The sequence below is a fragment of the Sander lucioperca genome, chromosome 9 (genome assembly GCF_008315115.2).
Source record: "Sander lucioperca isolate FBNREF2018 chromosome 9, SLUC_FBN_1.2, whole genome shotgun sequence".
Taxonomy (NCBI): Eukaryota; Metazoa; Chordata; class Actinopteri; order Perciformes; family Percidae; genus Sander; species Sander lucioperca.
Window position 1 is genome coordinate 10339058 of NC_050181.1, and position 142078 is coordinate 10481135.

General features: G+C 40.0%; 8 protein-coding genes, 3 long non-coding RNA genes and 1 pseudogene across 23 annotated transcripts; 7 read left to right on the plus strand and 5 right to left on the minus strand.

Annotated features, from left to right (window-relative positions):
* Window positions 1-296: 296 nt before the first annotated feature.
* Window positions 297-7289, minus strand: LOC118495964. Its single transcript, XR_004898425.1, has 4 exons — window positions 6546-7289; window positions 5918-5984; window positions 2106-2145; window positions 297-368 (listed from the first exon to the last, which is right to left on the minus strand). It is a non-coding gene; the product is annotated as an uncharacterized LOC118495964 (long non-coding RNA).
* A 104-nt stretch (window positions 7290-7393) lies between these two features.
* Window positions 7394-13700, minus strand: LOC116046014. 2 transcript variants are annotated; one of them, XR_004898326.1, is made up of 4 exons: window positions 12471-13700; window positions 11162-11190; window positions 8481-8999; window positions 7394-7476 (listed from the first exon to the last, which is right to left on the minus strand). It is a non-coding gene; the product is annotated as an uncharacterized LOC116046014 (long non-coding RNA). The 2 variants fall into 2 exon arrangements; XR_004104039.2 differs by lacking the exon at window positions 7394-7476 and having other exon boundaries at window positions 8142-8999.
* A 1351-nt stretch (window positions 13701-15051) lies between these two features.
* Window positions 15052-26609, plus strand: prkacbb (protein kinase, cAMP-dependent, catalytic, beta b). 5 transcript variants are annotated; one of them, XM_031294124.2, is made up of 11 exons: window positions 15052-15446; window positions 18127-18135; window positions 18771-18832; window positions 18913-19041; window positions 19314-19412; window positions 19507-19589; window positions 19801-19927; window positions 20014-20109; window positions 20929-21051; window positions 21188-21352; window positions 25224-26609. In XM_031294124.2, exons 1-11 carry the CDS (start codon window positions 15401-15403, stop codon window positions 25347-25349), a joined length of 1065 nt encoding a protein of 354 aa, XP_031149984.1. In that variant the 5' UTR covers window positions 15052-15400; the 3' UTR covers window positions 25350-26609. The 5 variants fall into 5 exon arrangements, with proteins under 5 accessions (XP_031149984.1, XP_035861165.1, XP_035861166.1 ...); XM_036005272.1 differs by having other exon boundaries at window positions 18777-18832; XM_036005274.1 differs by having other exon boundaries at window positions 15057-15446; window positions 18322-18832.
* Window positions 26610-27378: 769 nt separating this feature from the next.
* On the plus strand, window positions 27379-29119 carry exosc4 (exosome component 4). The gene is made up of 3 exons (XM_031294126.2): window positions 27379-27635; window positions 28189-28395; window positions 28510-29119. The coding sequence occupies exons 1-3, from the start codon at window positions 27396-27398 to the stop codon at window positions 28867-28869; spliced, it is 807 nt and encodes a 268-aa protein (XP_031149986.1). The 5' UTR covers window positions 27379-27395; the 3' UTR covers window positions 28870-29119.
* Window positions 29120-29592: 473 nt separating this feature from the next.
* gpaa1 (glycosylphosphatidylinositol anchor attachment 1) lies at window positions 29593-35760 on the plus strand. Its single transcript, XM_031294127.2, has 13 exons — window positions 29593-29713; window positions 30083-30197; window positions 30310-30489; window positions 30729-30840; window positions 30964-31111; window positions 31192-31293; window positions 32732-32928; window positions 33029-33225; window positions 33337-33490; window positions 33668-33739; window positions 33834-34030; window positions 34601-34771; window positions 34870-35760. The coding sequence occupies exons 2-13, from the start codon at window positions 30124-30126 to the stop codon at window positions 35111-35113; spliced, it is 1848 nt and encodes a 615-aa protein (XP_031149987.2). The 5' UTR covers window positions 29593-29713; window positions 30083-30123; the 3' UTR covers window positions 35114-35760.
* On the minus strand, window positions 35279-45700 carry LOC116046019 (SHANK-associated RH domain interacting protein). 4 transcript variants are annotated; one of them, XM_036005276.1, is made up of 9 exons: window positions 45220-45700; window positions 40902-41076; window positions 40024-40116; window positions 39778-39919; window positions 39598-39688; window positions 39227-39512; window positions 37684-37787; window positions 37280-37378; window positions 35279-35647 (listed from the first exon to the last, which is right to left on the minus strand). In XM_036005276.1, the coding sequence occupies exons 1-9, from the start codon at window positions 45481-45483 to the stop codon at window positions 35510-35512; spliced, it is 1392 nt and encodes a 463-aa protein (XP_035861169.1). In that variant the 5' UTR covers window positions 45484-45700; the 3' UTR covers window positions 35279-35509. The 4 variants fall into 4 exon arrangements, with proteins under 4 accessions (XP_035861169.1, XP_035861168.1, XP_031149990.1 ...); XM_036005275.1 differs by having other exon boundaries at window positions 35280-35647; window positions 37280-37381; XM_031294130.2 differs by lacking the exon at window positions 35279-35647 and adding an exon at window positions 36357-37168 and having other exon boundaries at window positions 45220-45699.
* Window positions 45701-49554: 3854 nt separating this feature from the next.
* On the plus strand, window positions 49555-53353 carry LOC116046021 (alanine aminotransferase 1-like). Its single transcript, XM_031294132.2, has 11 exons — window positions 49555-50046; window positions 50134-50223; window positions 50344-50452; window positions 51172-51305; window positions 51413-51656; window positions 51755-51834; window positions 51933-52069; window positions 52402-52576; window positions 52708-52860; window positions 52991-53103; window positions 53247-53353. Exons 1-11 carry the CDS (start codon window positions 49942-49944, stop codon window positions 53335-53337), a joined length of 1431 nt encoding a protein of 476 aa, XP_031149992.1. The 5' UTR covers window positions 49555-49941; the 3' UTR covers window positions 53338-53353.
* A 74-nt stretch (window positions 53354-53427) lies between these two features.
* dhx30 (DEAH (Asp-Glu-Ala-His) box helicase 30) lies at window positions 53428-61940 on the minus strand. 2 transcript variants are annotated; one of them, XM_031294131.2, is made up of 21 exons: window positions 61855-61940; window positions 61474-61516; window positions 61231-61416; window positions 60922-61058; window positions 60706-60816; window positions 60322-60591; window positions 59628-59777; window positions 59384-59536; window positions 58536-58997; window positions 57509-57892; window positions 57328-57406; window positions 57127-57231; window positions 56858-57033; window positions 56567-56773; window positions 56374-56455; window positions 55874-56067; window positions 55586-55745; window positions 55327-55484; window positions 54915-55018; window positions 54689-54828; window positions 53428-54092 (listed from the first exon to the last, which is right to left on the minus strand). In XM_031294131.2, exons 1-21 carry the CDS (start codon window positions 61912-61914, stop codon window positions 53839-53841), a joined length of 3615 nt encoding a protein of 1204 aa, XP_031149991.2. In that variant the 5' UTR covers window positions 61915-61940; the 3' UTR covers window positions 53428-53838. The 2 variants fall into 2 exon arrangements, with proteins under 2 accessions (XP_031149991.2, XP_035861302.1); XM_036005409.1 differs by lacking the exon at window positions 61855-61940 and having other exon boundaries at window positions 61474-61578.
* A 617-nt stretch (window positions 61941-62557) lies between these two features.
* On the plus strand, window positions 62558-63463 carry LOC116045406 (annotated as a pseudogene).
* A 10-nt stretch (window positions 63464-63473) lies between these two features.
* On the minus strand, window positions 63474-72402 carry wrnip1 (WRN helicase interacting protein 1). 2 transcript variants are annotated; one of them, XM_031294136.2, is made up of 7 exons: window positions 71528-72400; window positions 70346-70540; window positions 69276-69514; window positions 67629-67849; window positions 65338-65493; window positions 64430-64509; window positions 63474-64305 (listed from the first exon to the last, which is right to left on the minus strand). In XM_031294136.2, the coding sequence occupies exons 1-7, from the start codon at window positions 72197-72199 to the stop codon at window positions 64024-64026; spliced, it is 1845 nt and encodes a 614-aa protein (XP_031149996.1). In that variant the 5' UTR covers window positions 72200-72400; the 3' UTR covers window positions 63474-64023. The 2 variants fall into 2 exon arrangements, with proteins under 2 accessions (XP_031149996.1, XP_031149997.1); XM_031294137.2 differs by lacking the exons at window positions 63474-64305; window positions 64430-64509 and adding an exon at window positions 64525-64637 and having other exon boundaries at window positions 71528-72402.
* A 10477-nt stretch (window positions 72403-82879) lies between these two features.
* mylk4a (myosin light chain kinase family, member 4a) lies at window positions 82880-94103 on the plus strand. Of its 3 annotated transcripts, none has more exons than XM_031294133.2 (15): window positions 82880-84015; window positions 86602-86793; window positions 87193-87289; window positions 87643-88078; window positions 88784-89109; window positions 89612-89717; window positions 90284-90377; window positions 90721-90830; window positions 91090-91231; window positions 91338-91408; window positions 91495-91623; window positions 91698-91850; window positions 91959-92037; window positions 92422-92476; window positions 92751-94103. In XM_031294133.2, the coding sequence occupies exons 1-14, from the start codon at window positions 83494-83496 to the stop codon at window positions 92473-92475; spliced, it is 2511 nt and encodes an 836-aa protein (XP_031149993.1). In that variant the 5' UTR covers window positions 82880-83493; the 3' UTR covers window position 92476; window positions 92751-94103. The 3 variants fall into 3 exon arrangements, with proteins under 3 accessions (XP_031149993.1, XP_031149994.1, XP_031149995.1); XM_031294134.2 differs by having other exon boundaries at window positions 82881-84015; window positions 86602-86739; XM_031294135.2 differs by lacking the exon at window positions 86602-86793 and having other exon boundaries at window positions 82881-84015.
* Window positions 94104-130362: 36259 nt separating this feature from the next.
* On the plus strand, window positions 130363-137591 carry LOC118495965. The gene is made up of 2 exons (XR_004898426.1): window positions 130363-130477; window positions 137142-137591. It is a non-coding gene; the product is annotated as an uncharacterized LOC118495965 (long non-coding RNA).
* The last annotated feature ends 4487 nt before the right edge of the window (window positions 137592-142078 follow it).

Consider the following 142078-nt stretch of genomic DNA (forward strand, 5'->3'; position numbering starts at 1 on the left):
TGGGGTATGATCAGAAAAAAGTTGCAATATTTGTTCTTATTTTCAAGGTAGAAATCACAAGAATAATTATTGTATCTTCTAGATGGTCTCAAAGCAAAAAGCAGACATATTAAGCTGCTCTTTGGTGTCTATATTCATGTCTTGGCCTTATTTGTTTGGTGCATTAACATAATCAAATATTGCATGAAGCAGTTGTCATATTGTTACATTGCCTGTACTGTGTTGATGTTATGTCTTCTGTTGTGACACAGTTATTGCAGCACAATTCATCAGGGGACATCAAAGCCTCTGTTTTCTATGTAAAAGGCTCTCGGCATCTTTGTATCTGTAGCTCAGTCAATTACCACTTCAGGATGGATCTGGGATTTCTGTATGAAATGTATGAACATGTCATATTGTCAAATTTATCTGCAGATACAGTGATGCTATGCACACATGAATTCATCATAAGTACATTAAATGAACAGAAATGCATTAAAAATGTCTTTGTGAGACAAGCTTGTGATATGTGACCTGCCATCTTATGTGTGTGTGTGTGTGTGTGTGTGTGTGTGTGTGTGTGTGTGTGTGTGTGTGTTTGTGTGTGTGTGTGTGTGTGTGTGTGTGTGTGTGTGTGTGTGTGTGTGTTTCTGTATAGTGAAAAGGCAATTTGATATTACATAGTGATGTGAATGCGGGATTTCATTTTCCACCTGGGTATGTAATTATTAATTAACTACATTTGCCTTTCAGACCTTTTAACGTCTAACATTACATTAAACATTCAAATGCAATATGCAGTGTGTTCTCCTCTTCTCAAAATTTGGGGTAATATGATCTTTCAAAGTGACTTATTTAACCTACTGCAATCATGCAGTGTGCAGTAAAAGTCCCTTTATTCAGTGTTTTTGACATTCACACTAACATCCAGGAATGACAGAGACCAAAGTGAGATTAAAATCAAGGAAACAGCACATCCTTTCGCTTTCTTCTGGTACATGGGTCAAAATGGGTCATTGCCAACAAGCTCAAATTCAAGACTATCTATGCTTTGTTCGCAGTGAGTGAGTGTGAGGCATTAGTTATGCTGACTGCCGAGCCATAAATAATATTTTAATGTGGTGAGGATGTGTGTGTCTGTTTGCATGACATCTGGGTTTTAATTCTCGGAGAAAAATCCCATATCTGCATGATCCTACTAACACAAGCCATCTGAAGAGAATACAGATGAGAGATGGTCCCACTATTCTCCCACAGTCTCCCTCAACAACAGGCAAGGCAACATACAGTGACCTTGACTGATTAAACATTCCTCTCTGGTCTGCATTCTGAAAACCAAACCTTCAGTATGTGTCTATAGTGTGAATGTACTGAGCAGCTATAAAGGTGCTGGGCTGTGAACAGGGATTTGAAATGAAGTATTTTTCATATTAGAGTGGTTCATACTGCTTTTGAAAAAGGCCTTTTTCGTGGTTTGATATGTGTGCATATGATGGTGGGGATTGATATGCATATGTGTGTTTGCAGATCAATATGATTTCATTGCACGTGGTCAATGGGATTTATTATCATCACTCATTTTAATGAGGTAGCAAGCTGATAGGACAACAAGATCACTAAGAGTAATGTTCCACTGGGAGGGTGCAAAGACTGCCACCAGATGGTTCAGTTGGGAATGACTGGAATACCAAACAGGCTTTACAAACAGAATCGTTTCACTTGCAAGGTTAGGTAGCATAATTTCTGCCATGTTTACAGAAATAAACTTGAAACAGACTATGAGAGGGTTTGAGCCAAAAAAAAGAAAGCAAAACGGATGATGTAGCACACTCCAGTCCACGCCACATACTCAGGAAAACACATCATGATTATATACAGTATGACTTTTCATAACTCTTTCACCATTGCCACAGTGGACTAATATCTTCAAGAAAATAATGTTATTTAGGGGTCTCTGTTGTGAGCATTTTAAATGTCTGTGTCATAACATTTCACATTGGAGTGCTGAAGATGTTTCTTTTATCATGTAGGCCAGATTGATCCCTGGTTTAATTTCATAGCAAATTGTTGGCTCTTTGAAGCCTTCACTTACCACATGGTGACACTGGAAATGGTCTATTTAATACCTGTTATATTGTCACTAGTCCTTTAGCTGCCTCAAGCCTTCTGTGAGATTGGAGAGGAACAAAGGGAATATGAATTAAGTCTGTAACTGAGATGGCCCCTGGCATAGCGAACACTGAATTCAGCGATGCTTTATGAGCCTTTCATCTGATTCCAGTCTGCTAATTCTTAGTCTTAATTACAACGGTAACAGACAAACCTGTGCTACAAAAAGATGTGGAACATGAAAAAAAAAAAAAAGTACTCCTGGAATCGGTAATGTCTTGAGCAGTATGTGTGAAGAGCCTGCGCAGACTCCTCCGCTCCGATTTTAAGTCAACAACCTCATTCCCTGCTGAACACTGGTACAGAGGGCCTCTCGTGTCCAAGGCAAAAGAGAGATATTTGAAAACTGTAATAATGTGGATGTTAAATTCCAGACACGGTCACATCTTATTAAAGTAGATACAGTGCATGAACTGCCGGTCTGCAATGGCTAAATATTTAGAGCAGAGGCAGCAGTCGTTTTATTTGCTAACACACAACCGCAGAGTGCTGTGCTGATGCCAAAAAGTTTCGGAAAACTAAGGAGTGGGAAAACAGAACAAAATACAAAAATGATAAACTGAGCTGTCACAAATGTAGACATGATATCGATAAGACTAATAGTCAAAATAATACAAGGCCATGCCAAAGATAAAAAAGCAGCAACTGGCACTACTGAGAATAAAAAAAGAGTTAAGTCTCTGGAAACTTCTACACACAACTACTGAACCTAGTGGCTCGGTTTAATATAATTGTACATTTACTATATATCATAGAATTTCTGTTAAAACCACAAAGAGCTGTCAGCTAGCTTTTACCCAAGTTGGTAGAGATATTCAAGGACACTAGGACTGCAAAATATTGCTATGAGTCACCAAGACTAAAAGCTTTTGCAAACCAGCTAAAAAAAAAGAAAAAAAGGGACAAAACAAAACTTCAAACAGATTGATGAAACATCAAAATGAGAGTTGCCCCTCAGTGTGCTCATCCCTGTTCTCACAGACATTATAGGGACTCCAAAAGCAGCTGTCTGTGGAATTGACAAGCAGTGCCAGGTCGGGTGTTTGATCTCAGTCGTAATCATTACGATGCTTTTAATTGATACAGGTTTGTCCCCTACCGCTGCAGGTTCAGCTGAAACATTTGGTCTATGCTCCCTGTGGTAAACCTGTCCCTGGCAGGTGCTTCTGTCTACCTTTCACCTCTGTCCATAAGGGGAAATCATCAAACATCAGAAATGGGAAATCAAACATTAGAGTCAGAAGCAGAGTCTGTTTCTACGGCAACGTCCCTGTGTTTTTGCACGTTTGCCCATTTAGTATAAATTGTATATATTGCCAAACATTTCTCAAAGCGTTCCACTTCCGCGATTGCTCCGGTGCTGCAGGAAATTCTGCCCGAAAACATGTATTTTCCGTTTCCTTCCGCTTTCTTTGTGTTGGAATTTTAAATTTGGTGGATTTATGAGGACTATGGTTAACTGTATCTCAGATCTCTGCAGGGTAAATCCAGACAGCTAGCTAGACTATCTGTCCAATCTGAGTTTTCTCTCGCACGACTATTTTGCAGCGGCTCTGTGCGGAGCTTAGCACCGCCCATGACGATTCTGATTGGTTTAAAGAAATGCCACTAAACCAGAGCACGTTTTCCTCCCATCCCCGAATGCTATGTGGAGTAGCCAGACCCTCCTTCAGCGCGCTTTGGAGGAGGGTCTGGCAAAGCGAGACTAAACCTATCCTGAAAGTAACACTATGGCATTCCCGGCTAAATATAGTGACTCTGTTAAAAGCCCGTAAATAAAGGGAGTGAAAACTGAGCAAAAAAAAAAAGGTTAAGTGTTAAAGTTGGGGCGCCTGGGTAAAGTTGGGGCGCCTGGGTAGCTCACGTGGTTGAGCGTGCGCCCCATGTGCAGAGGTTCAGTCCTTGCTGCAGCGGCCGTGGGTTCAATTCCAACCTGCAGCCCTTTGCTGCATGTCATTTGCCCTCTCTTTCCCCATTTCCTATCTAGAGCTGTCCTGTCTAATAATAAAATGCCCCAAAACATGTTAAAGCTGAGTGATTTGTGACCACCAGGGGGCAGAATGATTCATTGACAGCACTGAGATTATGCAAGGGGGTAAGCTTCTCCTCGGAACGCGTAGCTCCTATGGCGCCATTTTGATGCTAACAAGCCATCACCTCCCGTTAGCATTCCATTGACTGCCATTCATTTTGGCGCCACTTTGACAGCGAATAACTTTACATCTGAAGCGTTTAAAGACTATTTGTCCATTGTTTATTTCTAAAGAAACACGACAATGTATAAAAGGCTCCATTACCTTGTACCTCAAGTTATGGCTCCGTAGCAGACGTTTTTGTAAAAATAGGCTAACGATTGTGTCATAACCACGCGACTAACTTAGCATTTTAGTTAGCAATAATTAGCCTATGCCTATGTTATCTCCTTACATATACCTACGCTCTCCGTCTCTGCAAGATTGGGAATGATTGAGATTTCTCTTGGCACAGCTACCAGAAGACTTACAACTTTCAGACAGGTTGCTCACGTCACATCTACGTCTTCAAGCTCAGTTGGAGGCTGCGCAGTAACGCTCAGCCATCACCGTAAAAGTGCTTCTAATATCCTTCACTGGTCTTCGTCCAGAGCAATGGGGTCTGTTGGTACATTTTATATATGTCAATGAGATTATGCCAGTTTATCATGTTGTTATGCTAACATGTTAGCAAATAATTGCCTACTTATCAAGTCGACACAGAGCATCCAACTGGAGTTTCGAGAGACCTGACGAACGTGAGTTCAGTATTCAATCACCTTTTAGCTCTGCTTGTGTCCATAATGTCCATATGTATTTTTTAGTTTAGGCTACTAGATGCTCAAATTTCTTCTCCAGGAGGCTACTACTTTACATTAGGTTTCTGTTATTTAATTCTGCAATCAAGGTACACAGTCTTTTAGTCAAAAGTGTTTGCTGTGAACAACTGCTTATGAGTTTATACAGAGGGGTTGATGAGAGCAGTGAGTCTCAACCATACAGTACTGCTGTGGACTGAAAATCCAAAACAATGAACTAGAGCTGCAGAGTTGGATCCTATTTCTATAAAATCAATACAAAAATTTGCAGGTTTAAGGTAATGTTAATTTACTTCATTAAAATGTGAATTTGGTGGCTTTGTGCATTAAAATAGTTGCTGTTAAAGGGGACCTAAATTAAGAATGCCATGGCCTAAGTTCAATCAATATCTGTGACCATGGGCTACTCTCTCTCAAACCAGAAACCAGAGAAGTAAGTCTCAAACTTGTAATGTCATTAAGTATAAAGTCTGGAGCTGCTCCATCGACAATGAATGAAAGACCGTGTTTAAATATGTGTATACCCAAATTAGCTTTATTCTATTGTAGTGTTCTCAGTTCTGACACAGAAAATGTACCCATATACTCAGAACATTCCCCTGAATGCTCTCAGTGTCATCTAGAACATCTTTCCCAAATGATTGTCTATGTAGCACTTCTAGACTTTATACTTGATGACATCACACATTTGAGTTTTAGCACTCTAGTTTTTGGATTTGGGAGAGAGTTTTTCATGTTTACTAATCTTTTGGAATTTTGAAAATGGACAAAGTTTCCCTTTAAGCAGCTCACATCTGAGAAAGTCTTGGCTTTCTGTCAGCACTTGAAAACATTTTCAAAAAAAGGCAAGCCTTTCAAGTGCATTAGGCCTACCATGCAACCATTAACATAACCTTGACTAAGTATAAAGATGACTAAACGTCAATTATGATGAATTACCTTTTTCAAGCAAGTCTCTGATGTTGATTTCCATACCATACAGAAATGAACTGAAACCAGTAGCTGTCTGGGAGGTAGAAAAAAATGCATCCATCAATCTAACAACATGTGTGCACAAGTCAAGGGGGTCAAAGGTTGAAAAGTCAAGAAGGCTTGACTTGAGATGTATGGGGGGTGTCATTGGATTTCTACAGCCTGCATTATAATCTATGTGAGAAAGTGGGTCAAAACTACGACTCCGCCTTGACCGTGCAGTGTGGGAGCCTTGTGGTTACACCCTTTCATGTAAAACTATACTTGAGTCATGACAAATCGTTTGTCATGACGATCTTATATAGCCTTAACCCAGCGCCATAAATGATTACGACCAGTGTCATGTCTTATCAGCGCTGGCATTACATAGGCTTTACAGCACGGTGGCTCAGGTTTAATATTATCATAGGTCATTTACTGTGCTGTTTACATTGCTTTGAAGGATTTATGTCCAGCCTTTTTACTGTCCAGTATTCATGCAAAAGGGGCTTATGTCAATCCCAGAATTGGAGAGATTGGGGATGGAAACAGTTGAGTTGAGGGTAACACTCTTGCTCAGTTGGGGCGGGGGAGGCAGACATTTAAAAGAGCTTACTGCTGTAGCTTTCACTCTGGCTTTGATTGTCTTTGCTTTGATCTGGTTTGGGGCGGCCATGTTGTGCAGTGTTATCCTCCCATAATCTCTGCCATCTCTAAAACTCTGCAGTGGAAAAGACACTGAGTGAGTTTCTCTGTCTCTGCAATGCTGTGGCCAATATTTTAACCCCTCACAGAAAACATGAATCATCTTATCAATGTATAAATATCTTCTGAGGGCACTCTGGATATATACCAAAAATAACCTGCATGATTCAGTCTGTTGAGGAGGAAACAAACCACAATTCTTTGAAATGAAATATACAAGGTGACCTGGATCACTTTCTTGCCACACTTTGCACTCAGAGACATGCATGCCCTGTTTTAGTTAATTAATCAGCCTTCCACTTAATCAAATGCTACATTACCTTCCCTTCAGCAACTAAAACAGTGCACTAAAGAGAAGCTGTTATGCGCTGTTTTCTAGAGGGGGGTTTTCTGAGCACTAGCACTAAAGCACAACTTCAAAGGGATGTTGTGCATCTATCCCAAATTAGCCGCCTGTGCAACTGTCTGAACACTTTGAGGCCATCCTCTGTTGGTAAGAATACACTATTTTGTGGTTGTAAAATTACAGGCATTTATGTTGTAGTGCACCACCGAGCCTGCCAAAGGACAAAAGACTTGGATATTGCCCGCATGAAGCCACAAAGTGGACCTGGTACAGAGAATAGAGACAAGAACTTATGGTTTTCAGATCAACATTCCCAGACAGACTTAATGTATATATATATATATATATATATATATATATATATATATATATATATATATATATATATATATATATATATGTGTGTGATACCTCTTGATGCCCAGAACTCACCCTGCTTGGAGCTGCCACAGGAAGGGGTCACCAAGCTACAAATACAAGCATCAATACTTAATGGCTACAAAAGAAAAATAGGAAGTGAGGATAAGGCGTGTTCTGCATATGTATAGCTCATGTTTCCGCTTTTCTTTTTTCTGTTTCCAGTTGTGAACATCTTATTAAAGCCGATAAAAGTTACAAAATCAGACTGTAGGCCTTTGCAACAGGTCATTTGAGCCTCTTGTCAAGGATCCAATGTACATATTCAACAGAAATATATTCACTGGGAGAGCTGTCATGTGTGTTGACACACACTTGGAATACCTTCTGCAATTTGCACATGATTTGTATCACCTGCATGTCATTAAACCATGAGCATTTGCTAGCGGTATGATCTACAACAAAGACAAGACCTACATCACTCTGAAATATCTGATCGGTCTGCAGCTGAGGACAATACAACACAGTCCTTGGTGCATAATTACATAAACAAATGCATGATTAAAAGTTGTACTGAAGCTCTACGCCAGCTGTTTGAGGCAGGCTGATACAGCTGTATACATGTGTCTTTGCACTCTAAATCAAATGTCCCATTGTGCTCATCTGGAGTGAATTAGGCTGTCGGAGGTAGGGGGACCTAGCGGCTTTGATATACACAGGAGGAAATGGGCAATGTCCTGGAACCACATACAACATCCTAATAGGAGCTGGTGACTGATAAGAAGGAGATAACCAGCTCATCTCTGCCTGTCTACAAACTGTAACCTTTCTTTATTTAGCTCACACACTTGAAACAGTGCTTGTTTTAACACATTAAGACATTGTTTGCTCACTTTCTTTAATTGGCAAAGCTTTAATAAATCATATTTAGCAGTAAACGTCTGCCAACCAAACCATGCATGAAAAAAACCTGAACAATTCAGATTGAACAGAATGAGTCAAATAATTGTACTCTCCAGGTAATCCTTAAATGGTAGAAGTAAGCTTGCCATTGTAATGTCATTGGTTTGAACCCCAGCAAAAGGAAGGAAATTTAGGGATCCAGTGACAATCAGAAGCTGGAGAGCTGCAAATAGCACACACCTTCTCCCTATAAATTCAGTTGATGTGCAGTGGAGGAAGGCACTCAAGCCCCAACCACTGGAGTGGAGTTGGTCGGTAGCCAACAGAGGAAATCTGTGGTTGTACTAGGCTGCCCCTGTGTAAATGTGTAGCAGGGTGTGTCTGAAATACAGCAAATCTACACAACATTTCAATTGCCTGGACAAATAAAGGCTTAAAATAGTGTTTAAGTTATAATATGTTTTACACTAACCATCTTTGTAAACAAGTGGGCCTAGATGTTTGGTTACAGCAAAACAAAATCATCATAATAGTTATCATTTGTGTTGTTAAAACTAGATTGTGTCAGGTTGAAATAACACAGTACAGTCTACTTACAGCTCTAAACAGACTGAATCTGAAAACAGGAAAGATATGGCTTTTCATTCATTAATTTAAGGGCATAAATCATTCCCTTTGAAGCATGGCTGAGTCTGTTTGCAAGGAACATAAGAAAGCCAATATGGAGACCAGCTGGTCAGTTGGGATGAACGTGACATGCTGTTTGTTTGGGAAGAAAATGGAAAGAAAGCAGAAATGAGGGGATAAAAGAGTGAAAACAGATGAGCGTCACATTCAATAACCAACTTCACAGGATAGCACACATTTTCTGTGAGAATCAACATGACACTATGCATGTTAGTGAAAAACTCTGAAAAACAATGGACACACAAAATTCTTGTTTTTTTTTTAACCATCAGATGTACCACAGCTCTAACCGGACATGCTGCACTATCACGTTTGTCACAAAATAAAGGTTTACAAGAGAAGGTCCTCTTTGTAAATCAAAATCTCTAATTTAAACAGTAGACAACCAGCAGACTTGCATCCGCAATATGTAATATAATTAGGGATATTGAACAGAGAATGAAATCAAGTCCCTGGGACTGCAGTCAAAGCAAAAAAAAACATCACTGCACACAGAAGTGGAATCAGTTTTCGTCACAGGTTATGTAACAGAGATCTGCTGCCCTCTTGTGTACAAAATAATAAATTCAACACAAGAGAGCACACAGTAACATTAGACAACAACATTTTATTTCCAGTGGTGGAGGAAGTACTCAGATTCTTAACTTGAGTAAAAATATCACACTGTATTGTATTCCAAGTATTTCATTACAAGTTAAAGTCCTGCACTGAAAATGTCACTTAAGTAAAAGTGTGTAAGTATTTTCAGCAAAAGCAAAAGCCCCCCCATGTGTTATAGTATTAAATATAATATCATTAGATAATTATTACATTAATAATGCACTGATGTGTAAATAGCATATTACTATTGTAGCTGGTTAAATTGGATGGAACAATTGTATATCATATGTTTTGTGCATAAAATCTTAATCTGTAAAGTAATTTATAACTATAGCTATCAAAAAATGTAGTTGAGTAAATAGTACAATAATTCACTCCTATTGAATTGTGGTGGAGTAGTATAAGTATGCATAAAATGGAAATAAGTAAACTACAAGTACTGTACCTCAAATTTGTATTTAAATTCAGCAATAGGCCCAAATATTCTGAATGTAAATATATACAGTCAATTTCTTAAAGAAAGTGTGGTTAAAGAAAAGATATCACAGTATTTGTGGGGCATTAAGATTAAACATGTAAAACAATTATAAAGCTAAAACGCTTAATAGATTAGTTGATCAACAGAAAATTGCAACTAAAATGCAACTCATTTTAATAATCAGTTAATCATTTAGGTCATCTTTTTAAAAGTTTAAAAGTAAATATACCAATCATTCTCTGGTTCGAGTTTCTCAAATATGAGGATTTTCTGCTGTTTTATATCATTGTAAATTGAAGATTGTTAGGTTTTTGCTTCAAGGTTGGACAAAGGAAGACTAAAAATATCCCCTTAGACTTGGGCATTATTTTCTACTGTCTAACATTTTAGAGCAGGGGTCTTTAACATTTTTTTTAACCAAGGACCCCTTAACTGAAAGAGAGACGGAGCAAGGACCCCCTACATATATTGTATAAAGTGAAGTTGCATATTAAACTGGGCCTACAATAATGTGTAGGGCAGCCTAAAGCCTTTATACATTTTTTTTTTGCATAGAATACTAAGCTATTAAAATAATAATTGTTGTGGCACAGTGAATCCTTAGGATTAACTGTATCGTTGGATGGCTACCTTAGTGACTACTTTACCTATAGGCCAGTAAGCCTATCATCAGTGGGGATTTATATTTGCCATTCAAATGTTGTATTCATGTTAAAACTTTTTTTTTTTTTAAGATTATTTTTTCGGGCATTTTAGGCCTTTATTTCCATAGGACAGATGAAGACATGAAAGGGGAGAGAGAGGGGGAATGACATGCAGCAAAGGGCCACAGGTCGGAGTCAAACCCGCAGCCGCTGCGTCGAGGAGTAAACCTCTATATATATGTGCGCCTGCTCTACCAACTGAGCTAACTCAGCCACAATTCATGTTAAGAAATTTTCATTTTTGAAAATACTTTCAAAAATTAACAATAATTTGGCGGTCCCCCTGCAGTGACTCTGAGGACCCCCTAGGGGTCCGGGACCCCCTGTTGAAGATCTCTGTTTTAGAGCCCTCAAAACTATAAAGTATTTAACACTTTAGATGGTCCCTTGTCACATATTTCAACTGGAGAATCCATAAATAAGCCTATCTGAGGAACAATGTAATTACTTACCCACAGAGGAGATCAAGTAAGCAGTAAGTCTGCAATCAAACAGAAAACACAAATCATCAGCCACCTTATCAAAATATGACAGCTGGCTGTGTGTCAGTGAGGGAGGGAACCTCCCATCCCACATGCTGATGATAATTAGACGCATGATATCTGCATAGGGCTAAGCAATGAGCTCTGCCATCCCAACCACCACGCTTAAGCTTATCCCTGGTTATCCAATCATTTCTAAACTTGCTGTTGGTCTTAACGGCACTGGGCTGATGGGACATCTGACCATCCGGACCTGAAACAGTCAGTCAGTAAGCAAAACTACAGTGGTCAATTGAAGTAGGCTATTCAGATTCTTTACTTAAGTAATAGTAACAATACAGTACTGCAATGTCAAAATGCTCAATTAAAAGTCCTGCATTCAAAAATGTACTTTGGCTTAAGTAACAGTAGGCTACATTATAAACATCAAAATGTAGGCCTACTTATTATATCAACAGTAGAAATACTCACTAGGCATAATGACCCCTTTCAGAGTGGTACGTTATCATTTGACTGGATATACATGAATACTTATGTGATATGTAAGTTTAATTTGTAAAGAGAATCCTGATTTGAACTATTCTGCATAATGGGGTAACTGATTCTTATTTTATAAGCCAATATTTTAAAAAACTTAATTGGAAAAGTAATGTGTAACTAACATTTTGAAACCTTTCAAAAACTTAAGTTCTCAAATAAATGTACAACTGTTTTCTCTTAAACCAGCCTTTGGTACAATTGAGGATTTTATTGCTAAGTAACAACCACTACTGGCAAAGTTCCATGGCAGTTAGCTACAGTTGAACTGAAATTGTTATCCAGCCTGTCAAGCAAATATTGTCAGACATCTACTCTTAAGATGCCCTTGTTGGAGCATACTATACAGGTACTTTTTTATTACAGCTGTTTGTAAATATTGTTTATAATTTGAGATGTTAATTTATTTTTCTGTTATCAGACAACTGCCAACCAATCGCTAGACATTATATGCTAACATTAGCTAGCTGTCTGAGGCCAATGTGTTGCTAATGGTGACAACATTCTAAGTAACTGTTCCTGTTGGGCATGATGATGTTATGTAGCTAGTTTACTCTTTTTACGTACTCTTGTGGACTCTGTGTACTGTATATGTTTACATGATAAGCTGCTTGGTGTCTTCCTAACATTAGGGAACCTATGTGAGATTGCTGTTCATTGACTAGCTACAGTTCAGCGTTTAACACCATAGTTCCCTCCAGGCTCGTTACAAAGCTCAAGGACATGGAATTAAACACATCACTGTGCAAGTGGATCCTTGACTTTCTGACAGGTAGACCCCAGGTGGTGAGGGTGGGCAGACACACCTCTTCCACCCTCTTACCAACGGAGCACCCCACGGAGCCATGTTCTGAGTCCCCCGCTGTACTCCCTGTAAACACACACAAGGCAAGGCAGAGACTGTTTTACCTCAGTCACCTGAGGAAATTCCGGGTATCCCCTCAAAAACGGAGACATTTTTACTCTTCATCATGACAGGGAACATCACTGCCTGGTACAGAAACAGCACCAAACAGGACTACAAGGCACTGTAGAGAGTGGTTTGTTCGGCTAAACATACAATAGATGGTGCCCTACCCTGCCTAAAGGATATTTACACCAGGAGCTGCAAGAAAAAGGCTAGATTCATTAAATATCCAAACCACCCAGGTAACAGCCATTTGTCCCTGTTGAGGTCAGGAAGAAGGCACTGGATACACCAGGCCAGAGGCTCAGGACGAGCTTCTACCCTCAGGCCACTCCTAAATTAGGACACTGCCTAAAGACTGTGTGTGTATATATATATATAATGTTTTAATGCATAAATTGTAGGAAGTGACTGGAACTGACAGGATTACATTTTACTGGAATTGTATTTTATGATTTCACGTGACAAATAAATTGATTGATCGACTGATCTCATCTTTTTGTGATTTGTAATAACTATCATTTAATTTCTTGTGTTACATCCAATAGCTTCACAACTGCTTTCAGAAAAGGCTTCATAGGCCAACTGCTTCCTCCAACCTTTATTGGAAGCGTGTTAAGCTCGGAGCTGTGGTCCTTTATGCATAATATGTGCAGAAGAATAAGCATAAAATGTATTAATCAAGTAAAGTACGAGCACTTTAAAATTGCCCTTCATTACTTGGGTAAATTGACTTTTTACCCTTCACTATACTTAAAACTGTTGAACCAAATTGTACCAACAGTTGTACAGCTGTAGACCTACCTGTGGGGCTCATTGTGGTTTCTACAGTGATTTATAATGCTGCAATTTAGACTGCTGCAGGGCCAAATTATTACATTATGTTGCAAACATATGCAATTATATACTTTTGACTGCATGCAGTTAACTGTGGTCAAATTTTGAGGAAGTGAATGGTTGCAGGAGGATATTGAGACTATTGTGCCTATAAATGGAGACCACCAAATGCTAAGGCACAATTCATAATTCCTTTAACTGGATACATTTTGATCACGTGTGCTAAGATTGTTGCATTTTACCTTAAAAATGAAACTTAATACAATACATTTGAACCATTTATATATTTTATGTTATATATTATAAAACTATTTTGCATATAACAACTATAATAAAACTATGTATTTAAAAAAAAAAAAGTGAAGATCTGTCTGAAATGTGAAGAATTGTTTTCTTTTTTTAACAGCTACAATATTAAAGTTTTGCTGAGTAACAATTATTATGGACTTTTATATATGAGCGTTTTACATTATAGTAGGCTATTATTACTTTTACTTAGGCCTCAGTAAAGAACCTTTACGTGTAAGTATTTTTTTTGTCTTTTGAAGCAAATGTGATTTGTTATAATAGAATTCATTGACTTCATTCTCTACTAATTCTGGCCTAATTTTTGTTTTTGGATTAATTTAAATGTATTCTATCTGAGTTATGTCAAGTCCCTCATGTAGATAAACTTGAAATGTTGTGATGCACAATGAGTCAAAGTAATCAAATATGCAGCTAATAAATAGCTACTGTAATAGTCAAAGATCACAAGTTTTTGGGGAAAGCTTTAAACAAAATCTTTCCCAAAATAATCCCATTAATAGCTGGATGAACAGCGGTGAAAAGTAACTAATTATGTTTACTCAAGTACTTTTATGTATTTACATTTGATCTTACGTTATACTTCTACTTCAGTTAAGAGGACTAAGTGACATTTTTGAATGCAATTCTACTTGTAATGGAGTAGCCTATTTTCAATGTTTTATTACTTTTTCCTAAGTGATCTGAGGACTTGTGATTTGTAGTTTTGGGCAATTTAAATAAAATGTATTTGACTTCTTCCATCACTGTTTCTGGCCCAATATATTTTTTTTTTTTTGTCTTGGAATTTATTATTTATTTATAATAAGTTATATTTCAATATCATTCATTTCTCTGCCAGGTCTATGTTGCATGTCAGATATGAATGTATAAACTGTAGGCTAATGCACAGAATCATAGCATGTGTGCAGCTAATAAAAATGTATTTGTCTTGAGATTAAAGTTCATAACACTTAAAAACGACATGACTGCTAATTGCCAAACTAAAATATTAGATCATTCAGGCAACAGTCTTTGCGCCATATAAACCCTCCTGAAGATGCAGCTGTAGCCATTAACTGCTGGATAATAACAACATAGCCTACAAATCTAACAAAGAAGACGCATTTTTGCCCGCTTAAGTTGTTTTTTAGCCTCTAGTAAAGTCACGCAAACTTGTACTCAAATGTCATCCCGTATCTGTGAATGCAATCGTGATGCTGCAAAACCGCGGAAGCAAGACAAGTTTGGTATCTTGACACAGACATCTCTGGCCAATCCGTCTCCTCACTATACCGTGAATGTAGCTGAGTGTTGAGGGTTGGTGAGGGGGGGCGCAAGCAGTTGAGTCCGTAAAAGAAGTGACCGCTAGCTTCATGTCAACCATACAGACATTACTAAACTAGCAAGAGCGGAAATCTTTCCCAGGGAAGAAGGAGAGGGAGCGACATAGGGAGAGTGAGGGGGGTCGCTGGAAGGGATACTGGACTGCATTTCCTTACGTTTGAACCGACTAAGTATTCATATCGGTTTGGGTTTTACCTATATTTAAGAAGCTCGGGAATATCAGCTGTAGGAAGGTTAACGTGAGCTAGTCACCGCCATCTCCTCTCAGACGGAGCGACCGCTGTGTCTTCCACACCATGGGGAACGCTGCCACCGCCAAGAAGGGCAACGAGCTAGAGAGCGGTGAGTCCGAGCTGTAGTTTGGCCTCAGCGGTATTTTATGATGCATTTAGGCATATGACGCTTATCAAACCTCCTCAAAGTAGGTAGCTAACCTGTTCTAACACTTAAACTGTCCTACAGTAACGTTAAAGCAGGGGAGGGCCGTGCGTCCGTCATCTCCCGCACTGTTATCCCACCAGCGCTGCAAACACTCGCCCTTTAGTTGACGATAAATTACCATGCAGGAAATTGTTCGTGTTTTTGAACGTAAAATTAGTTAAATGACCCTGCTAAGTTAGCAAGTAGCAAGAAGACCCCGTGGATGTTGTTGTTTTTCTTGGCTGCAAGGGGGTGGGGAAGGGGGAGCACTGACAGTGTTAACAGCCTATTAAAGCCTGTTACCGAGCCGTGAAAGCAATGCTTATCGATAAATTCCTCTTATTGATAATTTCACGCGTTAAAAGGCTGTTTGCATGCCAACTGGAGCACAAGAAGGATCAAGCTTGGTGACCAGCTAGCCTGCTAACTTTAGCTATGATGGTGGGGATTAGCCCTCAGAAGGCCCCTGTCATCTCATTGCCTCTTGATGGTGGTAGCTATTCAGGCCTGTACACATACACTAAAACACAGTTAGCCGTAACGTGTGGCTTCTTATCTAAGCCGTATTACTAAACGTCTCCAAGCTAGCATCACTTTATCATCTCCCCTGTGGTGTCATCCTTAAGTTATGTGAGTAACAATCGGGATGTGGGTCTCACTGTATTAGCTGCAGCCTCGGTCAGCAAAGAAGGCTGTACTATCAGACAGAAACTTTGCACTGATCATGTCAATTCTGCAGCAATAAGCCCCAAACCCATGAGTAATTGTTATAAATAACCAATACATTTTACTTGAAGGCAGTGTGGGACTGGTTCTGCCTCGGGCTTCTCTGCCACATTTTATTCTTGGCTACATAAACAAAGCTTTCCCTCTGTACAGCACCCTGACCAAATATGGTGAAGAAATGACAAATGCCCTCTTTCCATTCATAAAACTGGGACCTACTACTGTCTTCCCAGCATATGCACTCGGACAGACACGCTTACATTTTGGCACTTGCGTTTATTTAGAGCCACGGTAGAGGTCCATCAAGGCTCACTTCTCTAATTCAGCTCGTCATTGACTGGAGCAGCTTGTCATCAGACCTTCGTCAGATAAGGGGTATTACAAGCTTTGAAAGGTTTGACGTAACTAGGCCTAGGCCATTGTTACTTTGCGCTAGTATGCTTTGATGTGTGCAGCTGGTCATCATTGAGCATCCTGTGTGATAAATCACAAATGTTTCCCTATACCTGTCTGTAAACATAAAAGCTGTAGGTGTTTATTTTTTTATTTTTTTTTGCAGAATTCATTGCATTTGATGGCCTGGTATTAGTCATTATTATGCACTGGAACAGTCAACTGCTTAAATGCATTTTTTTATAATCTTAAAAACATACAGAGAACTGTCTGTTCAGTTACGCGCTTAGTTTGTTTAAAGTAGTGTCACTTCCTCTGAGATTTATTGACCCGTTGAGACGGGCAGCACAGTGAACAGTGCCAACCAGAGGCAGATGGAGATGATCAGCATTAGTTCCCATACTGCCAAGCATTTCTTTTGAGTGTAACTATGATCCCTAGATCCTGCACTTGGGCAAACTGTTAAACCTGTTTAAGCTGACACTGTGCCCTGAGCTGCAGATTTGTCTCGGGTGTAGCTGCTTTGACAAGACCTGGTAACCTACAGGGCTGTTTATACACTAGATTAGAGTACCTGTTTACTGTATATAGCAGCCATTAGCTGGAACAGTTGGAACAGCACCAAGGCAGTCATGCTGGCACAGGGAGAATAAACAGCTGCCATCCCATGACACCTATTTTATTTCACTGTGCCCATGTATTGTGTTTCACTCTACAGTGTAACAGAACAGGCCGACATAAGTAAAGTATGTTATGCTTGTCTGGATATTGGCATTGCTGTCAGCAAAGGTTGGCCAACTGTGCAGGCTTTGGAACATTTGGTTTGTCTCTCTAGGTACAAAATGTTGGAGACGTTTGTGCGTATATAAAAGGCCATGTTTTGTGATTGGATATGGGATATTAAGTCATTGTGGTTATTTTGTTGGGCTGCAACAAACTTTTTTTCATAAATCTGCAGGTTATTTTCTTGATTAATCGTTTGGTTTACACGTGAGATACCATGTTTAGTAATGTTTTCAATTGTTTTAGTTCTATTTTTCTCAAATCATTCATCATAATCTCCGTGCTGTTTTAAGGAGGGACGTTGTCAGATTAAGGTGCAGGAATAAAACCCCTCATTATAGGCTTCAGAAACATCTAAAGCTTTGTAGTATAAAGCAGGTTTTGAATGTTTTGTTCTCTAGTATGCACTGTTATGTTGTCACTCTGACCTAATATGCACCACTGAATTTCTGCTACATGGCATTCTGGTACACCTGTTCTTCAAATACCACAGTAGACAGTCAGTTTCCTTATAAATTCCTCAGGGGAACGTCAACTCTGTTTTCATTCCTGTCACTTTTATTCACTACATATGCTTCATGTTTGTTGATGTCTTATACTTGTTGTTATGTACATGAACTCTATATTTTTCTCTGTCTTCTCTTCCGTATCATCCCATCCATGTGGGTGATTGTTCCTGCAAAACGTTGGTGATCAATAGAGACTTTTGGTATGCTCATTCCTCCAAAAGATGACCAGAATGGCATTGGTCTCATTGTGAATACTTGCTAGATGTGCTTTATTTTATTGTGTGCTTTGATAATAAGTCAGTGTTTTTGTTATCCACATTCTCTCAATCTGGATTTCCCATACATTGGTTTGTCTTTGCTTACCATTTTTATGCTGTGTTTAATAGCCTTCTCCCAAACTGTATCAAGTGATGCACAAGATGCTCAGACAAACTGCCCCAGTAATTCTGAGTGTTGTGTTTCCCCCTCCTTTTTTTGAAAAAAGGCTACTAAATAACAGAAACGAGTATACTGAGTGTCTTGGCATGCATCACTAGTCTGCCTGTCTTGGATGGTGTTGTCTTGTGTTTTGACTTATCTTTAGAGCAAAGTATGTTTTTAGTATCCCATTTAATGTATATCCAGATGAGAGTTAGCTTTGCCCTCTTCTTCTCCATTGATGTACACTTTAATTTCAATTTCCCACATTTCTTCCTTTCCCCTTTTAGTACGAAAGCATTTGGTCTTTTTGCCAGTTTAACCTAAAACCCAAATGTTTGTTTATGCCAACAATCCAGTTTGTTTCACCTGACAAGAGCTATACACTAACTGTATCTGTCTGTGCTCTTTCTTTTAGTGAAAGAGTTTCTAGCCAAAGCCAAAGAAGATTTCTTACGGAAATGGGAATGCCCACCACAGGTAAGAATGATGAATACTTGTACTCAATATTTTTGATAGCTGCTTCCAGAGAACAGGCTAACACGTTGCTTTTTTCACAGAGCACAACGTGCCTAGATGACTTTGAAAGATTAAAGACCCTGGGTACCGGCTCATTTGGAAGAGTCATGCTGGTGAAACACAAAGGAACAGAGCAATACTTTGCCATGAAAATACTGGACAAGCAGAAGGTCAGTGAAAGCATGTGTCAAGCCTCAAGGAACATTTTCCAATAAATAATAGTGTTGACATGAGCAGTAACACTTAATAAAAATACCTTCTTATCAACCTAAAAAAAAAAAAAATAAATAAAAAGATGTTAAAACTTGTTCTTGTTGCTTGTTCGGTTACTAGGGGTCACAAGTCAAATAAAAGCTGCCTTCCTTTCAGTGCTTGCTATCTCTGTTGCTAGTATAAGTAAGATTTGCCCAACAAGGTCATCTTATCTCTTTTTATCTGTCAGGTGGTGAAACTCAAGCAAATAGAACACACACTAAACGAAAAAAGGATATTACAGGCGGTGAGCTTTCCTTTTCTCGTCAAACTCGAGTATGCGTTTAAGGTAAGGTGCTTTTTTAAATTTTTTTATATTAAGTAACTGAAATTCCTTCATTCAGTTTTGGAGCATGGTATAAGTGTCTTTTCACTTTTCTTAGGACAACTCCAATTTGTACATGGTGATGGAGTATGTTCCAGGAGGAGAGATGTTCTCACACCTAAGACGAATTGGAAGGTTCAGGTGAGTTTTATACGGTTACTGTCGTCAACTCGTGTGTGCGTGTATGTATACATACATACATACATACATACATACATACATACATACATACATACAATTCACTATTGAATTCACCTTTGATTTCTTTTCTGCCGTGGGTCATAACATACATTGATTAGTTCTTGAGATTGCTACTAAGAAGTGACCACACTGCTTTCCTCCTCCTCTACAGTGAACCACATGCACGTTTTTATGCCGCTCAGATAGTGCTGACATTTGAGTACCTCCATTCACTAGATCTCATATACAGAGATCTGAAACCTGAGAACCTTCTCATTGACCACCACGGCTACATTCAGGTGAGCTACAACAAATGAATATGTAATGCTTATAATGTCTTATAAGTCCACACTTTGCCCATGTATTGCATATATGCTCCTTAAAGGTGACAGACTTTGGATTTGCCAAGAGGGTAAAAGGCAGGACCTGGACGTTGTGTGGGACACCGGAGTACCTGGCGCCAGAAATCATTCTCAGCAAAGTATGGAGTTTTTTTAAAATGTCTGAACAGATTGACAGATATTTTCAATACACGAATCTCACAATGTTCACTTTCCTTTTTCTGTACTCAAACGAAAGCCCCACCTTTAAACGATTGCATTTTTGGGAGTATATTGTTGTGTAATATTTTTCCTCTAGATGAGTGGTTAAACATGGACCATGTTTTCATAATGTTTCGGTTTTCCAGTGCAAAGCAGAGAAGATGTCACGCTTCAAGTGTCCTTATTAAAAGTCAGGCTTTTTTCAAAACTCGCTTCCATGCCTGCTGAACAATCATACAGGACAAAATCCACTCTACAAGAAGAGACACCAATTATTTTTGCATTGTCAGTTGCCTCAGTAGACCATCAATGTAATGCAGCAAGGGGTACAAATCTCACTGTTCATCAACTGAAAAAAACAACAACAACAAGCTGTACACTCTGGTTACAGCTCTCTCTACTGACAAGTAAAACCTTTTATCTGGATCCTGCAAAACAGGAAATCACTAACCATAGTACATGAGAAAAAGTGTACTACAAAAAGTAAATTAGAACAGACCCAGTGTACCATGAATGTAATATATTGCAGACTATGGAAATGTGGATTTTTCATTTTAATACATGGGTCGTAAGAAGACGTTTAGGCTTGCAGGGTTTTTTTTTTTATGTTGTACATCGTAGTAAAATTGCTCCCTTGCTCAATGTAAACCAGTTGGGAATGTAGGAAGCATTTGGAAGTCCCTTCTCAAATTTCAAAAGATGTCTTGACAATGAAGTTATACATCAGTTACAGTGGTATCTGTCTTGAATCTTTTTAGGGCTATAACAAAGCTGTGGACTGGTGGGCCCTTGGAGTCCTCATCTATGAAATGGCAGCTGGCTATCCTCCATTCTTTGCAGATCAACCCATTCAGATCTATGAGAAGATCGTGTCTGGGAAGGTAAGCAGGATATTATACATAAAGTCCTTTTAATCTGGAATGTGCTTCCTGTAGTTTGAGAATAAGTTAGGTATAGGTGTGCACGTAGAACATTATTATTGTTTATATATATTTATGTATTTCTTCTTCTTTCTAGGTACGATTCCCGTCCCACTTCAGCTCCGACTTGAAGGACCTGTTGAGAAACCTGCTGCAGGTGGATCTGACCAAACGTTACGGCAACCTGAAGAACGGAGTCAACGACATCAAGGGCCACAAATGGTTTGCCACAACAGACTGGATCGCAATCTACGAGAGAAAGGCAAGACTCCATACACATTTTGTAGTGACACCAAACACTGTTACCCCTATAAAAAAAAAACAAGATAATTAGATATTGATTTGTTAATATTGATTTTTTTTTTTTTTTTTTGTGTTCGTTGTAAATTTCCCAGCTATGATGCTCCAACTGTATGATTATTTTATGCTATTTTGTTTCTAGAAAGTTATCTGAGGACTGTTCATCAATTCTGTGTGATGGTCATTATTTGCAGCTTTATGGACTATGGAGGATTTTTTGCAGCATTGATTTCAAAACTGGCCAGTCACTGCTATTTCAGCTCCACTGCTGGCTGTGAGCTATCTGTGCCACATGCCATTTAGCAGGATGGCAATGATAATTACTTCTTTGATTAATCAAAGTAGATATTTAGCTCAGGCTTGAATCTTATTGATCTGTTGATTCTGTTTAACCTTTTCATTATACCATCATACCACGGTCTTATAAACTTTAGACTGGCTTTTTCTTGTCAAATGCATCCATAAATCTGACCCTTTTAGTTTCTTTATTTAGTTTCTGCACCATTTGCATTTACTATTTCTGTTCTTCTCCTGATTTAGTGTTGCCCCCATACTTTACAATAGTTACTGGTTGCTAAATAACTGCTTCTACAAGACTAAAGGTTGTGGGATACTGTGATGAACAGTAGCTAGATTTGACACATAAATCAGGAAGCCCGTTTTTGTTTTTCTTGTCTTATTTCCACCTTTTTATTCAGGGAAAAGTTGTTGTTTTGCTCCTTGAATACTGCCATATGACAATGTTAGACTGTAGTTTTTTTGCAATAGGCAATTTTTTTGTCTTTACAACTATTTTCATTATTGATAACTTTTTATTCTATAAGAACAACGTGACGTCCTTTCTTGTTTTGTTGGTCCAGCAGTCCACAACTCGAAGAGATTAAAATTACAACAATTATAGAATACAATAATTTTCCATATAATACATTTATTTTCTTAATGAAAGAAAGATAATAAAGTATAACACTTACTTAAACATCTGTACTGATTAAGTGATCAGATTGTAATTGAATTATTTTTAGTCAACTGCAAAGAAAATAATGATGATAATGCCCATCTCTATAATCATCTCTACATTAAATTAGGTTAATCTATATTAAAACATGCATTTCCAGTAGGGCTGTCAATCGATTAAAAAATGTAATCTAATTAATTACATACTCTGTGATTAATTAATCGAAATTAATCGCATACATAATTACGGTGCCTGAACTGATACTGATCAAGTGGATATATCATAGCTACTTGCTTTCATAAACCAGAATGAATGAGTGCCGTTAGTGCGGTAATGCTCCTTATTCGCCCTTATATCCCATTCGTCGGGCGCCTGGGTGGCTCACCTGGTGGAGCAGGTGCCCATATACAGAGGTGTACTCCTCGACACAGCGGGCCGCGGGTTTAACTCCGACCTGCGGCCCTTTGCTTCATGTCATTTCCCCTCTCTCTCCCCTTTCATGTCTCAATCTGTCCTATGAAAATAAAGGCCTGAAATGCCCAAAAATAATCTTTAAAAAAATATATATCCCATTCGTCGGGGAACAATAGCATTTAAGACTTCTGTGGACTACAAAACAAAAACACACAAAAGGTGCAATTTATTTTTGCTCTCCAAATACTGTACAACAACACATAGAAACAGAGGAATTATGTGCATACCCCTATGAGGGGACATCTCCAACAATATAACTGCAATCAGCAAGAAACAACACTGCCTCTGAGTTTCTTCTTGTCGTCTAAAGAATAAACACATAGCTGAAGGTCAGACACACCATATTGGGTATAAATATCACAATTATTTGGAAATTATGTTGCTAAAGCATTACAGCAGACTTCGAATAGCCCAGTAGGTGGCACTAGTACACAAACTACGGACTGCATCATAAGAGAGAATGCCATTTCTGTGCGGTAATTAAGACAACTAGCCTAAGTGATTATGCTCCACAGAATATACCTAAAACAATGTAAATAACTGTTTGCAAAATAACAATTAACATTAGATGGATCATAAAACCAAGAAAAATGATCTACAACCTACATTATCAACAAAGGCCCCGCCGGGACATGTCGCTGTACGCAGTGCTGACGTGAGAGAGAGACTGGGACAGAGTAGCCTAATGCAGGGGTCTTCAACGTTTTATATGCCAAGGACCCCTTAACTAAAAGAGATGGAGCAGGGACCCCCTACTACATATATTGTATAAAATGAAGTTGCATATATTTTTTGCATAGAATAATTACCTATTAAAATAGCCTAATCAATTTTGGTATGGTTTTATAAACTTTCCAAAATCAACAATAATTTGGAGGCCACTCTGCATTGACTCTGAGGATCCCCTAGGGCAGGGGTGTCAAACTCAACTTCACTAAGGGCCACACTGGAAAATAAGAATCACATCAAGGGCCAGACATGTAGTTTATTGACATGCTATTATTTAATCGAAATTGCATGTGTCATATAGTCTTCTCACTTACAGGTTGGTCGACATAAAGTCCTAAAGAAGTCAGGAAAAAGTTCCTCAGCCATCATAAAAAAAGAGACAAAAACGTCTGAAAAAGTTACAAATCGTAAAAAAAAATGACGTCAGAAAAAGCGAAAACTAGGCGGGCCAAAATGTATTGTGAACGTAAATTGATATGTGGGCCAGATCATAATCTGCGAGGGGCCGGATTTGGCCTGCGGGCCTTGTGCCCTAGGGGTCCCAGACCCCCTGTTGAAGATCCCTGGCCTGATGTGTCACTGTGTGCATCAAGAAATAATTTTTTTTTTTACTCACCTCTACTTGTAGAGGAAGGACATTCTCCTATCCTGCATTGTGGTGAAACGCTCAGTGACACTGTCATATAGCTCTCCACGGGACTTTAGGTCTTGTGTTACAGTTGGTTCCATAGATAGACCATGGGGGGGGCGCTGTTTCGCTCCACCAGCTAAAGAAGAAAAAGATAAGTAATGTTTTAATAAGGGAAATGGCAAAACTTGGTAAAAGACACAGCCGTGGGTGTGAAGAATACATTCTGGGGAGGCCAGGCTTCCTTTGGCCTCCTAGAGAAACCACCACTGACCGTATGTTTGTGGCATGCTATATGCTGTTTCATATACTCGCCAGGTTTTTAATCGATTAAATGTCAAGCAATCACAACATATTAACAAGGAGTATGTATATGTGAATGTAGAAATATGTTATCAGGAATTATGCAAACAGTGCAACTTTAATGTGTGGCTAAACAGCTGGTAAAAACCATAGCCACCAAAGGTGCTCCTTCATGTGAAGGTTGACTGGCATATGCAAAACAAACTCCATGACATTATGTACCTTTTTTTCAACTGGGGTATGCTTGAGTTGAACTAGTTTATAGGTTTATAAGTGTTTTATAGCTGTTTTTTTATGGCAACACTTGAAGGTGTGATGAAAAGCACTTGTTTGTACACACGAAGGAAGGTAGTTGTGTGAATGAAAAGAAGGCTTGAGAGAGAAGTTCAAATCCTGCATATTGCATTACCTGGCAACTTGCTGCGTGAAGTGTGTCTGATTGTGGGTTTTGGAAAGTTACAAAAATAGTTGAACACGGCCCCCCAAATCCTGACGTCGGAAAGGTGTGGAGGGAAAGGGTTTCACACACTGACCATTTCACAAGAGCTTTGTTTAAAGAATACTGACCCCTTTAAGCTTTAATTTGGTGTACATCATCATTCATTCATGCCAGTTTGACACCGTAAGGTACATTGCTGGAAGGCAAGTTTCTGCAGGTAAGTCCTTCAGTAGAGAAATAATTGCTCTCCTTTCTGTCATGGGTGTTCCTGCCTATTAAAATATGTATTGGTTTTGTTCTTGCAGGTGGAAGCCCCGTTCATACCAAAGTGCAGAGGCCCAGGGGACACCAGCAACTTTGACGACTACGAGGAGGAGGAAATCCGCGTTTCTTTAACAGAAAAATGCGCGAAGGAGTTTGCAGAGTTTTAGGATGCAAGAACATGGATATATCAGGGAAATAAGGGGATCTTTGCACTCTTCTAAAGACTTGGGATGGAGCAGAGACCATCGTTTTTCAGATCTACTTCATAGTCCCTTCATTCCATTAGGCTGAATGAGGTCGCCATGATCCTTGGGTGCCGAATAACCTCTCACTGTCACGTACACCTGCGTATTAAAGCAGACGCACCACATTTTTCTTTTTTTTTTTTTTGTACCTACCCACCGTTTCTTTTTCTTTCTTTTTTTACTTTGAAGCAGATAGTCTTGGATGTTGTTATCCCCTTTTTAAAATGTGATATTTTTCAATTTATGAGGAAAAACTGACAATGGCCAATAATAGTCCACACATTGTAACTGACTTGTCTATGGCTATTCCCTCCAGTCGTCGGCGGTGTATATTTAATGGTCCGTTACAAGTCCACATCACATTGGCTATTGTAAAATTCTGGCCAGCTTTCAGAGGTAGCATTCGTCCTATGTGCATATCTGTCAGTTTTGTAAGACATTTTAACACGTCGAGTGTTGAAAGCATGACCAAATAGAAAATGTTGGGTGACACAAGAAGAGAAGTCCTGTCCTTTCTTTGCTTTTTGCTTAGAGAGCCAAGTCCTCATACCCCCACAGAAGCATCCATTCACTGTCTTCTTGGTATTCTGACCCAGGCACCGCAAGCCATTGCGGAAAATGACAAACCTTGTTATATACATTAGTCAAATGCAAATCGAGCTGTTTGTTTGATCCTTTTGGATCCGTTTGTTACATGTAAAATTTGTCATTTGGTATCTAACTATTCTTTTATCGCTGTGTCAAACATTATAGTCATATTATCTGCCTATTAAGACCCTTTGTTATGAGTCTGTGGAACAATGTGACTTCAGCAAATGGTAAAAGAGTGAAGTGAAATCCTTTTTAGGATTTTTATCGAGTGTAATGTTAAGTTGAGAAGGTCACTGTGAATAGTGTTGTGGCTTTGTGCCTCAACATTGTCAGTGAAACCTAAAAAAAAAATTGTAATGTATTAAATCAATTATGTTTTAAAATTTTAAGAAACAGGAACGCAAAGCTATGGTAAACATATTTACCATATTCTCCCTGTTAACACCCCCCGAACAGATTTTTGTTTCATTCTTATCAAAGAATGTAGATTTGCAACTTATAGGTATGCATTTTTGAAGGCTTGATTTCAAGGTAAAGTTTTCCTCACAATACACTGGCTAAATAAAGGCTGCTCCTTAATATCACATCTAACCCTGTTATTGTTAAACTCATTACATCATACGTATATACATTGTTTCATATATGTTTTTATTTATACACATTAGAGATGCTAATAAATTTTATTTTTAAAAGTGTTGATGTGTAACTCTTCATACATTGTGAAACTGACTATTGTGCCTTTCTGTTCACTAGCAACACTTGATAAAAGTTTTATCGCCATGTCCAAATTTAACGACATAGCAGTTGATAAATGTTATAAAGACACAGGGTTTGATTTCTTTCTTGCAGGGTAGTGGATCCTAGTGGTGGAATGTAACTAAGTACATTTACTCTAGTACTGTACTTAAGTACAAATTTGAGGTACTTGTACATGTCATAGTATAGTATGTTATAAAAAAGTAATAGTATGATTAAATTGCCAATTTGTTTTTTGTTTTTTTGCAGAAACAAGACATACATTCACAGGAAGCATGAAACTCAGATATAAAATTAAAGTGTCAAAGGTGTGACAGTTAAAAGTAAATGAAAAGTTAATAAATATAAAAAGATGAATTAACAGTAACAAAAGTAAAAGAAGAGATCCAACAATGTACACCAGAGGACCAAATTAAAATGTAAATATACAAAGAAACATTGTCTTTTAGGCAATAAAAAGGGAGTTAAATGTAGAGAAATAAGTTACGTCTTATATACATATGTTTTAAACTGAATGAATATGACTTTACTTGGCAAAACTGCCTTCCCATTTGATTAATAATCCAAACTTGGTATTTTTGGGCTTTTTGTTTTGCCGTAGTCCTCCAAGTGAGTGGGTGTATGGGTAATGTAGTAGAGCGGCAGACACGTGGGTCGTTGCGTTGCTGTTCATTCGAAGTTTGCGGAAACATGGCGGGCCTGGAGCTGTTGTCTGATCAGGGATACCGTTTAGATGGAAGAAAAGCCACCGAGCTGCGGAAGGTTCAGGCCCGAATGGGTGTGTTCGCTCAGGCCGACGGCTCTGCGTATTTAGAGCAGGGAAACACGAAAGCTCTGGCTGTGGTTTACGGCCCACATGAAGTAAGTAACTTAGCAAAGGGATGGAGGGGTGGGCCAGTTAACGTTAAGCAAGCATTTATAATAGCGGTAAAGCTGGGCAGTCTTCGTTAGCCCGAAGTGGGTAAATATACAGTAACTGTGTTAGAAGGAAATTTGTTATTTGCATGTGTCCAAAGGAAATGCCATTCAAAGCAACAGCAGGTTATTGCCATTGCTGTTGTCTTGGACCGTCCAGTATGTTTTGAACATGAACAATACTTCCCAAAATGCCCATCATAAGTTGTCATAGCACAAATGAATGCCTAAATTAGTCTTAACTGCATTTGACTAACAGCCTAATATAGTAATGTATAGTAATTACATGGTTGGTTCAAATCAGTATCACAATATTGATACAAATATTTTTGATACATAGACTGCAATATATTGAAATGTGATTCTAATACCCCCCCACCCCCCATGTTTCTAAATAGGATGGGCAATACAATAGAAACACCTCTCAATATAAAAAAGGAGTCTCGTTCAACACCACTGCAAACTAAATAAAAATAGATGTTTTGATTGTCACCCCTAGATACGAGGTGCACGCAGCCGAATTCGTCATGATCGAGCTGTTATCAACTGTCAGTACAGCATGGCCACATTCAGCACAGCAGAGAGGAAGAGGAGGCCACACGGAGACCGCAAGTCAACTGAGATGAGCCTCCACCTCAAGCAGACATTTGAAGCTGCTGTGATGACCCAGCTCTACCCACGCTCTCAGATAGACATCTATGTCAAGGTAAATGTTAAACAATGAAGGTGCTGCAGATTTATAGTGTTGGGATCCCCATCTTGGGAACAATACAAATAGTTAGAATAATTATTATAATATTTAAAAATTCTTTCCAAACAGATTCTGCAGTCAGACGGAGGTAACTACAGTGTGTGTGTAAATGCTGCCACTCTAGCGGTGATTGATGCCGGCATCCCCATGCGGGACTATGTGTGTGCCTGCACGGTCGGGTTTGTGGATGAGACGCCCCTCGCTGACCTTTGCTATGCAGAGGAGAGTGGAGGAGTGAGCTCTCTGGCCTTAGCACTGCTGCCCCGCGGCGGACAGATCGCTCTGCTGCAGATGGACGCCAGACTACATCAGGATCACTTAGAGTCTCTGATTGAAGCTGCCATGACAGCTTGTAAAGGGGTGAGCAAGGTGCTGGATGAAGTGGTGCGACAACATCTCCAAGAAGTTTCTGTGCTCTCTGGAGAGTGATGCAGGGAGGAGGGGTGAACATCTAGACTGGTTTTGGTTGCAGACTGGAATGGAGAGAAATGATGGGAGAATCTTGGAATGAATGTTTTTTTCAAGTATTCATGGCAATTATACTTTTGTTCAGTATATGTGTGGTGAAGCTATAAATATGTCAACTCTGCATCATTTGTGTGTTGCTTGTTCATTTGTGAGGTGTTGCATTTAAGTATTAAAAGGTACAATCCTCAAGCTTAATACACACATAATGGTAGCCACTAGCCACCATAAAAAAAACTACAAAATAGGACTACAACAACAAATATGGAGTTATTAATGTTTTAGAGGCTGTTAAATGTTTGTGTACGTCAGCATTGTTTGTAAACTAATAAAGTGGATATATCCATAACTTTTAGAATTCATTTTGGAAATGCAAACAAAAAAAATCTGAAATGGGTATATAACATATATACTGTACGAAATTGGCATTTAATACACATATAAACCAAATGGTTTATGGCCATTTTTAATGGCTGTGGAAGGGCAATATAATAACCTTACTAAAAATGATTTGTATATATCTGGGACAATTTAATATTGTGAGAAGGAATTTTCTTCCTTTGTTTTATTTTCAATTTTTTTATGATGTAATTTGTGTTACATAATGTGTTTTTATCATAGACTATATTATACAGTCTATGGTTTTTATTCGGTGGGATTAAATATTTTATTTTTTATTAATAAAAAAATATTTTTGACCGGAAGTCAGTCCGCCACATAATGTTACCGCAGGAACAAGGAAATTGAAAGCATTTAGCAGCGGTTGATCAAGCCCCACCTCTGCAGGTGGATGTGACACTGGAAACGGGTATGTCTTTATTCATATGGGAAATATTTAAAAGAGTAACCACGTAATTGTTAATAATCACCTTTGCAGAGGAACAGTTTAAATGTTTACCATCTCGCGAAGCCGGCCAGCTAGCTAGCTAGCAACAAGCTAGCTGTCAATGGATCCAACGACAATGGGAGGCAGAAAAACGATTTCTCAGCTCGAACTGTATATGATGGAAACGCATATAATTACTTGCATATACATATTGGACCGTCAGATACAGAAAAAAAACATAGCTATTTTTGTGGCTGTCTGCCTAATTAATAATTGATCTTTCATCACGAATTCAAGTGTGTAGCTAGTTGGTAGGTAACGTCAGTGTTACCGTGCGTGTGTTGCCTTCAGGTTCCAGTGTATCCAGGCTTTACGTTACAACGGACAACAACATGGGACTGCTGTCTGACCCAAACAGGAGACGGGCTTTGATCAGCCTGCTAACCCGCCTCAATGCCCCAATCTGGTAAGTTTTTAGTCACTGAAACATTAATGTGCCTAAATTATATCTCAAATGCCAATGTGCACATGTGCTTATAACTTTAATGATTTATGTCTTTTAATTCCATCCATCGTAGTGTGGTCTGCTACATGGCGGGTGTGGCCTGGTTCATGGGGTTAGCGTTTGAGCCTTTCACTCTGCGGACATACATGTCAGAGAATGCCATGGGGTCTACCATGGTGGAGGAGCGCTTCCCAGCAGGGGAGAGGGCGCTGGCCACAGGCAGAGAGTTTTCAGCTCATAAGAAGAAAGTAGGGTAAGAAACACAAACATGATCCGACATGGTGTGAAAAAGTTTGTCACAGATTTGGACATTATGACTGCTTTTCAAGAGCATGGAGGTCTGCACTGATTTGGGCCAAATGGTGAGGTAAACAGCCAGCACTGGTTATTTTGTTGCTTTAGACAACTGAGCTGTCACACTATTTATACACTATTCATTTTCACATGTGTGAGTCTTCCACCAGTCTAATGTTACCAGTTGTTTCTCTGCAGTGGGATGCCAGTGGACTGGCTGGTGAAGACCATGCAGGCTCGAGGGCTGGAGGTGTTTACCCAGAGGTTCTCTCGCACGCTGCCCTTCCCTGATGAAAACAAAGAGAGATATGTAAGTTTGTGATTGAAGTATTAAGGACCCATTTTTGCTCACATTGGGAACTGAAATACGAGCAAGACTGACTTATTTTAATATTATTTCTATCCTCCTGTTTATCTTACTCTATCCTTTCAGCTGGTAAAAGGCACAAATGTATATGGGATCCTCCGGGCCCCGAGAGCTCCGCGGACTGAAGCCCTGGTGCTGAGTGCCCCCTGCACCCCAGGCGATAACAACAACCAGGCAGTGGGGCTGCTACTTGGCTTGGCACAGTACTTCAGGAGTGAGTACAGAACCCACATCTCTCTCCACCATTTGAATGCCATTCATTCTTGTTTTAATGACTGCTGCGTTTCTCAACAGATCAGGTTTACTGGGCCAAGGACATCATCTTCCTTGTGAATGAGCATGATCTGATTGGTATGCAGGCCTGGCTGGAGGGCTACCACCACACCAACACTACAGGTAATCACACAGTTACAAAACACATTAAAAAAAAATCCCTTGGAAGTAGAGTGACGCCGAGATCGAATCAGCTGATGGTCAGCCACTTTGGTACGTAGGCATATGCCGATCCCCTGGCGGCACATGCCGCTCACTACAGCGGCATTTGCCGGTTGTGTTCCACCGGCACACTGTTTAATGGCAGGTGGAAGTTGGGCAGCGGTCAGTGACAAAGAGTTAAGTAATTTCATATATTCTTGCAGATGTACCCAAAGTATTAGAGCTAACATGCGCTAACATGGTTATTGTTGGCTTAATTCGCTACCGTAGTAGTTTATTCTATGGATGTATAACGAACCAGTGGCATATGCCATCAGCCATCGTGACTGGTCGGTGTAGTGAGTGGCCAGTACCGCCAGATTAGAGCTGGGCGATATGGAGAAAATCAGATATCACGATATTCTTGACCAAATACATCTATCAATATTGCTGCGATATATGACAATTGGTGCTTTAACAAAATATCTTCACACTGCATTTTAGATAAATAATCATCAGTAATGTGGACATAATGTCTAAGTGAGGAAAAGGCAAATAATAGAACAGCGATAACAGTCTGGTAAGTTCAGAAAAGTACATCACTTTACTGTAATGCAGCCTTTATAACCAGTAAAAGACTATACATATATAGACACTTATGTCATATCACGATATCCAAAATCTAAGACGATATCTAGCCTCATATCACAATATCAATATAATATCAAAATATTGCCCAGCCCTACGCCAGATCGGTTTATGCCACTGTACAAAAGTGGCATATGCCATCAGCCACCGGCAAATGCCGCTGTAGTAAGCAGCATGTGCCACCAGTGGATTAGTTTATATATAGCCTATAACGTTACTAGCACGCAGCTAGTGTTGGTCAGTCTCAGTATCTATGTGCACCAATATTACCATCGGCATCGCCAGGTCATTTGTGCAGGGCTTCAGCCCCGAATGTTTTTATTGTAGCCCCGAATGTCATAAGGCTAGTTGTTGTAAGCAACACAAAGTTGAAGTTCCCGTTTTGCCGTGACGTGACACACAGAGCTCTGGAGCAGACCTGTGCGTCGCTTTGTGTCCACTCTATCTGTAAAAATAAAGATGAGCAGCCCGGCTGGTCAGTAGCAGCTTTAATTAATTTCTCTCATTCAGACACCAGAGACCCAAACGGCCACCTGCCGTTGAACGGTGTGCCAGTGGAACACAACCGGCCAGTGCCGGCAGGGGATCGGTTTATGCCGCTGTCACAGTGGCAAAGCCATCAACCACCGGCAAATGCTGCTGTAATGAGCGGCATGTGCCGCCAAGGGATCAGCGCCCACTTTTCGATCTCGGCGCTACTGTGGAAGTATTGAATCATTCCCATACGTGACTGCATTTTCAATTGACGTGTCCTCTGTAATGGTGCATCTAGGTATGGACTGGTCTCCACTTCAAGGTCGCGGTGGTTCAATACAGGCAGCTCTGTCCCTGGAGCTCAGCAGCGATGTCATCACCAGTTTGGACCTGGTACTGGAAGGCCTCAATGGCCAGCTACCCAACCTGGATTTAGCCAACCTCTTCTATGCCTTCTGTCAGAAGATCGGAGTCCTTTGCACCATCCAGGGCAAGGTGAAGGCTTGTGACGAGATGCAGTAGAAACCCAACACATTTTCTATGTTTGGTGAGCAGAATGGTTAGATAACACAAGGTTGTTTTTTTTTTTTTATAGCTGCAGAGGAATGACTGGGACAGTGTGTCTGGCTACAGCCACTCAGTCCAGACCATGATGCTGATGGTGATGAAGCAGGCCAGTGGGCGGCCCTGGGGGGATCATGGCCTTTTCCTGCGATACCACATTGAGGCTGCCACCATCAAGGGCATCAACAGTTTCCGTCAGTACAAGAGTGACACCACCACCATTGGCAGGTCAGAGCAAGTGTTTGTATTTAAGTTTATGTGCCCTTTTTTTGTAGATCTCACCTTCGTAAGTGGGCCCCTAATTACTGGTTTTATTGTGTCTTACTGAATATCCTCTAGGCTTCTGGAGGGAATGTATCGTAAGCTGAATAACCTCCTAGAGCGCCTACACCAGTCCTACTTCTTCTACCTCATGCCGTCCCTCTCTCACTTTGTCTCCATTGGTTACTACATGCCAGCCTTCGGCCTCCTCGCCGTCATTCTGCTGCTTCGTGTATCCTTTCACAATCATTTTACTTAGTTTGATGTCATTTTAAAATATGACAGAGAAAAGCAAATTAATTACACACGGCATGCATGTAGACCTACCCTGATTGTAGCCCAGGTTATTGATTATATATTGTTATTGATATGTGCTTGAATGTCAAATTTGTCCTTGACTATGATACAGGCCTTAGACCTGTGGGTTCAACTTGCGACTCCACCACCAAGAACAGAAGATGGAGTCGCTGACACTGAGCAGGTTAGACACACAATATGACAAACGGGTCGGAAACGTAAACTACTTATTTTGAGTCTATTAAATCAGCACTTTAATCAAATCTGCTCCCTCTCAGATGTCCAGTCCAGGAGTGCTGTCAGTGCTGACTCCTCTGGTGATCAGCCATCTGACTGGAGTAGCTCTGTACACGCTGCCGATCGGTTTTCAGGAGGTGGCTGTGGAACACTTCCCGGTGTCTGAGACCGAGGCTGTGGTCCTGACAGCTATTGCTATTTACACAGCAGGCCTGGCTTTGCCTCATAACACACACAGGTAGCTACAGTAGCAGAGTGTAATGTACAAAAGCTCTCATTTCCTTAATTTCCCAGATTATATCACCCAATTTTTTTACATGAAATATGAATGCACCAATCATATTAACAATGAGTAATCTGAAAAAACAGCTGCTTTTGTGAACATGTGAGAACAGATTAAAAGCAGAAAACTGTACTCAAAGTTCCAGCACTGTGAGACACACACAGTCACACACACACACACATTTTGTGGCCCTGAGTGTGTGACCTTATTGTTGATATACTTTGTGAACACATTTTATTCAGACTTTTTTTTTTTACTTCAACTCCAAATCTTTTTACATATTTACAAATTAGAATTTCTCTTGCAGAACTATTTTTTCGACAGGATTATAAAATGTGATAGACAACCTCAGGCTTTAAAGTTATTCCTGGACATCATGCCACAAGCTCAAAATGTTATCGAGCCCATAGTTCTTCTGTCAACGAGCTGAAAGTTACCATAACGCGCACGTTAGTTAGCCGAGACCAAAAAGAACTGAGCCAGTTGAGAATGATGCTGAAGCTGTTTTCATGCCGTTTGTCGAAGGCTCCTGTCAGGCGAGGGGACGGAGCAGGGCTGGAAAGTGCTGAAGCTGGTGGCTGTGCTGTACCTGGCTGTGCTGCTGGGTTGCACCGCCCTCATCAACTTCTCCCTGGGCTTCATCCTGGCTCTCACCCTGGTGCCCGTGGCTGCCTTCGTCACACCGCACGTACCAAAGTAAAACACCTGCACAGTGTCTTTTGGTCTTAGCTCTGTACTGCCATGTGTTAAGTCAAATAGAAGAAAACCTTACTTTTCTCTTCTTCTCCCCTTAGGATTCTATCAGCCTTTATCCTGGTCATCCTCAGCCCAGCATGCACGCTCCTCTTTTCTGTCTTTTTCTTCCAAGAGCTGCAGGAAATGCCTGTCAGCTTCATCGACGGTTGGATGCTCTTCCTATCAGTCATCTCGCAGGGCATCCTGGACCACTCCCTGTACGGCTCTCTGGTTTACCCACTCATAGCCCTGCTGGTCTATCCTTGCTGGCTGCTTTTCTGGAACATCCTCTTCTGGAAATAAATGCCAAGTCATACAGGACTACTGAAGGATGTTATTGGGAGGATAAAAAAACAACCTCTGAGGTGTTCTCAGGTTTGTCTTCACTAGGTAAAATGTGAATGACAGTTAAATCCACTGGACAGTTTGAAAAGGAGGAATATCTATAGTTGACCTTTTTTTGTGGACATTTTGTTAGTATTTCATTCTTAAAACAGTGGAGGAAAAAAAACAGGCTTTTCTTGTTAAACTAAGCAGAATGGACTGTTTTTTTACTGAACATTTATGTTAAGTGAAAGAGGGTGCGATCGTTTCACAAGTAGCTGTAATTTGTCATGGTTGGGTTGCTTATGGTAAAATGTTTTATGGATTTTTTTGTAAATTTATTTGAGGTACATAAAGACAATTACTGCATTGTTTTTAGCTTCTTTTTTTGTCAGGCAGGATGGTAATGGATAGAAGATGACAGGAAAACAGGAAACAGCTGTTGAAATGGAAGAAAATACCTGGTAGGTTGGTCGGTCGTCTGCCTCCTTTAAGATGTCTGTACATCTGCATCTGTTGAACAAGCCATCACTGCATCTTATATTTTTATATTTGTTTTGATGACTTTCTTTGAAACATGTTTATTTCATATTTATTAATGCCAAATTAAAATACTGAAAAAGTTTCCTATGTTTCAAGCATATTGCTGTACTTAATGACATAAGAAGTCATAAAACCTGGGAAAGCCTTCAGTGTTTTGACTTGCAAGCGTTGACGTGATCAAGACTGTTGTATGATTAGAGTTGGTCGTGTTAGGATTCAAATACTGACAATATAACGCCATTACATTTGGGTTTAATTACAATGAACAACAACCTTTGAAAAATCTGTTTCCTAGACGTAATGAGGACTTGGATGTTGACAGGAATTCTATTTACAAGCCAGAAACTGGGAGTCTCGGACTTAGAATAACTTCAATATGACACGAACGTGGCCATAATGGCGTTCTTTCAAACTCCATGTACCAAGTTTGAAACGCAGGTTTTCCACAAAAAAATTTGAAATTATCTGAAACATAACCCTGTTGACATGGTTATTTTGTTAGACTTCAAAAGTTCCCCCCCAGAGCCACAGACACTAGTAAGTGTATCCCAGATTGAGTAGTACTCCTGATGAGTAAACTTAATTTCATTTGTTAAATCCTTTAAACTGTACACTACACACAATTTGTGTGTAATCAATTACTACATACATCAGAAGTATTATTGATAGACAAACAGGATTTGTTCAATTCCGTTATGTTTATTCCGGTAATGCAAGATTTTACATTATGTACTGAAAACATTGTTCCATTGCCGTCACAGCTCACAGGGAATTGAGTCAAATTTGATCAACGCTAAAATGTACATCAATTACTCAATGAATTTTGTTAAAAATAATACACTTAATACAATGTTATAAAAAAATAAAAGCACTTGACAACCCTGTAAACGTGACACACTTCTTCTCACCCATGGCTTTTTTTTTTCTTCTATTTTGTTTTGTTTTCAAACCAACATTTTGGCAAATGAACAAACAGAACAGGGTATTGCACAAGGAGTCACCTTTTCTCTCACTTCACAGTTGGCAGAAACTGAAAGTATGACATTCCCTCAATTTCAGCTGCGTCAAATGCAAAGAATGTCCATCAACTCTCTCACCTAAAATAAATATTAGGCCGTCTGTGTTTGCATCACACACAATCCATGTAAAATAAATAAAGAGAGCTGGCCAAATTCAGATGTACTGTATGTCATGGTCATGTCCACATAACCGGTCAAATCGGACGCTGTCTGCAGTTCATCGTCTGAGCCTAGACCAGCGCAGCTCTGTCATGCTACAGTGCTTCAATCGCTCCAGCTGTCAGACGACTCTCAGTGCACTTGACAGTCTTTATGTGAGTATTTTGTTGTTTATCATCCTTACTCTCTGTGTGTGTGTGTGTGTGTGTGTGTGTGTGTGAGAGTGAGTGAGACATGGCGACCTGACATCGACGAAGGGCAGTCAGCTGCTGCTTAAACCGAACTCTCCTCGATCCTCTCTCCTTCCTTTCTCCTTTGGGAGAGAATATAAGACATAAAAAGAGGCGACTGCCACTGAGGGAAAATGTTACAAAGAGTAGTACAAAAAAAAAAAAGGTATTGAACGCTAGATATGATGCAGTACCTGCTGGATGTGTGCGTCAGGTCTGGCTGTAGCACAGATTTCACAGCCTGGACGGGAAGGCTTGTTGATGAAAGTGCATGAGGGACAAGCCCACTCTGTCTGCTGAGAGGAGGTGAGTTAAAACAGATTTAAGAAGGAATCATTTGGCTATTTATACTATTTTAAACACAAAGTCAGACAAGCTCACCAAAGCATTTTCTTCATCTATGCCTATTCTTTATGCATTAGCCTAGCTTAGCTTCATTTGATTCAACATACCATTGGAATGCACACATGTCATACAAAAAGGCACCCATGATTTTGTCTGAGTAAAAAGCTAAACTCCCACTATAACCAAACTAGTTTTTATATGTACTCCTATTGTGTCTACTGCTTTTCCAACAATATATCGACTGCTAACGTACCTGTGTTTTACTGGCTTTGTTGGTATGATCGTTCAGCTGCAGATTCTCAATGTCCAGAACATCTTTGATATCACCTGGTCTATCGCCTCCTCCACCTGTGCTCCCTGACGTTGACACACACACAAAAAAACTGTTTACAGAGCTGTACTTTCTCTAGTTTGGATGTAGTATTTACAATGAGTCAGAACATATTTGGACAGTGACATTTGTTTTTGGTGTTTCTGCTGCACTTAAGCACATTTGAAATCAAACAGTGACTACAAGATTAAAGTGAATGTTTACGTTAGCAACCGATGAACAATGTAGGAAGGAAGGACTGAAGGAAATTAAGTTTTATAGAGTTTTAAACAAAAACCTCTGTAGTACTGTAGTATGCTGTAGGGGTCCAATTCTTGCACTGCCCTTTTAGGATTAGAGAAGACATTTTATTTCAAACTTGGCTGCAAATCTTTTGCGGTTAATGGCTGACTGAAGTCTCCAGTCCAGTGGTTCTTAACCTTTTCGAGTTGCGACCCCCCCAGTGTAGTCAGGTTGGTTTAATCAGGTTAATAGTTGCAAAGATAAATCAATAAGTCAACTATTAAATTAAGTCGCCAACTATTTTCATAATCGATTAATCGGACTGCTTTTTATGAGAAAAAAGGAAAAAGTTCTCTGATTCCATCTTTTTAAATGTGAATATGTTCTAGTTTCTTCACAGTAAACTGAATATCTTTGAGTTGTGGAAAAACACAAGACATTTGAGGAAGTCATTTTGGGCTTTGGAAAACACTGATCCGACATTTTTCACAATTTTCTTGACCAAACAACTAATCGATTAAAGTGCTCATATTATGCTCATCTTCAGGTTCATAATTGTATTTAGAGGTTAGAGGTACCAGAATAGGTTTATGTGGTTTAATTTTCAGAAAACACCATATATTTGTTGTACTGCACATTGCTGCAGCTCCTCTTTTCACCCTGTGTGTTGAGCTCTGTTTTAGCTACAGAGTGAGGCATCTCACTTCTGTACCATCTTTGTTGGGAGTCGCACATGCTCAGTACCTAGGTAAGGACTACTAGCCAGTCAGAAGCAGAGTATGAGGGTATGCTGTGCTAGCAGCTAGGCGAGCATTATAACGTGTTACAAAGTGACGCACGTTTGTCACAGAAGTAAAGGCTGGACTACAGTAGAGCTGTTTGGAGCAGTTTGTGAACAGTGTTTTCTCTGGAAGATGGTAAGTCCCTTTGGGGTGGACTTTGGGCTTTTTCACTTTGTAAACCTATAACATGCACAAAAAGATATATAACACAATAAAGGAAAGGGCTCGCCCGGATAATCGCCCAGGGCTGATAATCAGTCTATCCCTGCTAAGCGCCACCCAGGATGGTTGTGATTGGTTTATAGAAATACAAACAGGCCAGAGCATTATTTCCCCTATCCCTGAATAGATAGGCGGTGTAGTCAGACCATACTCCAGCACTGACACGGCGCTGTGGAGATAGGTCTGGCAATGCGAGACTACCTAAACTGTGACAGAAAAGGTACATTTGTTAAACTCACCCTGGTTGCTGTGGGGTAGCCTTGAGGGCAGGGTGCTGTAACCCCTCCAGTCTTGGGAGGTTAGGCCGTTGCCCGGTGGGAGCGGTGGGGCGAGGAGGGCGCTCTCCAGGTCCTGCTGGAACAGCTGACGGGTGATGCGGGCTTGTCGGGCGGAGATCAGGTAGAGGTACGCCGTATCACCGTCCTTCTGCACCCCGTAGGAGGCCAGCGACCTCAGCTCGGTGCACAAGCACTGACCAATCACCCAGCGCTGTACACGAGGATGGAAACCATACTCGAGAAACACCTGAAGAACGAGAGTGGTGGGAGTTAGTGAATGAAAACCTACTGCACCGATTGCATTTTTTCTGGTTAACTGACAATTTTCAAACCTGTTGCTTGAGTGCAGCCACGGTCATGTAAGGAAAGACTTTCACTGTGAAACAACAGGATGACGAGACATCCTCCACTACCACAGATAAACTGAAACACAGATATACGGCACTATAAGTTGCAAAAAACACATAACCCGGAAGCAATAACTCCTCAGCCCGGAACTTTTCATTTCTCACCTGATCTCTCCCTCTGCGTAGTTCTTTTCAGACAGCTGAATCGTCAGCACTGCTTTTTGCCGAGCCAGAGCGGACGCGTGCTGGGAAGCCGCTTGAGTATCGCCTGCTTCAATCGCCCTGGCGAGCTCCAAGCACAGCTCCTCTAAAAAAAAATAATAATAATTAGCGATCAAAAGTGACGTTTTTAAGAGCATGCTCTTAAACAGAGAAAGAGAAAACGCATGACGGGAAACGGAAGACACCCACCTGTGAGCGGCAGCGATGCGGAGCTCCACTGCTCCATAGCTGCTGCTGTGTCCTCGTGTCTGCCATCTGATTCGCATGTGTTAATATTTGCAACTGTCAGAGAAGCAAAAAGGAACTGTTACAGAAGTGCTTCAATGATAGGCTTTCCAACTCACACCTACATAAATCAATATTTATTTTAACTGCACTTGGCTGATAACGGCCCAACGTACGTTTTCAGCAAAATCCTTTAATAACAGAGAAAAGGTTTTAATGGTATTCTTGTCTCAGTTGTATTAAGGTCACAGACACTCATGCATTTCATTTGTTTTAATTAGTTTCTCGTAGTAGCACGCTTCATGCTTTTCTATGCTATTGGTTTTGCCTTCAAATCAGCCTTACAGCACCCACAGCGCACATGTCGTTTTATTTTGAAAATTGGACATAACTGTCTGTTTCTAAAGAGCTTAAGGTACAATGCACCTGGTCTCTTTATTTTATATCTGAGGACACTTATTTGTCCTTTCAATTTTTACTTTGCTTGTAGGCAGTCTTTTTAAATTTTCCTCAAATTTCTTGATTTATCCCCTTTACCTGGGGCCACAGATGGCATGCCGTGTTGCTTTACTAATTTTTTTGTAATAGTATTTCATATTTTATAGTCATTTAAAATTAGATACTCTACATATTTAGGCTTGATAGTTGAAACACTTATGAGTTAAGTTTGTGTTTTTCTCTAAAATGATTGAGCCAGCATCATTATCAGTGTTATGCTGTTTTTCAACAGATATAATCCAAATCTTATTCTGTTTTTTTGCAATAATGGTTACATTTATGTTCGACTGTGATATTAATGAAGGAGCAGGTTGGGGAACAGAGAAAATAGGTGTCAAACGGACCTCGATGTGCCTCTCTGAGTGATGACATCACCACGGTGGCCCACTCCTCGGCCTCGCGGTCGCAGCGGAAGTTGAAGCGGATGCAGTCATGAGGCGGAGCGGCGAGACGCATCTCATGGCAGCGAGGGGATTTCACCTCGTACTGCACCGAGCGCAGGTCAAACTCTGCAATGAACTGAGGGGGGGAAATAAAAACAAATTCATCTCAAATAGGGTTGCACAATATATCGTTTTTTTTTTTTGTTGTTGTTTTTTTTTTAAATCGTCATCGCAATATCAACTGGCACAATATACACATTGCAAAAGGCTGCGACATCGCAATAGACACTACCAGATTTGTTGTGTTAGTTAAAAGAAAATATCAGTATAAAACTGCACATTAAAATAAAGCTGTCACTCTTTTTTCAGTGGTCCCTTTTATGTTCAATTCAATGTTCAATTTGTTCAATAAAACAATGTTAGAAATGATTTCCTTTTATTTGTATTGAATTCAACAAGCAATTTGTTGTATTTTAGCACAATATTGAAAGCAACAGAAAGGCAGAACTGAGTACACTTTACTATCTGTTATTTATCACAAGTTATATCGTTATCGCGATATTCAACAACGTTATCGCATATTTTCCTCATATCGTGCAGCCCTAACCTCAAATGGCTCGTCATTCTGCAGGGACAGTTTGTAAGAAAGAAAAAAAAAAAAAAGGTAAATAAGAAATTATTACAAAAAGAAACGAAAAAGTTGTACCAATTAATCCTAAACCGATCAAATTAAAAGAAATCTCATATTGATTTCTTGCCAGGTGGTCAACAACAATTATTCAACAATTATTAATTAAATCAAGAATTAATTTTGAAAAACAAGTATGTTCATTATTGATTCATCTACCAATTCTTTTCTGAATTAATTGATTATCATTTAGTCTATGAAGAATTCCCATTACAATGTCTCGGACCCATGGTGACATTTTCATTTTGATTGTTTTGTGAGACCAACAGTCCAAAATCCAAAAGATATTCAATTTAGGTGCAAATCTTCACATTTGAAAGATGGAACTAGCAAATGTTTGGTATTTTTACTTTTAAAAGTGGCCCAAACTTTGTATTTGTTATAATAGATGCAGATTACTTTACTGTTCATGGACGAATCGATTAATCAAATCATCGTTTTAGCTTTTCAGCATTAAGGCAGCCTGGGGCATTTGCAAATACACATTGCTGTTAGCCTTTTCTTAATTATTTGTATCCACCATTACATTTGTCATGAACATTGAAAAACAAAATACAAAATGTTGGTGCAAACAAGAGTATTAGTATAAGAAAAGGAAAGCAGATGAGATTACACATAATCTGCCCTCTAACATTCACTGTGGCATCATTAGGGCATTGAAGTCTGTCATGGGTAGACAAAAGCAGCAAAGGGAATTTTCCACCTGCCAGAGAGTGTTTTTATACTCTGATATGACTGTATACGAACAGTCTGCCAGCTCAGACAGACCAGCTAAAAGAAGCTGGGATCAAAGTATAAGTATGCAAATCAAAAAGCATCCGAATTGTTAAGGGGAAATCTGTCTGAGTTGAGATTCTACCAAGATGAAAAGCCAAAACCGAGCCTGTCAGATTTGTTAGGATAACAATGTCAACATAGTGAACTTGACAAAACAAAGGACAGATTTGAGGGAAAAGTTTGGATGATTGGTGAGACAGGCAGAGTTCAAAGTATGGTCAACTTCACTTCACACATGATCAAGCATGTGTGTCTGCAGTTTGGACAGTAATCACCCCTGATACTGAAAGAGAAGAACTCATCCTTGTACTGAAATGTGTGTCAGCAGTGAGATTATCTTAGGTAACCTGAAGAATGGAATTAGCAAACAGGAAACCATAGTTGACATTAACAGTCTAAAGACAAAAAAACGGCTACTGGTTTAGCAACTGAGTAGGGCTTGCTCGATTTAGTCTTGCATAGCCAGAACTATCTCCATAGCGCTGTATCAGCGCTGGAGTATGGTCTGGCTACACCGCTCCTCATGCTGGGATAGGGGGGGAAAAAAACGCTCTGGCTCGTTTGCATTTATTTAAACCAATCACAATCGTTTTGGGCGGTGCTAAGCTCCAGATGCAGCGATGATGCCCTTGCACAATAGATAGCGGAGATAGCAGAATGGGAGAAAAATGCCTGAGGCTTTATTCCAGCACTGTACAGTACATCCGGTACACCAGACCAGGCTTAATTAAGCGTTTTGTCAAGAAAATGACAGAAAATAATTAAAGATGCCCACTGTAAGTTCCCTAAGCCCAAGATGATGTACAGAAATTCTTTGTTTTATTCAACCAAAAGTCCAAAACCCCAAGACAATATTAAGGTTACAATAAGATATGACAAGGAAAAGCAGCAAAACATCACATTTAAGAAGCTTGAACCAGTCTCTCCAGGACTGTAATGCTCATAACATACCACAAAACAAAGCCGTTGGATGAATGCAACATGGAGAGAAAACATTGCTAGTCTCAGATCTCTCCCAATGGCTAAAAATGTAGTTAGGCCTAAGTCAAAAGGCTTTATCCTTTGAACAGAAGACCATGGGCGTCAGTTTGGTTTGAAATGTGCTGGGGACAGAGACGCATTCGGAAGTGCATTTTCAGAAGTGCCGGGGTACAATGACGCATTCATTTTTTTTCTTCTCTTTCGCGCATGGTCATGTTTGAAAGACGCTGTCCTGTAGCTTACTAATGTAAATGAATAAAAATGTATACAAAAATGTGATGATGTCCGATACGTTTTATGAAGAAGAAAGCCTTTAGTTTTCAAAAAGCATTACACATATGAACCACTATGTTCTGCTTCATGTATCCATGTACCATGTTGACAATGTGACATGACGTGACATCAGAGAGGAGAGAGGAGCTGCGCAGTATAAAAAAAAAAAACACTTCTGGGGTACTTTTGGGACACTGAATAATAGGGTTGGGTATCGTTTGGATTTTTATGATTCCGATGCCGAACCGGTACTTTTAAAACGACTAGGATTCCTAAACCGATTCTTGAAAAACTGAAAAATGACATCAAAGAAAGGGTTTTACGTCCGTTTTGGTGAGCCCAGAGGGAAAATATGGCATTTTAAAAGTAGCCTACATTTACGGTAGCTAGCTAACGGTAGACTACAGAGAAAGTGTGATATTTTTACGTCCGTTTCGGAGCGACAGAGAGAAAATATTTCAGTCGACACATTAAGTGGAACCGAAATGAGGAACCGAAATTTGTGTTCTAATCCGGTCCGATTCCTACCGGTTGCGTAGGAACCGGTTCCATAGTGGAACCGGGCAGGCGGCTGAGCCTACGCACCGTCCCGTGGAATCACGGTGCAGGCGCTTCAGTCATATTGTGCAGCACAATATTTAGTAGTTCTGCAACACAGAACGGCTGTGTCTATGCCTGCCCTGGGGGGATAGAGATTTTTGTGGATTTGTTAGCATCTGTCGCTCAAGAATTATATGTGTTATGAACTTTATTTTTTTTAACTAAATTGAGGTCGAGGTTTTCAAAAAAAGTGGTGGGTACAAAATGACTCATGACGAAATCTGATAGGTACGCGTACCCACCGTCCCCACCGAAATCGACGCCTATGCAGAAGACCATACACCTAATATGGTCCTCTTCAAACTCAGCTCGTCAGGCTCAGATCTACATAGTCAGACTTTTCTCAACCTTCCTCAGTCCCATGCTTGAATTATAAAGAAATTTGAAGGGATGAATAGAGACATTCAACAAGACAGAGTGACAACTATAATGGTACATGTATTATGAGCTTGTCATGCTATATGACAAATACAAGTCTGAAACTGGTAGAAAATTCCCACCTGTCTTGCCATTAAGACCAGGAGAGTCTTACTGTAGCTGTTTACCACTGTGCATAGTCGTAGATTTCCCCTGATGATGTTATGATTCTAATAAATCTGAATGTGTAGTGGCTATGAGAAAAATGAAAATGAAAGTGAAACTAAAAAACCCTCTTAACTACAGTATTGGTAACTAAAAAATAACTTCTATATCATACAGTAGAACACTTAGAGCAAAGTCTTGGGTGGTGTTGCAGCTGTATGTCTTTATATCCACATGCATTCAATGAAATCTGGTGTGTATGTATCCCCAGATCTGAATTGTAAGGAGCTGTATTGTAGTGCTCCATAAAATGGCGTGTACGGGCCTATACCCTATATAAAATATAAATGTGATTCAGTAAGGTTGTTCATCACAAGTATATCTAAGCGGGTAACGACAGCACAGACTCTAAACACAGGTGTATGTGTGAAATCTCACCACACTGCGGTTTCCGCTCGTATCTCGCAGCGCCAGTCGGAACTCTCCGGCCCGGCTCGGGTCCATGCTGAGCTGGAGGCGCAGAGCCTCGCTGCCTGCTCCAGGGAGGCACAGGGGCCGAATCCCTGAATGGCACACCGAAACCCGGACTGACATTAAAACAGTAGTGCAGCAAGGCGTCAGCGCAGGGCCGCCGCATGCAGCCTGTTGGGACGAGGCAGGGACCGGGGCTGGAGGAGCCCAGCCGCCCGAGCTGAGTGCCATGTCGCGGAGGGAGGGTGTTTGAAGCCCCGCGGCAGGTGTTAACGTCCGCTGCTTCTGTAGAGTTTATAAAGTCCACCGGTGTCTGAAGAGTGCGCGTTTCTTCACGGGCAGGCTGTGGTTGTCTCTTCGACCCGCAAACTCTCCCATATCTACCCGACCCCAGCAGACGAGTGAAAGAAAAACAAAACAGGAAGTAGACGGGCACGTCTTTTATTTATGTCCGTAGAGAAACTTGGCCGTGAAACATCCGGCCACAATATAGCACTTCCCGAAAGAATATAAAAGGTACACGCTGAGAAAAATATTATATATATTTATTTCAATGTTATTTTGTTTTTAACAGCAAAGCAACAGAAAAAAGAGCTGTAGATTAAAATGGTTGCTGCTGTCTCTTACAGTGAGCACAAAAATATAAAACTAACAAATTAAATAAAATCCTGCAGATGTAGGGCCAAAATAACATTTAAGTAGTGATAAACGATAAAAAAAAAAAATAAAATAAAAAGAAATATGACTTTGGACTGTCATCTACAAATAGACGGTCTACTTACTGGAAATGTATTTTACATATATATATTTAATTTTTATCAGCAATCAAACTAAAGTTATGAAAATAAGTTAGACATAGTAAGTTAGAATACATTATGAAAAACAGTACCAGCCTGACTCAGTTAAAAGCAGTTTTTCTGCTGTCCCACACGCTGAAGACAAACAAGATCAATCAAAAGACATAAATTAAACGTTCTACAGATGTACGGTCAATTGTCCAGCAGCAGTGGCAGCAAAAACTGTCCTGTACACTGTCCTGTGACTCCATGACTGTCCTGTACACTGTCCTGTGACTCCAAGACAATGTCCTGTGACTCCATGACTGTCCAGGTGCTGGTAGATACTGCGGTCAAGCCAGCCGACACATCGTGAACGACAGTCAAGACAGCCGACCCAGTGTTTTTGCTGTACGTGATTATAATAGCTTTACGGTAATAGCGTCTCAGAACTGATTTCAAAATAAAAGCATTCGTCTGATACATAGCGAGAGACAGTCATTGAAAGCTAATACCGTCAAAGGAAATGTCTGACAAGGCCCTGTTTCCACACACTAATTTCACTTCAGGGTAATATTAGACGTACACCGCCTCATATTGCCACCCAGGAAGTTTCAAGTCATTCTGGTGTACAGTTTCAAAATAAAAGCCCACCAAAGATTCAAATATGAGAATAATTATATATGATTAATATATAAATTCCACTTCAGGGTTATAGTACACGACCCCATGGTGTGACCCATTAAGTATCAAGACATTCTGATGTGTAGTTTCTAAATAAAAGCCAGTCAAAGTCACAAATATGCGACTGATTATATAATTATTTTGGATTCAATTTTAAAGGAAACGCCCTGTTATCAAAAGATAATTCCACTTCAGGGTTATAGTACACGACCCCATGGTGTGACCCATTAAGTATCAAGACATTCTGATGTGTAGTTTCAAAATAAAAGCCAGTCAAAGTCACAAATATGACAATAATTATATAATGATTTGGGATTCAATTTTAAAGGAAACGCCCTGTTATCAAAGGATAATTCCACTTCAGGCTTGTAGTACACGACCCCATGGTGTGACCCATTAAGTATCAAGACATTCTGATGTACAGTTCCATGCGTTTCCTTTTAAATTGAATCCCAAATCATTATATAATTAGTCGCATATTTGAGGCTTTGACGGGCTTTTATTTTGAAACTACACATCAGAATGTCTTGATACTTAATGGGTCACACCATGGGGTCGAGTATTATAACCCTGAAGTGGAATTATCCTTTGATAACAGGGCGTTTCCTTTTAAATTGAATCCAAAATAATTATATAATTATTGTCATATTTGAGACTTTGACGGCCTTTTATTTTGAAACTACACATCAGAATGTCTTGATACTTAATGGGGCGTGTACTATAACCCTGAAGTGGAATTTATATATTAATCATATATAATTATTCTCATATTTGAATCTTTGGTGGGCTTTTATTTTGAAACTGTACACCAGAATGACTTGAAACTTCCTGGGTGGCAATATGAGGCGGTGTACGTCTAATATTACCCTGAAGTGAAATTAGTGTGTGGAAACAGGGCCTTGTCAGACATTTCCTTTGACGGTATTAGCTTTCAATGACTGTCTCTCGCTATGTATCAGACGAATGCTTTTATTTTGAAATCAGTTCTGAGACGCTATTACCGTAAAGCTATTATAATCACGTACAGCAAAAACACTGGGTCGGCTGTCTTGACTGTCGTTCACGATGTGTCGGCTGGCTTGACCGCAGTTGGTAGATCCAGGTTTGAGATATGATCTGGTCTTTCACTTTGCCAGTGTGATCTGTGTTTTATCTTCTGATTAAAAAAGAATTCATAAACATTTTTGAAATGTGCTTTACTCGAGAGAGATGGAGATGGAGTGGAGTTTTTGTATGTGTGTGCATGCATCGCCACACACAACTTTTGCATTCATTCACAATATGTTTGTTTGCAGTCCCATGCATTACGTTTTGTTTTGTGAGGTTAGCCATACATATATTATCAATATATTCACCATGTCGGTGGTTTACCAAAATGATTAAGTTATGGACAATGTATTGGGGAAAACAAGCAACTAAATACCATCTACACTATATGCATAACCTTCAGTACTGAATTCTAAAAAAAATAAATAAATTGATTGACCTTCGTCACCGGTCTGAGCCATGCTCTGGAATGGAAAAAAACACAAATACAGGGAATTTGTATATTTCAATCCACTATTGAGGGGAAATATAATAATGGCGATGTGCATTAAAATCGGTTGTTTGTGTACCATGGTAGCCTATATGTTTGATAGCATTAAGCGAATTGTCTTTCAGTGTAAGAGAGAGAACGTTTCAGCTAACTTTGGCTATTAGCCTACATTAAATTATGGCTCATGCGTTTAGGCTACTTGACACATTCATCAATTCGTTACATTTGTTTTCGTCTTGGCATGTTAGCTGTAAACTCGGGGCACTGTATTTTATTCATCCGTTTATTATCACCACTCACCTCCACACAAGCCAAGAAACACCGAGAGAGGATGATGTGACCTTTGCGAAAGACACGTGGATGGAGGGAGGTAGATTTGTGTCAAAACAAAACACAAATCCAGAACTACTAATTAAAAGCACTAAACTAAAAGTTATCTTTATTAGCAATTCTAACAAACAACTTTGCAAATTAAAAAATCCTAAAACAATCTACATATTTTATCTAAAACAAAACAAGATGTTTTTTGATGTTTTCAAAGACAAAGACATCAATTATTCTAAATAAACATAGTTAAACATTGAGAAATATTCTCTCTCCATTAACCACATGCACACACTTGTCAATGTCTGACTGTCCCGAGACAGTATCTGGGTGTCACGGGACAGTCATGGAGTCACAGGACAGTGTACAGGACAGTGTCTGGGAGTCACAGGACAGTGTACAGGACAGTCATGGATTCACAGGACGGTGTACAGGACAGTGTCTGACTGTCCCGGGACAGTCATGGAGTCACAGGACAGTGTCTTGGAGTCATAGGACAGTGTACAGGACAGTCATGGAGTCACAGGACAGTGTCTGGGAGTCACAGGACAGTGTACAGGACAGTCATGGAGTCACAGGACAGTGTCTGGGAGTCACAGGACAGTGTACAGGACAGTGTCTGGGAGTCACAGGACAGTGTACAGGACAGTCATGGATTCACAGGACGGTGTACAGGACAGTGTCTGACTGTCCCGGGACAGTCATGGAGTCACAGGACAGTGTCTTGGAGTCATAGGACAGTGTACAGGACAGTCATGGAGTCACAGGACAGTGTCTGGGAGTCACAGGACAGTGTACAGGACAGTCATGGAGTCACAGGACAGTGTCTGGGAGTCACAGGACAGTGTACAGGACAGTGTCTGACTGTCCTGGGACAGTCATGGAGTCACAGGACAGTGTACAGGACAGTGTCTGACTGTCCTGGGACAGTCATGGAGTCACAGGACAGTGTACAGGACAGTGTACAACAGGACAGGACAGTTTTTGCTGCCACTGCTTCTCCCATTGTCTTCTGCACATGGCAAACTGCAACACAACAGTCTCTTTTTCAATATAAGATATTTTTATGTTTTACAGTAAATCTCTTAAGGAAAGGTTGAAATAAAATATAAGACTAACAGTGCAGGGACTTTAGAACAGGAGTGATGTGAGTTGTTTGCTTTGTGCAAGTTATGACTGTAACTGATTTGTGAAAGTAAACAAAACTGCACTGTTTGTTAATAAGGCACAAATTACCACATATCTTCCATGTTTATCTTTAACTAGAAATCTACATGCAATAACTGAACTTGCAGCAAGTTGGCGAGCTCAACACAGTTCAGCTCAGCACAGCCGCTGGTCTGATAGAAGTGAAGAGGAATTACAGAAATGAATGTCCTGCAGGAGATCATTCCAAATGTGAAGAACATGAAGCAGTTACAGAATTTAGTCCTGGCCAGACGAGCAAGCCAGATCAAGGAAGAGCTCAGACAGGTAAGTTAAAAAAAAACGTTGACATATTTGCAATATTGATTCTAGAGTGAATTTTCCAATTTGTGCTTTAAATTCACCTGTTCACAGAGAGTGAGAAAACCTTTCAAAGAAGTGATAAATGTCTCCTGGGGCGACGCACACAAGACAGGCATGAAGCCTCTGTCATTTGTCCAACAGGTAATATGACCTATAAAGTCTACTCATCTTTAAGCTGTTTCCTATTAAAACACCATTTATTGTAATGCATCTCCTTTTGACTAAAAAACATACTTAACTGTGTGTCTTCATACTTTGCAGGTTCTTGCAGCATGTCTTTACCCTCAGCTGGTGAACAGCGACAGACTGCCAGTGGGCGTCAGACAGAGGGCTCAGAGTCTGCTGAAGGGTTGTGATGGAGGTAGTGTAGGTAAGGGTAGTCTATGTGGTATTATTACAATGACAATTTTAAAGATTCAGCTCACTCAAATTACAAAAGAATTTCTTCTTTTCTACTGACATTTCTACTGGTATCTTCCCTCAGCAGATTGTATTGTATTTGTATCATTTGCTAATGTTTTAAGATATTTGTCTCCAAGATTTCTGGATCATTTTAGGTGAAAGTGTGTGTGTGTGTGTGTGTGTGTGTGTGTGTGTGTGTGTGTGTGTGTGTATGTGTATGTGTGTTTTACTTTTTGGTTTGCATATACACTAAGTTAATTTAAGTTCATAAATTACAAGGCCAAACATTTCATTGTTCCAGTTTATCAAATGTTATAATTTGTCGCTTTGTCATTCATTGTAAATTAAATGTTTTGGGGTTTTGGATTGACAAAACAAGCTATTTGAATTGCAACTTTGTGCAACTCTGGCAGTGTAGGTATGTAAGTATAAGATAATTAATAAATACAATATACATACAAATGTATGGGAGTATATTATATAGAGTTAATACTGTATGCATACAGTATATGTAATATTCACACACTATAATGATAAAATAATAATAATACCATATGAAATATATGTAATAGAAATAGAAAATAATACAATGACATAGCATAGAGATAAAATTAAAAAAAACAATAATAATAATAATATCACACTGCTCTACAGTGTCATCTCACCTTTCCTGTGTTCTTCCTTCAGGTTCTTATACTGCAACAAGGGGTATATCAGAAAGAGTCCACAGAGTCTCTGAATTCATAACGAGACGAGATGGCGGGGCTCCATCTTACCCTGAAAACATATTCATCAGCCCCGGCTCACAGTGGGCACTCGGGGTAACAGACAGTATTACTGACAATCGGTAATATTATATACTGTGTCTTTTCCTCCTGTAGATTATCATCATCTTAAAGTAAACCCAATGTTTTCCTGTGCTTATTAGAATATTCTCAACGTCTTGGTGAACAGTGAGGCTTCACACAGAACAGGTGTGCTGACTCCCGTGCCATGCTACTCCATTGCCCTTATGTCCATAAGGGGGCTAGGAGCAGTTACCGTTCCCTACAACCTCAATGAGGAGCAGGGCTGGGAGCTGCAGGTGGAGGAGCTGCATCGAGCGCTGGAATCTGCAAAGGGAGTCTGCAACCCTGTAGCTCTGTATGTCATCAACCCTGGAAACCCTGCAGGTAGTAAAACCTCACCAGAATGGACATCATCGAAGTATATTTTTTGGTTTCAAAAAATATAGTATTACATGGTTGTTTTCATGCCATGTTGCCTGTAGGTTATGTTCAAAGCAGGAAATCAATTCAAGAGGTGATCCAGTTCGTTTCAGAGAAGAGACTCTTTCTTCTGGCTGATGAGGTGCATGTCTTAAAACATTGTCCTCTATTCAGAGATATTCATAAACACTAACAAATGTGTAAATGAACACTTGCATATCTGTGTGTTCTCCTTCACAGGTCTATCAGGACTGTGTTCATGGGGAAAATAGTGAGTTTGTCTCTTACAAAAGGGTTCTGGCTGAGATGGGTCCTCCCCTTTCAGACACAGTGGAGCTGGCGTCCTTTCACTCAGCATCGAAAGGCTTCATGGGAGAGTACGTTTTCAGTCCTGAAGAGTATCTAAAGTTGTGCTAGGTGGTCCACACAAAAGTTGCAGAAATGCAACTTAAGACAAAGGCTCAGTTGTAATTCAGACAAATCAAAACAAACTTGACATAGAAAGTTAATTCTTGACATTGAAAAGAGTAGTTAGCAAAATATTCTCACCACAAGATCGATGAAACAAGAAGTCCTTAAAGTGCTCTGAAAAACAGAAATTTCAACAGCTAGAATTTACAGGACAGCTGGGCAAACTGCTGTGGAAGATTGTGTGATTTGACCGAAGCTTCAGAACAGCTACTAACTGGACTCTTCTCTCTCCTACCAGGTGTGGTCTGCGTGGTGGATATGTGGAGCTGGTAAATCTGGACCTCGCCGTTATGAAATACATCTACAAACTGTTCTCGACAGATGCCTGTGCACCTGTGTTGGGTCAGTTTGCCCTGGATATGATGATGAAACCTCCACAACCAGGAGATCCCTCATACCCACTTTATAGTATGGTGAGAACACAGATGCAGTTTAGATTATTATTTTGCAGGATGTCCAATAGCCTGCTTTTCTTAAGCAACTGGCATTACTCTGACCCAGTTTGATTTTTTTTTTTTTTTGTTCTTGCCCTTATCTTCTGCAGGAGACACAACACATCAGGACCACGCTGGTTCATAACGTAAAGAGAGTCCTTGAGGTAGTAAACAATCTGCCGGGTTTCTGCTGTCAGCCAGTGAAAGGAGTATTTGCGTTCCCCAGACTGCATCTTCCACCTAAAGCCATTCAGAAGGCCAAGGTTACAATACTATCTCATAGAACCGAGTATAAACCGCAAAACCAGAGCAATAGCATCATTAAAAGAATTGTCACATATCTGGTGCATCAGTCATACAATATTTTACACCTGGTTATGTTTTTGCTTTTAGGAAATGGGAATGCAACCAGATGCATTCTACTGTATGAGACTACTAGAGGAGGCTGGTGTGATTGTCAGTCCTGGTTGTGACTATGGACAAAAGGAGGGCACCCACCACATCAGGTATAATACATCATAGATAGAGCATTATTATACTGAATTCAGGCTTCACTATGCAAAAAGCATGCTTTCTAGTAAATAAGGATATATATGAGTAATAAGAATAATTTGAAATAGTTACCTTTAGCCCTTCTTTCTTTCTGCAGATTTTACATTATGACCCCTGAGGACACGATGGAAGAAGTACTGAGACGCCTGTCTAGCTTTCACACACAGTTTATGAAGGATTTTTCCTAAGCACTTTTGTAAAATGAGTTCTCTTTTCTCTTCTCACTTCCATTCAGCTGCAGTTCAAAAATTCATTAAAAACAATAGGATCCATTTTCCTCATGTTGGCATGTGAATATTTATTGCAATAAATAGAACATCATTTATTGCATGCAGTCTGTTTTATTGACCTTTGGCTAATGATTCTTTTGAGTAAAATTCAACTTCTGCTTTTCAGAAAGCAGATAACCATAATAAACCACAGTCCAAAAGTCAAACCAATAGATTTCCTCACACCATGAAGGAGTTCATCATTTGCCTCAACAATAACTAGCATACAACATACAGTCCACTGTGGATTTCTGCTCTTCAAGAGTCCTGATTAGATAAACACATTAACTACAGACTCAAGTTCTCCAACTTTCTTAAAAAAAAAAAAAGAAAAACATAAAAATGACAGACCATCATTCATTGGTTCCTTTGTACCAGCCAGCAGATCCAACGTAAATGTGTAGAAAGTGCTCAATGTCATCAATCCACCTCACTGTCACTGTTGTGAGCAAAAGGGTTCAAGTCTGTATTGTTGAGCAGCTCTACGAGTAAGGAGATGAGCTTTCCGTCTTGAGAAGAGTTGGCGATTGCGTTTGTAGGATTGTTGAGGTTGCGGTATAGCATGGTCTGAATGGAAGTGCGTAGCTCCCACAGCAGCTCCCAGGTCCCAACGGACAACTCGCAGCGCACCAGAGAGCGTCCAGAAAACGATACTTCAACTCGGTCTCCGTTCACTGGAACATGAGAGAAAGGACAGAGAGTCATTCATGAAAAGAGGATTTACAGCAAGTCTGAGACTCACCATTAAGAGGGTAATCATATTTGCTATATAGGAGGTGCACCTCTATGTACAGAAGTGAGGAAAGAGAGTGAAAATAACACTGATGTTAATACTGCTTGATTTTTGTTCATTTGTTCTTCCTTATCCTAATAGCTAGATAAAGTAGGATGTAAATTGGAGTAGTATTTTTGTATTATTTCAAATGTGTTTGATTTATCTTGTTTGATTGATTTAGATGTGGTAAAAATTGGGGGTAGGATCTATCTATCTATCTATAAAGTTTGAATATATTGAATGAAAGTCTGAGTGTATGGAATGAAAGTCTGAATATACTGAATGGAAGTCTGAATTTATTGAATGAAAGTCTGAATATATTGAATGAATATATCATTCAGAAACCGCTAACATGAACACAATGTCAGATTGAATAATGCAGTGAAATGAAATTGCGTTTCAGTCCAATTATAAGAAAAAGGAAAAATATTTTGCCCTCCAATCCTTCTCCCAACCACCTACAAACACACAGTGCCTGAAACAAAACTGTCCTACCTGTCTCTGAGAGATCACAGTCTGTGAGCAGCAGCAGGGCGAGTGGATGAACTGTAGAAGAGTCTCTGATGAAAACATTCCCGTTGGACTGGATAGCGCTAAAGAAGGTCAACCAGCGACTAGGGAGATCTTCTTTTCCCCTACAACACAAAGGAGCACAATCATTTTACATAGGCACCATGAAAGTAAAAACCTGCTGCAGTTGAATTTTGGAGCGTGTTCAAACCTGTTCACTGAGGCGCGGTGAAGCAGTACGGGCCCACTGAGTGTGCGGAAACATGTTCTGTTGGGGCGAAAGCGCCCTCCTTTGGTCACAACACCTTTCTTCACCTGAGAGAAAAGTAAGTGTTTTCATCCATGTGATGCTGGAACATTTAATGTTGGCTTTGACCCAAACAGGTGCAAGTAGCCTTTAGAAAGACGACCATAACAAACGCTGGATCTAACTTGAATATAATAAAATTATATTTGCAACTTAGAAACAACTTCACCACAAGACAATTGGAGACAATCCTCCACTACTACAGGAAGAGCCAATATTTAGATCTCACAACTCTGGCTTCAACCTTTGATGGAGCACAGCAGGAAATGGACTGTACAGAGTAGGATTATAATTAGACTCCTTTGTTGCTATGTACCTGAATAAGGTTGGGATAGAGTCCAGCCAGGAGTACAGCTTTAAGCAGCTCATCTTGGTTGCTGTGCTCGTTGTAGAGAGAAGTGTGACGCTGGCACTCATTGGCGCGAGACACCAGCTCCGCTTCGTGCAGGTTCTCGCTGAATTGAGAGATGAGACCTGCAGCACGACGGCACAACAGAAATCGTTTTGTGAAGTGTAAAAAAATTAAAAGTAGAAGTAGTGATTTTTAAATTACAACAATGTACTGACAAACTAACCATTGATGAATCGAAGGCTGAACTTGGACAGTGTGTGTTTTTCCAGATATTCATCCCTGTCCTCTCTGTCCCCATCCTGCTGAACTCTCCTCCAGCCCGATACAGCTCTGATGAACACCAAATAGTCGCTGAAGCTGGAGCTGCTCAGAGCATCTTTCACCTGGGACAAACAGAACACAGACGACTGAATGATAACCAATCACTACGCGTTTACACTTTGTGCTGCTGTACAAAGTCAGGTATGTTATTTTACAACCACGTGGATCAACAGGTGGGTGTTGTTCTCACCTTGTTAACGAGAGCTCTGTTCTGCAGGCTGTTGTAAAAAGGGTCTCTGGTCAGACAGGCAGCTACAGACAGCATGGGCAGAACACATCTGAACATGGCACTCAGGACCAGCACTTTGCCCAGACGAGGGTCACACGACATGCAGGCGACGCGCTCTCCTAAAGGCGTTAGGGTTTCTGTCTTGTCCAGAACTCCTACAAAAGTAAACATTGGCACTCATTTTGTTTAAAGAAAGTAGTAGTTGTTTATTCAGTCATCATAAAACAATAATTGTAAACATATCACAGTGTAAACTCAGTAAATAGTGACTGCAAAGGCTTTAGGCTGAAGCAAAAGCTTAAATGTCTGTCCTATGTTCTGATCAATTATATCTACCCACATCAAAGGAAAAGCAAATAAAGAAACCAAAAGAGAGTTTGTAAATTAAAACCCTCTGAGGTCTAAGGGACACACACACACACACACACACACACACACACACACACACACACACACCTCACCAATGTCTTGTAGATTTTGGACAGCATCTCTCACAGCTTTTTGCTCTGGACTGTCCAAGACTTGTGATAAGAAATCTACGGCCTCCACACACACACACAAAATGATGATGATTATTGATAAATGTACATCACAAATACACAAAATAGCAGGTTTAAAAATAAACACCAAAGCCACTGTTTTTTTTTTCAATACCTTGCAGTTAGGACTGTGGATTTTGGCTTGCACTACTAAACTCTCCAGCGGGGTGCGCAGGATCTCAGGGATAGGGAAGGGAGTCATGGATTCCAGCTGCTTCCGTGGGAACAGATGGTAGGAATGTCCTGGCTGACATCGCCCTGCTCTCCCTTTTCTCTGAGTGACATTGGAATGAGATATCCAAACTGTGTCCAGACAGGAGACCTGGAAAACCAAAATGGAACCGATTGGATTATTCTCCAATACAACAAATCACAAGCTTAGAGTTTGGCTTACGATGAAACTGACCTTAGTCCGTGGGTCATAATTTTGTTCTTTGTGAGTTCCTGCATCCACCACATGGACAATGTCATCTATAGTGATGGAGGTCTCAGCAATGTTGGTGGTGAGGACAATCTTCCTCTGGCCCACTTGGGGGCGCTGGAACACTGCCTGCTGGTCTGCTACTGATAAACTAGAGTGCACTAAAAGAAAAAAGGGACAATGAATCGTAAATCCGATCTCTACATTTGGAGGACAAAAGACCAGTCTCTCTTAATCTGCCTGTGCTCCCTTACATGGTACGATCATCTGTGAGCCTGAGGAAAAGTGGCGCCTCCCCTCCAGTTTCTCTTGAACAGCCCTGATGTCCTGCCATCCAGGGAGGAAACACAACACTGCACCTAAAGCATGAGGGGAAAGAATTTTTGACAAAGACATCATCTTAAACACTGCTATAAAAACATGGGTGAGAGTAGGAGAGTTAGTCTGTTAGTTACCTGGCTCTCCATGTCTGTCAATGTGCTCGATTACATCAGCTATTAAATCTATATCTGGTGCAACATCGTCTCTTCCTCCCTTAAACGAGATACAATTCAGAAGTCAGACACAGGACAAGAGAAAACAAACTTATGCACAGGACATACTAAAGTGGGAACACATTACAGACTCCAGTCTCACCTGCTTGTCTGTCTCCACTCTCTTTTGGACTGGCAGTGGGCGTCCCATCTCTCTCAGCACATCCTCCAGGTATCTGTCCCTCACTGGGTGCATGAATCCAGGCACCTTAACAATTGGGCAGCCCCCAAAGTAGTGGGACAGCCTCTGCTTGTCCCCAGTAGCGCTCATAAGCACCACTCGTAGGTCAGGATTCTCCTTTAAGCTGGAGCGCAGGAGAGCCAGCAGCAGGTCCGTGTTAATGTCCCTCTCGTGAACCTCATCCACCACCACATGGCTGATTCCCTTCAGGGACGGGTTCGACTGCAGCTTCCTCAGCAGAACACCCACTGTGAGGAAGAGTAAGGCTCCTCCGCTCTGCTCTGGTGGGCGGCTCTCAAGTCTCACCTATGCACAGAAAAGAATTACTTACTTACTGTACAAAAACATAACAAATATTCAGATTTATCCACTAATGTGAATAACCATAACAATAGCATAACAAAAGGAAGGAACAAGCTCTACTAGTCACATTTATATTACGCATCTTGAAATCTTTTAGGGTGCTACCAGCCAGGAGTCTAAAAGGTAGACATGGTACCATTCATTTGGGTTAAAGGTTTTGCTATTTCTGCTTCTGCAAGCTCTACTTTTATGCCACACTACTACTACTACTACTACTACTACTACTACACAAATCAGCACAGAATAGGTCGTTCCATAGGAACCGTTGGAAAACAGTTTTTGGAAAGTATACCCAATAAGGACAGGAAACCGTTCTGATCTAAAAGTCCAAATGACTGGTGTGTCCAGGTCATCCTGACCTATTAGCTGTGGACATTCTGTGGCTCCAGTCTTTGCACAACAGTTAGGATGCAGAAGTTCATGCTCAGGATTGAGGAATATTTGTATTAACACATAAGCCTATATAGCATGACCCTCTACCACAAGGTGCTCCCTCTAGGGGATATAGCTGATTGTTGCTCGTTATTGACAAAATACAAACATGCAGTAAATAACAAAAATATGTATACTATAAACTTGTATCTACCTGATATCCCACACAGTTTTTTAGAGCTGGACCCATTTCAAGAGCAACACGATGGGCCACGGACACGGCGCTGATCCGACGAGGCTGGGTGACCAGGATGTTGCACTCAGCCCCCTCACCACCTCTCACACACTCCTCCAGCAGGAAGCGGGGGATCCGTGTCGTTTTCCCACATCCCGTTTCACCAGCGATCACAACCACCCTGGACGACTGCACTGCCGAGATCACGCGCTGACGGTGGCCATCGACTGGGAGCTCCACACTCAGCCCAGGGTTCGCTGTCTCCCATTTCTCCTGCAGGTGGGTGCTGAGCCGCCGGGTGTCATGTTCAGACAGAGGTCTGTACAGCCTGCCTGTGATGGCATCTGTCAAGTCCTCCTCTTCCTCCTCCTGGGTGACTGTCTGCTGTCCTCTCGCTTCTTCCTCCTCCCAAAGCTTCTGTACTTCTGTTGCCACCGGGTACTGTTATAAAGATGAGGCATTTGTTTTGACATAACATTGAACTGAACTGAATGTGACAGCTTTGACTAACATTAACTTAGCTATTAACTTTCCTGATATGTTAAATTCCATTTCAAGGTATTGTAAACGGTTTTGCAGTGTTTTGGACACATGGATCTGTTACTCAATCTTGACGTCCTGGATTGCATTTTGTGTCTCACCCGATAAATGATGCAAAACGCCCCCATCAACACAGCCCACTTTGAATTGTTTTAACAGTGCTGTTTCTATCAAGTTCTTCCAAGACCAAAAGTCCACAGATTATGTGTCCACAAACCTTTGGCCATGCACTTACCCACATGATAAGAACATTTCTTCCATCGTCCATACATGAGGTAAAGACTTACCTGTGCGAGGTACTCTCTCATGTGTTCCTTCAGGTATTCCGGAACTTCCAGGGGGAGAGGGCGTCTCTCTCGCTCTCCAGCCTCCCTCACCTTCTCTAGATGGTACTTGGCATGACTGAGCGGGTTATTGTCTTTATCCAGCAGCTCCAGCTCCTGGACCAGGTGACGTGATGCATGTTTTAACACAGCTCCAAACATGTAGGTAAAAAGGTATAATAGTTTTTTTTCACAAAGTTATCCTCACCTTCAGTTTCATGCAGGCAAGAGCTGCAGCTCTCTTCTCGGCGGTCACTCGATTGCTCGCTGTGGCAGAGAATGTCATCTCTTCTGGCCAGTGCAGAGTCAGGTCACACTTCTTTAGCTTTCCTCCTGTTGTTCTGAACTGCATTAGCTCCTGTAAATATATGGATGACATACAGTTTAGTAGGGGTGGGGAATTTCTTTTTAAAAATCGTATGTATTGTGATTTTTTTGAGTCAATTTTTAAAATTGATTCTTTTCCCTTCTTTACCAATTATTCACCTAAATATTTTCTGTTTATACGGTACCGCTGACGGCGACTACATCAAATCCGTTTTCTGACCGAAAGCAGAAAATGCTACAAAACCATGTTATGTAATTCTTTATAAATGAAATTAATTGTCAGACTGACTAACTGATATGTGATGTGCATTCTTCTTAGAGAACAATTAGTTTTTAGAAATGTCTCATGATATATTGTCTCTAGAAGGGCTTTTAACTTTTGTTTTTGTTAAAGAAGGAAAAAGAAAATCGCAATACTATCAAATCGCAATAAATGAAAATCCCAATATGAATCGAAGCCCATGTATCGTGAAAGAATCGAATCGGGACAAAGGCATATCGTCCCAGCCCTACAGTTTAGAATACAGGACTTACAAGCTTAGCTTTTATTGTGAAAAGGGTAAAGAGCTACCAACCCTGATTCTGTTGGATGACGTGGCCACCTGGATGACCCTAGTGAGGAGAGATTTAGGTTGTGGAAAGAGGGAAAGAGCTTCAAAGATGTTAGAGTGGTCTTCTTTGGAAGGCAGCCATTGGTTTCGTTCATCTGCTTTCGCTCTAGACACAAGGACATTCTCTGTCAATGAGTCTTCCTCCTTATCATGAAGGTGGGATTGTAGCCCTCCTGTCACCCTGCCAGTTCTTCTCCCGGGGAGCTGATTATTTGGACCAATGACACCCATTTCCTGTACACAAAGAGAGAGACAGAGAGAAAGGGCATCAAATATTACTACAGATTGGTAAGACAAAATGGAAATGTGTGTCTATACTTTATACAGTCTGAGGTCAATGTAGCTTACTCTGAGCTTGAAACAAGCAGCAGCTGCAGCAAAACGTTCTGCGTCAATCTTTTTGGAGGCAAACCCCTCCTCTTCAATCTTGCAGGGCCACAGCAGTGTGACAGTGGCTTTCTACAGAACCAAGTTAAAAAATACACAAGCATTATTATACGAGACATAAGCTCTCAATGGACATGATATGCCCAGATCTCCCATCTCTATGACTTTTGTTCGTACCTTGACACCCGCATTTTCCGTGCAGCTGTACTGGATGAGCTGGGAAAGGTCGCTGACTCCCAGCGAACGGGAGAGGGTGTTATTCAATAGACCTTTAGGATCTGGAAACTCCTTTAGGAGGTTTGGGCTCACGTTATCTGAAAAGGTAAAAACAAAGGTCACACACACTGCAAGGTCAACGATATTTTATTTGCCCCAAAATACCAGCACGAATGTTGTGTTTTTACACGATGAATGTCCTTGAGGTTTTGCGCTGCTGCGAGCTGTCACCTGTTAGCTAAGCTGGCTAACTGCTAACTCTTCACTCACCTCGTTTAGTCTGTAAATATGATGTCCCTTGTTCCTGAAAGCTTCGTGCTTTTGTCCCATACCACCGCACTTCGCTGCTCCAGTTGGACGCTGTTTTGCTTCCCGTATGAACACATTTGCCAACATTACACAGCGCTCTGAGCCGCACGAGTAAAACACCGGGCAGCGCCATCTTTAAACTACAATTTCTTCTTCTTCTTCTTTTTATTTCCGGCAGACTAGACGCATCTATGGCGTAACAATTTCTTCTTCTGGGCAGCGCGCTGAAGTAGACACCAGCGGCACCCTTTGGCGAGGAGTGTAAATTATTTTATTTATAAATCTATTTTTTCTCTTACTGTAAGTCTTAGCTAGCACTGTTGAAAGTATTCACTTAAAATAATATTCAATAACCTTTAATTAATTCGAAAAAAACTTTAACTTCTTAAAACCGACTCAAACGCCCTTAGTTAACAATTTAAGTAGTTTTTGACTTTCTCCTAATTTACACAATAATATGGAACATTTGTTCCTTTTGTTAAATACCCACATATGCTTTCCAAACTGTATTCATTAACAATTTTAGTAAAGGGGTGCGCGACTTTCCCTTTAATTTACACATTAATTTGAAATGTTTGACAATACCTTGATGAAAAGCCATAATTGAACAAGTAAAGCACATTTTAAGGGGTGCATGACATACATTGTGAATATTTGTCAAATATCTCAATTATCAATTTCCGTCTATATTAACTCTTTATTCATACAGTATGTTTATTAAGGACCCCTTAAAACATCTACATTTTAAAAGCCCTCTAAACCCCTCAGTCTGACGCATTAGATATTGACTTTCAGAGATCCTGTAAATGGCCCATCAGCAAAACCAGATTGCCTTAACCATATTTTACAAATGATTATCTATTTTAAATACTCTCTCTTAATTAGTGCTGCAATAACAGAATACAAAGTTCCTCCTGCCTAAAACCTGGAAATCTTAAAATGTAGAAGCATATATTTGGGCCCTGTGTACAAATAAAACACTAACTCCTGTTCAGTAAAATAATCTTAAATTTTGGTGGGGCCTTAACAGCTGTGGGTCTCTAGGCTTGGTACCAGCTTTCAATTTGTGTATTGCATTGCATTACTGGTATGTCTGAATCTGCACATACTGTACACAGTCTGATTTTTTGCCGTTATCTGACTTCTTTGTTGGTACAGTAGGCTACACAGCAGTTTTGCCACCTGTAAAATGTAAGGAAATCTCCCAGGCTCCCTGAAGTGGTCTGGACTGCTGCCTATAAATACTGTAGGTCTACATGATAAGCCAGTTTGTTTGGACGAATAAGAGATGGAACTGGTACTTGTCCTCCTCCTGGTGGTCACAACGGGTGAGTTCGCATTAAACACATACAGTTACTGTTTAATGAATTGATAAATGAAGTGTGTGTGGTGTACCCAGCTACCAGCCCGACACCAGCCGTGTGGTGAATGGGGAACAAGCCTCCAGGTTTCTTTAGGGTCTTTCTTCCCCACTTGTGGAGGAACACTTATTGCTCCTAACTGGGTCTTGACCGCTACACACTGCATCACGTGAGGAGAAGTTTATTTGTGGCATTTACATCTCAGATAAACAGAATTGGTATGTGGGGTCTTTAATGAATCTATTTTCTTAGAACATTGTTACATTTTCAGGTTAGAGCATTAGTGCGCTAGATATTTACTTTTTAAACATATAAAAAAGCTTTTTATTTTTCAATCCAGATTCCATGCATACAGGGTGGTTCTTGCTGAGCATGACATGAACAAGGAGGAGGGACCTGAACAGTCCATTATGGTGGCAAAAATGATCATCCATCCCAAATGGAACGACAACTGTGTGTCTTGTGGGTAGGTTATTAATTCTCCCTTCTCAACATAACCACTCCAGCGCTCCAGATCTGTGATGATTAAGAAACACAGTAAACATGCCCTTGAAAAACTCAGAACAGCTGAGTAAATAAAAGTTTTCTAAATAAATACACCATCAAACAAGTACTCTACACAGTTAAATAGACCCTTTACCTTATTACTGATGTTTAATTCTTCGTGTTTCCTCCTATAATGTAGGAATGACATTGCCCTGCTTAAGCTGGAGAAAAGTGCTGTTATCAATGACAAGGTTCAGCCAACTTGCCTGCCACAGCATGGTTCTACTCTCGTCCACAACCAGTCCTGCTATGTCACAGGCTAGGGTCGTCTCTACTGTAAGAAGTGACTGGACAATAAACTGTATAAAGACATTTTAATATTATATTTGTCTCGTTTTTCATCAAAATATATGCAGATTATAAAAAATATAACATTCATGACATAAAGAAGCATGTAGAAGAAACATTTTAATCAGTTTAAACAATATTTGGACTAAAAGGACAGGATAAAGATAAACAAACATATACATATTTACCATTGTAAACATTGGATTATCTTTTAAGGAAATACAAAGACTTTGTATTTTATTGTCATTTATTTCAACAGATTAAGGCCTTTATTTTATGAACATATCTAGAAGTACTGTAAATGGTTAGTATATCCTTGTTCAAAAACAGCTGACAAAAGTCAAATTGGAGATACATTTGAATGTAAAATGATAGTACTGATGGTTTACTGCGAAAAAATCAATTAATGAAAAGATATGTAAAAGTCCTAACTGTAACTTTCAATTTGGATCAGCAGCTACATAAAACTTAGATCATACCCTAACAACTGATCATTTGAGAGGATTGATTCCATTCAGCAGCCTTGGTTTCTAACCTGTTACAGCATTGCAACAGATCCTCATGGGTCGGAAGGTGTCCAGGTAAAGAAGTCGATTCCCTGCAGCTCGTCAGGTAAGTAGTCCTGCTCTACGGTGCCGCTGAAGGCTGGGTTGTATTTGTAGCCTTTAGCGTAGCCCAGTTGTTTCATCAGCCTGGTGGGGGCGTTGCGAAGGTGCAGGGGGACAGAGGGCAGAGGGCCTTTGTGGTTCCTCAAACATGCCTTCACATTAGCATAGGCCTTGTAGATATCCACAGATTTGGGTGCTCGTGCCAGATAGACAACACACTGAGCCAAGATCACCTGTTGAGCAGTAACAGAGGTAAAGACAGTGGGATGTAAGCTGTATGTAGCAGCTATTGTAAGACTGACTGAAAATCAGGTTGATATGACTCCAAACCATCACTGATTGGTCGGGTAAGCCTACCTCACATTCAGGCATCCCGATGAAGTGACAGGCTTGGAAGGCTGACACAGCCTGAGGAAGAGCGGAGGGGTCTGCCATACCTGGGAGAGACATGGGACAAGAGACGGCCGCCGCCCAGTCGGACCGCATTAAAGGATACATTTTCTGGCTCAAAATCTTCTCTCTCTCATTTCTCTTTAAGCATTCAGTTGAGTAAGTATTTTCTCTCCTGCAATAAAATAGTACAAGCTATTTCCATCCAGTGTTCCCATATAACGGTTAGGGACATTTTAATAGGCAATTGGCCAGTCAGGCTATTTAAAGAAAGTGTTTAGTTTCTCACACAACATTACAGTACTGTTGTGAGTGAGAAAGTGCTGTACAAGTAATCATTATACTACTACAACTGCTACGAGTAACTTTGTATTTATATTTTACTCAAAAAATTTTAAAAAAGTGCTTTTACTGTTAATTAGAAACTATTGCAACTAGTACAATATTAGCATAATAAATAACAAAAAACAACAACTACATTACGCATAATAAAACTACATAAATCTACACGTAACTGCTGTCTAACAGAACAACTGAATGAATGAAAAGTGAATTGATAAAACAGAAAAAATAAAAGTTAAAACAGTAAATTAATAACTTAATAAGATTTAAAAGAAGTAACGGATTTAGCTGGTTATGAGCTGGGATTTGGGATGTCAGAAAGAGTCTTTATTGTATCTCAAATAGAGCAACCATCTTAATGATGATGCACAGCCATGCAAAGTTACAAACATGATCAGTAAAATATCATCTAAACCATATAGGTAACCAGAGGGCTGTGGTCTCATTTTTAGAAGTTGTCAACTGCTTATTGAATGATCATAACACAGTAGATGAATAAATGCAGAGATGATATAATGAATCATTTCACCTACCGACATCCTCGCTGGCAAAGCGGACCAATCTGCGAGCCACATAGAGAGGATCCTCACCGCCCTCTAGCATGCGGCCCAGCCAGTAGAGAGACGCATTCTCATCGGAGCCTCTCATAGACTTATGCAGCGCTGAGATACAGTTATAATGCTCTTCACCTTTGAGTAACACACACAAACACACAAATACATGAAAAGAAGACCCATCATTCTTCAGGTGGCATTTCATCAACCATTTTCCAAATATTCTCAATGGTCTGAAGAAACACGCAACATTAAGACTGATCAGACCATATAAAGCCATAATGAAGGGAAGAATACTGTCTCCATTAAGGTCATTTGTTAAGCTGAGGGACAGTTTCATCACCCTGCAAGATGAAGGGAACAGAACATCTCAATCTTTTGGGACAGCTGATGTGTTATGCAACAGGACAGCATTGATGGACAGAGGATGAAACAGTGAGTGGGAGTGGGAGGGGGGGCAGGGTGGGGAAGTGTAAATGTTTGAGGTGGCTGAAACTACAGTATAAATATTGTAACTAGGATAAAAACCTTAAATACACATTTGTTTTATACATTAGTTAGCTAACACAGTTAAGAAAAAAACAAATCCTAGTACTTTCTAGTTTTATGAATGTACAGCATACCAATCCTATGCAGAGTCATAGTTTTATATATAATTTTGTAAGGACACTGAGGCTCTATTTAAATGTGTGTACTGTGTAATACATGGCACTCCTAAGCAACCGTGAGCACTGCTATAAACACCCCCAGGTTTGCATGCATTGTTGAGGTTTCTTTTTATCTCTTATCATTCAACGCATTTCATATGAAACCCTGTGACAGGATAGTGAACACCGTTTCTAGAAAGTAATATGATAGGGCTGTAAAGCTCAAAACCTCGAGTTATTTAGATGTTATTTAAAGTGAAGATATTGATGGCAGGTGTTGCTCAGAAGATTTAAATATTTGGATTTGTAAAATATGTAGCAGTGTGTTAATGTGCAGAAATACTTTTATGAACTGTGTGACACACCCTCTTTTATAATCCTAAAACACGCTTCTTGATTCTGTTAAAGCCATCGTTGTCCCAGGCCTACTATTGCATGAATCCTTTTTAAATGGGCTGAGTCATTGTTTCAAAATTAGACAGATGTCCTCTAATCTCAAACACGTTTTCCAAATTACAGATTAATTTCATGCTATCAGGTGTATTCTGAACAAGGATAGCTCCAGTCTGTCATTACACACATTTTTAAAATTAAAAAAACTGTAAAATGGACAGAAGAAAATTTGGCTAGCCGGATCAACCGCGACCAAGAAAATGATAGCTCAGCGCTGGCTCCCCCCATACTCGCTTTGTATAAAACAGTGGTTGGTGTATTTTCTAGACATAGTTATGCTTGAGCTCTCTACAGCAAGGATTAACAAAGCCAAACCATCAACTATCAGCCTATGGGAAAGCGCAGCAGCACAAATATCAGTCCTAATGTACGGAAGCGTATTACATTCACCATAGAATTTTTTTTTAGACACCTTATCTTGTAATTACGAGATAAGGCGTCTACATTTTGTTTTCTATGGTGAATGTAATACGCTTCCATACTAATGACCTCAGCATCACAAGAATTAAAGGAGAGCGACTAGGCAAGGTGTGATTTCTGTTTTTGTTTATTTGTTTGTTTTTGTTTTCCTCGAGACCGCAGAGGGTGGGGGTGGGACAGGGTTGTTGTTCATGTTCAATTGTGTTTGTCTGTTCTGTAGGTTTAAAAAATATAAAACTAATAAAAAATTGATTAAAAACAACAAAAACTGTAAAATGGATTTTGCAAACAATAGGCTTCCCTGAATTTCAATTTTCTATTAGAGATTAAAAAATGTCAAGGAATTCCCTAAAGTCAAAACAAAAAAAGTTTTTAAACTACTGCTGTGGCCCATAATTGCCACAACATCCAAGTAAATTAGGTATTAAGCTATATATTTCAATATAAAAAAAGGGAAAAAATATTTTAACTTGCTAGCTGCTAATCAGAAATTTTAAACAATACCAAATTTGAAAAAAACAAATGGAATCTTTTTTTTCTGATAGTGTTTCACAGTTTTAGCCATTATTGGTTATACTTAAAGAATAAAAGAAAATAACTGCATGGAAGCACAAGTTTTAGAAGTTACTTTGGTAAATCTATGGTGCCCTAAAGTTGCACAAACCACTTCTCAAATCATTGGGGTTTACAGAGGTTACCTTTGGTTAGTAACAACTGTACAATTGACAAAACAAGTACATCTGGGCTTACCAGCTTTATCATAGAGAATATGGGACCTCTGAAGACCTTCCTTGACGTGGTCCTCCTTCACCAGCATTTCCTGAGAACCATCTTTTCCTGATGGGTTGGGCCGGGCCGAGCTCACCTGAGCCTGAACAGCCAGCTGCAAACTATTGAGTCCTGCTCTCGCGTCACCATCACAAAAGTAGGCGATGGTGTCCAGAGCTTTTTGTTCAATGAAAATCTTTGGCCTAGGAGAACAATAATGTATATCAGATGTACTGTACTGGTACAGTAAAATATAGTCTGTTTTTTTGTAAGAAAGCACATACAAACGATAACATATATTGCATCCCAAATATTAATGTTAAGAGTATTTCTACTTATTTAACTAGTCTGACAATAAGGTAATTGCAGAATTATTATATTACACCTGAGAAAGAAGGAATTCAAGGATACATACTCAGATAACTGTTTTTTACTAGAAAATCTGACATTTACACCAGATATGCTTGCTGGGGACTTCTTCTCATCCTCATCTCAAACTGTCCTTTGCTGATGAGCCCTCTGGAGGATGCCACTGTTTTTAGCTCCTCAGAAACCCAAGTGCCTCAAATGGTGACAAAATTCGACCCATGTGCAGCTCTCTTCAGGTATGCACAGGACACATCATCCATTTCCCTGGTGCATTCCTAAATGCTAGCACTTCAACAATTTTCAGTCTGCTCTGATAACTGCCTAACAAAAACATTTCTCCAATTACAGCAAAAGAACAAACACTATAAATGTGTAGGAAAAGGTACATTAGACTTGAAACATACAGTATTGGTGTCTACCCAGAAATTCTGAGTATAACAGAGTTATAAAATTGAAAAATAGATATGAACAATATACACTCAGTTGCCAGTTTCTCTATTGGGTTATACAATGAGGTGTTTCTGTTATTTACCTGACCCCAATTGATAAATAGGGTGGACAAAATGACAACTGTTAGTATAACGCAATACAATTCAACACTGTACACAGTACTAACACAAGCTACAGCCGTCAAAATGATCATAAAGTTGAGTAAGCACCTCTCTAAAACACTTGCAACAGAAACTGAACATTATAACTTTCATGAAGGTAGGATTTATTACAGGACAGTTGTATTGTATGTTGTATTAACTTTAGTTTAGGTAGGTGTACCTACAGTAATAAACTGGGAACAGAGTGTATTTTGTAATTGTGTTCTAAGCTGTGTAGTACAGGTTACTATGGTGATTTATCCCAGATAAAAGTGAGCCAGCTTCATTCTGGTTCAAACCCTAAATTAGCTGCTAACCCTTTCATCTCGCAACATGTTACATGCCTAGATTTCAGTGCATCCAAAACAAACAAAAATCGGTCACAAATATTTGATCATCTCTCTGGAGTTTATAATCATCACATACCAACTGCAGCCAGCAGTTAAGAACTGTCTTACTGTCTACAACTCATATGCAAATTCTTTTCTGTCAACATATCAGACCAGGCCAGAGCTGAGGGGATTGCTGTTGCTCCAACAACTACTAGTACGCTCCTCCCATATATTATCTAACAACAGGCCTTCCACTCCACCAAAGGAGTTTGAGTTGTCTGGTGACACCCGGCCATGATGTGTGACACTAAGGGCTTGGTCACCAGGGGTGCACTTACTCGTGACCATCTGATTGGTCTTGATCTTTGGGATTTGCTGGATCTCGTCCCAGGACTTTGATCCCCAGTGTGGCTACGGCCCTGTCCAGGATCAAGCCCATCGCCTCTACAGAGAGCTTCTCCAGAACCAGCACCCTGCATCTGCTCAGGAGGGCAGCATTCACCTGGAAGGACGGATTTTCTGTGGTCGCCCCGATCAGAGTCACCGTCCCACACTCCACGTGAGGAAGGAAAGTGTCCTACAGTTACACATACAGAGTGGGAAAAAGAAGAGAGCAAAGCAAACATGGGAGGAAAAAACAACAATGACTACCTCTGAAATGACAAGATATCAAGAGTAAGTATATGTTTCACTATTATTGACCGAGCTGACTTATAGAGATGTACTGTCATGTAGCACAAGGCTACACAAAGTCTAAATATTGTTTTCTACAGTCAACCGTTTGTAAGGTTAAGGAATAGAAAGCAGTACAACTCTAAATAAGCTACTACATGCTGGCAATTTTACTGAAAAAAAGAGGCTAAATCTTAAACCTAGTCTATTTAAAATATTGTGAATGTGTTAGAATGTTACAACAGAAACATTATTTGTGCAACTCATAATTTATGTTCTAAAATTAAATAAAAACAATTAACTGTACACACATTCAGTTTTAGAAACAAAATATAATCTATTATATCCTTTTCTACTGACTCACAAATAATAATATACATTTTCCAAGAATCAAATAAAGGAGCTTGGGTATTGATTGAGAGGGGATTTACTGAGTGTTTATTTTGAGTGAGCGCATTCTCATAATGGAGCAGTTAAGACAGGCTGTGGACAATATTTTTATTTTTGGACAGTCAGGCTAGCCTTTCCCCTTGCTTCCAGTGTTTATGCTAAGCTAAGCTAACCATCTCCTGGTTGTAGCTTCATATTTAACTGTCAGACATGAGAGTGGTATCCATCTTCTTAAAAAGAAAGGGAAGAAAAACTATCTGAAAATACAATCACTGGCTGGATTTTGGAGTTGCAGTCTACAGTACAGACGCTGATCAGAGCACATATTTCTGGCTTAATATTCCACCTGTTGGGATTTGTTGAAGCGGTGAATTTCATCAATGAACATGATGGTTTTCCTCTTGCACAGTCGGAGCTCATTCTGCGCCTGCTTGATCACCTCTCGGACGTCGTTGGTGGACGCGCTGGTGGCAGACAGAGTGACAAAACGAGCTGTTCCCTTCTTTTTACTGGCGCTGGCAATTATGTGAGCCAGAGTGGTCTGAAAGACAAAACACATACAAAAACGAAATATAATTAAAACATGCAATGCCTTTTGGAATCTAAATGGGATACATTATTAGCACCTATTTGGCATCTTTAATCTCCAGTTTTTTCATTTAATTGTCCAGTTCTTATAATTGCATCTACCTTTGAGGGCCTCTGTTAGAGAAGAACTTCAGTGATTTCTGTCTATTCTTTGATCAATAATTATCCTAACATCCTCATAAATACAAGCTCCAAAAATAACCTTTTAAAAGGCTTTAATTGTGAAACATGAGCGCTGTTAGACAATTGACAGAGGGAGCTAAAGTGTTACTAAAGCATGTCGACAAAGTCTAAGTATGGCAAACTGCTGTATGACAATCCACCCCAGTAGCTTGGCATTTCTAAGAAGTCATTAACATGCTGTATTCGGCTCTGACAAAGAACAGTTGCAAGTAACAACCTGGCAGCCAGAGAAGAAATGACTTACTCTTTCAACATGCTGTAAATGTTTCAACTCTCTCTTTATCAAGTGCAAGAGAGTGAAGAGCAATACAAATCTATGCTACTACCATTGGCCCAAACTGAGTACTGCTTATAGGAACTGCTTGTTATACTGTACTACTACTACATAGCGCTGATTTGACATTTGAATCATTAACCAATGTAATTACCTTTAAGACATGTACATTCAAGTATGTATACACAGTATACACGTGTGATGTAGAAACTTTAAACCGCCAGTGCACTGAGTTTACTTTTTAGTAAAGACATGTGTGTAGTAGTTGAAGTGAACAATAAATTGCATATTCATAGATTCTTGATTTTTAGAAGAATAAGTAGATGTACTTTTTTTTTTTTAAACAAGGTCACTTTTTTAAAGCTTGAGAGAAAGCTACAATCAAGCATTACATATAAAACCGAAGGGACATTAGTTAAGGGTAACGTTAGGTGATGCTGCATCATGGATGCTTCATCTTAGTCGTCACCACCCCGTCCTCACCTTTCCGCATCCCGGTGGTCCCCAGAGGATCAACGATGGTACTTCCTGGGAGTCCAGAAGTGACCGGAGGAGTGTTTGCTGGCCCACAACTTTATTTTGACCAAAGTATTCCTCCAGTGTGTTTGGTCTCAGGGTCTCCGCCAGAGGCGTGTTTATCGTTAACAGTGTCCGTGGTGATAAATCAGTGGATGTCTTTTTTTTCAAATTCTGTCCGTTTAATCCAGAGGGCTGGCTCCTCACATTATCTGTACCTGGTCCTGGTTCTGCCTCGCCCAGCAAATTACGTTTAACTCCCTTGTTGACAGGAGATTGTGTACTTGAGACTAACCCGTTCCGTTCACCTTGGACTGAAACTTTACTCTTGTTGGTCTGAAACAGAGAAAACACCGCAGATGACGGTGCACCAGCCATTGAGGAGGAGCTGGCCACAGTGTTGTTGACACCGGGGCTGGGTGGTCCAGTCTCCGCACTATTGCGAGATTTCTTTAAAGGAGGTTCGCTTTCGTCTGTTGCTGACGGACTGCTGTCGGTAACGCTTTTTAGCAGACAAACGTCGAGGTGTCCGTTAATTGTGGCAGGCTTGAAGTCTTTAAAACAAACGGGACATTGCACCGCGTCCGGTGTTGTGGATGTCATCTCATTCGCCATGTTGATTTCTCTTAATACATCCATGGTTGATTCCCGCAAAACTTTTGACCTTTGATCACGTGACGAAACACTGTTTTCATTTTAACCGTTGAAAAGTTGTTTTGCCTAAACGTTAAACCCTATGTCCATATGTGACTTTCCCTTTTAAAAGCTGATTATGACGTTTATTCGCAGAATATGTTCGTTTAACTTTTTAGTCGACTTTCATTTCTTCCCTGCCTGTATAGTGTGCATTCAAGTGCTGATGGGACGGTCCGACATCAGGAAATTTCCTGTCTAGTTTGTGTTTTCGAAACAAATTCTAGGCTACGTAAAGATGGACATTGTTAAATTGGAGTAGGGTTGTTTTTGTTTAACCGTTAGGATGGTAAGTCTGGCTAACGTTGCAAATTAAATGCGACTGTAACATTTTTCTTTAATGGAGGTCAATGGAAGTTTTTTTTCCCCCTATAGGTTAATGTACATGAACGCAGCAAATCTCGGTTATTTTGGAGTGTGGACTGGAGGACCTAGGGGTGCTTCCCAGTGGCGGATCTAGAACATTTTACATGGGGTGGCGAGAGATCTTGGCAGGGTGGCAGGGGAAGACGGTACATGGGAACCCCCATATGTAAACGCACTGCTATGCCCTACTATGCCCCACAACACCCTGCTATGCCCTGAACTGCTACATAGTTCCATTATCTTTATTGTTTTTTAAAGGTTATTTTTTGGGGCTTTTCCACCTTTAATTTGACAGGACAGCTTAAGTGAGAAAGGGGGAAGCCATGCTGGAAATTGTCACAGGTCAGAGTTGAACTCTGGACCTCTGCATCGAGGCATAAACCTCTCAGTATATGTGCTCCTGCTCTACCCACTGAGCCAACCCAGCCACCATTCTCTTTCTTGTAGCCTTATTGCCACCGTTCATCATACCAACTGCTATAATTATTATGAATCATAATTCTCTATATCTGTATATCTGTATCCGTCTCCGTGTCCCAACCGGCAGCGACAGATGGCTGCCCACCAAGAGCCTGGGTCTGTCTGAGGTTTCTGCCCAAAAGGAAGTTTTTCCTCGCCACTGTAGCACTAAATGCTTGGTCTTGGGGGAATTGTTGGGTCTTTGTAAATTATAGAGTGTGGTCTAGATTTACTCTATCTGTAAAGTGTCTTGAAAAGAGTGAACTCTTGTTACGATTTGATACTATAAATACAATACGATTGAATTTAGCTGAAATTGAATTAAATGGCTTGATCATATTTACTGATACAGACAAATAGAACAGAAAATAGAACATAATGTCTTATTTTATCAGTAAACAAATGCTATGATAGAGAAACTGTAAAACATCATTAGATAATCTATGTAAATCTTTACATATCTAACCTTATTACATATACAACCGAATGGAAATAGCCTGAAAAGAACTGAAAACACTCAGTGACATCACATGACATGTTATGCTACTGTATTGCAATTTATATGGAAGGAGAATATAAACAAACCATATGGTCCAGGGGTAACTGTAGGCCTACCCTCTTCCTCCCTGTCATCTTCATCTGCCTCCTCCTGATCACTCTCTGTCTCTGTCCCTCTCTCTGAATCTACAGCATCCTCTTCATCCCTCACAGTCAATTCTTCCTTTCCCTTTTCTCTTTTACTTATTTCTGCATCTCCTTCTGTGGTCTTCTCCTGCTCTGACCCGCCTGGTCTCTCCAGTTTACTGCCTTCTCCTTCTTCATTTCCCTCCTTCTCTTCCTCCTGTGCACTACTCAGAATTTTCTTGTCTGGCAATATCCTTTAAGTGTTAAAGTATTTAGGAAAGAAAAAACCCATAAACATTGAAATAGAAAAACTGAACTGATTTTATGCTGCTATTGTCTTACAAAATGTGTGGTACTTTCTTGCAACCTTTCTCTGTCTTTCTCTCTTCCTCTGCTCAGATAAAATACCCGGCCAACAGAAACACACCAGACAGGTCAACCAGGCCGGGAAGACGGGGAGAGATCTCAGAAGGAGAGGGCTGGCAGCCAAGTGTCACCTTCAGGGAGAATGGCTAAGCTAAAGTCAGTTCATCAGTGTGCCAACAGCCGAACTGACCAAGCTGGCCTACTTTCCCTACTTAGAGAATGTGAAAACCATGCGCTGCTTCTGGGAGATGAAGTTTGAAACAGAGGTATCCATGCAGCTCATAAATTCAATATAAAAGATACTCAGGCATATGTCAAAGAGTGCTGATATATTTTGTCCTTTTGAGTCTGCAGGAGCACCAGAAGAGGGTGTTAAAAGTCACCTTTTTTAAATAACAGGAATGCTTTTAGGTGGACTGATGCATTTACTAATCTACTTAATTTTCAGCAGAAACTAGACTGCTGTTGCTCTCTTCATAGTATAAATAATAATTTGAGACAGCTTTGACACATATTTTTTAACAATGATGACTGTCGAAAACAACCAAGGCATGACACCATGATGTTGAAAGCCTACTCCGAACACATAAGGGCTGATTAAGGGCAATTGATAACTTCGAATACATTTTTTATCAATGGTATATTGTCAAATGATGTGACATCCAAAGTGTGCCAAAATAGTGTAAAACATGTAGTCTGGGATTCAACTAACCCCATACTGCAGTTGTAACATAAGTAGTCTAATATAAAGCAAACTAACTAAGACATTGTGAGTAATCAAATACAAGTTTTTATTTTCTTCATGGCAGCCAAGAGATTCATTTGAGCAGTGAGAGTAAAGCTCCCATTCAAAAATGAGCTCATTATTTTATTTGGCAGAGCTGGTGGTGAAGCCAGAGGAGGCCAGGGAGATTTCCAAACATGCTGTACAAAGTTGCGATTGGCCACTCTCAGCCAGATTATGAATTCTTGGGCTTGTGGCCATATGGCTTTCACAGCCAAAGTGTCGTTGTTGCACCATATAGATTATGCGGTTGAGTTTAAAAGTCCTCAAAGAACCCTCATCTATTAAATAATCTATGCCTTAAAAGTTAATTTGGATTGGCATTTAATAATGTTGATATAATGTTATTTACACAGTAATTTAGGGTTAAAAGAAAAGAATATAAGTTAAAAAAAAATTGCCTCAGTTGAGACCGTTAAGCCCCCATGTGATAGTCTGTGTGACATTTGGAACAGTAATCCAATAGCATAGGCTATTTATTTACACCACATCCAAGCGTCTGTGTTGACAGGGAGACTAGACCCCCTATCACAATTCTCTCACTTTTCAATGTCAGTGCTGTGTTGAAAAATCGTTTTGCTTTCGGTGCACTGTGTTTATTCAGTTTCTGAGAGGAGAATAAAAGTCCTGCTTTGTAGTGAAGATGGTAGGATTAGATAAAGGGAGAGAGTGAATGTGTCCGAGGGAGCATGTCTTTGGCCACCTGTCACTCTTTTGTCATGAGGACAAACTCCCTGTCCTCTGGCTCTAAGTGCTGATGGAAGTGGGGGGTTATCTGAATTAACAGAGGCTGTGGAGGATAGTGTAGCATTAATATTTGGGGCGGTCCGTACCAGGAGAAGGAGCTGTCATCTCTTCTTACTCTCCACTTGAGACTCTTCTCCCTAAGCTCCAAGAGGTCCTTTGTAGTTAAATGTAGGAAAGGAAAGGCTATAGACGAAGGATGAAGAGTAAAGTTAAAGCCATGGAGAACTTTGTCACAGGCTGGGGCATTTGGCTAGTCAACAGCATGTGTCTGGTGGCCTCCTATCTCTGGAGCAGGCTGTGTGATTTACTCTGGTACAGGAAGAGGCACAGAGCATCCACTCCACCTGCCATTAAGGTATATAAGGCTGTTTAACTTGTTAAATAACGCTGACACTTTTCTGTTGTCTAAAAAGGAACGTAACAAGAATACTGACCTTGTAGCAATGGCAGTTTTTGGTCGAGTAGGGCGATCAATATTTTACATTTTCACTTTCGTATTGTATCGTTCTTGGACCAAGAATTCCCGAAACTATTGCATGTGTATGTTGAACATCCACATGAGTCAAAGACAATTTTTCATCTTTGAGGACAGTCAAGTTGTATTATATTTTTTTATATTGAAAACCACTTAATTTTATTGTTACTACGGAAAGAATACACAACAAAAGCTCACTTGTGTCAATACTTTTCTTGATTTGCCACCTGCATATGATGCCTGTAGGATGCTAGGTCTACCATGGCCATGCTGCAAGTTTTTAGAGGAAAACATCTTTGGTTAATGTTGGCATTGACATGATTAATATGATTGTTTTAAATAGTATGTATAAGACAAACAGGAATATAGTGTACAGAAAATGACATAATTTATTGTTTTCAGCGAGGAATAGTTTTGTGATTGCTTCTTTATGGTCTTTAAACAGAATGCCTTTACCAGTTGCTGTTACTATAGATCCTGTCAATGATCTTCAGTTCAGAGGGGATGGCATCAGCTTGTGGACCTTGGTTCCACTTTATTCGCTCTGTTTATTCTTATTGATGTTATTCTTAGTGTCCTTGGAAGAGGCAATTATGCACATGTTGACATTAAATACATGATGTATAACTAATGCACAACAAGACTTTGAATTATGTGGTCAATATCCAGCTCACAAGTTCTATTAAACACAACACACATGAGTTGCCGGCATGCAGCAGAGACATGGGGCTGCTCTGCTGTATTGTAGCATCAGATTTCATGTAGAGTATAGGCTCTCAGCCACAGGGACAATGCTGGTGACTGAGTTTCCTCTGTAATCATAGTGTTATAATTACTTTAACCTCAGACAACAAACAAGCACCACAGATGCATGCTTTCTCAGTTGTCATTGAGATAGACTTGTCTGTTTGTTTTTAACAGCTATTAATATTAGTAGGCCTACATTTTTGTACCTAATTAGGTCTATTTGACTGGTACAATATACAGTATCTCACATAAGTGAGTACACCCCTCACATTTTAGTAAATATTTCATTATATATTTTAATGGGACAACACTGAAGAAATTACACTTCGCTACAATGTAAAGTATTAAGTGTACAGCTTGTATAACAGTGTAAATGTGCTGTCCCCCAGATTTTTATTTTTAAAGGCCAGTTATTTCATGGATCCAGGATACTATGCATCCTGATAAAGTTCCCTTGGCCTTTGGAATTAAAATAGCCCCACATCATCACACAGCATCAGGATGCATAGTATCCTGGATCCATGAAATAACTGGCCTTTAAAAATAAAAATCTGCCTGCCTCTATGGGAATTTAACATAGGGGTGTACTCACTTTTGTTGCCAGCGGTTTAGACATTAATGGCTGTGTGTTGAGTTATTTTGAAGGGACAGCACATTTACACTGTTATACAAGCTGTACACTTAATACTTTACATTGTAGCAAAGTGTAATTTCTTCAGTGTTGTCCCATTAAAAGATATAATGAAATATTTACTAAAATGTGAGGGGTGTACTCACTTTTGTGAGATACTATATGTATTTTGTATTACTCAAACACATTATGGTTAAATATTTTAGATTTTTTGGGGGGCTTTTATTGCCTATATTGATAGGACAGATTAAGTTAGGAAAGTGGGAGAGAGAGGGGGATGACATGCAGCAAAGGGCTGCAGGTCGGAACCGAACCCGTGGCCGCTGCGACAAGGACTGAGCCTCTGTACATGGGGCGCACGCTCAACCAGGTGAGCTTACCAGGTGCCCCTGGTTAAAGATGTTTATATAATTTATGTGTAATTTATTCTTATTCCTTGTCTACTTATAATTACTTTATATATTTCAGTTTTGTCTATAAACTATAAAGAAAATGTACCTATTAAGCCATCTTTATGTACTTTTGCACTCACTTTTCCTACTTTATCCTCCAGCTAAATGTCACATCTAATTGAATTAGTTAGCTCAACATATTGTGGGTAATCCTTTCAGCAGCAATGTGATGCTCAGTAAATGAGTGAAAGGTGAGACTGGTAATTCTGATGCGTTAGTGTTTTGCGATGTTATTGATAGCAGCAGGAAGGATCAAACTTGAGATAAGGAAGGAATGTTTATGAGCGCAGAGTTTAGAGAATCTGCTGTTAAAGTACAGTGAGCTCTAGCGGTAGAGACCGACAGGCACACTGCAGTAGTTCACAGTGAGGAAACACCTGTTTTTGCTGCCCTCTAGTGATTTTCACATTGCTTCTGTGATGTAAAATTGCTTTATGGTGACATTGCATGTCGTCGGAAAAGCAACAGGCCTAAAACCTAAAAAGATCAGTGCAAGAGAGCTTTTCTGCTGAGGAATATTTAGCATTTCATTGCCCTTTAATATCTGTTGCTCACTATGATATTTACGTTAGGATATCTGTTCCAGTTCTTTGTTTCCATCAAAAGCTCAACCTCACTTGACCTGTTTCACAGTGTTGAATGTTTTTTTTTTATGCTGCTGAGAGAATTCTGCCTCAGTATAAATATACATTACACATCTTAGTAAATACACATATATACTGTGTCTTAATGCTGCGATAGTACACCTCAGAGACAAGCCGAAGCCCTCTCACCCTCTCTTATTTCCATTCCTCTCTTGGCATTTTGGAGATCCACACTGACATTTACTGTTGTCGATCCACGAGTATGTGACTAAGCTTTCTTTGCATTCTGACACTAACCTTTAATACCCTTTAAGACATCCTCAATGTATGGCGCTTGTTATGTTTCCACACTGATAATAATAGTGCATCTGGGAATATTGTCCTCAAGTACAGGCACTGTACTTAACTGAGATTATTTCTCAAGAACAAGTAAGATTACTGTGCTGAATAAAAATACAAGTTCTACAGTAGCTCTTTTTGAAATTACTCTGAACACGCTCAGTTACATGAGTGTGACATACTTTCTTAAACAACTTGATTAAACGAACGAAACTCAGTGATGCACCGTAGAGCTGAAACAATTAGGCGAATATTGTGAATTTTGTGAAAACACATATTTGCTGGTCGGACATAACGGTCAATTTAAACATGTTATCTTGGGCTCTAAGAAATTGTCATATACATTTTCTTTACTGTTTTTGGAATTTTTTATTAAACAAACAATTAAATCAATAATGAAAATAATCTTGAGTTGAAGCCCTAATGCACCAAACATTGTACCACTTCTGCCTGACAATCATCGTTTCTGCAGTACATGTGTATGCTAATATGGCTAAAACACTGTCACAACGCTCACAAAATCTTTTCTAGCATGTGAGCAAACATGTATTATGCTGCCGGTTTCTATAGATATAACTTTTTTGCCTCTTTGCAAACTAAAAGTCACACTATAGCTACCTTGCAGTAGCATTGAAGTTAGGTGGAGTATCCCTTTAAATCTGACTTTTCAGCTCCAGGGTCTCACTGTCTATGCTTTACACAGATTAACAATGCCACCTGCTGTTCAAAATAAAAGAGTTAGTGAGTAACTGGACCAGGCACATACAGTTTCACATAATTGAGTTCTTCTGAGCGTGTCCAATCCCAAAAGGCATCAGTGCGTATCCTATGAAATCTCTTGACATTTGGATACTTTAGCTTGGATGCGATAACATGTACATTTATCACAATTTACAAGGCAAACAGACATGTATGCATGTATGTGGGGAGTTAATGTATTGAATCAGCATAATGTAGTCTAATGTACTTTTAATAACCTTTAATGAGCAGATCTCAAAAGTCTGTCAAAGTGCAGCAGCAGAATGTGTTTGCATGCCAAGAGAGAACATGAGAGGGAAAGAACAGAAGAGACGTCTTAGACATTAGCACGAGGAGTTAAGTTTCACTGCTGCCACACACATTTAAGCCTACAAGTTTTCCAAGAGAAAGCATAGCCAGAGCTGGCAGGCTGTGTGATGTGTGAGTGGAGACTGGAGAGGTGACTGGACAGTAGCCACAGCACACAGCCTCGGTGCTTCCCAGGACATTGTGTTCTCTGTTATGGTGCTCCATTTTTAACAGTTCACCTTGTCCTGGTGCCAAATAAATAGCCTAAAACAGAGGGGCATACAGGTCACATTATTCAACCGAACAGTATAACTGCCCACAAGTAATGATTGTTCAGAAAAAGAAGATGCATTGATGTGTATTTTTTGCCTTTCTACTCACAGGAGGTTGTATAGGAGGTAATGCCATCTGGCTCAACTACTTTATTTGGTCTATAACACTTTCCTGTGGCCTTCATTTATTTAGCTACAACCATGTCTTGATATCAAATGTTCTCATAATCATGCATGTTATAATCAGCCTTATTTACTATAATAATCAACAATTTATTAAAGCTGCAACGAGTAGCCTATCTATTTTAAAGCAACACTAGATAACTTTTTGTAACTTAAAATAATGTTTCCAAAATTGTTTCAGTGGTTCATCAACTCGTAACAGGGTGAACGGCACTTCTGCATTCGCTTTGCGGCTCTCTACCGCCTATAACCACACTATGCAAGTTTGCCAGATCGGGTAGCGGATCTGTAGTTCGAATGAGACATAATGGGACAATTCCGCTTCCAACCTGTAGGGGGACCGAAGCGGGAAAAGTTCTCTAGTGTTGCTTTAAAAATTGCAATAATTGTTTTGAAATATTTTCTTAAGCGAAAATGCCAAATATTCTCTGGTCCCAGCTTCTCAGATGTGAAGATATGCTGCTTTTCTCTGTCCTGTATCATTGTAAATTGAATATCTTTGGATTTTAGGCTTGGTCAGACAAGTACAATTTTTAAACATGTCAGCTTGTCCTCTGGGAAACTTTATGATCATTTTTTCCTCTAATTTTTGACATTATATAAATAAAAAAATGAATCGAGTTATGGAGAAAATTATCGGCGGATTAATGTATAATGAAAAAAATCATTAGCACCAGCCCTACTATTTATTATGATATTGATAATAGATATAGATAGATAGATATATATATAGATAGATAGATAGATAGATAGATAGATAGATAGATAGATAATGGTTTCATTAGGGTTACAAAGGATGCATGTTGACCTTTAGAGATTGAAGTTTTGCTATTTAAAGGAGCTAATCCCTCTGCTGTATATCATTTTACCTTTACATTTTTTCCACTCTTGACGTCCGTAAGTCAGTAGGTGTTCAAACTGCAAGGTCAGCCATGACACACACACAAACGTGAAATTGTTTGTTACAAATAGGCTTTGTGAACATTCATGCAGCTATCAATGCCTCCAACCATCCTAATAATTCTGCTGTCACATTAACTAAACAACATTTTAATCATGCAATAGTAGACAGGGAAGTGATTTTTCACCTGCCACCTTGTGTGCTCTGTCTGTGTACACATACTTGTGCTTGCCAAAGAGGGTGAGAGAGGACTTTGAGCACTGCTCATGATGCTGTTACTTTCTTTGGCGTTGGTTTCACTGTAAAGTGTAAGTGATATAAACACGATATTTGCTTTATGTAATATGCCTCAGAGGCCAAGGGGTCTGTTTATATCCCCGCAGTATTTAATAACCTTAAAGTGCCCCCCCACCTCTAAGCGATTAAATGTAGTCATGCATGCTATACTGTATGTGCAGCAGAATAGCAATTGTAACCATTCTGTTTGGCAGAATCCATTTCTTTTTGCAGAGTAATACTTTACATTTTTCTTGCTGCTTGCCTGTCTGTTCCATGCACACCACTGCATAGGAAAGTTGACACAACATGCTACAAATGACCTACGTTGTCTGTCATCTGTTGGCATGCAAGGACAGGTGCGAGCGTCCCTGTCTCTCCCTGAGTGATTGATGGTTGATTTCACTCCCATCTGTTTCTGCCCCATCAGAGTAACTTGTTCTTTCCGCTGTAGCCGTCTTGAGTGAAAGAGTAATATGCAAGCTGGTGCGGTGACTTGTCAATAAACACGAGCTGACAGGTAAACCCCTTCCTTTTCCTTCCCCTCACCTTACCCCACTCGACTCCACTTTAGCTGCCAAGTTCACTGCTCCTCCTAGTGAGGGGGAGTTTGGCTGGGGTCATCGTGGCTCAGTTTGCAGTCTTTGCCCCAAAAGTCAAAAGTATTTCATGGTGGCTTGAGCAAATTTGGATTCCTCTATTATCCATGAATTTATGGGGACCAAATGAGATTGCGAAGTTTGACAAAATTTGAGAAAGTTCGGGGAATAGTTTGAGTAACAAGTTGTAGTAGGTCAGTGTTTGCTTAGGAATTTAATATCTGTATATACCCTGTCTGTTGACATAAACACATGTTGTTGTTAGAAGAAGTCATGCATATTTTGATTCATAGGGAACACGGATTATGGTCATATTACAAGGGCTAAGTTAAAATGGATCCCTTACTCTATTAAGGGAGGTTATTGTGGATGTTTTTGTCAGTGAGTAGGCATCGTATAAATGATCCGTGTCACCCATCTCTTCTTTCAGTGGACAGGCTCAACATCTTACTGTAGGTCCCCTTAGCCATGAGCCACATGGTTCTTCACATTTCCCGGACACTGAGTGCAAGTTCCAGGCATTCGAGAGATAAGGAGAGAATTTGCATTACAACATGGTTCTCATTCACAATTGTACATGGACAGAACCCACATTCAGCTGTTCCGAATAACCAGCAGCAATCAGGCTTTTCAATGCCATGAATATCATTTTTATATGACTTTTTCATTGTCAACACAACTATTTAGAAAAGACAATAAAACCTCTTCTTTTACTTTGAAAAGCTCCTTCCCTTTTTTTGGACACCTGTGTAGTCCCTCAATAATGTGGACCAGGCGTGTCCATCTGTCACAAGGAGTTAATGTTATTGCCATTTGAATAGGAACAATTGTAAAAATGAATGAGCATTGTCACACTTGTCTTACACACTGAAGAAGTTCTGTGTACAGTGAGCTTTTTGACACCTACCAGGGCAGTGACGGTAGTGGCTTAACACTTAAATGCTCTCAAATGTCTCATAGCCCAAGCAGTGCCAAGCCCCCACCCGAACACTTGACCCCTGCTGACGTAGAGGCTGTCCATTTACATTTAGGGACACCAGCTCACTCCATTCTTAATACCATTTCTAGTGTGGAGAGCAGCAGGCGCCAGGGATAAAGAGTGAGAGAAACAGAGATGCTTTTTTTTGTCTTAATACTAATCGGAGCTCATTTGACTTGAGTTTTAGACGTTAAAAATCTTTATCTGCATTGCTGGTGATGTCAAAAGAAAAAATCTTGGAGCACTTCTGTTTCACTTTTCTGTATCTTTATTAGTTTGCATACCAACAGGGAGCACTGAAGGGTAGAGCTGGCTACGATTTTTGAAAAAAACTTTTGGTCTGTTTCACAGACGTTATTGGTCCTATTTTTGTCTAAGGTTGGTGTCTTAACGTGATTCACCAGAAGCCATGAGTTCCTTGGTAATGGTAGGAGATGGCAACGGCGCAAGCTTTGACCTTATCCAAAATCGGATTGAGTCACTTAGCAGCAAGATGGACAAGCTTATCAACATTCAAGAGAAGGTCCTCAACCGACTGGATGGGATGTCTCAGGACATTGACTTCATTGAAAAGGATATGGAGAATCTCAAGGTTGACAAGGAGGAGATCCATCTTCCACCCAAGATGATGAACCAGACTAAGGTCATGGGGCGAGAGGTGAGGGAGATATGCCAGGAGATGAGCACCATAATGTCGGTGGTGAACCAGCGTTCTGAGCAGCAGGCTCAGAAGCTCGAAGGGATGGAAAAGCTGGTCCTCAGCATGCAGCAGATGATTAGCTTCATTGGGGAGACAGTGAAGAATTCCAGGGTTATGGAACTGATGTTCAAAGGCCCTGCTGCTCGGAAGGGCTCCAAACCTAAAGACAATAAAGGCAAGCAAACCGTTAAGAGGAAATCATCTACGGACACAATAAACAAGCTTGACAAGGTGAGACTAAGAGCCAACAAAAATCTTCTTCTTCAGGTGTGTAACTTCTGTATAGCCAAATGTGAAAAGGCTGCATTATGTTTCTTTCGCATAAAGTATGTTTTGGAGAAACATAATCCAAATTTTGTTATTGTTGATATGGATTATGGGTTTAATATTTTGCCAGTTTAGATTATAAATGCACATTTTTAAGTTTGTATCGCCAGATATCACAGCCCATCCATCATTAAGGACATCTGGTCTTGTTCTAGTGTTGCAAAATATATGAGTTTTCTTAGATCTCACAAAGATCTTTTTGTCCTTGGCAGAACATGTGAAAATGATCACAGCAGCAATGCTGGCTACTCCAATAGTTCTCTTGCCTATGAATGTGACATGGCTTGTGCGTTAAATACCCCATATATTGGGGCTGGGTTAAAAAGGTAGTGTCTGGGATTTGGCATTTATACTTGCCAACTGCTGATGGAAGGTAAAGTAATTAAGAACGCTAATTTTACAGTGTTATGTAAGCTACTGCACAATAAACATGTCACTTTTAGCTTATATAAAACTCCAATTTAACTCACATTTATAGTTGTTGGCTCTCTGCCCATGCTGAGTAGAACACGGCCTCCTTGGCATGAGGCTCACTCTGGAACCCCCCGACAGGGCACGAGAGGTGAGGCCAGGGGTAAAATGGGAGTGACCAATGCTGTTTTTGGATCAGGGCTGCAGTGTTTGTGGTCTAATAGGTGATGTCCCTGATAAATAAACAATATATATATATATATATATATATAAAAATATATATATATATATATATATACAAAAAAAATAAAAGGGCTTTAACCCCTTCAGCTCACCAAGAGTTAGGTGTCAAATTGTGATGAGTCAGTCTTTTTTCTCCCCTTCTCTCTTCTCACACTGACGAGACAAATTACTGCCTTGTATCTGATGCTGTTTACTGGTCTTGCTTGTGTCCATTGCAATGCTGTGCCAGTTAGGACATGGTGTGTTTTACATCACTAGTTTCCAGTAGTTACCCTGTGTTACAGTGGGTATTGCCGAAAGGCTATGCCATGTGATTCTTTGCTAATTGCTTAACTTCCCGCAATGCAAAAATAGCTCATCATAACATTTTATTAAAATCCTGCTGATAGTGCTGTCAAAGCACCTTTGATTTAGAAGTTCCAGGAAATGTCTGTATTTAACGCTGCATGCAGTGTTTCAGGAATTGCCGGTGCAGGTTCAGAAAAGTGAAAAAAGTAAATATGTACTTGTGTAAATATAACCCCAGTGAGGTCACTGTGCTTTGCACGTGTATGTCAAGATGTGGAATTTACAGTTTTAACTTGATGTTTTAACTTTACATTTTGGCTTTTTAAAATTAAATTAAAATTTAAAACTTTTCTGGTGAGACTGAAGTCACCTCCAAATAAAACGGGAGGTTTTTGTCCTTATTATACAATCATGTGACAAAGGTCACTAAGTGCTACTTGGCATCAAAAGCATGAGTTGCACTTACACCAACAACCAAACCACCTTATCACCACCTTCCTATCATTTGCGTAGTGTGAGTTATATCTCTTTTCCTATGACCTACTACAAGCAAAGAGCAAACTCATCTGCGTGGCTGTGACGTCAGGTAATCATATACTTGAAGGAATATTTATGTCATCATAGTGCACAGTGTACAACATTGGGTTTTAAATTAAGACATCAATTATTTAATTCAAGCCAATTCAAAGTTTGGATCATAAAGTTATGGCTGGATTACATCCTGATGATTAATGACCACATACCAATCTGATGGCTTCCGTGCGACTCACATTTCAGGGAATTTCTGTGGTCGTCAGAGCACCTGTCAGGGGGTTGCTCCATCTTCCTCCACCTTCAGAGGTGTGACATTTCGTACCGTATATATCGTAACTGCTGTTAGTATGGCCTCCTCACACATTTCCCCAATCTCCCAATCAGAGTTTTGAACTCCAGAAAACACTGCTGTCACTGCACTGGAAATATTCCCCCCTGCAGTTTACCTCACGACAGCATTCGGAGAACGAATGTGAGACACCCCAGGTTCCAGACAGGTTTTTCCATGCTAACTTGATGAGAGAGTGTTTAGTGAGTTCCCTCAGCTGAGAAATTTGAACAACAGCTTACACTCGCTTGTAATATTTTCCGCTCAGGGTCAGCATTGCATTCCATCGCTGAGTGCGACAAGTGATAAGCTATAAATTCACTGCCCTGCTGCTGTCTATCCATCTCCTATGAATAATCAAAAGCATGCAAGTTAGTCTATGCATGGATACATGCTTTTGTCATTGTTGTATCTGTCATTGAATTATTAATTTGATGTTTGATTCATTTGTTGTATTGTGTGTTTTACATGTTACCCTAACTTCATCAAATCAACCTGTCGCCGTCATTTGCTTGAATTATTTATCGATTTTTGATTCATCTTGTGTGTATTACATGGGATGCTAACTTGAGCATATCAACCTCCTGGCTCTCTCATTGACATCCATTCTTAACGTGTGATATTTCTTCCATTCCATGTGCATTCTTATAACCCTACTAAGTATTGCCATCTTGTCTTTTTACTAGAAACCTACCTCTAATAAAGCCAGTAAAGGGAATCAAAGGATAACCCCTGCATGTGAGCCCAGTTCTCCTCAGACTTCTCCCAAGATAAAGCTCCATGGACCAAAGCATTTCCTCGCCTCTCGCAAATGTGGAAACTTTGTAGGTTTATTGCGTCTGTATCTATACAGGAACCTGTCTTTTTATTTATTATATGTAAGTATGTGCTTTTTGCTTGTGCTTTCTGGCTTCAGGCTGGTGCCTTGTTCTTCATATTTTAGCTTAAAGGGCTGCCTCCATACTCTGAATATTATAATGCTGATTTTCTCGATAAGAAACGTGTAACACTGTGAGATTTTTACATATACCAGAGCTAGAAAGAAAAACATTTGCTTTTTTAATTTTAGCTGTAGGACAGTAAATAGAACCAGTGTGACCTAACTGAATTGTTTATTTTAGACTATAAGGAATAATAAAGCAAAGTTCTTTTTGAAGAAGAAAAAACTTCCAAAAATTCTAAATGTCACAATATGTTTTTAACCTTAACACTTTAACTGAGATTTAATGTTGAAATATTGTCCATCTTTTGACTGTTTTTTTATTTCTATTTCACAGTTGAAGGACCACAAAGGTAAAGATGGGACAGATAAGCCCCCTTTGAGCCCTAGGGGTCCAAAAGCTCAAAATAAGATGAAGCCACCAGACACAGCAGGTGCTGAGATCAACATACTGTTAATTTACTGTTAAAAACAGAATTATGTCAGCGTTTAAACTCTGGTGTCCAGTTCAAATAATCAGCAAGACACAGCAGCAGCAACATGTCAATATAAACATGAATTTGCACTCAGAGCTTTTATAAGAGAAGCATCTTACTATGTTATTATGTGAGTGATATTCTATTACATATACAGCGATGGCCTACTAGCATTTACATCTTGACACAGAAACCAAGCTCAGAAAGTCAGAGTAAAATAGTGGGCAACCTCATAATGTACCCTATAACCTTTCACAGTATATAAAAGGTTGTGATAGATTAAATCCAAATCCTGTGATGATTTCTTGTAGAACATATCTCCTTGAAGAAGCAGATGTTGCTTCTTGAAGAGGTTCAGAAATTCAACAAGGAGAATGCAGAGAAATCGTGTCACCAGCTCACCCCTGGATCTCTGGATCTGGAGGCTGGAGTGTCCCCTGAAGAGAAAGATCAACAACCTGACGCCCATGCTTGCAACTTGGTGGACTACCTGCGTGAAGATTGCCAAGTGGCTGAGACACACGAGGCGCTTAGTGAGGAAGAGGTTGCGGAAAAGTTGCATGAGGCAGAGGCAGTGGTTAAAGAGAAGGAACCCAAGCTCGATGTGGAGGATGTAATGAAAGAGAAAGAGGAAGAAAAGCTCCCAGAGGAAAAGAAGGAAGAGGTTGCTTCTCCTGATGAAGAAGTAGCCTATGCCCCGGAGTTGCCTGGTGCCCATGAGGACAAAAAAGAGCAAGCCCCTTCAAGGTACTTTATGTTTAACCCCAATAAGAGCTGCAATGATGTGTCAATAAATCAATTAATCCACACATACAAAACACATAAGTTGATATAATAGTCTGCAACTATTTTTGATAATCATCTAATCATAGTAATCAAGTCATTTATAATGCAAACATTACATTTTAAGTAAGAATTAGCTGATTTTTTTTATGGTATTGTAAATTGAATATTTTTTGGATTTTGGCTGAACAAGAAAAACAGTTGATGTCACCTTGTGCTCTGGGAAATCGTAATGGATACTTTTACAGTTCTCTGATGTTTTATCGATAAAAGATTAATCAAGAAAGAAATTGGCAGATTACAATTAGAATTCACTCATTAATTGTCCTTAATCTTTTTAATTCAGCAGTTCAGGGGAATAGAGCCTAATTAATCTGTTGAGAGTTCCTGCATATAAACCATTAGCAAGATAATTTGGGCTATACACAGCTAATACATGCAAGGTTTTAATTTGTTATTAGCCATGGCCTATTATATATACTGTATGCATTTCAACCATCCAGTCATTTCATTGATATTATGACTTACTTCTTAAAGGTGTTGGATAGCGGTAAGTCAATTATATAGTTTCCCCCCCCCAAAGATGCCTTTAGCATCTGTACCAGAAACTACACAAGCTGTAATGACACAAAACAAACCCCAACAAACACACCACAACTTTTTTTCCAGCTGTGATGACCACAAAGATGCCTCCCCATCTCCAGAGGCCGCGCAGGACCAGATATCAGAGGTCAGCACCACAAGTACCAAGTTCTGTGTGACCGAGGAACACTTTGCAGTGGAGGAAAACACAAAGAGCCAAGAGGAAGAGAAGAAGGAAGACAACGAGGAGGAGGAAGAGAAGCTTGAGTCTGAGGGCTGGGCAGTCTTCCGGGCAGATGGAATTCAACTCCAGTTAGACCTAAAACAAAGGGTGGAGAGAGAAAGAAGAGAAAAGGATGCAGAAATGGATGCAGAAAAGGAGGATGATGAAAATGTAGAGCGGTACTTTATTGGTGAGTCAGGACTCCTCGACACTAATCATGGCTAATTCATTAATTACCCAGTTTTAACCCAGTTTAAGTCCACTGTAATTACAACATTTAAAGGATTCTGTTATTTGTTTATTTAAAAAGAAAATACTATCAGCTGATATATCGATCTGATTTCTGTAAACTTCCAGTTATTGACATTATTGACCTAAAAAAATGCAGTATTTGTCCAGCTATATTTCATACTACAAATGCTTTGTTACTGTCTTCATGGAGGATCTGTGAATGCTAAGGCGGTACGGTACAGTAGTATAAGGGAAAACAATGACAACAACAACAACTGTGCCTGTAGTTGATGTTTATCATAGCTCCTTCATGCACAATGTGCTAACTTGATTATAGCAGCATGCGCCCTTTCAAACGCCTCACTGTAATTAATTAACAATGAAGCTCCTATGTTCTCGCATTCCTCATAACTTATTAAAACAGATTATATCTTTTCTCGGCTTCCCCCATCCTACTTTAGACACCTCTCCTCCTCCAGCAGCTCCTTTTAATCACCACATTGTTTCTGCCAAGCCCAACCAGATCATCAACTTCTACACCATCAACTGGCAGGAGGTCCTGGGCGGGTGAGCACCGTACTTCTCAAATCTCTGTGTCATGTAAAAAATGAAAGCTACTGATGACCAGTTGATCTATCACAGATCAAAGGCAGTGTGAAATAGGTTCCCGTAAAGCTTAATTGCGTGACCCTCCCGCTCTCCTTCCTCTCCTCTCCCCTCTCCTCTCCTCTCCTCTCCTCTCCTCTCCTCTCCTCTCCTCTCCTCTCCTCTCCTCTCCAATCCTCTCCCCTGGTTCATAACTCCAGAGTCACGGCAGTTATTTTTACTCCGGGACTGAGTGGTATGTGAAACTGTATCCCTGGTGCCAGCTGGTAGCTAATCACTAAGTGTTAATCCAAGACTTCAAAGAGGAGACACAGCCCAGCTCAGATTTAATGAAATAACAGATTAAGCTCAACACTGTCCTAAAACCTCTCCGTTTGACGAAAGATCCGTTTTTGATTTGTCATGGAAACATAAAACACTGTCTCTGCCCTGTTTCACAGCTGTTTCTAGGCTGCTAAGATGTATGATTTGAGGTGATAGAGTTGGCGACTGTTACTAAGCAACCATTTCTTTTTTCTCTCTTCAAGGGGTCGTTTTGGCCAGGTGCACAAATGTGTTGAAAACTCCTCCGGTCTCACTTTGGCAGCGAAGGTCATCAAAGCCAGGAGTCTGAAAGAAAAGGTACAGCCCCTAACGTTCAGTGTCATCATAATGAATAATGCTATTTTGATACTACAGTGAGAGCCACACCACATGATATAAAAAGCAAGGGGCCCGATATTCAGTACATACTAGTGCACTACAAGGCCACTTGGAACAGAAGCAAAGGGAATACTTCTCACCTAGGTGAGAAATATTTGACCTAGAAGAGAAGATGCATTGTCTCATAGCAGAGAACAGCTGACACCTCTCATCGTGTCTGTGTGTGTGTTGGTTCGCTTGTCTGTGTGTTTTTCTGCATCGGTGTCTGTTTGTCTGCTTCTGCATCTGTCTGTCCGTCTGCTTCCGCCTGTGTTTTTGGTAGGAGGTGGTGAAGAATGAGATCCAGGTCATGAATAATCTGGACCATGCCAACCTGATCCAGCTCTATGCAGCTTATGAGTCAAGGAATGACATCATCCTTGTACTTGAATAGTATGCTCCTTCTTTTATATTTCCAGCACATAATGTTTATTATTTCTTTCAAAACAGCGTATACCAAGTAGTTGTACTTCATAGACTTTAAACTAGAGTTACTATAATGTCCAGTAGACTTTTGGTTACGTTTGTTTGACAAATTTATTCATGATAGTGTGTATAATTATGCTAAAATAAAACAATACTGTAGATGTAACATGCTTTAAATTTGGGGTGTTTGAGTGTTGTTTTTTATGCATTTTGTCTTTAACCTTAGTGTTGGTGGAGGGGAGCTGTTTGACAGGATCATTGATGAAAACTACACTTTAATGGAGCTGGACGCTGTTGTGTTCATCAGGCAGATCTGTGACGGCCTGCAGCACATGCACAAAATGTACATCCTACACTTAGACTTAAAGGTAACAAAGTCACTTATATTTATTGTAATATTATTTTACAGAAGTTTAATCAACCAATCAATCAATCAATCAATCAATCAATCAATCAATGACAATCAAATTTCAGCCAGAAAACATTCTGTGTGTGAGCAGAGTCACGAATAAGATCAAAATCATCGACTTCGGTCTTGCTAGGATGTAAGTACCTGCATCTGCTTCTATTTTATTGAGTTGTATTGACTGCTGTATTCATACAAAATGGAAATGTCCTTTTCCCCACATAGATATAAACCACGTGAGAAACTGCGAGTGAATTTTGGCACTCCGGAGTTTCTTGCTCCTGAAGTCATCAACTATGACTTTGTGTCATTCAACACAGACATGTGGAGCCTCGGCGTCATCACCTACATGCTGTAAGTAAACACACAAACACTTGCACACACGTATACAATCTAATGCTAATGACTGTTTGTCTCCTTCCTGTTAGTCTGAGCGGTCTCAGTCCCTTCCTTGGCGACGATGACAACGAGACCCTGAACAACATCTTGGCCTGTAAGTGGAACTTTGAGGAACAAGAGTTTGTAGATACGTCCGAGGAAGCCAAAGACTTCATCTCCAAACTCCTCATTGTGAATAAAAGGTATCCATCTTCTTATTCTGCTGTTTTACTGTCATTCTGTGTGTGCGACTGTGCGTGTGTGGTGATTTTTTTAACATAATATATATGTGCCATTGTGTTTGTCATCAGTTGGAGGATGGGGGCATCTGAGGCCTTGAGACATCCTTGGCTATCTGACCCAGTCCTTCATCATCATCTTCATACAAAGGTAAAACACACAGTCCTCGCCTGCATGTATCATAAACAAACTAAGAAACTACACAGGGTTTATTGATCTTTAAAAAACTTAATTCTACAAAAATAATATTGAAACAATTAATTTTGGACACCACTAAAATTCAACTTTCATTGTTCTTTAAGAAAATATTTGTTGCACACATTACATCACACATATCACATTAACATTCCTAATATTTGATGGTTTTTTTTTTGTTGGAGATAAGCTTAAGTAAGTAAAATATGTAATTTAAAAAATAAACCCAGATATAAAATCATGTTTAGGTAACATGTTATGTGTCACCGTGCTTTACATTTGTTCTAATGAATCATTTATAATAATAATAATGTTTTTTTCTTCTTTTTCATTTCACAGAAAACTATGTGCAGATCACGGCGATCATCGTGTGTGCCCACGACTGATAGTTGAGGTTGGTCAGGGTTTTTTACCCCCTTTACACAAAAAAATATGTATTTTGTTGTTATGTTTGACTAGTTTCATTTTGTATATGTGTAAAAAGAGATGATCACTTCAGACATGTAACCATCACAGGAAAAAAAAAAAAACATCCACTAGGGGGAAGCATGTCTTAAATTTTGTGCAGAAACAAGAGACTCAGTACCTGTCTGTTACAGTATATACACAGAAACTGTGGCCTTCTGAGAGTTAATCATCACATTTACAGTATGCTGTCTTTTTTTTAGGGCTACAATGATGTGATGGCTTTAGCTGTGGCCACTTGGACCAATCCTCCTGTCCATGTAAATTACCTGAATATTAAGTCCATGCACCTGTGGCATGGGTTGAAACTCTGGCTACCACGCAAACCTTTTACTGATCCACTGTTAAAAAAAAAACAAAAAAAAAAACGTTTTTTTTTTTTTTTTAATTGGGATTAAAACATGAATAGTCCTGCCATGTATTAATTAGATTGTACTTTCATGAAAATGTCTTTTCCTTAAAGAAAGTACAATTCATGACTGTAATGCAAGACAAACAAAGGGTGAAAAAATAAGCTTGTTGGCAAATCAAATGTTTAGGTTGTTTGTTGAAGGTGTTGTCATAGTCTGACCTGTATTTGCATATAAGTGCTTAATCGTAAAAGTTGCAAGTTGAGTGTGCACATTGTAATATCTACTTCATTTTGAAATATCCCCTCAGTGAGCCACTCTCATTTATCTCTAACCAAATACTGTACATTGTGCTGTTGTAGTTTTGCTGCTTTTGTATGAAGGCTACATCATGATTCGTATTATGTGACTGTAATAATATGTGCTGCATTTCTCTCCTCTCGGTTACAAATATTATCCAATCTGAAGTGTAGATTAAAAATTTTAGATTTTCTTATATCTTAGGGGACATTGAGTCTTTGTTAAATTGCTGGATGTGTATTGTACGTATGGACAGAGTGAAATTTCTGCGGTTGGTGTCATGAGCTGTAGTATGTGCACTTTATAATGTTATTTATTTCAACATAGATTATACATAAAGCTACCATAGTTCCATTGAAAACTATGGCTTGGCTTGTGTGGTCAGATCTACCCATATTTCCTTCCTACTTCTGTTTCATGCTGCTTTGTCCAGGTGTTTATAAAGAAAATGTAGTTTTACTTTATAACAAACCAACACAGTACATGTCTTATCAGTTAAGTGTATTATTTTTACTCTTCTTTGCATGTATCTGTGTTTTATCAACCACTGAAGCTTGAACTAGACACACAGAGAAATTACTTTTTTTTAAACTTTTTTTTTTTAAACTCTTTTTCACTCTAGTTGCATATTCATGCTACTGTAGATGCTTTTTCCACAAAATCATTGAAATGCCTTCTGTGAAGGTTCAGTGAAACTAATACACTACCTACCTAATGTTGCCTAAGTTGATATAATGTTGTTAGCTCTACCACGTTTTAATTCAACTCCATTATGAATGTTACATTAATTGTTGTTGAACACAGAATGCTAGTAAAAGAAGCTGCTCACCGAGTGTTAACAATTTCAAATTCAGCATGTATTTGTGAAGTGTGTACACATCCATTAAACTGAAATTGTGTCTTAAATGAGAGTATGGTTCCGTTTATTACTGTTGTTCAGTTTCAGTTCCGTTTAATAACATACAGTACAGCTGAGTGTTTTAAAAAGATTGAACATACATATTCATGAATTAACAGTGGGAAAGATGAAAATAAAGTGTTCAGTTAATACCAGTGGCTTTTAAATAAAGAGGTTTTTTTAGTTTAATTACAGTATAATGATTGAACCTAAGATCTATTATTTTTAGGGATTCTGACCTTTTATGGTCAGCATGGAGTAAAGTAAGAAGATAGGGATTTGCTCGTCTAATATTATAACAAGGCATAGAGGTCTTAGTGAAGGCCCCTTCTCAAAAACACACTTAAGATGATAGCTTGAAACTTCTATGAATGAGATCTTTTTTTTAATACATTGGAGTTAAATGTTATGTTTTGAAGAACAATATACTGCTTGTCAATCATAGTCAATAGGTAGCATTTTCAAATTGTCACAGATACACAACTGAAGTGATGTTACACTTTCTATAACAAACTGCATGATTCCTTGTTCTCTTTCAGGTATATTTAGTTTTTACTATAACATTTAAACTCTGACTGAGAGGACAACACTCTTTATTAGAAACAGTCTTCGTAACGCATTTTTTTAATTTGTAGTGAACTATTTTTGGTGAGAATTTTTACAATCTCATCCCTGGTCTGTTTAAACCTTAAACACACAAACACACTCTTAAGGTGAAAGTACAGCTGATTCCAGGAGCCTAATAAAGAGCATCTGAGGGAGCCAGTGTGTGCAATACAGTGTTGTTCACCTGAGAAAATAAACTGAGTGTGTGGGATGATGATGATGTCGGGGGAACGGGGCTTTGACTCAGATATATCAGAGAAAAAATGTGGATATCAACAGTTTTACAGAGGTCACAGAAAAGGCTGAGGCACTGAAAATAAAGAAGAATGACAGTGAGAGAAATGTGAGTTTTTGAGGAGCATGTGTACATTTCAAGCTACATTTCCACAAAGTATGCCTTAACTTTCAGTCTGCTCTATCCTTTAAAAGACAGTAAGGTCTTATTTTACAGAACCCACAAGATTAGTCAAGGATAAGTGCAGACTTTATGGGGGAATACCATGGGAAACATGTATTTAATTGTACAGAAATACCAGGATAGCAAACTGTACCACCAAAAAACATAGAAACCCAGTAGTTGACCACTTTTACATCCAGTAGTTTGAGACTGTCACGGCCATAAAATTGTAAGGGCCGACAAAATAATTCACAGTTTTGGGTTATTTTCATTTTAAATCAGTCTTGATTTATATAGTGTGTGCACTGGACAGTGACAAGAAGAGATGGATGAGAGAGACAAACTGTCTTCCAACTGTATGAAAACCTGAAATCGACTTAAGCTTGAGCTCCTTTTGTGGATTTTTTTCCCTAGAAAGTGGACAAGAAGAGAGATGTGCAGCTAAATATGGAACACCACCGTAGGAATAGTTACAGAACATCAGATATCAGAGCCAACTGAAAAAGAAAATACAACACAGAAGCATACGCAGGAAACCAAAACAAGTGCTCAGTTAGATTTTATGGTTTTGCATTAAACTACCCTTAATTTAGGCTACTTAAAAACAGAAAAAAATCCAAAGATTTTAAATAAAATATGACTTGTTGGAAAAGAACAATGTCCTGAGATATTGATTGTATACATACATAAATAAACAATAAACTGTAAATATAAAAGAAATGACAAAAATTGATAAGGACACACAAAAACATGCATTTTTTGCCAGACAAACATGCATTTTTGCAGGACAACATTGCACAGGTACATCTGGCTAGCTAGATGTAGCTATCTACATCTCGCTAGCTACCTAACTAGATTATTTTTGTGTTGGCTACTGTACATATAACCATCAACACTATGTGGACCTTTGGCTTTTTCTTGGAAAACATTTCTCCTGGGGTAGTATACATATTAAAAATAAACATCATTACAACATTAAAACCCCAAACATGAATTTTGAATACTTTCCATCCTGATTTCAAGGACTGACAGCTCTGTTTAGTCTGCTATTTGTTTATTTTCACACATCATTTCATAAGACACACAATGTTTCAGGTGGAGTGGTGGAGTGGTTCAGAAAGAGTTCATACATTCTTCTATTACAAACACAGGCAGAGAGAGTCTGAGTAAGTTAATAGCCATTACTCCGAACATGCAGATCGTTTGGCAAAACAGGTGATACTGATTTCTTACAAGTATTTCCCCCCTCCCCCCCCTCTTACTTTTTTTGCAGAGCTTTTCAGGAGCCTGAGGGTTGGAAGCCGAACGCAAGCTCTCGCTCTATCCCTGGTCCGAGGCCCAGGTTGGAATGGTGAGAAATTCAATTTAAGAGGAGAAAAAAGCCTCCAAGAACTGCCCCTCCACCACCCCGCCTCACCCCTAAGTCCCCTCCATCCACATCTCCAGGGGCGATCTCGAGGAGCCAAACCAAAACCAGATGGACTTATTGGGCCTAAAGATAACAAATAGTGCCTGAGTTCCTGTCAGTTAGAGACCACCGGAGCTAAGAAGCTGAGCGTTAAAAAAAGCTTACTGACATGTCTACTTCTTTGTCCTGCTTTATAAAATAGTATCACTATTGACAAGTATTACAACACAGTAGAATGTAACAAAACGTGTGGTGCTAAAGTTGATTTGTTTGATCTGGAGAGGGGCTGGTAAGAGGTGGGGATATTGGCTGTATAGTAAAGTTTTGGTGTTGCATTCACAGACCAGGTGCCATCTTTGCTTAGGGAAGGTAGGCTGTCAGCAGTGACCCGAATCTCTGGGTGGCATGCTCTCCAGTTTGTTAGTCGATACACCTACCGCCCACACACACTTAGTCAGAAAGGACTGAGAGAGAAAAAAGAGGAGGGTGACCCCAGAACTCCTCACAGCCTCCCTGCAGATTGACTAAGAAAGTGTCCTTTGTAACAGGAGTTTCCTGTATGTAATTAAAAAATATTGGGCCCTGCTCTGAAGGGAGGAGACGAGGCCTGGGGTTGTAGGAGTCTATGTGAAGGGTAAGATTCCCTGCTCCACTCTTCGTTTCATGTAAGAGCCCCGGAGCTGGCCCTGACGGTTGTCCAAACAAGAGGTGCTCTCTCTCTCCAAGGAGGTCCGCAGAGAGGACCAGCCAGTTCTCAGGGCCCGGGGGCAGGTGGTTCTGATTTGCGAGGAACAGACCACGTTTATGTTCAGTTAATGGCAGTACACGTGTCGTCACGTCCAGTGGTGGGAACATGCTGGGTGAGTGATCTGGTTTTAGCACCGCTGAGGTTTGCCACCAATAAGAACACAATGTCCAATTATGGGATAAGTGGTAGTAAGTGGTCATCTTAAACCTGGATATCAGCAGTCTTTACCCAAAATATTTTTCTTATGGTGTTAAATTAAAGCAAGACTGTGTTACTTTTCAAAGAAAAAAGGTTCTCTTCTTACGTATGAAAAGTTCAATGCAAGCAATAAAACTCACCCGTGCTCAATTCAATACACTCAGCTTTTTTTAACTAATAGTTGGTCTGGTATGACTAGTAGCTTATGGTGGCTAATGTTAGGTAATGTTTGCAGTGTTTGCCACTGTGATGCTATGTTTTAGCATTTACCATTATCCTGTTAATGTCACAGTTAAGCAGAAGTTAGTCTTACGTACAATAACAATGTGACAACGTGAAAGGGGTTCGCTCGTAGTGATGAACTAACAGAGAATTATCACCCAAATCTGGAGCTCTATATTTCAGTTTAATGTTTAACTCTCCGACGTGCAACTTTAATGTTTTGGTTTACTCTCATCACTCTCACAGCATTTTTTAAAAACCAAACTGTATACTATACTACCTGCTCAGCACCAAACCACAAACAGACACAGTTAGCAACTAGCTGGTGAACATAATGGAGCTTTTAGCATTTAAAGAGCCAAATATCTCCCTCTGAAGTTGGTAGAGGCCAAACATAGCTAATAGATAATTACTATATTTGTTAGGTAGACACAAACATGACTCCAAATTAACCCTAATGTTGCTCCGTATCTTCTAGATATGTAAATAGGCAACTCTATGCTAACAAGCTCATGCTCATATTTAAAAGGTTATAATATGCCAATGCTGTGTTTAGAGCTTGTTTCCTCTGCCCCCAAGGACCCAAAAACTCTTATGAGGGATTCTCTGTATTTTATGATGTTCTATAATGTGTAAAACGTCTAATTAGTCTTAGGAGCCTGAAGTGAAGTAGATGTGCTTCATACTTTTATTCTGCGCCCAATTTTTTCTGTAACAGTACAACATGACTTTTGAAATGAAAACATCTCCCACCCACACGCAGATTGATTTCCAGACAAGGGGGAAACACAGCAGCTTGCTGTGTCAGGTGTTTTCAGTCATTGGTTTCAACACTGATCAAATGGCCACGCTGAAACCTTTAATGATCTTGGAGGTCCCCCACTGTTGGGTCATCTGCTTGGCTCCATATCACCTCCAGATTGGGCCCTACTGCTGGTCAGACGGTCCCACAATGGGGCCCTTTCCATCAACTTAGTATTTACTCATCCCTCTGGCTCACCCCTCGGCCTGCATGGGGTCTCTGTTCAGTCTGCCAGCCCTGCTGAGAGGGCTCTGTGGCCGAGAGAGCCATAATCCATCAGGCCTCCGTGTGTGTACGTGCTTCGCTCTTTTATGCTTTAGCTCTTGCTGAGGAGTCTTTGCTGAAGGAGCTAAATGGAGCCAAGCGTCTTGTTCAAACAGACTGAAGGAGCATGTTCTCTGTGTCTGAGGTTAGTGTGTTAATACAAGCTTGTGTGCAGGCGTGGGTGTATGAACATGCTGCTTGTGTGCATGTTTTATCACTTCAGACCTTTCCAGCCAGACAAATGAACTCCTTCTTGACCCCTTACCCATGAAAACATACTTATCCTGCCCACATGTTTTATTGGATCCCCTTTATCTACTTGCACTCACCCACACACACATGTTACAGCATAGCAAATACTAGACATTCATAAGCTTCATACATATCCATACTGTACATCTCTCTGTTATGTTCTCCCTTACCACCCACAGCGTCTGTCCTCCCTCCCAGTGCATGGTGATCGATGAGCTGAGCCCCGGTCTCTCTACAGCAGGGACCGTACTGAGGGGAAAAGACCCCTTAGCCCGTGTTCTTTCTGACTCCCAAAAACAGCTCCCACAGCCAACAAAAACACAGCACAAGGCATCTAAATGGCAACCCGTACGGCTGCTGCTGTTGTAGTGTGAAATGGTTCCCACGATGGAGCTCAAGACAGGAGAGCAGGATTCGATGGATGACACAACCCTGAAACTGAGAGACAAGGGTCAGAGTGAGGTGACGCAGACGATGTAATGATTTCTGTCATGACAGTTTGTATCTTGTTAAAGAAAAATAAGTACTTTTGCAACCCCGCATATTTCAAGAAAGTGATACAACCACCGCAGCCAAATAACCTCATTTGTGTTATTGTCCTGCAACATTAACATCCTCTGGGGTTTTGATCATGGGGGGGCTTCGTAAACCTTGAGGGGAACCACTGATATCTGACCATATTTAAGCTAAAAATGCATTGCTGGTTTGTTCATGGTTTGGACATTTCTTTCACGGCCTGCCTTCATTTCAGTCCAGTCTGCTTTTAGACAGGGGAAACAGGAAAAGAGTCACAGTGCTGCGGTTCATTCTTCAGGCCATATTCACTTGACCACACAAAGAGCCCATTTTGAGGGAGACATTTTATGTGTTGTGTGGCAGGCAGTGCAGGCGAAAAAGATTTACTGTGTCTGTGTCTATTCACGGGCGTTTTGGATGATGTTCATGCTCTTACTGGTAAAGGCCGGAGATGTATTACAGTTGGGAAATACTATCAGGTAGAGACATAGTTTTATTTTAACAGTTAAATCCACAACATATGAATATACAAGTATCTCTACAAGTATCTCTACAATTCTAAAGAGTGGTCCAATTCCTTAATATTCTATGATATAATAAGATTGTGTTTTACACTGTTAAAAGAAAGATCTGATGCCAACAACTTTAGCAAGTCATCATTATGGTCGTTATTATACTGTAGCAACATATTTTACAGATTGAGAAAAGGCTGTATATTAAGAAAGTGTGCTTTAAATGAGATGAAGGAAAAACATTTGATATAAAGATTTTGCTTGCTGCTTTTTTTAATATGTGGACAAGATTTTAATACTTTACATTTTTTAATTCTTTTGTGACCTGTTTTATAGAAGTATTAAGTAAAAAAGACATCTGTGTTTTTCATCTATTTATGAAAACATGTAGAGTTTTTTTTTTGATCAAAGCTTCATGTAAGTATAAATAGGTTACATTTCATACAATCCATCAATTGACTCAAGTGAAATCAAATATTGTTTATAGAGTTTAAGATTTTAAAAACATTTTGAAGGCATTATCAATCATATTTCAGTATTTCTTTCTTTCATTTTTAAATGTTATGTTTACTATTTATTAGTTAAATCACATCAAAAGTAAGGCCCTGACATCAAAGCAATTTTTCCACATCTTTTGATACAGGATCATTATTAGGATCAGTCTACAATATCTGCATTCTCTTCACTTAGAAATTTTGCAATTCAGTTTCAGTTAAGAGGACTTTTGATTCATGCAATCAATGTAAATGTAGCAAATACGATAATGTCATGAAAGAGCGAATTCAATCTCACATTTCAAAATAAAAAGTCACAAATAAAATGAGTAACATTTGAGTTTGAAAATTAAGTACAATTGTCAAGTTTTAGTTAAGTTTTTAATAAATTACACATGTATAACAGATTGATCCATGCATGAAGTTGTGTGTGTGTGTGTGTGTGTGTGTGTGTGTGTGTGTGTGTGTGGATAAGGTGGTTGGTGGAAGAGGAGGAAGTTGTACCACTGAGGTAGCACTCAGAGTGACTAACAATGGCCCACACATATCCTGTGGCTGTCAAAATCTTGAAGACCCTACACAAACACTTTGGAGCCAGTGCCCACAATTCCCCCTTTTCCCTTGGTGTTCCAGGTTTTGTTTTAGTTTGACTTTTTGTAGAAACTTGAAAGCTGTCTTTCATTTTGTTTTTTCAACTAAAAGCTGCATGGATTTTTTTTTAGAAACTTATTTATTGTTGTGTTTTCCTATTTTGGTATAGATATCTGAACTTAAAGGTTATTCTAAGCCTCAGTTGTGAAGCCTCTTTTTTTGTGAGGATTGCTCATTACTCACAGGAGTCTTTGCAGAATATAGTCCAGCAATCCATTTTAATGCAGACCCTTTTAGAAAGCTCTTAGTTGGTTACTCCTTATTAAAAGTACACAAGCGTAATTTGCTCGATCATGGGCCTTTCCGAGCCTCCCCCCTTCCCTTGATGTGCTGTCTCAGCAGACCCCCTCCCTCCTGTCTGAAAGGGAGAGGCCAGTGCAACCTGTGGGCCTGCAGATCTCACATCAGCACACATCAGCATGGGAAAAACACTGCTGATTGCCTCGGAGCGGGAACCCACTTTCCAAAAACTCAGCAGAAAGTGAGTGCAGAGTGGCTCGATGTTGAGGCTAATGTACAAACACCTGTATCCCGTCCCAGTCTTTTTTTCTCCAGCAGCCTGGATGTCTGCTCCCAAATAGTAGCCATTGAACACCTCATGTGCAACGTTTCCAAAACAGAAACCAATATCCCCTTTACTCCCTCATCATTCCACAATGACTCTTGCAGAGAATACAATGTCCTGCCAGTGAGGGTTTTGAGAAAACCCTTCAATAGCTGCATGCACTGCTTTGCCAATGCTGTTTGCTTTGAAGGGTCGTTGACAGACTAACCTAAGCAGAACTCCTTTTACTCCCCCAAATTGGACTAATGCTTTCTTACTTTAGCAAGAGCTTGCTGCCACTGAGTTCAGCAATGTAAAGGGGACCACCCATGCAAAAAAAGATGCCATGATGGAGCTTGCTGCGATTACTTTTGCGGTAGGTTGTAGTTTTGCGCAAAACACACCACATTATTGCTGACTCGGAAAAGGAGAACAGTGCAAGCTTTAACCAGCAGAGGGCAACGAAAGATCTGGAAAGAATCCCAGAACATTATTGTGCCAACATGACCTCCCTCTCGTTTTCTCAGAGTGTCAAAAATAACATCTCCCATTACATTCATGGCTATGGAGGAAATTTAAGTAGGATGGTATGAAAACCTCCTGCCAACCAGAGCTGAGACATAATGTAACGGTAGAATCTGCAAGAAGAAACTGTTCTTATTCAATGCCTGTGTAACTGAAAGGGTGCAACATTTTAAGTTTTCTCCGTTGTCACAGTAAGATTTCTTTTTCATAATGGTTTCATGGTTTAGGTTCTTCATGGAGGAGCCCTATAAGAGGTCACCTGGCCACACAATGCAACAGCATCCTTATATATTTTGAATGTCAAGGCCTGGCCACAGTTAATCATACCTTCACCCTTCTGCCTGGTCCACAACATAAAAAAATCCCCACCACTAAGCCACCATGAGCACCACTCCCCCACCCACTCTAGCATGTCTCTCCGTTGTTCCCATGGTGAGAGCCGTCCCCAGCCAATCCGAAGCGGCCGCCAGGACCTTGGTGGTCTGGAGTGTCTCCGAGGTGGCACGGCCGCAGGGCTGCAGAGAGTAAACAGGACACTGGGGGATGGAGAGATGGAGGAAGAGGGATGAGAATGTGGAGTCAGCAGCCTCTCCGCCCTGCCTGGGGAAGAGGAAAGTCTGTAAAGCCTGCAGATTCAGAGCTCACACAAACAGTGGACCGCACTGCGACTCAGCTTAGTGGATAAGGCTTTGGCCAGACAGAGGGGGTAGTCAAATAACTGCTGAATTAATTTTCTTGTGAGCACAAACTTAACTTTTTCACCAGAAGCCAATTAGAATGAGATATCTTATTAGAAAAAAAAACTATTTTTGTTTTTTTTAATTTGTGTGATTTCAGCTACAGAATTAGTACATCATTTATTTTGCTTCACCAAACGTGGTGGAATGTCACCAGGTACATTTACTCAAGTAGCCTACTGTTAAAGCACTTGTACTTTACTTGCTCCAACAAGTCCTCCAAACCATACGACGATATAGGTTGTTTGTCTCTTTGAGACTTACTTAAATTATTAAAATATTGCACTTTGCTTTTCAAATGAAGGTTTTCATACAAAACATGTGATGACCTTACTAAAATATGAATGCATGGATAGAAAGGTACACTAGACAATGGATGTTTTCACCCAGTGTTCATGTTACTTTTTTATATTAATGTTGGGTTAATGTTTACCCAGTTTATTTCTTTGGTTACTATCTCTAAGGGTTACTGATTGTTAAAGTGTCTTTTACAGTTTTGAGTGAAATATCTACATAGTACAACTAGTGTTTTGAATTTCTCACGCTACAGAGACTGTGCAGGTTACAGTGTGTGTAGTTACGTTAGTTAGTTAGTTTTCACCCCAGAGACCGGGGATCGTGTCCCGTGTGTGGAGTTTCATTACCCCGTTGTTGTTTTCCTAAACCCAACCGTGCTGTTGTTGTTGCGCGTCCCCCAGAGACCGGGGATCGTGTCCCGCGTGTGGAGTTTCATTTCCCCGTTGTTGTTTTCCTAAACCTAACCGTACCGTTGTTGTCGCCCGTCCTCCAGAGACCGCGGATCGTGGCCCGTGTGTGGCATTTCATTTCCCCTTTGTTGTTTTCCGAAACACAACTGTCCCGTTGTTGTCGCGTGTCCCCCAGAGACTGCGGATGGTGTCGCATGTGACGTTAACTTTGGCTGTTCTTCTTTTCCTAAACCCAACCTCTGTATAGATGCTTCCAATTACATGCTGACCACCACGAAATAAACGAGATTAACGTGTCTGTGTACACGAATCAATAGATTAAAAATAACGTGACCATTTCACGAACTGCCGTGAGACCGTGTTATTCAGCTATTGTTGCAGTTATCCAACAATGTACAGTTTGTGACTACCTGTAATGCACCATCTTACTACCAAGTAAAAAGTCGAACTCCACCTGGTGACTCGTGCTCTCTGATAGGAGCCCTGAAGTGGCTAATACACATCCAGCATTCACAGGGTTAAAATCCCAACAACTAGCACAACTTCCAAATCTTAGTTTGAGTAAATAACTATGGGTCAAGTTGAATAAAGTTAATTCTGCATTGTGTGCACTGTAAACCCAGGTTTAGTTTTAATCACTACTTATTATTTCATGTTTTGTTAATATTCATTACTAAATCACATTAGTTGTTTGTAATTATTAGCTTAACTATGCAGTGCACAGATCATAAGCAGAGATAACTAGGATGTTAAGTGTAAGTATGGGCAGGGTAGGGTCATTTGAATTATTCTAAGCTGAAGCATGGATGTAATGCTGTGTTCCAGGCAACCCGTAACCCGTGAACTCGTACCAGATCGTTGTACTCCCAGTTACAGTTTTTGAAGTCACACACACATAAACAACAAACCACCCCTCCTCCACACAGCTGCTAGTAGCCAAGGACAACACGGAGGATTTAAAAAACATAATGGACTTTTCAGAAGAGGTAATTATCTTTACTTGATTTTCTGCGCGCGAAAGTTGCCGGACGACACCAGTTTCTGAACATAGCCATACTGAGAAATACAGAGAGAGTTTTGTGGAGCTGATAGTCTTAATTAGCTTTGCACTGTATCAACTCATTTGGCTTGAATGTAACGGATGTTCATTGATATGAAAAAGTTACGCACTAAAGCTTTAACTTTAAACATGCTTATTTTAGACAACATGACTTCAGAAAAAAAATAATTCATATTTACTAATGATTTTTAGTAATGACTACTAATGTAAACTTGATTTGCCTACTGCCTCAACTTACTGCGCTGTTTTAACACAACTTGATCTGTTAAGTTTCACCTTGTGTAAAAACTTAGACGGTTTAACCAAATTTCTAGTAAAGTCAACTTATTCGGGATAACAGTGTGTGCTATTGACCCAAATTAGTCTTTTTTCTTTTTTTTTTGACCAACTAGTAAACAACATTTACTGTTTACAACAGTAAAATGCTGCTTACACATAAATGCATCTGTAATAATAATCCAATAATGTGATATTTAATACTACACTCACATGGGGCAATTTTCTGCATTGAGTATTTTCACTTTTAATACTTTAAGTACATGTAGCTAATAATACTTCTGTACTTTTACTAATTTCAGTGCAGCTTTTACTTGTAATGAATTTTTTTTCTTTTTTTTACAGTGTTACTTTTACTTAAATAAATCTGAATAATTCCTCAGAACCCAGACAATGGACAAGTTGAAGATGCTCTAAGTTGCAATTAAAGTATATACATAGAAGGCTGAGTTATCAAATAATTGGCAGTGGAAAAAAGACATCAAAATGTCTGCCAAATCGAGGTTTAAAGATAATTCATAAAGAAGTGTGGAATTCATTGGTGCCCAAGTCTTAAGGGACCGTGAAACGAGTAGCCAATATCCACATGTTATACACACCGCCTGTTTCCAATAATATTACCCTTGCGGGTGATGACAGGTTGAAAAGTGATTTACCTGAGCAGGCTTTTATTACAAATCTTTCTTGCACCATTCCCTCTGCTACTTAAGGAATCAGGCCCGCTTCATTGTGGAACTGAAACCCAGTACTAAATACCATAGATGGCTTCCAACTGTTTTTGACTCTCATGATAAAGACAGATGAGGTGAGATCGCATGGAGGATTTGCAACTGGCACTGTCACTGCAAGATGATTTACTTTTTTTGTGGGTAGGATGGAAGTTAAAGTTTAATTTCTTGCAAACATTCTCATTTGATAAAAGTTCTCCAAAAGGTATACAACAAATCAAATCAACAGGAAAAGTGAAAAAAGAAAATACAAATCTGCAGTTGGCATTGTAGCTAACCATGACAGCAAACTGTGTCTTCTCAATTGAAATGTCCTCTGAGAAACTATTTTTTCCACCAGTGGCTTTTTCATTATTTTCTTTTAGAATCCACATCCAAAGCAGTGTACTTAGTCCATGTTTTCATAGATTCAGAACCAGTCATCTGGGTTTTGTCTCCCTATTTAATGTGCCAAGGGGGAAGGCAGAGATGGAGGCTGTCCTACCAGGAAATATAGGTATCTAATAGATCTACTCCCCACTCGTATTTTGACAGCAATGGCAGGTCTGGTGAACTAATGGCATACTTCTCTTTCTGCCAGGGGGGAGAAATACACCGCCACAGGGGAAGCCACAATCCTAATAGGCAGCTGGAAAAAGAGAGGCAGACATAAACTACTGCCCTGGCCGCTCTGAGAAGAAGACTCTCTGAATAACGTATACTGAATTAGGACAGACTTTTATATGATTCATTTTATGTGAGAGGTTAAAACGGGGCAAAATATCCACAGATAATCTGAATTCGATCGTATTTCACCGAGACATGTGCTTCCCCTTTCCTGGATTACTGAGGCATGTAATAAAACACACACTGTTTGAGTTGCTTCCTCTGAACCCTAGAGCCCATAGAAATGGTGTTTAAGGTGATGTGAATGCTTATGAATTTCAGGGAGAGAAAAAGACTAAAAGACTGGTGGATTACAGAACCTGCCCTGCTGATAAAGTTAAAAAATAATATTGGCATGAAACCATCTTTACATTATTTAAATAAAGCTATATTTTTAATAGAGGTATATTTTGTAGCAATTAAGATGAAAAAAAGATTTTCTAAACTATATTCTATATATAAATAAGAATGCCTTACAGAAATTAAAGGCTGCAAAAACTGGACAACCATTCTGCAGTGCTCATAGACTGCAGTAGTTTTCCAAAAATAAAATATGGGTCATTAGATCTCCAGGGATTCTTATGTGTAACTTAAACCCTTTCACTTTTTAGAATTACAAGGAACAGTTCATATAGAGGACTTTAATAAACACAATAGAAGCATAATTAAAAACAGGATACAGACAATTCATTTGATGAAACAAAGCCTTGGTGTAGAGCCACATGGATGATTAGAGGGGTTACTGCTAGGTGACTCAAAAAATACGGAGATTAGAAATACAATCAAATTATTAACAGACATACATTTTGAACAAAATGACAAAATAGTTAAGGGTCATTCTTTTTTCAAAAATATGATATCTTGTTTGTAATAATTACTTAACATTTAACTGCTGTTACAGTATATGAACATGTGGAATTCAGGTGTCTTGCATACAGAGGTAGTTTTTGATAATTAATGGTCTCTGCAGTATTTGGGGAGACAAAAAAAAGAAAAGAAAAAGCAGCTGTGTTTCATAAGAGAAAGACCAGAATTTAAAGCATGCTTGATTTGAGAGCCCATGAATTACTTTTCTCTAGTGTGTGTGTGTGTGGCCTTCATTCCGGCCTCTCGTGTGCTGGAGCGCAGAGCATGAAATGGCTCTAAATTGGCTGTGTTTGCCCTCAGAGGAGCGCTCTTTTGAGATCATATCCTAATCCCTCAGAGAGGCGGTCCACAGGGTCGCTGCTTATTCAATTAGTCCCAAGCCATGGCTCTAAACATGGTAGGGCAAGCAAGAGTGTGAGAAAGTGTGGAGATAGAGAATGGTGGTCTGTGTGTGTATGTGGGAGGTGATGGTGTTTATATGAAATATTAGGACACTCATTCTTTTATTTTGCAGGACTGTTGAAGCAGGAATCATATGAGACAAGTTGATGAAAGACTAAAAATATTTTGTGATATGAAGTTGTTGCTAAGTGTAGTTGAGGTCTCCCGCCAGAGGGTGGCGCCTATATGACATCTCATAAGTAGGTGTTAATAACTTTGGGAGTTTGATAAAAGGGGCATGAGATTCCAGAGGGGTCATCACTAAGCCTGAAGCCCAAACTGCACACAATGAGGCGGCTGTTACCTGAAGCCCTAGTCATCAGCTTTAGACTTCTATTCCCTGCAAAGTCATCAAGTTCTTCCTCTTCTATCATAAAAGCTGCATCATTAGTTTTTTTTTCTTCATTTATTACATTCATAAGGGAAACTTGATGTGTGTAGCAGGGACATATGCAGCCAAATATTACACATCTGTGGTAGAAGTCATGCTTTTGATAGACTGCGATTGTTTTGAATGAATCTAGTAAGTTTTAATCAATGGATCAAATAATATATAAAAACCCAAAGACAAAACAAGTAATTTACATGTATTAATTATATTCTAACAACAGTTTCTGTAGGATAATCAAGCATCCATATGCATAAACATGTAAAAGAAACACCACCGTTGTTTCTATAGCCTTTGTGTGCAGTGACAACCTGTAGAGTGGTTCCGACCATATTAAATGTAATAGACTAACAACATAATGTGATGAGAAATACTATAAAAAAGTTAGACAAATATTTTACTACAGTTGTCCACATGTAGTTCAGAGCCTTAGTGAGCTACTGGCAGTCATCATGACCAAAAGAAACTTCTCTCTATGTACAATTTGACTTAACTTTACTTTTGTAATTTTGTCCATCATTCAAAAGGGTGATAAAAACATTTTATGTTACTACACATGAATAACCATACAATAAAACAATACTATGAACCATTTCTTTGGAAATGGAAATAATGGTGAGCGTTACAATTGCTAAGTGCTTCAATTTAATTGACAATTAAATTGTAATGTGTTACCAAACCTACTTTAAGCAATGTTTCCATTGTCTGTTGCATTTCAGAGAGAATGAGAGAATGAATGGATCAACTTATCTATCATGGCGTGGAATATTTGGGTATGTTAAGCTTTATTTTCACTTCAAAATAAGTGATTTAAATAACTGCAATCACTTCACTTTTTAAGAAATAATCCCTCAACTGATCGCTCACTCTGTTGTAAAGCTTTCCTGTATATCAGTTAGGATGCTGTACAAAATATTACTGCTGATATATCAGCAGGAAGACCCGAGATCTAAAAAACTTTTCTTGTGTCTCACACTACTACCTATACTGTCATGACTGATACAAATGTTTGAAGCTTTTTGCCAACTGAGGATGCACTGGATCCTGGGTGGTGAGTTGGCTGATGAAATGAAGCCGAGTCACAGTTGAAACAGAAGCCAAGAACAGTTAAAACAGCTGGTTTAAAACAGTTGAGAAAATGAACACCTGTTAGCCTTATTCATGGTGTGTCATCAAACAACTGTAAAGACAACAACCTCTTGACAACTAGGGAGGAATCTTGGCCAGAAGAATGAATGTGGAATTGGCATTTGATAATCATCTATAAACAAATAAGCAGAGAGGAAAAGAGCCTGCAGACCTGAATTGCAAAAGAAAAACATTTATTGTTGCATGAAGAATAAAGTTGCGCATATGGGACCTCAAATACAATATTGGCCTATTTGTGTATACTTGAACAAAAGGTGCAAATGTAAAGGAAAGCATCTCATTCAGAGTAAAATCTGGGAAAAAATGACTTTAAATGTTCCTATAAATGTCTCTTATTTCTCGCTTCTTGATTTGATTTTCAGGGCACTGCCTCCCCCTTTGTCTGCAGGGAAAAAAGAGGAATATTTCTGTGTTACGGTGAGCTGATAGACAGTGACACTTAGACTAAACAAGGTAGAGGTGATGACAGGAGCTGTGGAATCCAAGCGTGGAGAGCACACCCCTGCCAACACTGCTTGTCACTCTGGAGGTCTATTGGCTGTGACATTAGGTGCCACGTGTACCGCTACGTACAGTACATCCACCTTGTGCCCACTATCTTGCTTGTATCAGTTTGCACCACTTCTAGCAGACATTCAACCACCATATTTAATTAGAATTAAATAGAAGTGTTTATGCTTTCCAGTTATTTCTTTCTCATGAAACCTTCAGTCGGTTCTTCTTATCTTGACTACATTTATGAAGATAAACTAGACGTTAGTCATGCTTTGTTTTGTCTTTTGGTATTAAAGCAATCAGGGTATAGCCACTGTGGGAGCTATAGGCAACACTATCTCCTAGAGAGACATTCATATACAACTAATTTGCAACAGCAAATATGTTTTGACAAAACGTAATGCTGCCCAGAATGCATTTGGGTTATCAACATGAGGAAACGCTAACAATTAACATATCTGCACCGTCGCAGATACTGAATGGTATCACTGGCATCCATCATCTTTCCCTAACCTAGTCGTTGCCTAAAGCTAACCAAACGCCAGGCTCATGATGATCTGGTTTTTGGTGTCAAAGTCCTGCTCATTGTATGATCACTGTCCACCTCAAATTCCTCCGACCTTTGTACATACAAAAACGAAGCACTTCCTCGGCTGGAGAAATGCTGCTTGTGAACACATCAAGGCAGAAATTACATTTCTCAACAAAATGTTATTGGCAAATTTGTGGTATATAAATGTAATTTCTAGGCGTTAGAGTTCAGCCAGGACAGAGCATTTCAGGGCCACAATTTGACCCTGAAAGAGCAGGAGACGGCCTCTAACACGCTTAATCTATGCAGTTTGGAAGATACAGTACAGAACATACACGTTGACAGTGGAAATGTGGATTGTGTAGCAGGATTGGTTTGACAAGTTTCTATGGACGTTTTTATAGTTTTCTCCTGCCATGAAACATGTTACTATTGGAATCTGACATTCTACAGCATGCAGACCCTATCGTTCTCACAAGATACATTTTGGTGGAATATCACTATAAAAACTCACTGCTCATTCTCAATTATTTTATTTTTCTGACATATATAGCAAGTGTGTGTTTCCAAACGTTTTCTATTTTTAATAACTTCATGTGCCTTGAAAAGCAAGCACATTATAACTCAAATCTTTATGTTGCATTAACCTGACTTGAGGCTGGGGCTCAGTACTTTCTTTGGCAAACCATTGCAGTGTGCAGGCACATTTTTTTCAACCCAGCTGAATAAAAGACGAAACCTCATTCAGACGAGGTACAAATGAGTGTGGTACAACAGAGCCAACCGAGAGTTCTCCGTGCTGCGGTGGGGGCCGACCTGCAGCCAACCAGTCTTTCAGCGAGCCAGCCTCTGTCAGACCAGGCAGTCCAGAGTGCATAGCTTACCGGAAACCAGGGCAGTTTGATTGAGTTCCTGTTATTGACTGCTTTTTTTGTGGAGAGCAGATTTCTGCCAGGTTAATTTTTTCCTCTGCCAGCTGTCAGAACACAGACTGTGCAGAGCCGCACACCCAAGCACTCAAGGCCCCACCAATGCTTTCAACTCCAAATAGTCATTTGTCATCCAATGGTAACCATGCAATATTTGATAAGCAATTAAATGTCTGAATGTTCCTTTTTCTCCATAGATTGTGTTAAAGGATATTTGTCTGCATGCTATGTCCTACTGTGGCTTCTGTGTACTCTGGAGCAGGAAACCCATAGCGTTCCTCAGACAGTAAATCAGCCTGGGGATTGGGATGCTCCCGTTCAGAAGAGGGCTAACTATGTGGGATGGAAGCAGTGGAGGTTAGGCGGTGAGAGGTAATGCATTGTTTGGCCCCTGTCCCAGCCCATATGAGGCCAGTGCTGGCTGGAAACCCTGAAAGATGTGTTTGTTGTACAATAAGTTGTAGCACCATTGCCATCTGGGTAAAGACCTTCGGTCAGCGCTGCACAGACGTGTGTGTGGTTCTCCGTGCCAGAAATAATAATAATAAAACAAAGAGGCCCATTCATTCCTCCTCCCCCAAGTTGAATTTACCACAGTAATGATATTAGAGGTTCAGAGAGGATTAGCAAAGTATCAGACTTTTTTTCTTTTAATGTCATCCACCATCCTTAAATCCATTTGAAAAGGGACCCGGTGGATAGAAATGAAACATGCATCATATCTTTAACAGCTGCTCAAGCAGTGTGGTGTGACATTTGTGTCACTCTTGAAAGCAGTGTCTTATCATCTTAACAAATCTGTTCTGAAAAATGAGTTAGCCTATACTAAGGTCAAGTGAGGTAGTAGATTTCTAAATGGCATTGGTCGTTTTTAAAATTAAGTTAACTAAACAAGCCCCTCTACACTTACATTTATACCCTGAAACAATGTGATAGTCCATCTTTCCTTACTGTCTTCTAAAGGCGAGTTACACCATTATTCCACAGATTTCTGGTGTTCATATTATACAGTATGTCTAGACAAACAACCCCCTTCCTCTCTCCTTCTTCTTCACCCATATCCACATCCTCTTCCGGCTGCCGTCTGTAGTGAGTGAAGCACGATATGAACAATGCTGTCAACTGCTGAGATCTCAGGTGGGTACGAGGAGGATTGTGAGGTGTTACTCTCTGGTTCTGTGTCCACAAAGCACCTTTAATTCGCTATAATTTACGTTCCAACATTTTATTTGAGTAAACAAATGTGAAGTGCAAAATGTATGGAGAGAAACTAAAGTTTTACAAAGTGAGTATTAAATGATGCAGAGGTGATTTACAATTAAATATACACATAAATATCTTTTTTTATGGCCAGAAGATCAATGTAATATCATCATTATTGCATTACAACATGACATAAAAGGGGCTTCTACTGATTTCATATTGATTTGGCGGCACTACCAAGCCACCTGTCAGCAAACACAGCAATCCATTAAGAGCTACCCAGTGGTGCTGATTGCTTTGCCCCTGACCCCAGCTGCTTGTTTACTCAGGGCATGGTTGCCAGTAGGGGGACATTGGGGGTGGAGAGGAATAATTTGAATTCCATAGAGTGGAGTTGTGGTGAGGGGTGCAGGTCCCACCACCCTCTATCCCCTCCACCCATACTCACACAAACACCCAGTCAGTCTCTGTGTGATGGGCTGAAGTAAGGCTCCTGACACACCGCCGGCCCACTGCCTGCCTGCCTGCCTGCCTGCCTGCCTGCCTGCCTGGGTAGAGCGAGGACGTGTTGATACAGCTGGGGTAGGCAGAGGTGCCGAGAAGTCAAGTGACTTGACCGGGGTCAAAGCACCTTTCTCAACCACACACACACACACACACACACACACACACACACACACACACACACACACACACACACACACACACACACACACACACAGACACACACACACACACACACGATCACATATTCACACAGATACACACACTAGTCTTTATCATCTTTCTTTGCAGGGACTGCCTTCAATTTCTCCTCAGACAAGGTTTATTGTTTGCGCTGCTTCAGCTTTCTCAGGAATGTTTATGAAACACCCTCAGATTGCCTGTTCTTCCTTCCTCTGTGGATTATACCACCTTTCAACATGGGCACACTTTTACAGTAAGTCTACCTCAGCTCTCACCTTTCTTGTTTCTGTAGTTGACTTAATCTTTGTGAGAGCCAAGACCAGCTCAGGAAGGCGAATAGACCACAAAGGAAGCCAACATCCTTCTCACTGCTGGAACTTTTTTAATGTTTTGCTTCAATCGTCGACCAGTACGAGGTGCATTGTATGGTGAGCCACAACCTTATCATCAATAAGTGCATGTTTCTCGACTGCTGGTGCAATATTATTGCTTCCTTCTGCCTCTAATCTTTTCCAACATATTTATTATGGGTTTGAATGAAGAGGTTTATATGCTAAGCTGTCTTTTTCTTTCCAGTGGTGCTCTGGAAGAAGGGATAATATTTCAGACAACTCCCAGAGCGCCGCAGCACCAGCTGGGTTCTGTACCCTGCCCAGGTCTCCATCTCTATCTGTCTGAGGTAGTGTTAGACTGACCGCCCTTCACTGTTCTGACAGGGCAGGAGCATGTTTCCACCTCATGAGTCAGCCCACGGAGGCCCAGGTGTTTTTAATCCAAACTCCGAACAGTCCCTGAAGAAGATTGATGAGCCTTGTTATATATGTCCAGACAAATAGTACCTACTCTCAGCCATGCCAGACAACACACACACACACACACACACACACACACACACACACACACACACACACACACACACACACACACACACACACACACACACACACACTCTCTCTCTCTGGGTTGTAATAGGTGTGCTTTTGAGTGAATTATGTTGATTGAGTGAGAGAGTGAGTGAAGGGTTGTATGTAAACATGTATCTGCAGGAGTGTGTGTGTGAGGGTGTCAGTGCGGGACAAAAATAAGTTTTACCCAACTGGAACGAATCAGAGTCCTCTTCTCAGGTCAAATTTAATCTAAAATCCAAAAGAAAGAAAGAAAGAGAAACTGCAGACTTTTATTTTTTTTTAAATATATTATCCTGTGGTAAATTGTTGTGAAGAAGTTGCAGTACAAAGTAGAAAAGAGTGCCAATTTTTTGAGAGTGCAAATAAAAAAATTATAAACAATAAAGATGATCAATAAGGTGTAAAAACCAAATGAACACAATGCCAGAAATATAAACGGGATAACGGTAAGGATTGACAAAATTGTGAAATGAAATAAATGCTTACCATATTCACAACCATAGTTTAGCATGTTAGCATGCTAACATGTGCTGCTCCACACAGGGTTAAAAGGGTCACACTACCATGCCAGGGAACCCTATTGTCTAATAGTTTTTACTCATTTTTTTTTTTTTTTCTCGCTGGGCTGCTGTTTTTGATCATCTATCCCATCTGTGACACAGCACGACTGACTTTGTATAAGAGGGAAGTGCTGGCACCAGGCGCTGGCACCAGGCGCTGGGCACCGCAGGGCCTCTGCTCTTATCAGCAACCAGGTCATAAGGCAGACTGGCGGGGCATATAGGCAGGGACACAGTGGGACAGGAGCAGGCAGACAGAGTGGGAGAGGGAAGGGGGAGGGAGAGGGGATTGTGGGACTACTCCATACCCACCGGTGTGGGTTTGTTCTCCCGGGGGACCCCTGCTGTGCTGGACAGGCATGCAGAGGGCAGATAACCATGCCAGAGGATGAATAGATGTGAGAACAAAATGAAGGGAGAATAACAACACAGGGTAGTAATATCTACTCAACATGCTGAAAAAAAGTGGTTTGCTCATTGTTTTTTTGGACTAGTTGTGTTTTGACGGTGACGCCTTGTTTAAAACATGTCTATCAACTCTTCAGTATGAGAGCCCATTTCTTTAAAAACAACAATGCAACTATAAACATTTAGGACTTAAACTGCACACACTTTTGTATTTTGCACAAAAAAACAAAACAAATGCACTTGCGAGTTTGTATGTAAATGGCTTACTCTCGGGTGTTTGCTGCGGCTTACATATTTTACTGGCACAACCTGGTTCTCTTCTGGTCTCACTCTTTATTTTCTAGCCTTTTCTTTGAGTGCCTGCAATTCCTCAGGTTGCTGCTATGGAGGACAGGCCCACAGGGAGTCACCACTGTAATGCTAAACTGAGCCGTTTACCACCTACCTCTGGTGCCAGCAGGCCTGCCTCGCTAAGAAACACACTCTCCAAAATATCCTTTCCAGAGTTCAGCTTACTGCGCTACTTAAATGCACTAGCCAACGTATTCAATTAGAGCTTTGTTAGAAGCTATTTGAGCGGCAATTAGCTTGATTGTCTGAATGGTGATTTATGGAGCCGGGAGTAGGAGTTTCCCTCTGCTAGCTCTCCTACATGTCTGGTGAATATCTGCAGTTATTTGGTAGATGATTTACATACAGAACAATGACAAGCAGGTGTGGAAAATAACTGATGTGGTGAGTGGACAAGAAGGGAAAGTGGATGGAAATTATGGAAAAAATAGAGATTGTAGAAAAGAGACAATGGTGGGAGCAAAAAAGCAAGCAAGAATGCAGGCTAAGTGGGATGATATGGACAGAGAGATATCTAAACGGAAAACTAAGCAGACGGCACGTACATTTTGATCTGAGGGTGAGTTCAATAGAAAAATAAGTCAGAGAGAAAGGAAAAGAGGAAGGGAAAGTGTTAATATGCGATGATCCTAGCTCACTTCGATGACCTGTTGGAAGAGCTCCTCTCTGAGGGACTGGAGCAGAGGGGCCAGAGCACCACAGCTTCCTCCTCAGGATGTCAGTAAGGAAGGGCCACGCCATGTTTGTCTGGGCTGCTGGCTACTTCTTATCACAATCGCTCTCTCTTCCTTTTTTCTCCCCTCTCCCTCAATATCATACTATATATCTGTTTTCTATCTGGCCAAAATCTTGAAACAATATTATTTCCTCTCAGAGAGGGAGAAATAATGTTTTTTATTCTTCAATTTTTATTTCTGATAGCAACCCTGACAACAAAATCATTTTTATAGTATACCACCTGAAATAACCCTCTTTCTACCGAAATACAGTTATGTCAATATGAACATGAACTATTAAGCAATATGTCTAAAGAAGTTCAACCACCAAGATTTGAGATGTATGTATCTTTGAATATTGTAGTGGCCAGATTGAGCTAGTTGTTGGATTTTTCCACTGCATTGTCTAGCGTTTAATGAAAATTGGTTGTCAAAAAAGAAAAAGGTAGTAAGTACACCTTGTATGAAGATTATCTTATCAAACATTGTCAAACTTCCATCTTGATCACAGTTTGACATAGATAAAAATCAATGGGTCCATCCTGTTCTATATATATATATATATATAGACATATTTATTTATTTATTTTTTTTTTTTCAAATGTTATATGCAGTACTTTATACTAAATACCTACTTTTGTAAATATCTATTTTTAAAAACATTAACAAGAATGGAATGACTATGCTACTTTTAAAATTCATATAAACATTAATTCAAAATGTGCAAATTACTAAACCAACAATAAACAATTACCCACCCTGACCATTGCTATATGATTTATGTCAGATTCAAAATCAATGCATGTTTTCTATCACTATACATTCAAAGTAACCACAACTATTAAAGTTCTCAGGTAATTTTTTCCATTCTCCGAGCAATATGCTGCCGATACATGACCGGGTGACACCTGTGTTAGACCAAATTGTGCTGTGGAGGTCTGTGACTGGGAAACAATTCAGTCAAGTGCAGTCAAGTGCATGTGTCACTTTGGTACCTAGTAATGAATCACCTGGTATGGACCCCTGCAGTCACCAGGATATTGGCTCTATATATATATTTGTTATTCCAGGGGCTTAAGGTCAGCAAAAAAGAGGGTTGTGTACTCTCAGATACACTAAACTTGAACTGACTTCATTTAATTTCCCCTCTTCACAATATAGTGTTAGATAAAAACACTACAGTCATTGCAAATAATACTCTGACCTCACATGTACCCAGGCCGTGTCCGGCACACCTCCTCCATGCCTCCTCCTGGTCTCTTTATCAGTCGGCAAACAAGTGAAAATGAGCGTCTGCCCCTCGTTGTATGGAATTCCAGCCATTCCCCCCACATCCCATTTTCCTGCCTGCTAATGTAATCGGAGGGAAACAGAGTCAGCTTCCCAATGCCACAACCTCCAGATAAGACCCATTTATCACATGTCATTCCTCTGTGGCTCGCACCGCTCCAGCCCGACCAGATTGAGGCCCAGACCCTGTCAAATCACGGAACCTGTCTCCAGAGGGATAGGGTGTATTGATGTCTGGCTGAGGTCTGGTTTTTGGCTCATATGAAATGGAAGGAATGATAGCGAGACACATCTCAGTCATTAGCTGTGCTTTTACTCTGAAAATTTCAGTTGGCACGTTCAATGTTTGAGGGTCATTTTGTATCTAATTTGTTTAGGAAATGAATGCAGAAAGAGTACCGGTTTGGCAGGGTTGGCAGTTGGGGCCTAGGAACTTAAAGTGAAGAGTGAGACCTTTAAGTAACATAGTTTTGAAAATGTCGATCTAGCATTTACAGCATTGACACATTAAGCAGTACAAATTAAAATGACTCATGTATATGTTGGTATGGGGCTGTTCAGCATTCAGACATTAAGTAAGTGCTTCTCTGAAAGGACCAGTGTCTCACCTTTAATCTCATCAGAGGTGCATGTTGATTACAAATGATGGGACTTTCCTGTGTATTTGTCAAATGTGTCAGGGGAAAACATGATGACATTTGCCTGAAGATCAGTCTGCCCTCTCTACTCGCTGATGGTGTGGCAAGGTGCCAGAAGTCTCTCACTCAGCACACTCATCACACACACACACACACACACACACACACACACACACACACACAAACACACACACACACACACACACACACGCGCAGGGTCAAAAACAGGAGTTTTAGGTCAGAGCCTGCTTCTTACCACGCTTGATTGAATCAAACAAGGTTCAGTGTTGTTAAATGTTGTGGCAAGCCCTAATCCTCTCACCTCTTTGGTTCCAGGACAGGAGAGCTTTAGTATGCTCGCTGTCTGTAAAGGTGGACTACATTAGTGCCGGTCTTGGCTGAAAAGACTGCTTGTATTTCAGGAGGCAGTCCTGGGTCTTTTTCCTCAATGCATGGAAATTCTTAAAACACTGGCATGACTTCAGGAAAACATTACCTGTGGCAGTGTTTGTGGTGAAGAGGGCATAGTGTACCAGCCTTCAGTGGCCACTGGGCCTGCAGGGAAGCCTGACAGAGTTACTCACTTAGGCTTTCCATGTGCGCCCACATCAGGCGCACTACTTGGCCAGCAGGAGATCCAAATTGCCTGTGGCGGTTCTGCTGGAAATAGAACCTACAGTCTTCTGAAATGCCTGTCATGTCTACACAGACCAGAACTCAACCCCTGGATGGAATAATAACCACACATGTGACACTAAACATGTCAATCATTAGGGTTTGTGACTTCAGCATGATTTTTTGGCATTGTGTGTGCCAGACAGGATACATACTACAGTCAGCGGTAGGTTGAATACTGCAAAAACTACAGTTTTTTACAATTTAGGTTTTGTGGAGCCAGGGTTCAATCCATAGGTTCAATCAGTTACAATAACATAGTTTTACTAAGACAGAGGATACAATATCTAATTCCAGCTGATTTTAAATAAGCATTGCTTTAAAACAGTAATTACTTCATTTGTCAATTTCTTCGTCTTTCACAATCTAATTTCTTTTATTTGTTGACAAAAAAATTAATACATTTAGTTTTTGCTTTTCAATGTATTAGTCTTGTTTTTGTCTTGAAAATATGTTAAATGTATTTCCTCAATGTTTTTGTTGAAGAAATTAACACGGCTTGAATAATTTATTTTAAAGATTTCAATATTACACAGCCTGACTAAGAACGTGTTGATTGTGAAAATGAAAGTCCAGTGACTGCATAACAGACTAAGAGAGGCTGTCGTGCAAAAACTCCTAAACTGCACTCAGTTACGTTTTGAGGGAAACACATTTTCATCTGGAATAGGTTTGTTTCAACACTTCATCGTACCAGCGACAGGTGCACGTTGTGAAACAGTCGCAGTTTAACTGGTTACAATGGTTAACGCTGTGAATTGAAACAAGGAAAAGATCATGGGTTGGGTTAAAATAAGTAGTCTGTTACAAAACTTAAGTTACATACTTTAGTTAATCATGTTACGTAAGTTAACTTGCGGAAGTTAAAAGTCAATGTTGAATTTTGGTTGCACATGGGATAAACAGCGATCAAAGTCCTGCAGACTTTTGATTAGAATTGATTTGCGATAAGTCAAAAACAAAGAAAATACGTTTCCCTCTAAACATAAATGAGAACGCAGTTTAGTTGTATAGCGATGCCATTTTTAGGAGACAGGATTGGCCCAACATACTCCTGTGATATTAAAGGCCAAATAACCACCTCATCCTAACATAGTTGTCTGGTTCATCTTCCAGACAGTAGAAGGGTGGAGGCAACAAAGGATCTTCTGTCTGATGACTAAAACAGTGATTTGGCTCTGCAGTCAAGGGAGTGTCCGTACTCAATCACTATTGACCACCTTCCACTGTCTGACACTCTTGCCCTGGCAGCAAAACACAGGATATTCTAAGCATGAGCTTCGCTTTTCTACTCAAAGATTGTGTTGTGTGATTTGTGTTTATGTGTGCCTGTAACCCCACCCCCCCTTCTAGACACATGGTATGGTTAACAATGTACTGAGGAAGGCTATCCATAAAGAATCATTTTTAAATTCAGTCACCATAGTGGCAACACAAAAGAGAAGAGTGTCAGTGTGACATGCTGCAGTAGCCTTATGAGGCTTGGCCTGTGGTATCCGGGTGGAGTACAGTGGCAAGTTGTGGATAGAAAGGCCTGTGTTTCATCTCCTAGACAGAGAGAATAAGAGCGAGAGAGAGAGAGAGAGAGAGAGAGAGAGAGAGAGAGAGAGAGAGAGAGAGAGAGAGAGAGAGAGAGAGAGAGAGAGAAAGAGCGAGATAGAGAGTGGTGGAGAGTGGTGGAGAGAGGGAGTTAGAGCGAGAGAGGCTAGAGAGGTGAGGGAGCGCAGCTGACAGGAGCTTCCTCTGGGTCCGGTGCCTGTTTTCCAAAGGAAGTGCAGGAGGCCTAATCTGTGGCCCCCAGAGGAGGGGGACCTGGTGGCCCCCGCTTATTGTCCATTTTATCATCTCCTGCTTTTGATGGGCCTTTCTCCATATAGACAGGGACTTATCATGAAAAAGTGCCACAGGAGACAGTTAGGGCTGCCTAGAGAAACTTACAAGGAAGCTTGCACGTGCCATCAAAGTAGATTTCTGTAAACATCTGAGGGTATTATTCTTTAAAACATGCACAAACACATTCTAACATGACTGCGAATATGAATCTGTGTGCACACATGCTTTAGCAAAAATGAACTGTACATTTACTGTAGTTAACACATCAGATTCATGTCAAGATTAGTGATGTAATCCTCCCCAGAAATTACAACCCTTCCAATCTTGTGTGGGGTCTGAGAGGAAAAGTCAATCAGGAAAAACACTGTGGCTTGTGGGGTCAGGAAGTCGACGCAACCACTAGAGCCACAGTTTGTCAGGCTGTCACTTAATAATGAACAGCTGAGGAAGTCACATACAACCACATGCAAGCACACACGCAAATACACACACAACTATCCACCAGATTCACATTATTAATTGCATGATAAACACAGCAAACAACTGTGAATCCTTCCTCTCATTTCTACTGCCTCATGTTATATTCTACGTTACTCTCTTGGCTTCCTTTATATCAGGCATTTGTTTTATATTGTTTTTATAATTATAGATATGAACTAGGCGCTGTTTCTTTAGTTGACCATAACTAATACGTGCACTATAAGGCATTGCATCAGATTGGCTACATCCTTCCACTCCTCCTACTCCACATGCTATTTTGGAGCTGTTACACGCCCTCCCCTCTTTGTTCCCACTGATTAGGGGGTCTGCTGCAGGGAGTGGGCCCTGCAACAGGGATGTCCGATGACCGGGACCTTTCCTCTCAGGGTTGCCAAGACACTCAGGTGTTTGCATGGACACATACAGTACACATATACACATTTCCTCCTCCTTGTATCCCCCACCTGCAACTGTAGTTGTCGTCTGCTGCTGGAGCTATTATTGTCATCATCATCACCATCTTGACTATTAAGACTAATGTTAACCTAACCACCATCTGTTGGCTGCTGTCACCACTACAGCACTGACTTGGCTGGAAGTCCGCTCCATTTTTTTCAAGCTCTTCCCAAAGAAATTCTGGGTGATTTTTAAGGAATGAAAAGACAACTGTTCCTCCTATTACTCAACTGCGGTTGAAAACACTGGAAGCAGAAGCTGTGTGGATGGATTTTAGTATACCATAATACAACAGTGTGCTATATATTTGCTGTCACTGACTTGAACTGACAGGACTTAAACTCTTTCTCTCATCGAGAAGCACAGGTCATCTACAGTGCAATGCTTTTTCATTTTTGTGGGAATTGTAGATGTTCCTGTAATCATTGTTATCAACTCAGCGTGAGTTTGACCCACCCAGTCAGGTTGGTGAGGGGACCCAACCAGGGCAGTAAACATCACCCTGTTTGGCTATGCCATACTTTGCTTGTTTGTAGCTTACCTCCCATGGTGAGGACAAGGGTTGGACTTTTGGGAGGACTTGCGTTGTCACTACCCGATTGTTAACCCATAACAAATAAGTACTTTGTGTTGTGGTTAGAATGAATTAATACTGCAGATTTTGCAACTCTGGCCTCACTAACTGCTCGGCTATGCTGTCATATTCCAAACAAGGGTGTAACAGAAACACAAGGCAAAAGTTTACAGTAAAAAAAAAAAAACCTCATAAACTACTCAACTCAAAATTCATCTTTCTCTCCTACTTTTACTCTTGTTCATTTCACAGTGGACAAGAACTGCATGTAGTAGTACCACTTCATTACCAGCAATAGAAGGTCCTGATCGGGTTGGAAAGGAGGGGGGGATCAGGAAGTAACAAGTCTATATCGACAACGTTTCATTTATGGGATTGTTTCGGATGTCCCTCATTTTCGGCTTGATGTCCCTCACCTTCCGCTTTCTTTGTGTTGGCATTCTAAATTATTTTGATTTAAGTGGACTATGGTTAACTCGAGACAGCTAGCTAGACTATCTGTCGAATCTGAGTTTTCTGTTGCACAACTAAGCAACTTTTGAATGGACACATATAATTAGGCACAGTAGGCCCATCAAGCTTTGTATTTCTCCATCTGCCAAAATGGTGTTCATAATAAAAAAAAAGACCATTGGCACGACGGCCCAGTATCCTGAAGTCTGAAAAATGTCCCATTGGACCAATGGTTTTGTGAAGTTAGAAATAGTTTAAGCCCCAGCATTTTAGCATTACAGTAGGCCTATGTAGCTATCATATGCATATGTAAGACTCTTCTACAGGCTTCTCATTTTAAAACAAATACACTGGAAACATCCAAATGTCAGCTGGACACAGAGTTTGCCTGTTAGCATTAGCTTACGCTACCTAGCTAACATCGGGGTCATCCCTATGTTCCCTGGGTCCTTAGGACCCTTTTTTAGAAAAAAGGTCCTATGTTCCCTGTTTTTCCCAAAAAGGGTCCTATGTTCCCCTGTAGCAATACATACCAGGGAGCATAGGACCCTTTTTCTGGAAAAGGGTCCTACGTTCCCCGCAATCTATAAATCTTTACGGTAGGGTTAGGGTTAGCCATGGAATTTGGCAGTAATGGTGGAAAAAGTAACAGACCGGGGAACATAGGACCCTTTTTTTGAAAAAGGGTCCTATGTTCCCCTCTTTGTATGAGACTGGGGAACATAGGACCCGGGGAACATAGACACGCTCCCGCTACATCTGATCAAATCTGCTTGCAATAGTCAAAATCAACTGTTGTCGGCTCGAAAAGAGAAGCCTACCTTTGTTTACCTCTGTGTAAAATCTAAGACCTATTGTGTCAGGAATTACTGATAATTTACTGAGTCTTCACCCCATGTAGGCTGAGTCCTTGGCAGTGGCCACAGGTTCAAATCTGACCCGTGACCCTTTGCTGCATGCCGTTCCCCTTCTCTCTTCCCTTTCCTGTCTTCAATCTATCCTGTCAATAAAATAATCTTCATCACAGTAAGAACGAAAGCTTAAAAGGCGTAGCAACAGTAACTAAGGGGTCCATCCCTCTTTGTTAACAACCTTGACTTTAAGTCCTAACCTCAGACCACCCTCAAGGCTCCACACAAGCACTATTACTGTCGCCCTCTTTCTTTCCACCTCTATCTCTGTCTCTCAGGCACACACATTCCTGCAATCAATGTCAGGCCTTTTTATCGCTCTCTGAAGCTATGCATCAGGCAGAATAGAAAGCTGACCTCAGCCCTTTTCAAAAGGAGCCTCTAATCCAGCATTCTTAACTCAATTACAGAGTGTCAGAGGGATCAGAGAGACTCTCTCACCTGTCATCCATCACAATGAGACACAACTCTGAGCCATGGAGCCAGCAAATGAGAGACAGTGACATTTGAGGCACTAAGTCATGTTTCATACCTTTCTACTGTACGTGAGTGAGCAATTACAAATGTGCAGCGTTCGTTTGCCGTATCAGTCTGTTGGCTCATATCTGTGTTGATGTTTCTCCAGTCAAACAATAGAAATAACATGAATCCGTAACACTTAACAATAAAGTTGATAACATGTTAAGTAGTTACCAAGAAATGAGTAATGCACAAATCACGAATCGATGAGGGACATCTGCATAACTCTGAATTGAATTGAGATGCATTTGTCCTGAAACAAGGCAGGGTATTGTAAACTGCTGTGCATGACAGGGAAATGTCTTTAAAAATAGCTGAAACACATTGATTTTAAGGAAATTAGACGGTAGTATAGTTTATTAAATTGTTAAGATGACTTTTTAAGTCTGCATTGTGCCCCTGCAGGGTGGGACCTCCCCATTCAAGACTGTATGATTTCAGACATCTCATGCTGCCTAAATGGATGGTTGTATATCCTTGAGGACCTGTAGAGAGAACAAGTGAACACTCACCACTGGAGGCAGTGATGTTGATATTTCAACTCTCTCTCTGTCTTCCTTTCACTCGATCTTTCCCCTGGCATGTTGTGTGAAGGCAGGAAGGAGAGGGATTCACCAGTGGCTCATTAAAAGCCATTAGGGAGCAGCACACAGACAGGATGCGGGCAGTGAATAGAGGAAAGCAGGGCAGGGCTGAGGACACTGTTACTCTTAATCCCCCACCCACAGCCTTTTCTCCCCTCCATCACACACATACTCACACACACACACACACACACACACACACACACACACACACGCACACACACACTGTTATCTTCTCCACACAGCACTTCCTATGGCCCCACACATTTCCAACAAGCCCCTGCTCTTAGCTCTGCCAACTCATGTCTCACACCCCTCTGACCTGAGTGTGTGACGAACAGGCCCCGACGATAACACATTTTTCACTACGCTGCTTTCACTATCTCTTTGTCTGACACCTTATCTCTCGTTCACTCCCTTTGTTTGTACATCTTTTTGCCCTTTCTCACCTCGGGCTCTACATCTCTTTTGATAGTTGCCATCTATTTTGTCATAATGCGTACAGCGATGGACCGGAAAAGCCTCTATAAAAGCAGAGCGAGCTCCGGTACACAGCCTGGCGCACTGTCTGGGGTCTGTGGATGACAGAGTTAATAAAAAAAAAGAGGTCTGTCAGGTTGGGTTCGTGGCCCTGTGGCGTCAAACAGAAGCTCCACCTGAATGTGAACCGGGGTGTAGGAGGTTAGAGACAGCCATTATCAGTAGCACTGAATGGGAGTGATGAATAAATCAGGAGGGTCATCCTTTGGAGAAATTTGTGAAACATGTGATGCTTCAGTGATTGTCCACAGAACTAGCCTGGTTAAGACATCTTTGGTGTTTTCAGTCTATAACATGCAGCAACAAATCAAACTCAACATATATATATATATATATATATATATATATATATATATATATATATATATATATATTAACATATCAACAAATTTATACACTCCGTTGTTTTCATTGAGGGAGAAGGAGCGGATGCACTGTTAAGAGTTGAAACAGAGTGTTACTGTATTGTGTGAACAGTTAACTTAATTTAATATTTTATGTTGTTTTCTTTTGCAGGGTGCAAATGTTTCACCAAAACAAGTTCCTTTTCCTAAACTATTTTGCGTCTCTGCGACCGGAGCTTAGCGCCGCCCAAGACCATTGTGATTGGTTTTATTAAAGCTCCATTGTGTAATTTTTTGAGTTGATTCTTAGCAAAAACCCCTTCGTTCCTCCACAAATATGTGCTCATTCATGTGTAATTACTTCTACCAACTAATCAAAGTATTCTCGTACGTGTAAAATCTGCCATTTAGAATCATTCAGAATACATGCGAGCGACTCGCGCGAATGAAGGCAGCCATGTAGCGCCTCCATGTTTAGAATACATTATCAAAAGAGAGACAAACCTCCGCATTTCACGCTTTTCAGTCAGTGGCACTGACTGTGACGAATGCCAGGGAGGAGATTACTTGCGACTCACTGCCAGCAGATTTGAAAGCCTGTTGCGCCTATTCTCGAGGACATGTAACTGAGTCGCAAGGAAGTTAAAAAGAGAATTAAAACAACAACGCGACAGGCAAAGCAACAAGACCAAAGTTAATATTGGAGTGGCTTTTCCAAGATGGAAGGAGCAAGGATTTTAAAAGGGACACCGAAGTTGCCTGCTTTCTTCTCAACAGGTAATTCTCCCTATTTGTGTAAATTCAAATTCAAGTTTTATAGTCACTACTTGCTTGGCTAAATATAGCATGGTTGTGCATAACGCTAGAATGACATCTATGATACTTTTCCTCGCGTCAATGATGAAAAAGGATTGTCTACCTTGTAACATATAAACGTAATCGTGTGTCGTGATTTCCCTGGACTCAAGTAATGGAGTTGTAACACTGACTAGGCTACAGCTAGAACAGCTGTGTGTAAACGATGGAGATACTAAGAGCTAATTTCGGTTTCATTGACATTGTTCATACTGCTCAGAGAAATATATTAAAAACACAAACCTCCGTTGCTTCTCTCCTACGCTGTAAACATTGCCTTACACTATTAATCTCGTTCAATATACAGAATAATGATAGCACTGATACTTTACTAACATTAGCTTGCATATGTTTGGGAACCTGATGTTAGCAATGAAATGGTACCAAAATAACGTAAAACTCTTATTACACTGGAAGGAACGCTAATTTCGGGTTCGGCCACCGTAATAGTAGGAATGGCGGGGGCTAGAAAGTAATATTCAGTTGGTTGTCATATACAATTTCACCGCTAGATGGGAGAAATTCTTGCACAATGTAGCTTTAAAGGTCCCATGGCATGAAAATTTCACTTTATGAGGTTTTTTAACATTAATATGAGTTCCCCTAGCCTGCCTATGGTCCCCCAGTGGCTAGAAATGGCGACAGATGTAAACCAAGCTCTGGGTATCCTGCTCTGCCTTTGAGAAAATGAAAGCTCAGATGGGCCGATCGGGAATCTCCTCCTTATGAAGTCATAAGGAGGAAGGTTACCTCCCCTTTCTCTGCTTTGCCCGCCCAGAGAATTTGGCCAACCCATGAGAAAGAGAGAGACATCATGGCTTGAAAACAAGCAAAGCATGGCAGTTGGTCAAGGCCACACCCCCACCCTCCACCTTGCCCCCCCTCTCTCCTCCTCAATAGCATTTAAAGCTACAGACACAGAAATGGCACATCCTAAGTAAAGCTCATTGTGGGACTGGCTCTTGTGGCTGTAATTCTGAACCAAGGCTTTTTTTCCTATCCTAGAATGTATGTGTGGTGTAGCCAGTCCTTACTCCACAGCGCTGTGGAGATAGGTCTGGCAATGCAAGACTAAAACAGAGCAGGCACAAATTGTGATTTAAGGCAGAGTACTTTTATATGTCATAAAACATGTTTGTAGGGGATCTTTAACTTTGATGGTTGCTTATTTAGTCACAAAAACGTAATAATATAGAGCAATACTTAATATATTAAATCAAGAATGAGGGTGCTTTTCACAGTACAAACATGATCATATTGCCAGGGCAAGAGTGTGTTTTTTTTCAAACCTTTTCTCAAGTATTCCTCATTTATTTCAATTGTGTCTCAGACATTACGGATTTGGTTTGGTGAAAATAGGAGGGCAAACCTCTCCTGCGTATGTAAGCTCCTTTTGCTCTTTCTGCATGGATTAGGTAGCATTCCCTCTCTGCAACCACACATTTACTAACCACCTCCTGGCCTTTGAGCTTTTCTTCAGCTGGGTCCTTAGCCATGAAATTGTCAGTCTATCAGACAAACTTAACAAATCAAACTAATGTCAGTCAGTTTCAAGACATAAACATTAATCTCTGACAGAAACAAGATGTTTTGTAGGTGCTGTAGTGCAATCAGCAAATGTGTCTTTAATGTGTTACCACAGGAGAACACATGGACTAATCAACATGCCATTTACATAATGAAACACCCTCTATTGTCTTCACTTTCCAGGTCTTTTTTTGTCAACCACATTATTGCACTCATTGACATGCTGCAACTCCTACTTCCAGTAATTAGACACTCTGAGGACTCTAAGTCACTTGACACCAATGACCCTGTTAGGATTTGGAAACTCTTCTGTTACACTTCACTCCAACACTGAGGCAAGAGTCACACTGGCAATGTTTAGACAAAAAAGCTGGCTGTGGTTAGTGGTGGAATGGCTGAGTTGTTCCTTGCCAAAGACAAATATAAATATAGCAGTGCCATTATCTGCGGCAGTTAACCAGGATCATTTTTCTCTCCTGCTCGCACGTGCTGCTTCCAGGTGTTGCCATAGCGAGTAATCCTGTTTTCTCAACTGCTCTGCTCTTGCTGACAGAAGTTCCACATTGGAGTTTGCAGGGTTTAGGAAAATCAAATGGAGGGCAATCACTGTGTTTTGTTTTGACAAGCCAAACTCTGCGATCCTCGGTGGTTGTTTGGTGCCGATTGCCTTGATGCAAAATGAAAGGGCTAACCTTGTGTTCACACATACTTTAGAGCAGGTGTGTGAGGTGTAATATACAATCTTGTCCAGTGAACAAATTTCAAAATACAATATGGGCTGTTTATAGTTGAAGAGTAACATTTTATCCCATTAAATCTAACACAATATGTACAATTTTATTCCAAACCAGTAGTATCTGCATGTTGAGGGAGATTAAAGAAAAACACCACAGTGATTCACACAAGGAAATTCTTGCTCCCTTGCCTGCTTCCAAAAAGGTCAGAGTACAAGCTTGGCAACACACCAGAGTCCCAACTGCTGGTTTAAAGCTTCAGAGCTCAAGGATAGTTTAGGAGTTCAAATTGTTGCTGCCACAGAAGACAGACCCTCTCTAACCACTCAGCTAACCTGCTGTATTCAAATGAACTAAGGTAAAATGGAAACGCAGACTCAACAACAAAAAAATACACTGACTAATAGGATCCTGTACTGTAAACATGTGGACATGAGCTGCAGCAGTACACCAGATGTAATGAAAATCTTGTGAATGGGATGACCACATCAGGACTTCAGCATGGAGAGACAATAAAGACACCAATCAGAGAGCATTTCTCACCACAGTTACCACAATCGTCTCAATATGTGATAAGTTTGTATCCTGTCATTGTGTAATTTCCTGTTCTTAAAATAAGAAACCATGTTTCTTTTTATCCACTACTTATATGGCAACTGCTTAGAAACAACGTGGATACTCATTCCAAAGCTATTTGTCAAATGACTAAATCAATGCAATATGTTGCCTCGTTGGTCTGTTTTCAATGTTTAGTGGTCTGGGAAATGTTGTCACATGCTCAGACAACATTCCTAGCTACTACTGTATCAGCCGTCACTGGCACAAAAGCTTAGAGCTGTGCAAACTGTCCTTTGTTGATGGCCAGTTCTATAATATTTGGCCTCTTCATCTTCCATGCCGATTATGGCCTGACTGTACAAAATTCCCCCTCAATCTGTTTGTGGTTTGCAGCTGGAATCAGGTGATGAAGCGCTCTGCTTGTAGCCTGGGAGACAGCTGTGTGAGTGGGACTGGAGTACATATGCGGCCAACCGGCTGTCTTCAAAAGCCTGTACGGAAAGTTCTTAATAAATCTAAAGAAAGTAATGAACAAGAGATGATTGGCTATTGTTACCCATCTTCACAGTGTACAAGAAGATGCTGCCGAGAGATAAAATTATTGCATTATGAATATTCTCAAACAGAACACACGGATGATTGATCAAATGATTAAACCTTCTGCAATGTAAACACATTTAAATAAAGTAAAAATCAAATGAAAACAATTAAGCAAAACAAACTGTAGATTGTCCGTAACGGTGTTTCCTGAGATGCTTTGATTCGGTCTCTTAATTTGGAAGGATATCCATTTGCTAATTGATTGGTGCATATTTTGAAACAAAGCTGCTGATTGGTTTACTCGTGGCCTGATTGCTATTTATGTTAGAGTTTCAACGGCTTCCTGTTGGGCCGTAAAGTCATGCAAAACAGAGGTTCGCTCTCCAAACACTGGTTTGCAGAGATTTGATCAGGATCAAGACAATTTTACTGCTGCCCTCTAGAGAGTCAATCAAATTATTTATCTCAAGTAAGTCTAGTCACTTAACATTATAACTGTCACGTTGGTATATTATGGGAGAGATGACTATTTGACATGTTTAGTCCTACTCTTCACCTTGTCAATTAAAACATTTAATTCATTGGAAACCAAAAAATAACAATATCGAGACATAAATGAGATATTTTAACATGATCCCCCAGCATTACTCAGCACATTCTGCAGGTCTATCTTCAGAGCAGGTCGTAATGTGCTCCTCGACAGACAGACAGGTGGCAGCAGAGAGCCATGAGGCCACAGCAGCTGATGCCCCAGGGTCCACTGCAATACAATTAAAATATATGTCTTTTGTTCCATGCCAGCTCCAACTTTGTGTCACTCCTTAAGACGTCCAGATTTCAGAGAGTAGCAAAACCAGTTCAACGACAGCAGTAGTGACACACAGAGAAAACAAAGTGTATCCTAGAACAGGATGAGGCGATGGGATGCAGGCTTGGGATAATACGGTAAGTCATTCAAGCTTGTTTTATATTATTTGTACTGTGCAAAAGTCCTGTGCATTATGTAAATAGGAAATACAAGAAGGGTATGAATCTGTATGACACAAAAAGGACAGCATATATTGGAGCTGGGGGGAGAGAGAAAAATGACAAAGAAAGACAGAATGTTTGTAAATTTCCTATAAATCATACCCATCAAGATTTTTCCTTGCTCTTGTCTCGCCCACACTAGGGACACAGCGACATGTTTTGTCAGGATCCTTGTGTGGTGTCAGCGTTTTGGCACAGGGGAGTGATTTAAGGGTGCATGGCGTGCTTGTCATGCCCCCACGCCTGACTGTTCCAGTCTGCCCTCAGAGTGTGTGCAAACAAATAAAGCGCCGGGGCCTTTTTAATTAGCTCCGGGGCAGAGATTGACAGCTTGTAGTGGTAGAGATAGCACAGTAACCAGCTATTACTCTAAATATTTGGTACGTTGCACAGTTGAGACCATAAGCGTGGGCTCTCTGGAGGCACATTAGTGGGTGGAAAATTAAAAACAAGTCACAATGTAATTGTTGTTGAGGTGTATTAGCAATTTAACAGACTCTATACTACAAATATTTGTATAATTTCTTTTATTTTTGGGTATCTTTTTTCTACATTTGTCTACATTTGGTAGAGGGGTTTTGCAGTAGCACTTTTGTAGACATACAATCATTTATGATCAAACAAGAAAATGTTTTTTTTTAGAAGTTGTAACCTTCTTATTATCAATTTAAAAATGCTTTATTGTGTCACGGAGCATAGACACTTGCCCACACAAGGACACCTTAAAACAATGTTGATGTTGACCTCAGGGTTATAAAGACCATCCTAAATCCCTAAGCTACAACTGGAGAGAGACAGAGCTCAACAAGGGCGTCTAATGTCTGTGTGATTGAGCTGTAAGTCAAAATTTAGGATTGGAAAAATATATACATTAAAACCTGATTTTCCCTGGCCTAATTGGACTGTTATACATATGAACTTTCGTTTACATTTTTAGTTTGATCATCACTCCTCATACTAATCAACCTTAATTTAATCATTAGAAATGAAAGAGTGAAATAGATTTAAAAGCAAATAACGATGGTCAATAATGGTCAAACAATACGACATAACAAAAATATGTCATCCAATTTTTATAAACAAAATAAAACTCGTAAATGAATGAATTATTTGCACTGATATCGAGACAGGAATCACAGGCTGACGCTGTTATTTCGGTGTTGAACAAACTTTAGCTTTTGATCTTAACTTCACTCCCAATAATTGTTTGCCATTGAACCAGTGTAATCCCTGGGTAATGCATATCTTCATAGGTTCTTAGAGGTTTACTACGGTTTTGGCTCCACATCAAAGGCGAGCCGGGGCAGATGAAGAATAGAAATTCCATGACATGTGTTGGATATCACATTTCAGTTCTATGAAAATCCTGCAAACCTCTGCGTGAACAACACATTGCTCTCCTTTAATTATTGAAACTGTTTTGAATCAGTAACAATAGTGTTACACAATGGGACTGTAGTTGTATTTGTTGTAAAGAAGTGGTTGCCATCATTCACAGTCTACTGATATTGTGTTGTGTTATGCCACTGGGCGAGTAGCAACATGTTCCTGATCTTTCCCCATGCTGAATAATGTGTCATACTTTACATTTTTGTTTTAGAAGGGTTGCATATGGATTGATGATACACTAAAGTGATAACATGTTGATGTTTTTTTGGGTGCTTTAATGATTAACCCACATCCAATATATCAGCTTTCAGTAGCACGACGTGTTCATCACGTACCCTGATCATGACCCCGGATTTTTTTTGCTGACGGCCATGAGAGTCATTATTTACTGTGCAACTGTGTGAGGGCATATCTGTCGCTGATGGGCCTTGTGTTTATTTAATGCCGACTAAATGACGGGGTTCAGGCCTTCAGCTTCCTCTGCTCTTAAAATGTAATTATATGGGGATTCCTTTCCTGCACAGCTCTGTTGAGCTTTCATGATATGCTGATTCATGATGCATTGTACAATCATTGTGAATATCTAACTAGGTAAACCTAACAATTTACATTATTTGTGCTTTAATTATGAGTTATTTTTCCGATTGTTTCTCAAATGTTTTATACAGGTATTTCTTATAAAAGAGAAGCAAATATATATTGTCGTTGCTATGAATGAATACTCAATACTACAGTGCAATAAAGGTATAATCATATGATTATGTTTTGTAAAATCAAATTACTAATCCAAGCCAACAAAATAAAAAAAAAATCAAATAAAAGAGAAACATAGACTTCCCAGCATGCACTGCATTTGTGACCCCACAGAAACCTTTTATAATTTTTGCCTGAAGAGTTACAGGATGTACTGTATGTGTAATCAGTCTGTGATGGGAAATAATGAACATTATTATAACATGAGGAAACCGATGGTTGGTTTACTGTACAAGGACAATTAAAACTAATTTCCTTCTCTCTGGACAATAATATCTAATACTGCAAAGTGGTTTAAACAAAACCACCTCCCACTGTGAACGAATTGAAATGGCATACGTTTTATGTCATGCGTTTTAATTTATTTAGATAGACAGGTATTTTAATGTAACTCCCTAGAGCCATAATCCAGCAAACGTATTCTTTGGAGAAAACATCGATTTTTTTTTTAAAAACGTTTTTAAAGATCTTTCCACTCCATTTCTGTTTCATTTTTACAATGTACACAGTCATATTTTAAGGATTCGACATATTTCACGAGAACCCCCCTCTATAAAGGCCGGACCTGAATGTTCAACGTGGAGTTGATCCTGTTGGGATTTTATTCGATCTCCCAGCTCGCTGCTGTCGCTTCTGCACAGAGGAACCCGGTGGGCGTGTTTATGGGCCTCGGGAACAAGCGTCGATCACAGAGACTTATCAATTACCGTCCATCTGTTACTGCATGGGGGACAACACTACAACACATATATAAATAAAGTTTACTTACTACTTACTTACTTACTTACTACTTACTTACTTACTTACTTACTTACTACACATAGCTCCGCGCGTAAATATACAATCTGGTGGTCGGGGTTGCCGTAAGATAAAGTAACATGGGAAATAGCTGCACAAGATAAGCAAAAAGTAAACCAATTATTATTTCATCAATCAAAATAGCCTAAATTGAGCATAACAGCAACAACAAAACAAATAGTAGACGTCAGCTAAACGCTACGTTTAATCTCACCAATGTGAAACTGCCCTCAATCAACAGTCACATGAATAAAACAAATGTAAGCATATAGTTTAAACTTTAATACGTTTGCTAAAAAATAAGACACCTTGGTTTTACTCTTAAGATTGCCGTGAAGTTAGAAATGCTTTGTGTATTCTGTTTAATGCTCTGACTGAACTGTTTTCTAAGAGGACATTGCAATTGCCATCACATTAAATAGAAATATGTTGATATATTACATTTAACAGATTTTCCTTGAGGAGTTGAGCCTGACATATTTGGGATTTTTTTGAGAATAAAATGTTGTAAAATGGTTTGAAGAGTGCTTTGACATGCGTTGGTAGTGCAAGATAACTTAATGGATGGGATGATGGAATTCAAAAGGCTAAAATTATTTGTGAGATGTTTGGAATATGTAATGCATATGTATCGGTCTGTTACATAATTTCTTTTTAAATAAACAGTTGATGTACAGTAGATGCAGGCTACTGAGAAAAATAAGAGAAGACATGTTATACTCAGAAACCTAGAAAAGTTTCAGATATAACTCATCTCTCAGCCAGTGCAAGTATGTGATATTTCTGCTTTCAGTGAGTTTATTTAGTCTGCTGTTCATCCTCAAAGTTTCCTTACTTGTTCTACAACGCATGGCTGAGAAAGTAAAACACACCAGGTCCACAGGAAAAGAAAAAAAAATCTTGTCATTCAATTAGTTCTTTTGTATAGTTTTGCTTATTGTCTACCGATTGAGAAATCTGAAAACTAGGCTTGAATTATGTTTGGGGATGAAATGTAACTTGAAAAATAAATTTGTGAGTGGTGAGAATTATTTAATAATAATAATAATTATATATATATATATATATGTGTATACAAATTTATGATTGATATTTTGTACCATCATATTGATAAAACTGATGTCATCTTATCTTATTACATAATATGATTATTTACAAATATTATTTGTTTTAATAAAAAAATGTAACTGTCTAAGTAAATAAAGGTGAATAAAGGTGTTGACATTTTCCTACCAGGTGCTTATGCGTACATTGTGTGTGTGTGTGTGTGTGTGTGTGTGTGTGTGTTTGTTTTCCATGCATGTCTGTAAGAATGAGTGAAAGAGAGAGTGAGAGGTTGGTGCGGTTGCATTTACGAGTGTGTAATGAAGCATTAAACAGAGACTCTGTCAGCGTCTCTCTCACACACACACACACACACACACACACACACACACACACACACACACACACACACACACACATACACACACACACACACGCACGCACGCACACACACACACACACACACACACGCACGCACACACATGCACGCACACGCACGCACGCACGCACACACACACACACACACACACACACACACACACACACACACACACACACACACACACACACACACACACACACACACACACACACAGGTCTGTCCTATTCCTACCTTGAGAAGACATCATGACGGTCCAAAGGAAAAACTGACAAAAATAGTGTACCTGTTGTCCACTGCATAAATACTACTACATACTAATCTTAAAATATCAAAAACACGAAAGACGAAAGAATTGGTAGAGTAAGTAAGTCTTTTCTATAAAAACTGGGGCTGGACTGGCTCAGCTGTGTGTAGTCTTTTGCTGCACAAAACACCTTCTATCTGCTAGACCCTCAGGTAGAATGAGGAAAAAACTTCCAGAAAAAAAGCCTTAAACGGGAAAAAGAAACAGAAGAAATCTCAAGAAGAGGACTTAAGGAGGGATCGCTCCTCCAGGACGAGCATGCATTAGCCTATATGTCAGATGTACAGAATAAACTGAAAAAACAAAAGTAAAATCACAATGTAGTAAAATAAATTTTGCTAGAGGGTCATTGTATGAGTTTTGCTTTTGTACTACCTTTTATATTACTGTGGTATAATAACTAATAATTGTTGCTTAGGACCTGTAGTCAGTAATTGAGTTTCTTGCCTGGGTTGAAGCTCAGAAAGGTTGCTGTTTCTTCCCAGCTCTGACAAAAGTGGGAGTTTTCTGTTCAGTAAGACCAACCTACAATACCTGTAAGTATTGTCGGGAGTCAGGTGACTCTGTATTGTGCTTGGTGATATGGGAGATTGGGCTTGGATGAGGTTCTTTGCTCCCCCCTCTTCAGCTCTGTTTTGACTAGCATGCCATCTCTCTGACTACCAGTGAAACGCCAACACCCCTGGAGTGGATTCTGAGCATACCAGGAAAGAGATGCCTTTGAAAGGACAGATGTTCCTGGGCTTAACCTGCCTCCTATCCAAACCACTACCCTCCTTCCATTGTATATTTGTTCTCGCTCTATAAATAACTAGCCGGTGAAGCATAGAAAAATGTAACTGATGCAGCTGACCTCCAGTCCAGGCCTCTAATCTTTGAGAGTGAAAGGGACTTTGAAAACTCTGGAGAAAAGTTGGTTGATACAGTCATGGTAAATGAGTTTGGGCGAGGGGACACAGTGAACACACCCATTTTTGTCCACATAAGGACTAGTCTAGATGTCTGGACTGGCTCAACTGTCTTATGTAACAGCAGTGTGGAGTCCTGGCAGATGAGGCGTGATGTACTCCAGCCAGTTCAGCCACATTATCCAGAAATATACTGGCCATATTCATGAGGGACTATACACTTATTTGATGGTCTTCTTAAAATTTCACTATTGAAAATGGAGTTTGCTCGCCTGAGATCTCAACGTGGGTGGTGGAGGACAAATTATCCATAATTTTCCGTCTTTCACATTCCAACTTCTTGCATCTTTAATTAATTTTAAATTCTCAAATTTAAAACATAAAAATATCCTGTGGGTAAAAACAACCCTGTGGTCTAAATTTTTTATATCAAATAATAAAAAAAAAAAGTATTTTTCAACATTTGTGAGTGTTTTCCCTGTTGCTGTTGCTGTAGCTGCGGCAATGAATGGGTGATTGTTCGAGGGCCCTTGTGACGACTCTCCTGGGGCCCATCAATTCACAGAGGCTCCTGGAACATCAGGTCAAGGCTAACCAGGCTCTAAAGCTGCAGTCTGGCCTCAGTGCGCTGATTTTGCCACAGAGCTCACAGGACCTCCAGGGCGCACAGCTGGGTCCCTTAAAAAAGCCCAGCTGAATGGTTTTAGAAACACTGCATCTCCTCTTACCTTGCAGTCTCTCCTCACTCGCTCTAAAATCTAGCACAGCAAAGATATCAGATACTGTGTTTTTTACTTGATATGTTCATCTTTGCTTGCCAAAGCCCCTGGAAACCATATTAAAGTCTGCGTTCCATTATTTAACCAAAAGGCCTCCTCAGTTAAAGAATTTGTCCAAAATTTCCATTATCCCATCTCTCCTTCCCTCTTTTTTCTCTACAGCTCTATGTTTCTCTTCCCTGCATGCTCACACACAGCTTAATTTTCTCTTCGTCCCCTCCAGCGCTGCTATCGTGTTGTATCAATTACAGCTGACCACCAGTCAGGTGGGTCTGCGGGACATTTTAGATCACGGAGGGGCAGCCAGCTCGCTCAGCGCCTCCAGCCTGCTCCCAGACTCCAGTCCCAGGTCCCGCTGAGGCCTTGTCCCAGGCAGGGCAGAGAGACACCTGGCCAAACCGCAGAAACACTTCCAGCTGCAGACTGCCTGATGTTCACCACGGAGAGAATCCAGGCCAAAGGTGGAAGAGCTCACCGAGAACTACTTCACTACCATAGACATTTCTCAGAATTTCATGTTGTTTATTTTAAACACAGTACCGAGCATTTGCTCATCTGTTGAGGTTCAGTAATGTAAGGCATGTCTTTATTAATTTCCGGAGCAAACCTTTTTATTGTCAAAATGTTTACACTGTGTAACAATAAAAGTCTCCTTCCTCCCCAAAATTGAAAAGTGAAAGTGGGAGAGGGGTAGGGGTAATAAAAAAAAGCCAGAGAGAACAACAGCTCCCTTTTCTCTCCAACCAGTTGACATGAAAGGCCACATTATGTCTGAGATTAGAGGCAATTACACGCAATTAGTGCACAATTACACAATAAGTGTGCTTTAAGACCTTTGTTTGCCAACATGACAAGAGGTATGTAATTTGATGAGGGGACAGCGCGAGTGAAAAACTCTTCATGGCGAGCTCCCAGCGAAGAAAGGCAAAGAGAAGCCTTTGTCTGTAGTGTGGATATGGCTGTTGGCCTAAAATCGATGAGGTTTCATTTCCGGGATTGCTCCGTTGCTGCCGGAAATTCCGCCGGATGTCCCTCATTTCAGCCGGATGTCTGTCACCTTCTGCTTTCTTTGGGTTGGCATTCTAAACTCCGGTGGATTTATGAGGACTCTGGTTATCTAATCCTCAGATCTCTGCAGGGTAAATCCAGACAGCTAGCTAGACTATCTGTCCAATCTGAGTTGTCTCTTGCAAGACTAAAACAACTTTTGCACGTACACATGTTCAACCAAAATAAGTTCCTTCCTGAGGCTACTTTACAGCGGCACAGTTGCTCCCTCCGGGGCTTAGCGTCGCCCCAAGACGATTGTGATTGGTTTAAAGAAATGCCAATAAACCAGAGCACGTTTTTCTCCTATCCCGCAAAATCATTTTTCCTACTATGGCCATGCCAAGACCCGCCCCTCAATAGCAGCTCGATTGGTTGGGGTTAGGCATTGACCTTGAGTGGTTAAGGTTAGGATAGCCGATTGGTCAGGGGATAGGACCTGTACAAATCGGGTTACGTTGCCTTTTGTAAGCATGGACGCCTTCCTCCGCAGCGCTGTGGAGGAAGGTCTGACAATGCGAGACTAGAGGTTGAGGAAGAATAACTCAACTGGGATTAATTAATTAGCAAAAGAGTTTCTATCCCCATTATTTATCAGATTTATTGTGTGGCTACTGTGTATGGCTAAAAAGTGAGTTTGAATAGATGTTTACAGCCTCAAAGGAAATACTTTCATCTTTGCCTTTTGTTCCAGATGACAGCTTCAAAGCGGCTATGTATTGTTTCAGCATTTATATTAATTCAAATGGCACAATTGTGTTGGTTCATTCAAATGTCACAAATACTGTAAACATATGATTCAGCTTGAACCTACGGTCAAACAAAAGCACCGCGCCAAGTCTTCAAGAGGTGACATCTCCTCTAGTCTGGCCGGGCGCATTGTTCGAACACACTGCGAGTTTTCAGGACAGGAAACAAGCAGCTTGTTCCAGCCCGACCGGCAGAATGTCTTTATTTGCACGTCTTTATTTGAGGGAAGTCATTCCGTTGATATATAAAACACCAAAGCAAAGTTTCCTTCCCCCTCACTTTCCTGGTGCTATCCCCTTCAAAAGGACATGGTCCTTTATACTGGGCTCACATGCACACATGGGACCTGAAGAAAAACAAACAGAGGCCATTTAAATATCAACCAACCTGCCTCCTGTTTGAATGGAGGAGCTACCGCGCAGCTCGGCCCGGGCTCGTCCAGCATGCTGGTGTATACGTGCTTAGCCCTCTGAGCCATGGATGTGGACCAAGCTGGGGAACAAGAGCAAAAACAAATCATTGTGGTGTTAATTTCTGCAGCTGTAATGTGAAATTAAATAAACTGTATATGGGTGTTTATTGCAGAAACAGAAAACTTACTCGCACATGTTGCCTCTTAACTAAGGACCAAAATGTGTCCGTAGCACCGAGTATCAAAAACCTTTGTTTAGACAAAATAAAAAAAAAAAAGAAATTTTAAGAGTTGGCCTTCCTTTATTAAATAGAAAAAAGGGTTTAGAAAAAAAATCTTTATATTTCTTGATGTAAGGTATTAAAAAAGTATTGCTCAAGGTTCAAGGTACAATTTATAGTCATTCTTTCCAAAGACATTACTCAGTATACACTATGTTCAACGCTACGGAAACAACAGATACAACACAATCAAGAAAAGATGTACAAAGACAGTATAGTGCAGTACTATGAAGTAGGCCTTGTTGAATAAATTGCAATGAATGATAAGTGCCATCAACGCATACTGTATAAGAAATGTGTCTCCTTTTAATAAAAAACAACAAAATGTCTGATGGATAAATATGTACATAAATAATAACAAAAATATCTACAGCAATAAAAGAGAAGATATAAATATGGCAGCAGTGGAGCTAGTGCTACTATTAGCAGCCATTGTTTAAGTTACAGTACCAAAACTCATGTCTCCAATAGGCGCCAAAGAGTATTGGTATCAAAACATTTTAAACAATACCAAGTTCTACTCTTCACCCTCTGCTGTCTTGTTCTCCTTAGCCACAATTTCCCCATGTGTGTGAAGGGTGTGTGAACGGAGGAAGAGGACCACCTATTAAAGTGAAATCTTAGGAGTGATGGATGAGAGCTTGTTGACGGGGAGCCGAGCAGCATACACCCCAGGGGAGGTGGATGATGAACAAGGAGGGAGGGGGGGGAGAGTTCACTAAATCCCCACTCACACCTCTCGCTGTGGGTGAAGGGGATGGAGACCTCCCATACAGTCTGACTTAGAAATTTGATTAATTCAATCCTCCAAAGTACTTTAAACTTTTGCCTGTTTTTCTTCAAATTTTTTACTTTCATCTATAGTGTTTCAGTTGAAAAATATGCACCTTCAAGAGGTAGTTAATAGGTAAAAATGAGTTACTTTACTTCTGACAATTCTAGTGTAGAGCAGTAGCTATTTCAGTTATGTTTTTTCTAAATACATCTTAGATGAAAGCAAGCAATACTTCAAGAGATGTAATGCTGAGCGGATTAGTCAACACTCACCTGACCCATTTAAAAGCAATTCCCAAACTTATACCCCAACATGTAGCCTTTCCAGTTGCATTGTAATGTTTTTGCTAAATGTCAGGCTATTTCATATTTCTCAAAGACTTGAAACATCCTGACAGAGGCAGTTTTTCAGCCAAGTCATAAAGAGCTTTTTATGGCTACATAAAGCTATTGGCTATACTTTACTCTGATGACATCTCTCTGGGTTAAAGAGTACTGCACACAATTATCATTGCACTCCTATAACGCTGTCGGACTTATCATGGACAAAAATCAATACAGCAGGACCAGAGATTTTGCACACATTCTTCATCTTTGTCAAATCCTGGCGACTTCATTACCCACAATGCAACTCAGTGTGTTATGCCAGTAGTGGCTAGAATAGCCATTAGCCTTAAGCAGAGATGAGGAGTGGGCTACAGAGATCTGGTGAGATCACGTCTTTCTAACTCCACATGATTGGGCCAAAATAATCCGGCCCGGACCACGGCAGCACCTGAATTTCCACTGATTTTTGTCTTTTAAGTTGAATAGATATATAGGCTATCCAGAAGATTGTGGTCACAAGGCACACCATACGTTATTCATGACATTACACAGATTATAAGGTCTGTGCGAACCCAACCCGATTCAAGCCTGGGGGAATTTTGAGAACTTAAAGCCCGGCCCCAACCCCAACCCGGCGGGTTGGGCCCAATCGGGTTCAGGCAGAGATTAAAAGCTCTACTCCACACCCCCAGTTCTTTTTAAATTTCAAAAAAATTCAGCCCGAACTGACGCTGACTCAAGTGACATCACTTGAGGTAATTTATCAAATTTTGCGGCACTCCCTCGGGAACCACAAAAAAGGCTGTATACAACTTGTTTCACATATGCAGTACTACTCCCTAAGACCTGTAAACAGATTTTGATGTGTAAAATTGGTGCAGTTCCCTTTTAAGCTATTTATGTATTGTTGCTATCCTTTGAAAACAAGCTTATTTTCAGCTTTGTACATTTTTAACTAATCCAACAGGTTTCAAATAGTTTATTTATCTTAAGAAGTAGGAGAATGAAGAAAGGAACACTTACCCTTTAGATTTACTGAAGAAAAATTGAAATCAGCACATTTGGAGATATGTTGTTTTCACTGGACACAATAATCTGCATTTAAACACATCTTACTTTCTAAATAAGTATGCGTGGTGCCACAAATAAAGAATTACATGAAGGACATAGCAAAATGTAAAAAGATCAGGCTCAAAAATACTTTTCAAAACAAGTGCAATGTGAGTTTAACATGTAAGCAGTGAAATCCGTGCACAATGCTGGTGCTTGCATCTGGATTACCAATCCAAATCTGCCTTGCACAGATTTGAGCCAATTTTGATAAAATAATGAAAAACTTAATGATATATTTAAACTGTACAAATGATGGGAGTCTGGGCTGACGCATACTATAGTAGGGATGACAAAGAAGGATATGTGCTCAAACAAATACATCAAGAACCAAATCACCTAACTCAGAAATTGCAACTTGTTCACTTTCTATGAGTAAATTGTAATCCTGTAGTTACATTTCAGGACAATAACTTCATGAAGAGGCAAATGGAGAGGCTGCAGCACTTGTGGTTTAAC

Excerpts from the sequence above, each read along its gene's own strand:
- LOC116046019 (XM_036005275.1), bottom strand. The coding sequence starts at position 45,483 with ATGGCACTCAGCTCGGGCGGCTGGGCTCCTCCAGCCCCGGTCCCTGCC. Across the intron at positions 40,117-40,901 it reads ACTCAGAGAGGCACATCGAG|TTGCAAATATTAACACATGC; the intron begins GTCCGTTTGACA and ends CTTCTCTGACAG. Across the intron at positions 39,513-39,597 it reads TGGCTGCACTCAAGCAACAG|GTGTTTCTCGAGTATGGTTT; the intron begins GTTTGAAAATTG and ends CTCGTTCTTCAG.
- wrnip1 (XM_031294136.2), bottom strand. The coding sequence starts at position 72,199 with ATGGATGTATTAAGAGAAATCAACATGGCGAATGAGATGACATCCACA. Across the intron at positions 70,541-71,527 it reads GACCACCGGGATGCGGAAAG|ACCACTCTGGCTCACATAAT; the intron begins GTGAGGACGGGG and ends TTTGTCTTTCAG. Across the intron at positions 65,494-67,628 it reads TATTCTCTATGATAAAGCTG|GTGAAGAGCATTATAACTGT; the intron begins GTAAGCCCAGAT and ends TGTTACTCAAAG.
- LOC116046021 (XM_031294132.2), top strand. The coding sequence starts at position 49,942 with ATGAATGTCCTGCAGGAGATCATTCCAAATGTGAAGAACATGAAGCAG. Across the intron at positions 50,453-51,171 it reads TTGTGATGGAGGTAGTGTAG|GTTCTTATACTGCAACAAGG; the intron begins GTAAGGGTAGTC and ends TTCTTCCTTCAG. Across the intron at positions 52,070-52,401 it reads TCGAAAGGCTTCATGGGAGA|GTGTGGTCTGCGTGGTGGAT; the intron begins GTACGTTTTCAG and ends CTCTCCTACCAG.
- gpaa1 (XM_031294127.2), top strand. The coding sequence starts at position 30,124 with ATGGGACTGCTGTCTGACCCAAACAGGAGACGGGCTTTGATCAGCCTG. Across the intron at positions 30,841-30,963 it reads ATGAAAACAAAGAGAGATAT|CTGGTAAAAGGCACAAATGT; the intron begins GTAAGTTTGTGA and ends CTATCCTTTCAG. Across the intron at positions 32,929-33,028 it reads TTTGCACCATCCAGGGCAAG|CTGCAGAGGAATGACTGGGA; the intron begins GTGAAGGCTTGT and ends TTTTTTTTATAG.
- prkacbb (XM_031294124.2), top strand. The coding sequence starts at position 15,401 with ATGGGGAACGCTGCCACCGCCAAGAAGGGCAACGAGCTAGAGAGCG. Across the intron at positions 19,413-19,506 it reads AACTCGAGTATGCGTTTAAG|GACAACTCCAATTTGTACAT; the intron begins GTAAGGTGCTTT and ends CACTTTTCTTAG. Across the intron at positions 19,590-19,800 it reads AGACGAATTGGAAGGTTCAG|TGAACCACATGCACGTTTTT; the intron begins GTGAGTTTTATA and ends CCTCCTCTACAG.
- exosc4 (XM_031294126.2), top strand. The coding sequence starts at position 27,396 with ATGGGTAATGTAGTAGAGCGGCAGACACGTGGGTCGTTGCGTTGCTGT. Across the intron at positions 27,636-28,188 it reads TGGTTTACGGCCCACATGAA|ATACGAGGTGCACGCAGCCG; the intron begins GTAAGTAACTTA and ends TGTCACCCCTAG. Across the intron at positions 28,396-28,509 it reads AGATAGACATCTATGTCAAG|ATTCTGCAGTCAGACGGAGG; the intron begins GTAAATGTTAAA and ends CTTTCCAAACAG.
- mylk4a (XM_031294133.2), top strand. The coding sequence starts at position 83,494 with ATGAGTTCCTTGGTAATGGTAGGAGATGGCAACGGCGCAAGCTTTGAC. Across the intron at positions 89,110-89,611 it reads TGTAGAGCGGTACTTTATTG|ACACCTCTCCTCCTCCAGCA; the intron begins GTGAGTCAGGAC and ends ATCCTACTTTAG. Across the intron at positions 91,409-91,494 it reads GACTTCGGTCTTGCTAGGAT|ATATAAACCACGTGAGAAAC; the intron begins GTAAGTACCTGC and ends TTCCCCACATAG.
- dhx30 (XM_031294131.2), bottom strand. The coding sequence starts at position 61,914 with ATGTATGTCATGCACCCCTTAAAATGTGCTTTACTTGTTCAATTATGG. Across the intron at positions 61,059-61,230 it reads ATATTTACAGACTAAACGAG|ATAACGTGAGCCCAAACCTC; the intron begins GTGAGTGAAGAG and ends TTACCTTTTCAG. Across the intron at positions 60,817-60,921 it reads CGGAAAATGCGGGTGTCAAG|AAAGCCACTGTCACACTGCT; the intron begins GTACGAACAAAA and ends TTGGTTCTGTAG.